General features: G+C 45.5%; 5 protein-coding genes and 2 long non-coding RNA genes across 10 annotated transcripts in view; 5 read left to right on the top strand and 2 right to left on the bottom strand.

Moving 5' to 3' along the window:
• POLR2G (RNA polymerase II subunit G) overlaps positions 1 to 3699 on the top strand; it is an 8055-nt gene extending 4356 nt beyond the window's left edge. The window contains exons 3-8 of the mRNA XM_083591607.1: positions 321 to 480; positions 1994 to 2044; positions 2215 to 2280; positions 2510 to 2581; positions 3033 to 3066; positions 3516 to 3699. Of these exons, the coding sequence (XP_083447733.1) occupies positions 321 to 480; positions 1994 to 2044; positions 2215 to 2280; positions 2510 to 2581; positions 3033 to 3066; positions 3516 to 3529 (397 nt within the window). The 3' untranslated portion in view covers positions 3530 to 3699. The remainder of the gene's footprint in view (positions 1 to 320; positions 481 to 1993; positions 2045 to 2214; positions 2281 to 2509; positions 2582 to 3032; positions 3067 to 3515) is intronic.
• Positions 3700 to 9105: 5406 nt separating this feature from the next.
• LOC310751990 lies at positions 9106 to 26599 on the top strand. Of its 4 annotated transcripts, none has more exons than XR_014542761.1 (4): positions 9106 to 10588; positions 15083 to 15744; positions 22069 to 25250; positions 26083 to 26599. It is a non-coding gene; the product is annotated as an uncharacterized lncRNA (long non-coding RNA). The 4 variants fall into 4 exon arrangements; XR_014542762.1 differs by lacking the exon at positions 26083 to 26599 and having other exon boundaries at positions 15083 to 15244; positions 15317 to 15744; positions 22069 to 25595; XR_014542763.1 differs by lacking the exon at positions 26083 to 26599 and having other exon boundaries at positions 22069 to 24633; positions 24694 to 25595.
• A 2623-nt stretch (positions 26600 to 29222) lies between these two features.
• On the bottom strand, positions 29223 to 30578 carry LOC310751999. Its single transcript, XR_014542774.1, has 2 exons — positions 30145 to 30578; positions 29223 to 29684 (listed from the first exon to the last, which is right to left on the bottom strand). It is a non-coding gene; the product is annotated as an uncharacterized lncRNA (long non-coding RNA).
• A 17167-nt stretch (positions 30579 to 47745) lies between these two features.
• CFAP126 (cilia and flagella associated protein 126) lies at positions 47746 to 54951 on the top strand. Its single transcript, XM_083591500.1, has 5 exons — positions 47746 to 47849; positions 48953 to 49015; positions 50089 to 50169; positions 51931 to 52107; positions 53821 to 54951. Exons 1-5 carry the CDS (start codon positions 47823 to 47825, stop codon positions 54460 to 54462), a joined length of 990 nt encoding a protein of 329 aa, XP_083447626.1. The 5' UTR covers positions 47746 to 47822; the 3' UTR covers positions 54463 to 54951.
• A 4430-nt stretch (positions 54952 to 59381) lies between these two features.
• SDHC (succinate dehydrogenase complex subunit C) lies at positions 59382 to 76358 on the bottom strand. The gene is made up of 6 exons (XM_083591608.1): positions 76282 to 76358; positions 70996 to 71052; positions 70160 to 70261; positions 67890 to 67951; positions 65601 to 65764; positions 59382 to 60944 (listed from the first exon to the last, which is right to left on the bottom strand). Exons 1-6 carry the CDS (start codon positions 76299 to 76301, stop codon positions 60840 to 60842), a joined length of 510 nt encoding a protein of 169 aa, XP_083447734.1. The 5' UTR covers positions 76302 to 76358; the 3' UTR covers positions 59382 to 60839.
• A 4484-nt stretch (positions 76359 to 80842) lies between these two features.
• Positions 80843 to 99227, top strand: MPZ (myelin protein zero). The gene is made up of 6 exons (XM_083591582.1): positions 80843 to 81176; positions 91637 to 91803; positions 93020 to 93233; positions 94171 to 94306; positions 95532 to 95589; positions 96620 to 99227. Exons 1-6 carry the CDS (start codon positions 81107 to 81109, stop codon positions 96692 to 96694), a joined length of 720 nt encoding a protein of 239 aa, XP_083447708.1. The 5' UTR covers positions 80843 to 81106; the 3' UTR covers positions 96695 to 99227.
• Positions 99228 to 105237: 6010 nt separating this feature from the next.
• LOC310751562 (mediator of RNA polymerase II transcription subunit 22-like) lies at positions 105238 to 105820 on the top strand. Its single transcript, XM_083590831.1, has one exon. The coding sequence runs from the start codon at positions 105257 to 105259 to the stop codon at positions 105803 to 105805; it is 549 nt and encodes a 182-aa protein (XP_083446957.1). The 5' UTR covers positions 105238 to 105256; the 3' UTR covers positions 105806 to 105820.
• Positions 105821 to 142236: the final 36416 nt, after the last annotated feature.

Raw genomic sequence — 142236 nt, 5'->3', positions numbered from 1 at the left:
TTAGTCACTGAGGTCCAGCTCTGAGGGCCTTCTGGCAGTTTCTTCACTGCGAGAAGCAGAAGTTACAGGGAACCAGGCAGAGGGCCTTCTCGGTAGTGGCACCTGCCCTGTGGAACGCCCTCCCACCAGATGTCAAAGAGAAAAATAACTATCTGACTTTTAGAGGACATCTGAAGGCAGCCCTGCATTGGGAAGTTTTTAATGTTTTATCATATTTTTAATATTCTGTTGGGAGCCGCCCAGAGTGGCTGGGGAAACCCAGTCAGGGGGGTGGCATATAAATAATAAAACGATTGTTAATTATTTCTCCTCCTTCCCAGATATGGTTTTGTAATCGCTGTTACTACCATTGACAACATTGGGGCGGGTGTGATCCAGCCTGGGCGCGGCTTTGTCCTTTACCCGGTCAAATACAAGGCCATCGTCTTCCGGCCTTTCAAGGGCGAAGTGGTGGATGCTGTTGTGACTCAGGTGAACAAGGTGAGGTGAAATGTCTTGGGCCACATCCGCACTATACATTTAAAGTGCTATAGCTCCGCTGTATACAGTCGTGGCTTTCCCCACAGATTCCTGGGAAATGGAATTTGTTAAAGATGCTGAGAGCTGAGAGTTTTTAGGAGGCCTTTATTATTCTTACAGAGTTCCCAGAGTACCGTATTTTTCGCCCTATAGGATGCACTTTTCCCCCTCCAAAAATGAAGGGGAAATGTGTGTGCGTCCTATGGGGCGAATGCAGGCTTCGTGGACCTCTCCGCAAGCAGCGGGAGCGCTCCCCCTGCTTGCGGAGAGTTGCCTGCATGCCGAAGCCTGCGCGCGCTGAGATCAGTGCGTCCAGGCTTCGCGGACCTCTCCGCAAGCAGCGGGAGCCAGTGCTGGGCTCCCACGGCTTTCTGAGAGCTGTCTGTTTGGGGGCTGGGGTCGGGGGCAGCTCGGGCCTCCCCCGCCCCAGCCCCGCGCCTGGGGGGAAAATAATTTCCCCCCCTTTATTTCCCCCCCAAAAAACTAGGTGCGCCTTATGGGACGGTGCATCCTATAGGGCGAAAAATACGGTAGTTTAACAATCATTAATAATAATAATAATAATAATAATAATAATTTGTGCTGGTCCCGAGGGTTAACCGTGAGGTCCGAGTCCAGTCTGAGGTCGAGTGTGCGGTATGGAGGCTGTCCGTCAAAGCTGAAGCTGGGTCCAAGACAGGGAGTCGGGTGAGGTCAGGAATTTTGGCAGAAGAACAATGTTGCTCCCGCAACCTGGAACTGGGCTGGCTGGCTTTTATCTGCTCCGAGGCATAGGGCGGCCCCGATCCACAGGTGACTCGCCTCTCCTGGCCTGGAGGCAAGCACTCTTCCTGCGGGAACTTAGTTCCCTCCGCCTCTCTGCCCTGAGCCTCTGCAGCTCAGGAGACGCTGAAGGGTACTGGACCCAGAGGCAACCTCACCTTCCCCTGACGGGGCTGAGAGTGGAGCACCTGCAGGCAATGGGTCCTCCATCACCTCAGGAGCCAGAGCAGACTCAGCTGGTACCTGCACCTGAGGATCCAGCACAGGTGAGGACCCTTCAGGCTCAATCCCCAGCCCCGGCTCAGCTGGTTCTGGAGGTGGGGACTCCTGTGCAGGCTGGGATTCCTCAGGTTCAGCCTCTGAGTCCGAATTCCAGGCCATCACATTATTATTATTATTATTATTATTATTATTATTATTATTATTATTATTTTATCAATCCTCATTCCCAAAGAATTCTGGGAACTGTATCTGTGAGGAGAAAATGGCTGCCTAACAACTCTCTGCACCCTTGACAAACCACAACTCCCAGGATTCTTTGGGGGGAAGCCATGCCAGTTAAGAGGAAGTCCTTTTGCACTGGAGGGTCCCTCTGACTCGCTTTGCCGACGTCTGCCCCCAAGTCCTGGCCTGCCGTTCCTTGTGCGAATGCCGACATACTTTCAAGATGGGGGTTGCTTGAGAGTGATGTTCTTTGTTGTTCTCTCACCAGGTCGGACTCTTCACTGAAATTGGGCCCATGTCTTGCTTCATCTCGCGACATGTAAGTGCCCTAGGCTTGGCGGGGGGATGAGGGGCAATGTCTCAGCGGCTTCCAGAAGGGCTGTGAGGGTGTCAGAGAAGGCTGTCCATCCTCTACCACAGAACCATCAGCCCATCTTCCCTTTCACCTCCCCTTCAGCTGCTCATATCCCCTCTTAATTCTCTTTGCAGTCCATTCCCTCTGAAATGGAGTTTGACCCCAACTCCAATCCTCCGTGCTACAAAACTGTAGATGAGGTAAGTCATCCTCTCCTTCGAACCAGTTCAGAGAGTGGCTTTGCCTACCATCTTCCTCCTCCACAGTCTCTCTGTTGAGGATGGGGACAAAACTCGCATTTGTTGGCTCTGTTGTTGGCTCTGGCGCCACCTACTGACTGGCTCCCTGCCCTCTGCCCTACCATTCCCCAGTGGGCACCAGCCAGCCACTGAGCACAGCCCTTTGCTGTCTCCTTTCCCCCCAACGCAGGATATTGTCATCCAGCAAGACGATGAGATCAGGCTGAAGATTGTGGGTACCCGTGTGGACAAAAATGATATCGTGAGTTGTAAGAGTATTTATTTGCAATCTGACTTTTTTGACCAAATGATTTTTGAAAGCAGCTTACAGGTAACAATACAAAACAATAATACAAAACAAAAACAGCAGTTCACACACAGACACCCACCACCCTCCTGGCTCAGAGGCAGTGTGGAGTAGCGGTTAGAGTGCTGGACTGAGACCTGGGGGACCGGGGTTCAAATCCTCACTGGGCCATGGAGCTCCCCTTGGGCCAGTCACTGCCTCTCAGCCTAGCTTCGCCTACCTCTCAGGGCTATTGTGAGGAGAACATGAAGAGGAGGGAAAGGGTGTATTCCATTTCAAATGATATTCTTAAGGGATGCTTTTTGTTGATTTTATTCTTAAATGTTCTATACCACCTCGGTATAGTTTTATGAAAGTGTGAGTTATAAGTAAATGAAGAATAATGTTTTAAAAAATTATTTCGCAGTTTGCTATTGGGTCCCTCATGGATGATTACCTTGGTAAGTTTCCGTCTTTTCCCAGCATGGTGGATTGCAAAAGCTGCTGTTTTAAAAATAATTGAATTATTCGGGGGGGGGGACTTTAAAAGGGGAAGGGGGAGCTTGAACGATCACTAAGGGTTAAAGTATAGCCAGGCCATGTGATGGGATTATCTTCCCACTACAGAAGTGGGGGGCCTATTTCAGCTTGGGGGGCCACATTCCCTCTTGGTAATTTTCTGGGGGCTATGTTGCCTGCGGCGGGTGGGGTGGGAGGCGAAAGTGGGTGGAGCAATGGGTGTGAATTTCACTTTATGGTAGGCTAGTTTCTGAGCGCATGCCCACCCGCACCCTCGGGTGACTTGTGCTTTTTTTGGACATTGTGCAAGTTCAAACCACAATGGGAGTTCAATGCAGTTGCACTTTGGGGTCGGTGGGCTCATGTCTCTCCCTTCTGCTTTTCCCCACAGGCCTTGTTAGCTGAAGTAACCCGTCCCTTGGCTCTGTGCGGAAGATCCTGACCTGTGGCTTCTAGGAGTTGTATTTATAACACACGAACGCCATTTATCCAGGACTGCCGGCAGCTGGGTGACGAAGGCTGGACAGATATGACCCCCTCCCTTCTCATTAAAGGGTTTCTTGTTCTGTGTTCAAGTCTGCCTCCTCCGTGTTTGTTCCTTCCTCTTCCCTGCCCACCCCCTCCAAACTCCTTTTGCTCCCATCTTTTCCACATGGGGTGGGGCAGGATAGGAACACAGGAAACTGCTTCACCCTGAGCCAGACCATTGAGGCCACCTAACTCCATACTGCCTACACTGACCGGCAGCCGGTCACTAGGGTTTCAAGCAGGGAGTCTTTCCCTTTTTATTTTTTAATTCATCTTTATTGATTTAAAATATCATCTTACATATACCTTACAAATAAGGACAGCAAAATTAAACGCAAAAATATAAAAGAAAGAAATACAGTAAATAAGGATAAAAAGCAGAGTTAACAGTAAGAGATGAGCATTGACTATAACATCCTGTCTTTTCTAATAAAGTCTTCTGAAAGAAACTTCCACTCATTCTCATTGCACTTTTCCTATTGTCTTAATTTTATCGCAGTTTGTTTTATAACTTTTCCTGTCTATTTTCCTAGTTTATTTACTCCATTTGTTTATTTTTGTTTACCATCATTACTACTCCAAAATTTCTTTTCCTAAGTTATTTCTACAATCTTTAAAATTACAAGAGTTCTTAAAATCCTGCCAATGTTTCAATCTGCTCACAATACTTTTGTAAATACATAATGAACATTTTCCATTCTCCTTTAAACGTCTTGTCATCTTGACTTCTGAGCTTCCCAGTTGATTATGCCATTTCAGGATAGTCCATTAACTTGGTCTGCCAGTCTTCTGTGGTTGGGACTGTTTCTTCTTTCCATCTTTGGGCTAACAATATCCGGGCGGCCGACGTAGCATACATAAACAAATTTCTCTGATCTTTGATATCTCTTTACCTACAATTCCTAGTAAAAAAGCTTCTGATTTTTAGAAAAAGTTGCTTTAAACATTTTTTTTCATTTCATTGTAAATCATTTCCCAAAAGGTTTTTTACCACCTTACATTTCCACCACATACGATAAAAAGTACCTTCTGTTTCTTTACATTTCCAACAATTTTTTGTTCTTGTTCTGTACATTTTTGCGAATTAAACCGGGGTTAAGTACCCCTGGTACATCATTTCCATGTAATTTTATTTCAATAAAGTACATGCTGTAAATTTCAGATCTGTCTTCCAAAACCTTTCCAATCTATCATTTGTAATGGGGCTTGCCATGTGGACGAAATCCTTCGGTTTTCACTGTAAACGCAGCTTTTCTATTGAGTATAGTCTCCGTTGAAAAAATCCTTCAGTTTCCACCTCATTGAAGAAATCCTTCAGTTTTCAATTTTTAAAGGCGGTTGTTGTAACGTGTCTGGTCGTGATTGACTCACTGGAAACCCAGCTTCCGTTTTGAGTTTTCCAGTTTTCCCATGACCCTGTTCTTGTAAAGGGTCCGCATGGCCACTGGGTGTCACTGTAGCGCTGCTTCAGAAAACCTTGTTCTGGTATTTACATGAAAACCAATAAAATTATTTGGACAAAAGAAATGCTATTTAGAAGAGGAGGTGCTGGTCCTAATTTCTGTGTCTTCGTGTGCCAATTCCTCTGCCTCCCTCAAAATAAACTAAAATGACCTGTTTCATAGAATAATGTATAACTTGTTATAGAAAATTGTAAGAGTGTGTTTTAAGGGTGAAACAAACCCTTTCAAAACAACAGCAGCTGTTTTTCATGTTTTCTTTAAGCCTTTAAGCTTTTAGCAGTAGATTAATCAACAAAAGCTTTATTCTATTCATTTTATTTTATTTATTTTATTATTTATTTTATTTCATTTTATTTTACTTAAGTAAGTACCACCGGCACATCATTTTCATGTAATTTTATTTCAATAAAGTACATGCTGTAAATTTCAGATCTGTCTTCCAAAGTCTTTCCAGTCCATCATTTGTAATGGGTTTTGCCAGGTGGTTGTGGGAGGGAGAGATTTTTTTGTGCCCCCACTTTCACCTGAGTTTCAGAGCAGATCCTGGCAGGCTGATATTGTGTCCCACATCTTTTGCCCATTTTATCATAACAGATTTGACCTGTTCCTCTTTGGTGTCCCATTCCAAGAGCTGATTATACATTTTTGACAATAATTTAGTATCATCTTCTCATATATCTCTTTGAAATCTTGATGCTTCATGACTAAAAATTTTCTTTTTGTCACTTTTTAAAGTTTCATTTAGCTGAAAATATTGTAACCAGTCTGTAACCTTTTCTCTAACTTCTTCAAACTCCTTTAATTATAATATTCTTCTGTTAGGCCACGGGGTCCTGGTGATTTGCCTACCTTTGCTTGTTTAATTGCGTCCAGAACCTACAGAGCTTATCTTCCTGGCTTCCTTGGGCTGTTTTTCCGTTCTCAAAGGGAATGCTGAAGTCTGCCATTAGGATTTCCTTGCCTTAGAATGCGTGTAAGTTTAGGGTTAGAGTTAGATTGAAGTTTAACTATAAAGTTAGGATTACACTTTGGGCTATGGCTAGGGCTAAATTTAGGGTTGGGGTGAGAGGGGTTGGGGTTGGGGTACTGGCATCTGGGAGGGAGACCTTGCCTCCTCTCCTTGTTCCTGGCAGCCAGGCACCCTCCGACTTCCCATTGCAAGGTTCCGCTGAACTCCCATTATGTTCTGTATCAGATATTATTATTATAATAAGAGAGAACATCAGAGCAACATAAAACAATAACATTGCGGGTCAAAGAGGATGGATCAGAGACAAGTACAAGAGCTGCTGACCAAAATGACGGAGGCACAATCTAGTGTTATTGTCTGCGTCTTGAATAAATCCTTCGGTTTTCACTGTAAACGCTGCTTTTCTATCGAGTACGGTCTCCGTTGAAGAAATCCTTCAGTTTCCACCCCTTTTGAAGAAATCCTTCAGTTTTCACTTTTTAAAGGCAGTTGTTCTAACGAGTCCGGTCGTGATTGACTCACCGGAAACCCAGCTTCCGTTTTGAGTTTTCAACTTTTCCCATGTCGCTGTTCTTGTAAATGGTCCGCGTGGAATAACCCCAAGTGGCCACCGGGGGTCACTCTAGCGCTGCTTCAGAAAACAATCCTTCCTGTTCTGGCATTTACATGAAAACCAATAGAATTATTTGGACAAAAGAAATGCTTTTTAGTAGAGGAGGGGCTGGTCCTAATTTCTGTGGCTTCCTGTGCCAATTCCTTTGCCTCCCTCAAAAAACCAAAACTTTAAATGATCTGTTCTGTAGAATGATGTATAACTTGTTTTAGAAGATTGTAAGTGTGTGTTTTATTGGTGAAATTAAAACAACAGCAGCTATTTTTCATGTTTTCTTTAAGCTTTTAGCAATAGATTAATCAACAAAAGTTTTATTATATTCATTTTATTTATTTTATTATTCATTTTATTTAACATTGCGGGTCAAAATGAGGGAGGCACAATCTAGGGTTACTGTCTGCGTCTTGAATAAATCCTTCGGTTTTCACTGTAAACGTGGCTTTTCTATCGAGTACGGTCTCTGCTGAAAAAATCCTTCAGTTTTCAAATTTTAAAGGCTGTTGTTGTAACGAGTACATCGTCGTTGTCTCACCGGAAACCCAGCTTCCGTTTTGAGTTTTCAACTTTTCTCATGTCGCTCTTCTTGTAAATGGTCCACGTGGAATAACCCCAAGTGGCCACTGGGTGTCACTGTAGCGCTGCTTCAGAAAACAATCCTTGTTCTGGCATTTACATGAAAACCAATAGCAATATTTGGACAAAAGAAATGCTGTTTCGAAGAGGAGGCGCTGGTCCTAATTTCTGTGGCTTCGTGTGCCAATTCCTCTGCCTCCCTGTTCTTGTAAATGGTCCGCGTGGAATAGCCCCAAGAGGCCACGGGGTGTCACTGTTATTTTTACTATAGGAAGAACATTCACCAGCACTTTCTTGCCAGCCGCTCCTAAGAAACCCCTTTATGTATGCAGTTCGGCCAGAATTTTATCCCAATACAAAGCACTTTTGTTTCTCATTTTCACCACTATGTTCATTTCCACGCACACTTTCCTCTCAAATGCACAAACACTGGCTGCTTGGAGAAACTGCATGGCGCATTTCGGACCAGTGAGAATTTTTTAGAGCGGCTGTGTTTTGAATTGTTTTGGAAGGGGCGCATTTGAGAAACACAATTGAAAGGGGACTGAACTGGATTCCTCCCGCCTCCTTGGGGGTGATTCCTTGGCTGTGCGAGGGCTCCTGCGAGACGAAGGGGAGCAGCGCCAGGTTCCTGCAGTGCTGAAAGGAGAGAGAAAACATCACATTTTAGTGAAGCGGGTCTGTGGCTGGGGAGGGACGTTTTCTGGTACTTCCCAACACCATGGCCTCTCAACCTCGCCTGGTGGCAGGTTTCAGGTGCTTCCATCTGTCTTTTGGTGCCAGCAATATTTTCCCCCAGAGGAAAAAGCAGCGCCATTCCTGGAGACCCTGCAACCCCAGGCCGATGTGGGGGGGTGGAAAGGTCATGAGTTGGGCAGACTATCTGCCTACACCACAAGCTCCCTAGTGGGGGAGGAGAGCTGGGCTGGGGGGGATGAACACCTGGCAATTCATGCACCTCTTTGGTTGCAGATAGTACACGGGTATATTTGTCTAAAAAGCCTGGATCACAATTTCCTCCACCCTGTAGCACCTATGGCAGCTCATTTTCCAGAAGTCATGTATTTAGCATTAACTCTGGCAGTGTCTGCTTGATTCTGACCCAACTCAGCCTGATGTACACATTTTGCTCTAGGGGGCTTAGTTTGGTCACAACTGAGTCTCCACTTCCAGAGTTCATGTGAAATACATTCTGTTAAGTTGTGGGTGAACATATCAGACGACCCAGCAATTCTTCAAACAGCTCTTGTTTATTCACAGGCCAGAACAGAGCTGAACTGAAGGGTTCAGCCAGCCTGCTTATATAGAGCTCCAGTACACATAATTGTAGCAACTTTCTAAAACTATCCAATCACCGAATGTCACTTTCGATCCCTTATTTGCATAACTATCTACAGTATCCCCCTGCTGGCCCAGGGTGAGAACTTCAGTACATAACACCCCTCCTCACCGAGATAAGGGGTTAGTTACAATCGTAATGGTTTCCTTATATATACAGCACTACACATAATGTTCCATTAGGCACAAAAGCATATTGGTTACATTTCACATGCTTCCATTAGACCAACAGTATTACATGTCAGTATTACATGAGAGCCAGTGTGGTGTAGTGGTTAAGAGCGGTAGTCTCGTAATCTGGGGAACCAGGTTCGCTTCCCCGCTCCTCCACATGCAGCTGCTGGGTGACCTTGGGCCAGTCACACTTCTCTGAAGTCTCTCAGCCCCACTCACCTCACAGAGTGTTTGTTGTGGAGGAGGAAGGGAAAGGAGATATCAAATCTTAAAGGGAGTGAAAGGCGGGATATCAAATCCAAAAAAAAAAAAAAGTCCAACAACATAGTCCTTTAAATAAGTTGGGCGCTTGGAAACTGCCAGACTGCCGGGGAGTGGTATCCAGGTCCGGTGGGCTGCCCGATTCTTGCTGAGGCTGTGGCGCGACCCTAGGTGGCGTTGAAACCAAGTCCCCTGGATCCGCTGCTGTGGGTGGAACATCCGCAAGCGGAATTGGCGGAATGTCAGGCACGGCAGTGGTCTGATTCTGTGGGAAGTCCGGCAGACCCTCTCAAGCGGCTTGGTTCAGCTCCACGCCTGCAGTTTGTGAGAGAGGTGTAGGTGGAGCCTCGCCATCTGTAAGTGTCTGTTCCGGAGCCATGAGCGCAGTTGGGGGCACTGCGGTAGTGTCCAAGTCCCCAACCCTGCTCCTAAGCTGGTCTATGTGCCGGCGCCACAAACATCCATCTTCGAGTGCCACCTGGTATGAGAGAGGTCCAGTGACTCCCACTACTGTGGCTGGCACCCAAGGAATGTCCCCTACAAAGTTCCGGGCAAAGACCTGGTTTCCTGGAACAAATGACCGTGGCGCGTTGGCACAGCCTGGGGGTTCGGCCACGGCAAAGTCCGGGTGCAGCTGGTCGAGCGGAGACCTGAGGCGGCGGCCCATAAGCAGTTCGGCAGGACTCTGCCCTGTGGCCGCATGAGGGGTGATGTGTTGCACGAACAAGTATTCAGCAACCCGCTCGTGCCAGTCTCCCCGGTCCAGGCGCGCCAGTGCCTCTTTTGCCGAGCGCACCATTCTCTCCGCTTGCCCATTGCTGGATGGATGAGATGGTGCCGTGAGGGCCTGGCGGATGCCCAGTCCCAAAAGGTATTGCTCAAAAGCGCCTGAGGTGAACTGCAGTCCGTTGTGGGAGACGAGAACATCAGGACACCCATGCGTTGCAAAGAGGCCTCGCAGCACCCGGATGACTGCCACATACGATAAAAGTACCTTCTGTTTCTTTACATTTCCAACAATTATTAGTTCTTGTTCTGTACATTTTTGCTAATTTAACCGGGGTTAAGTACCACGACACATCATTTCCATGAAATATTATTTCAATAAAGTACATGCTGTAAATTTCACATCTGTCTTCGAAAGCCTTTCCCAGTCTATCATTTGTAATGGGGTTTGCCAGGTGGTTGTGGGAGGGAGAGATTTTTTTGTGCCCCCACTTTCACCTGAGTTTCAGACCGGGCCCCGGCAGGCTGATATTGTGTCCCACATCTTTTGCCCATTTTATCATAACAGATTTGACCTGTTCCTCTTTGGTGTCCCATTCCAGGAGCAGATTATACATTTTTGACAATAATTTAGTATTATCTTCTAATATCTCTCTCTGAAATCTTGATGCTTCATGACTTGGTCTGTCTTTCTGTTCTCAAAGGGAATGCTGAAATCTGCCATTAGGATTTCCTTGTGTTAGAATGTGTGTAGGTTTAGGACTAGGTATGGGTTTAGGTATAGCATTAGATTAACTTTAATCTGAGGATTACAGTTTGTTCTCGGGCTAAGTCTAGAGTTATTGTGGGGTTTAGGGTGAGAGTGGGGGTTGGGGTAAGTGTTAAGGTTGGGATGAGGGTTAGTGTTGGTGTTAGTGTTAGTGTTGGGGATAGAGTTAGGGTTCGGGATAGAGTTAGGGTTCGGGATAGGGTTGGGGTTGGGGCTCTGGCTAAGGCTTGGGCTAAGGCTTGGGCTAGGTCTAGGGCTAGGTCTAAGCTTCGGGTTAGGATGGCGGTTAGTGTGAGGGTTGGGGTTGGCGTGCTGGCATCTGGAAGGGAGATGTTGCGTCCCCTTGTTCCTAGCAGCAAGGCATCCTCCGACTTCCCATTGCAAGGTTCTGCAGGCATCCCAATATGTGGTGTATCAGACAGTATAATAAGAGAGAACATCAGAGCAACATAAAACAATAACATTGCAGATCAAAGAGGATGTATCAGAGACAAGTACAGGAGCCGCTGACCAAAATGACGGAGGCACAATATGGTGTTGCTGTCTGCGTCTCGAATGAAATCCTTCAGTTTTCACTGTAAACGCGGCTTTTGTATCGAGTACGGTCTCCGTTGAAGAAATCCTTCAGTTTTCACTTTAAAAATGTGGTTATTTTAATATTTACGGTCTATGTTGAAGAAATCCTTTGGTTTTCACTTTAAAAATGTGGATATTTTAATATTTACTGTCTATGTTGAAGAAATCCTTCGGTTTTCACTTTAAAAATTTTGTTATTTTAATATTTACGGTCTATGTTGAAGAAATCCTTTGGTTTTCACTTTAAAAATTTGGTTTAAAAAAACTTTAAAAATGTGGTTTTTGTAATATTTACAACGTTCAAGAATTTTTTCAGTTTCCACCAACTAAGTTTGTTAATGGCATAAGCTTTCTTGTGCACGCACACTTCTTCAGATACACTGAAACAGAAGTCACCAGACCCTTCTATATATAGTGAGAGGATTACTCAGAAGGGATGTGGGAATGGATGATTGGCTGTTTAGAAGGGGAGCGTGAAGAAATCTTTCAGTTTTCAATTTTTAAAGGCTGTTGTTCTAAGGAGTACATCGAGTACTGTCGTCGTTGACTCACCGGAAACCCAGCTTCCGGTTTGAGTTTTCAACTTTTCTCATGTCGCCGTTCTTTTAAATGATCCTTGTTCTTGTAAATGGTCCGCGTGGAATAACCCCAAGTGGCCACTGGGTGTCACTGTAGCGCTGCTTCAGAAAACAATCCTTGTTCTGGCATTTACATGAAAACCAGTAAACTTAAGAAATGCTGTTTAGAAGAGGAGGCGCTGGTCCTAATTTCTGTGGCTTCGTGTGCCAATTCCTCTGCCTCCCTGTTCTTGTAAACGGTCCGCGTGGAATAGCCCCAAGAGGCCATTGGGTGTCACTGTTCTTTTTACTATAGGAAGAACATTCACCAGCACTTTCTTGCCAGCTGCTCCTAAGAAACCCCTTTATGTATGCAGTTCGGCCAGAATTTTATCCCAATACAAAGCACTTTTGTTTCTCATTTTCACCACTATGTTCATTTCCACGCACACTTTCCTCTCAAATGCACAAACACTGGCTGCTTGGAGAAACTGCATGGCGCATTTCGGACCAGTGAGAATTTTTTAGAGCGGCTGTGTTTTGAATTGTTTTGGAAGGGGCGCATTTGAGAAACACAATTGAAAGGGGACTGAACTGGATTCTTCCTGCCTCCTTGGCTGTGCAAGGGCTCCTGCGAGACGAAGGCGAGCAGCGCCAGGTTCCTGCAGTGCTGAAAGGAGAGAGAAAACATCACATTTTAGTGAAGCGGGTCTGTGGCTGGGGAGGGACGTTTTCTGGGACTTCCCAACACCATGGCCTCTCAACCTCGCCTGGTGTCAGGTTTCAGGTGCTTCCATCTGTCTTTTGGTGCCAGCAATATTTTCCCCCAGAGGAAAAAGCAGCGCCGTTCCTGGAGACCCTGCAACCCCAGGCCGATGTGTGGGGTGGAAAGGTCATGAGTTGGGCAGACTATCTGCTCACACCACAAGCTGCAGATAGTACACGGGTATATCTGCCTAAAAAGTCTGGGACACAATTTATTTCACCCTCTAGCAGCTATGGCAGCTCATTTACCAGAAGTCATGTATTTAGCCTGAAGCTGAGACTCCAATATTTTGGCGCCCTCATGAGAAGAGAAGACCCCCTGGAAAAGACCCTGATGGTGGGAAAGATGGAGGGCACAAGGAGAAGGGGACGACAGAGGACGAGATGGTTGGACAGTGTCTTCGAAGCTACAAACATGAGTCTGACCAAACTGCGGGAGGCAGTGGAAGACAGGAGGGCCTGGCGTGCTCTGGTCCAGGGGGTCCCGAAGAGGCGGACATGACTAAACGACTAAACAACAACAACAATGTATTTAGCATTAACTCTGGCAGTGTCTGCTTGATTCTGACCCAACTCAGCCTGATGTACACATTTTGCTCTAGGAGGCTTAGTTTGGTCACAACTGAGTCTCCACTTCCAGAGTTAATGTGAAATACATTCCTTCTGGTAAAAGAGCCACCGTAGCTGCTAGAGGGCTGTGAAAATGGGCAGCCCAGGCTTCTTAGACTCGCCTGCGCATGTAGTAACCAAAGGGGTGCATTGGTTGCCAGACGTGAAATCCCCTGGCATTATATTCAACACTCTTTGAGTTTTCAACTTTCCCCATGTCGCTGTTCTTGTAAATGGTCCACGTGGAATAACCCCAAGAGGCCACCGGGGTCACTGTAGCACTGCTTCAGAAAACACTCCTTGTTGTTCTGGCATTTACACGAAAACCAATAGAATTATTTGGACAAGAAATGCTGTTTCGAAGAGGAGGTGCTGGTCTTAATTTCTGTGGCTTCCTGTGCCAATTCCCCTGCCTCCCCCCCAAAAGATAAACTAAAATGACCTGTTTCATTGAATAATGTTGAACTTGTTTTTGAAAATTGTACGTGTGTGTTTTATTGGTGAAACAAACCCTTTAAAAACAGCAGCAGCTATTTTTCATGTTTTCTTTAAGCTTTTAGCAATAGATTAATCAACAAAAGTTTTATTATATTCATTTTATTTATTTTATTTTATTATTCGTTTTATTTAACATTGCGGGTCAAAATGACGGAGGCACAATCTAGGGTTACTGTCTGCGTCTTGAATAAATCCTTCGGTTTTCACTGTAAACGTGGCTTTTCTATCGAGTACGGTCTCTGTTGAAAAAATCCTTCAGTTTTCAATTTTTAAAGGCTGTTGTTGTAACGAGTACATCGTCGTTGACTCACCGGAAACCCAGCTTCCGTTTTGAGTTTTCAACTTTTCTCATGTCGCCGTTCTTTTAAATGATCCTTGTTCTTGTAAATGGTCCGCGTGGAATAACCCCAAGTGGCCACTGGGTGTCACTGTAGCGCTGCTTCAGAAAACAATCCTTGTTCTGGCATTTACATGAAAACCAGTAAACCTAAGAAATGCTGTTTAGAAGAGGAGGCACTGGTCTAAATTTCTGTGGCTTCGTGTGTCATGGCTAAAAGTTGGCCGCTCTTTCTTTAATGCTTAAAAAGCCGCCTGGACCAGGTAGTATATATAGAGTGAGAAATGTTAGTTTGGTGTTGGGTTGGTTGGTTGGTTGGTTGGTTAGTGAAAGCTGGTAGTGTGGATGTGTGTACAGTTGGTCAGTCGCTTTTGCAGAAAGGCTTTTAAGAAGAAAAGCAGAAAGGACTCTGCAAGGATACTTTTCTCGCGGACTCTTTTATGCCAACAAGGATCCGAGGATTGTTGTTCTTTTACAAACCCTGACATCGTGTGCCAATTCCTCTGCCTCCCTCCAGAAAATAAACTAAAATGACCTGTTTCATAGAATAATGTATAACTTGTTTTAGAAGATTGTAAGTGTGTGTTTTAAGGGTGAAACAAGCCCTTTAAAAACAACAGCTGCTGTTTTTCATGTTTTCCTTCAGCCTTTAAGCTTTTAGCAATAGATTCATCAACTAACGTTTTATTATATTCATATTATTTATTTTATTTTATTATTCATTTTATTTTATCTTATGTTATTTAAGTAAGTACCACCGGCACATCCTTTTCATGTAATTTTATTTCAATAAAGTACATGCTATAGACTTCAGATCTGTCTTCCAATTCCTTTCCCAGTCTATCATTTGTAATGGGGTTTGCCAGGTGGTTGTGGGAGGGAGAGATTTTTTTGTGCCCCCACTTTCACCTGAGTTTCAGAGCGGATCCTGGCAGGCTGATATTGTGTCCCACATCTTTTGCCCATTTTATCATAACAGATTTGACCTGTTCCTCTTTGGTGTCCCATTCCAAGAGCTGATTATACATTTTTGACAATAATTTAGTATTATCTTCTAATATCTCTCTCTGAAATCTTGATGCTTCATGACTTGGGCTGTCTTTCTGTTCTCAAAGGGAATGCTGAAATCTGCCATTAGGATTTCCTTGTGTTAGAATGTGTGTAGGTTTAGGGCTAGGTATGGGTTTAGGTATAGCATTAGATTAACTTTAATCTGAGGATTACAGTTTGTTCTCGGGCTAAGTCTAGAGTTATTGTAGGGTTTAGGGTGAGAGTGGGGGTTGGGGTAAGTGTTAAGGTTGGGATAAGGGTTAGTGTTGGTGTTAGGGTTAGTGTTGGGGATAGAGTTAGGGTTCGGGATAGAGTTAGGGTTCGGGATAGAGTTAGGGTTTGGGATAGGGTTGGGGTTGGGGCTCTGGCTAAGGCTCGGGCTAAGGTTTGGGCTAAGGTTTGGGCTTGGGCTAAGGCTTGGGCTAGGTCTAAGTTTAGGGTTAGGATGGTGGTTAGTGTGAGGGTTGGGGTTGGCGTGCTGGCATCTGGAAGGGAGACGTTGCCTCCTCTCCTTGTTCCTAGCAGCAAGGCATCCTCCGACTTCCCATTGCAAGGTTCTGCAGGCATCCCAATATGTGGTGTATCAGATAGTATAATAAGAGAGAACATCAGAGCAACATAAAACAATAACATTGCAGATCAAAGAGGATGTATCAGAGACAAGTACAGGAGCCGCTGACCAAAATGACGGAGGCACAATATGGTGTTGCTGTCTGCGTCTCGAATGAAATCCTTCAGTTTTCACTGTAAACGCGGCTTTTGTATCGAGTACGGTCTCCGTTGAAGAAATCCTTCGGTTTTCACTTTAAAAATGTGGTTATTTTAATATTTACGGTCTATGTTGAAGAAATCCTTCGGTTTTCACTTTAAAAATGTGGTTATTTTAATATTTACGGTCTATGTTGAAGAAATCCTTTGGTTTTCACTTTAAAAATGTGGATATTTTAATATTTACTGTCTATGTTGAAGAAATCCTTCGGTTTTCACTTTAAAAATTTTGTTATTTTAATATTTACGGTCTATGTTGAAGAAATCCTTTGGTTTTCACTTTAAAATTTTGGTTTAAAAAAACTTTAAAAATGTGGTTTTTGTAATATTTACAACGTTCAAGAATTTTTTCAGTTTCCATCAACTAAGTTTGTTAATGGCATAAGCTTTCTTGTGCACGCACACTTCTTCAGATACACTGAAACAGAAGTCACCAGACCCTTCTATATATAGTGAGAGGATTACTCAGAAGGGATGTGGGAATGGATGATTGGCTGTTTAGAAGGGGAGCGTGAAGAAATCTTTCAGTTTTCAATTTTTAAAGGCTGTTGTTCTAAGGAGTACATCGAGTACTGTCGTCGTTGACTCACCGGAAACCCAGCTTCCGGTTTGAGTTTTCAACTTTTCTCATGTCGCCGTTCTTTTAAATGATCCTTGTTCTTGTAAATGGTCCGCGTGGAATAACCCCAAGTGGCCACTGGGTGTCACTGTAGCGCTGCTTCAGAAAACAATCCTTGTTCTGGCATTTACATGAAAACCAGTAAACTTAAGAAATGCTGTTTCGAAGAGGAGGCGCTGGTCCTAATTTCTGTGGCTTCGTGTGCCAATTCCTCTGCCTCCCTGTTCTTGTAAACGGTCCGCGTGGAATAGCCCCAAGAGGCCATTGGGTGTCACTGTTCTTTTTACTATAGGAAGAACATTCACCAGCACTTTCTTGCCAGCTGCTCCTAAGAAACCCCTTTATGTATGCAGTTCGGCCAGAATTTTATCCCAATACAAAGCACTTTTGTTTCTCATTTTCACCACTATGTTCATTTCCACGCACACTTTCCTCTCAAATGCACAAACACTGGCTGCTTGGAGAAACTGCATGGCGCATTTCGGACCAGTGAGAATTTTTTAGAGCGGCTGTGTTTTGAATTGTTTTGGAAGGGGCGCATTTGAGAAACACAATTGAAAGGGGACTGAACTGGATTCTTCCTGCCTCCTTGGCTGTGCAAGGGCTCCTGCGAGACGAAGGCGAGCAGCGCCAGGTTCCTGCAGTGCTGAAAGGAGAGAGAAAACATCACATTTTAGTGAAGCGGGTCTGTGGCTGGGGAGGGACGTTTTCTGGGACTTCCCAACACCATGGCCTCTCAACCTCGCCTGGTGTCAGGTTTCAGGTGCTTCCATCTGTCTTTTGGTGCCAGCAATATTTTCCCCCCGAGGAAAAAGCAGCGCCGTTCCTGGAGACCCTGCAACCCCAGGCCGATGTGGGGGGGTGGAAAGGTCATGAGTTGGGCAGACTATCTGCCTACACCACAAGCTCCCTAGTGGGGGTGGGGAGAAAGCTGGGCTGGGGGGGATGAACACCTGGCAATTCATGCACCTCTTTGGTTGCAGATAGTACACGGGTTTATTTGTCCAAAAAGCCTGGGACACAATTTCCTCCACCCTGTAGCACCTATGGCAGCTCATTTTCCAGAAGTCATGTATTTAGCATTAACTCTGGCAGTGTAGGCATGATTCTGACCCAACTCAGCCTGATGTACACATTTTGCTCTAGGAGGCTTAGTTTGGTCACAATTGAGTCTCCACTTCCAGAGTTCATGTGAAATACATTCTGTTAAGTTGTGGGTGAACATATCAGACGACACAGCGATTCTTGAAACAGCTCTTGTTTATTCGCAGGCCAAACAGAACTGAACTGAAGGGTTCAGCCAGCCTGCTTATATAGAGCTCCAGTACACATAATTGTAGCAACTTTCTAAAACTATCCAATCACTGAATGTCACTTTCGATCCCTTATTTGCATAACTATCTACAGTATCCCCCTGCTGGCCCAGGGTGAGAACTTCAGTACATAACACCCCTCCTCACCGAGATAAGGGGTTAGTTACAATCGTAATGGTTTCCTTATATACAGCACTACACATAATGGTTCAATTAGGCACAAAAGCATATTGGTTACATTTCACATGCTTCCATTAGACCAACAGTATTACATGTCAGTATTACATGAGAGCCAGTGTGGTGTAGTGGTTAAGAGCGGTAGTCTCGTAATCTGGGGAACTGGGTTCGCGTCTCCGCTCCTCCACATGCAGCTGCTGGGTGACCTTGGGCCAGTCACACTTCTTTGAAGTCTCTCAGCCCCACTCACCTCACAGAGTGTTTGTTGTGGAGGAGGAAGGGAAAGGAGATTGTTAGCCGCTTTGAGACTCCTTAAAGGGAGTGAAAGGCGGGATATCAAATCCAAAAAAAAAAAGTCCAACAACATAGTCCTTTAAATAAGTTGGGCGCTTGGAAACTGCCAGACTGCCGGGGAGTGGTATCCAGGTCCGGTGGGCTGCCCGATTCTTGCTGAGGCTGTGGCGCGACCCTAGGTGGCGTTAAAACCAAGTCCCCTGGATCCGCTGCTGTGGGTGGAACATCTGCAAGTGGAATTGGAGGAATGTCAGGCACGGCAGTGGTCTGATTCTGTGGGAAGTCTGGCAGACCCTCTGAAGCGGCTTGGTTCAGCTCCACGCCTGCAGTTTGTGAGAGAGGTGTAGGTGGAGCCTCGCCATCTGTAAGCGTCTGTTCCGGAGCCATGAGCGCACTTGGGGGCACTGCGGTAGTGTCCAAGTCCCCAACCCTGCGCCTAAGCTGGTCTATGTGCTGGTGCCACAAACATCCATCTTCGAGTGCCACCTGGTATGAGAGAGGTCCAGTGACTCCCACTACTGTGGCTGGCACCCAAGGAATGTCCCCTACAAAGTTCTGGGCAAAGACCTGGTTTCCTGGAACAAATGACCGTGGCGCGTTGGCACAGCCTGGGGGTTCGGCCACGGCAAAGTCCGGGTGCAGCCGGTCAAGCAGAGACCTGAGGCGGTGGCCCATAAGCAGTTCGGCAGGACTCTGCCCTGTGGCCACATGAGGGGTGATGTGTTGCATCAACAAGTATTCACCAACCCGCTCGTGCCAGTCTCCCCGGTCCAGGCGCGCCAGTGCCTCTTTTGCCAAGCGCACCATTCTCTCCGCTTGCCCATTGCTGGATGGATGGAATGGTGCCGTGAGGGCATGGCGGATGCCCAGTCCCAAAAGGTATTGCTCAAAAGTGCCTGAGGTGAACTGCAGTCTGTTGTCGGAGACGAGGACATCAGGACACCCATGCGTTGCAAAGAGGCCTCGCAGCACCCGGATGACGGCCTCGGTAGTGGTGGAGGGCATCAGGGCCACCTCCAGCCATTTGGAATAGGCGTCCACCACTACCATTAAGCTCCGGCCGCGAAAGGGGCCGGCCAGATCGATGTGCACCCTCGACCAGGGTGTCTTGGGCGTCTCCCAGGTGTGTCCCTTAGCTGGCAGTGGTGCAGGCCTCGATTCTTGGCACGCTTGACAGGCGGAAACCCAGGCAGTGATGGCATCGTCCATGTTAGTCCACCAGACGTAACACCGAGCCAACGCCTTCATTTTGATGATTCCCGGGTGGCCAACGTGCAGAGCTTCAAGGATGTGTTGACGGAATCTTTGGGGAATCACGACGTGGTCTCCCCACAGCACACTGTCTGATGAAAGGAGAGCCTTGACCGCATTGAAGGCCGCTGTCTCCCGATGACCCCAGGACCAAGGCATCTTCGTGCTGAGGAGTCGGTGAAGAGGCTCAGCCACCGTGGCTTTGTGGGGCAGGAACATGTTATAAAAGTTCAGTCCCAGGAACGCCTGCAACTCCGTCTTGTTCTTTGGGATGGGGGCCTGCTGGATAGCGCAGATCTTGGATGTGGTCGGGTGAGGGCCGGAGGCGTCGATAAGATAGCACAGGAACTCTACCTGTGGAACGGCGATCTGGCACTTCTCCCTCTTTACCTTGAGCCTGGCCTCCTGGAACCTGGTCAGCACAGCAGGGAGGTGCTCGAACAGCTGCTGATGTGAGTCTGCGGATACCAAGACGTCGTCAAAATACGGTACCACGCCCAGAAGCCCTTGCAGGAGACGCTCCATAAGGCTTTGGAAGATGCCAGGAGCTACACTCACCCCGAACTGCAACCGGCGGCAACGGAATGCCCCTCGGTGGGTGACGATCGTCTGGGCTTCAGCGGTGGCATCATCGATGGCAGTTGTTGATAGGCTTGGGCAAGGTCCAACTTAGCAAAGACCTTACCCTCACCCAGGGAATGCAGCAGGTGTTGAACAACAGGAGCGTGCTGCTGAAGTTCCTTGTTGATCGTGCACTTGAAGTCCCGACCCCTCCGGCTTGACAGGCGTGACGATGGGGGTTTCCCGCTTGGTGTGGTCAACTGGTTCCAAAATTCCTTGGGCGATCAGCTTGTCCAGTTGTTCGTTCACCTTAGCCTTGAGAGCAAAGGGAATCCGGTGTTGTTTTAGCTTGATGGGGGCAACTTGTGGATCAAGGCTAAAGGAGATGGGCGTACCTGTATATTGCCCCAAAGTGCTGTCAAAAACCTCGGCAAAGTCTTTGACCAGACCCTCAGTCTCTGCGTTAGAGATGCAGTTGATGCCGGTGACTTCCAGGCTGAGGGCATCAAACCAGTCTAGCCCTAGGAGGCTTGGCCGCTGACCTTTGACCACCACCAGTCTGAGCAGGCCCGAAAAATCCTTGAAGGCGATCCGGAACTGGCCAACGCCTACCATGGGAATGTTGTTTCCCTGGTAGTGTCTCAGGTGTATGCGGTGAGAGTCAAGTTGCCTTTAAGACACTCTGGGTACCAGTCATTTGATGGTGCTCCAAGACACGATGGACAGGGCAGACACGGTGTCGATCTCCATGTCACATGGAGCTCCTTCAATGAGCACCATGACATTCAGCTTGCGTCGCGTAGGTGAGTCGGTTTGGCCAATTGTGGTTCCAGATGGGCAGCGGCAGTTGGTAAGAGCGAAACAGTTTTCCTTGGCGGACTGGAGTGAAGACTTGGACTTGCGAGTCGGTGAAGGAGGGGTGCCGGACGGAGCCGATTGGCAGACCTTAGCGATGTGGCCCCTTCTGGAACACTTCCTACAGATGGCGTCTCTGAATCGACACTTGGCACGGGAATGGTTGCCTCCGCAGCCGGCACATTCCGATTGGCCCTTGGACTTCTTTTGGAACTTCCTGCGCTCCCGCTTTGTCTGGTGCATGTCATCATCTTCACTGGAGGATGCCTCATCACTGCTGGCCTCTTCATGATGCACTGGAACTGGCTTCCTAGCAAGACGCGGACTGCTGGCCTTGCGGATCTCCTGGGCAGCTTCCGAGGCCACGGCCCCCTCAATGGCTTTCTGCAGCGTGAGGTCTGGCTTGGCGAGGAGACGCCATTGCAGATGGATGTCCCAGACCCCGCAGACGATTCAATCCATCAGGGCATCGTCTAAGTCTTGGAACTTGCAGTGCATTGCCGCCTGTCGGAGGGCAGCTGTGTAGTTGTTAATTGACTCCCCCTCTGCCTGGTTCCAGTGGTAGAACGCATGGCAGGCAGCAATCTTGGACGGCTTTGGCGTGTAGTGGTTGCAGAGCTTCTCTTGAATCGTGTCCCACGGTGCTGCCTGGACTGCTTCAGGTGCAAGCAATGCTCGGGCCGTCTCAAACACCTCAGGCCCACAGAGGCTGAGGAATAGGCTCCGCTTCCGCTCCTGTGGTACTGCTGTCAGCTCGTTGGCTTGGAGGTAGCAGTCGAACCAAGCGAGGTAGGAGTCCCATGATTCAGAGGCTGGCGCAAACAGCGGTAGAGGCACAAGTGAAGCCATGGTTCCGATGCTGGCGTGGAGGGCGATGGATGGAACACAGTGCTCTAGCGAGAACAGTCAGCTCTGAATTTGTTCTGTTCAGTGATTTTGCTCATTGATTCAGCTTAGTTCAGAGGGTGGCCGCATCTGGCTGTTGTTCTAACTAGTCTGGTCGTGGTTGACTCCAGAAACCCGGTCTCCGTTGAAAAAATCCTTCCGTTTTCACCAACTAAGTTTGTTAGTGGTATGAGCTTTCTTGTGCATGCACACTTCTTCAGATACACTGAAACAGAAGTCACCAGACCCTTCTATATATAGTGAGAGGATGGAGCCGGGTATTACTCAGAACGTGGCTTTTCTATCGAGTACGGTCGCTGTTGAATAAATTCTTCAGTTTTGACTTTAACTATTTGGTTTTTGTAATATTTACGGTCTCCGTTGAAGAAATCCTTCAGTTTCCAATTTTTAAAGGCAGTTGTTCTAACAAGTCTGGTCGTGGTTGACTCACCAGACACCCGGTCTCCGTTGAAGAAATCCTTCAGTTTTCACCAACTAAGTTTGTTAGTGGTATGAGCTTTCTTGTGCATGCAGACTTCTTCAGATACACTGAAACAGAAGTCTCCGGACCCTTCTATATATTGTGAGAGGATGGGGCGGGGTATTCCTCAGAAGAGATGTGGGAATGGATGATTGGCTGTTTAGAAGGGGAGGTGCTGGTCCTATTTTCTGTGGCTTCCTGTGCCAATTCCTCTGCCTCCCTCAAAAAAATAAACTAAAATGACCTGTTCCATAGAATAATGTATCTATTCTACCAAGCGAGGTAGGAGTCCCATGATTCAGAGGCTGGCGCAAACGGCAGTAGAGGCACAAGTGAAGCCATGTTTCTGATGCTGGCATGGAGGGCGATGGATGGAACACAGTGCTCTAGCGAGAACAGTCAGCTCTGAATTTGTTCTGTTCAGTGATTTCGCTCAGTGATTCAGCTCAGTGATTCAGCTCAGTTCAGAGGGTGGCCGCATCTGGCTGTGCTCTGTTGTCCATTGATCCCATCCTTGTCGCCAGTGTTAAGTTGTGGATGAACATATCAGACAACACAGTGATTCTTCAACAGCTCTTGTTTATTCACAGGCCAGGACAGAACTGAACTGAAGGGTTCAGTCAGCCTGCTTGTATAGAGCTCTAGTACACATAATTGTAAAAACTTTCTAAAACTATCCAATCACTGAACGTCACTTTTGATCCCTTATTTGCATAACTATCTACAGTATCCCCCTGCTGCCCAGGGTGAGAACTTCAGTACATAACACATTCCTTCTGGTAAAAGAGCCACTGTAGCTGCTAGAGGGCTGTGAAAATGGGCGTCCCGGGCTTGTTAGACTCGCCTGCGCATGTACTATCTGAAACCAAAGGGGTGCATTGGTTGCCAGATGTGAAATCCCCTGGTATTATATTCAGCACTCTTTCTTAGGGTGTGGTTATTTCAGAGAAGAAGCCAGGCCAAAAAGGGATGCTTAACAGATAAGTATCTTTATTGCCAAAGAAGAATCGAGAACAGGAGCATGAGTCACTTCCTCAGTTGGGCACAGGGCCATCTCTAGTGGAAACGGCAGCATATCGGCAATGTGGACATCGCAGTCAGAACTCAGCCTCTTTCCCTGAGTGCATCTGCCGGCAAAGGACTTTTGCAGAGCTGGTCGTCTTTTTTATAATATATATTTTATTTGGTTTTCAACAAACATAAGATAAATGATAAAATAAAAGTAAAAAAAGAAAAAATATTTACACAAAAACAATATCAAATCCGTAAAATGGGGTTATCTGAATGCCTGGACTTCCCTCCACAGCCTCCCTGGGTCCAAACAATTTTCTTTTCAGCTGCATATCATTACTACTCCAAAATTTCTTTTCCTAAGTTATTTCTACAATCTTTAAAATTACAAGAGTTCTTAAAATCCTGCCAGTGTTTCAATCTGCTTACAATACTTTTGTAAATACATAATGAACATTTTCCATTCTCCTTTAAACGTCTTGTCATCTTGACTTCTGAGCTTCCCAGTTGATAATGCCATTTCAGGATAGTCCATTAACTTGGTCTGCCAGTCTTCTGTGGTTGGGACTGTTTCTTCTTTCCATCTTTGGGCTAACAATATCTGGGCTGCCATCGTACATAAACAAACTTCTCTGATCTTTGATATCTCTTTACCTACAATTCCTAGTAAAAAAGCTTCTGATTTTTTGTAAAAGTTGCTTTAAACATTTTTTTCATTTCATTGTAAATCATTTCCCAGAATTTATTTACCACCTTACATTTCCACCACATATGATAAAAAGTACCTTCTGTTTCTGTACATTTCCAACAATTATTTGTTCTTGTTCTGTACATTTTTGCTAATTTAACCGGGGTTAAGTACCACCGGCACATCATTTTCATGTACTATTATTTCAATAAAGTACATGCTGTAAATTTCACATCTGTCTTTCAAAGCCTTTCCAGTCTATCATTTGTAATGGGGTTTGCCAGGTGGTTGTGGGAGGGAGAGATTTTTTTGTGCCCCCACTTTCACCTGACTTTTAGACTGGGCCCCGGCAGGCTGATATTGTGTCCCACATCTTTTGCCCATTTTATCATAACAGATTTGACCTGTTCTTCTTTGGTGTCCCATTCCAGGAGCAGATTATACATTTTTGACAATAATTTAGTATTATCTTCTAATATCTCTCTCTGAAATCTTGATGCTTCATGACTTGGGCTGTCTTTCTGTTCTCAAAGGGAATGCTGAAATCTGCCATTAGGATTTCCTTGTGTTAGAATGTGTGTAGGTTTAGGGCTAGGTATGGGTTTAGGTATAGCATTAGATTAACTTTAATCTGAGGATTACAGTTTGTTCTCGGGCTAAGTCTAGAGTTATTGTGGGGTTTAGGGTGAGAGTGGGGGTTGGGGTAAGTGTTAAGGTTGGGATAAGGGTTAGTGTTGGTGTTAGTGTTAGTGTTGGGGATAGAGTTAGGGTTCGGGATAGAGTTAGGGTTCGGGATAGAGTTAGGGTTTGGGATAGGGTTGGGGTTTGGGATAGGGTTGGGGTTGGGGCTCTGGCTAAGGCTCTGGCTAAGGCTCTGGCTAAGGCTCGGGCTAAGGCTCGGGCTAAGGCTAAGGCTCGGGCTAAGGCTCGGGCTAGGTCTAGGGCTAGGTTTAAGTTTAGGGTTAGGATGGTGGTTAGTGTGAGGGTTGGGGTTGGCGTGCTGGCATCTGGAAGGGAGACGTTGCCTCCCCTTGTTCCTAGCAGCAAGGCATCCTCCGACTTCCCATTGCAAGGTTCTGCAGGCATCCCAATATGTGGTGTATCAGATAGTATAATAAGAGAGAACATCAGAGCAACATAAAACAATAACATTGCGGGTCAAAGAGGATGTATCAGAGACAAGTACAAGAGCCGCTGACCAAAATGACGGACGCACAATATGGTGTTGCTGTCTGCGTCTCGAATGAAATCCTTCAGTTTTCACTGTAAATGCGGCTCTTGTATCGAGTTCGGTTTCCGTTGAATAAATCCTTCAGTTTCCAATTTTTAAAGGCGGTTCTAACTAGTCTGGTCGTGGTTGACTCTCCAGAAACCCGGTCTCCGTTGAAGAAATCCTTCAGTTCTCACTTTAAATATGTGGTTGTTGTAATATTTACGGTCTCCATTGAGGAAATCCTTTGGTTTTCACTGTAAACACAGCTTTTGTATCGAGTTCGGGTTCTGTTGAATAAACGCTTCCGTTTTCACCCCGTTGAAGAAATCCTTCAGTTTCCAGTTTTTAAAGGCAGTTTTTCTAACTAGTCTGGTCGTGGTTGAATCTCCAGAAACCCGGTCTCTGTTGAAAAAATCCTTCCGTTTTCACCCCGTTGAAGAAATCCTTCAGTTTCCAGTTTTTAAAGGCAGTTTTTCTAACTAGTCTGGTTGTGGTTGAATCTCCAGAAACCCGGTCTCTGTTGAAAAAATCCTTCCGTTTTCACCCCGTTGAAGAAATCGTTCAGTTTCGTTTTTAAAGGCAGTTTTTCTAACTAGTGTGGTTGTGGTTGAATCTCCAGAAACCCGGTCTCCGTTGAAAAAATCCTTCCGTTTTCACCCCGTTGAAGAAATCGTTCAGTTTCGTTTTTAAAGGCAGTTTTTCTAACTAGTCTGGTTGTGGTTGAATCTCCAGAAACCCGGTCTCCGTTGAAAAAATCCTTCCGTTTTCACCCCGTTGAAGAAATCGTTCAGTTTCGTTTTTAAAGGCAGTTTTTCTAACTAGTCTGGTTGTGGTTGAATCTCCAGAAACCCGGTCTCCGTTGAAAAAATCCTTCCGTTTTCACCCCGTTGAAGAAATCGTTCAGTTTCCAGTTTTTAAAGGCAGTTTTTCTAACTAGTGTGGTTGTGGTTGAATCTCCAGAAACCCGGTCTCCGTTGAAAAAATCCTTCCGTTTTCACCCCGTTGAAGAAATCGTTCAGTTTCCAGTTTTTAAAGGCAGTTTTTCTAACTAGTCTGGTCGTGGTTGAATCTCCAGAAACCCGGTCTCCGTTGAAAAAATCCTTCCGTTTTCACCAACTAAGTTTGTTAGTGGTATGAGCTTTCTTGTGCACGCACACTTCTTCAGATACACTGAAACAGGAGTCACCAGACCCTTCTATATATAGGGAGAGGATGGGGCGGGGTATTCCTCAGAAAAGATGTGGGAATGGATGATTGGCTGTTTAGAAGGGGAGGTGCTGGTCCTATTTTCTGTGGCTTCCTGTGCCAATTCCTCTGCCCCCCTCAAAAAAATAAACTAAAATGACCTGTTCCATAGAATAATGTATCCATTCTATTCTATTCCATTCTATTCTATTCTATTCCTATTTAATTTTAATCTATTCTCTTCTCTTCTATTTTGTTCTATTTTATTATGTTTTTTTCTCTTTTATTCTATTCTATTCTAATCTATTCTATTATATTTTGTTCTCTTTTATTCTATTCTATTCAATTCAAGTTTAATTTATTCTATTCTATTTGGTAGTTTATTTTTTTGAGGGGGGCAGAGGAATTTTATTCTATTTTATTCTCTTCTCTTCTATTTTGTTCTATATTATTTTATTCTATTTAATTTTAATCTATTCTATTTTGTTCTGTTTTATTCTATTTTGTTATCTTTTGTTCTCTTCTTTTCTATTTAATTTTAATTTATTCTATTCTATTTTGTTCTCTTTTATTCTACTCTATTTAATTTTAATCTTTTCTATTTGGTCTATTTTATTCTCTTCTCTTCTATTTTGTTCTATCCTATAATTTAATTTAATTTAATTCAATTCTATTCCATTCTATGTTATGTTATGTTATGTTATGTTATGTTATGTTATGTTATGTTATGTTATGTTATGTTATGTTATGTTATGTTGTTATGTTATGTTATTCTCTTCTCTTCTATCCTATTCCTATTTTATTTGATTTTAATCAATTTTATTCTATTACTTTCTATTATATAATTCTATTCTATTCTATTCTATTCCATTCCATTTTATGTTATTTTAATTTATTTTATTCTATTCTATTATATCCTATCCTATTCTGTTCCTATTCTATTTAATTTTAATCTGCTCTATTCTATTCTATTCTATTCTTTTATTTTATTTTATTTAGATCTATTCTATTCTATTCCATTCTATTTTATGTTATTCTCTTCTCTTCTCTTCCATTTTGTTCTGTTTTATTTAATTCTCTTTAATTCTACTCAGTTCTGTTTTGTTATCGTTATTCTATTTTGTTATCGTTTGTTCTATTCAATTCAATTTAATTTTAATCTATTCTATTCTATTTTGTTCTCTTCTATTCGGTTCTATTTTACCTATTGTGTTCACGTTTATTCTATTTTAGTCTAGTCTATTCTATTTTGTTCTCTTTTATTCTATTCTATTTTAATCTATTCTACTGTATTTTATTCTAGTCTATTTGGTTCTATTTTATTCTCTTTTATTCCCTTCTCTTTTATTTTGTTCTATTTTGTTCTATTTTATTCTATTTTGTTATCTTTTGTTCTATTCTATTCTCTTTAATTTTAATCTGTTCTATTCTATTTTATCCTATTCTATTCCTATTCTATTTTATTCTTCTCTCCTATTTTGTTCTCTTTTATTCTATTCTATTTAATTTTTATCTATTCTATTGTATTCTGTTCTAGTCTATTGTATTCTGTTCTAGTCTATTTTATTCTCTTCTATTTTGTTCTATTTTATTCTATTTTCTTCTCTTTATTCTATTCTATTCTCTTTAATTTTAAACTATTCTATTCTACTCTACTCTACTCCACTCTACTCTATTCTATTCTGTTCTTTAATTATATTTACTTCTATTCAATTCTATTTTATCCTATCCTACCCTATCCTATCCTATAATTTAATTCAATTTAATTTAATTCTATCCAATTTTATCCTATCCTATCCTATCCTATCCTATTCTATAATTTAATTTAATTCTATTCTATTTCATGTTATTCTGTTCTCTTATATTCTATTTAATTTTAATCTATTCTATTCTATCCTATCTTATTCTCTTTTATTTTATTCTAATTTTAATCTGTTTCATTTTACTTGATTCTATTATTTAATTTAATTTAATTTAATTTAATTATTTAATTTAATTTAATTTAATTTAATTTAATTTAATTTAATTTAATTTAATTTAATTTAATTTAATTTAATTTCTATTCTATTCTATTCTATTCTATTCTATAATTTACCGGTAATTTAATTTAATTCTATTCCATTCCATTCTATTTTATGTTATTCTCTTTTCTTCTCTTCTATTCAGTTCTATTTTATTCTATTTTGTTCACTTTTATTGTATTCTATTCTATTTTAATCTAGTCTATTCTATTTTGTTATCTTTTGTTCTATTCTATTCTATTTAATTTTAATCTGTTCCATTCTATTTTGTTCTCTTTTATTCTGTTCTATTTAATTTTTATCTGTTCTGTTCTGTTCTATTCTGTTTTATTCTGTTCTGTTTTGTTCTCTTCCATTCTATTTTGTTCTCTTTTATTCTATTCTATATAATTTTAATCTATTCTATTCTACTCTATTCTGTTATTTAATTTAATTTAATTTAATTTAATTTATATTCTATTCTATTCTATTCTATTCTATTCTATTCTATTCTATTCTATAATTTACCGGTAATTTAATTTAATTCTATTCTATTCCATTCTATTTTATGTTATTCTCTTTTCTTCTCTTCTATTCGGTTCTATTTTATTCTATTTTGTTCACTTTTATTGTATTCTATTCTATTTTAATCTAGTCTATTCTATTTTGTTATCTTTTGTTCTATTCTATTCAATTTAATTTTAATCTATTCTATTCTATTTTGTTCTCTTCTATTCTCTTCTATTCAGTTCTATTTTATTCTATTTTGTTCACTTTTATTCTATTCTACTCTATTTTGTTCTCTTTTATTCTATTCTATTTAATTTTAATCTATTCTATTCTACTCTATTCTGTTCTTTAATTTAATTTAATACTATTCCATTCTATTTCATCCTATCCTATCCTATTCTATTATTTTATTGGATTTAATTTAATTTAATTCTATTCTATTCTATCCCATTCTATTCTATTTTATGTTATTCTATTCTCTTTTATTCTATTCTATTCTATTTAATTTTAATCTATTCTATTCTATTCTATCCTATCCTATTCTCTTTTATTTTATACTAATTTTAATCTGTTTTATTTTACTTTATTCTATTAGTCAATTTAATTTAATTTAATTTAATTTAATTTAAATTCTATTCTATTTAATTTTAATCTATTCTATTCTATTTTAACCTATCCTATCCTATTTTGTAATATTTTATACTATTTCATTCTCTTTTATTCTGTTATAATTTTAATCTATTCTATTCTATAATTTACCGGTAAATTAATTTAATTCTATTCTATTCTATTCCATTCCATTCCATTCTATTTTATGTTATTCTCTTCTCTTCTATTTAATTTTAATCTGTTCTATTCCATTTTATTCTATTTTATTTGGTTCTATTTCATTCTCTTCTCTTCTATTATGTTCTCTTTTATTCTATTTAATTCTATTCTATTCTATTCTTTAATTTAATTCAATTTAATTCTATTCCATTCTATTTTATGTTATTTTCTTCTCTTCTCTTCTCTTCTCTTCTCTTCTCTCCTATCTATTCTATTCTATTCGGTTCTATTTTAATCTATTCTATTTTGTTCTATCCTATCCTATCCTATCCTATTCTATAATTTAATTTAATTTAATTTAATTCTATTCTATTCTATTCTATTCTATTCTATTTCATGTTATTCATTTTATTCTATTCTATTTAATTTAATTTTAATCTATTCTATCCTAACTTATTCTCTTTTATTTTATTCTAATTTTAATCTGTTTAATTTTACTTTATTCTATTATTCTATTTAATTTAAATTCTATTCTATTCTATTCTGTCCATTTTTTCCTATCCTATCCTATAATTTAATTTAATTTAATTTTATCCTATCCTATCCTATCCTATTCTATTCTATGCAATTTAACCTATCCTATCCTATTATTTAATTTAATTTAATTTAATTCTATTCTATTCTATTCTATTTATTCCATTCTATTTCATGTTATTCTATTCTGTTTTATTCTATTCTTTTTAATTTTGATCTATTCTATTCTATTCTATAATTTACCGGTAATTTAATTTAATTCTATTCTATTCCATTCCATTCTATTTTATGTTATTTTATTCTCTTCTCTTCTATTCCTATTCTATTTAATTTTAATCTGTTTTATTCTATTTTATTCTATTCTATTTGGTTCTATTTCATTCTCCTCTTCTATTTTGTTCTCTTTTATCCTATTCTATTTAATTTTTTTCTATTTTATTCTATTCTGTTCTGTTTTATTCTATTTTGTTCTCTTTTATTCTATTCTATTCTATTTAATTTTAATCTGTTCTATTCTATTCTATTCTATTCTATTATTTAATTTAATTTAATTTAATTTAATTCTATAATATTCCATTCCATTATATTCCATTCCATCTCTTTTATTCTCTTATCTTCTCTTTCATTCTATTCTATTTAGCGTATTTTTCACTCCATAAGGCGCACCGGACCATAAGGCGCACCTAGTTTTTAGAGGGGGAAATCAAGAAAAAAAAATCTATTTAGTTCTATTTTATTCTATTTTGTTCTCTTTTATTGTATTCTAATTAATTTTAATATATCCTATCCTATCCTATCCTATCCTATTCTATTCTATTCTATTCTATTATTTAATTTAATTTAATTTAATTTAATTTAATTCTCTTCTCTTCTTTTCTATCCTATTCTATTCTCTTTTGTTCCATTTTATTCTCTTTTATTCTAGTCTAATTTTAATCTATTTTATTTTACTTTATTCTATTATTCTATTTAATTTAATTTAATTTAATTTAATTCTATTCTATTCTATTTAATTTTAATCTATTCTATTCTATGTTATTCTATTCTATTCCTAATCTATTTTGTTATGTTATATTTTATTGTCTTCTCTTCTGTTGTATTGTATTTAATTTTGATCTATTCTATTTTATCCTATTTTAGTCTATCCTATTCTATTCTTTTATTCTCTTTTATTCTAGTATAATTTTAAGCTATTCTATTCTATTATTTAATCTAATCTAATTTAATTCTATTCTAATTGGTACTATTCTCTTTTATTCTATTCTATTTAATTTTAAGCTATTCTATTCTATTCTATCCTATTATTTGATTTGATTTGATTTAATATAATTCTGTTCTATTCTATCCTACTCTATTATAGTTTATTCAGTTATTCTATTCTATTCTGTCCTGTTCTTTTCTATTTTGTTCTATTCTGCTTGATTTTAATCTATTCTATTCTATTTAATTTTAATCTATTCTATTTTATATTCTATTCTATTCTGTTTTGTTCTATTTTATTCTATTATAATTTTAATCTATTCTATTACTTAATTTAAATCTATTCTATTCTGTTCTGTTCTATTTTGTTCTATTTTATTCGATTCTACTTAATTTTAATCTATTCTATTCTATTCTATTTAATTTTAATCTACTCTATTCTATATTTTATTTTAATTCTATTCTATTTTATGTTATTCTATTCAATTTAATTTTATCCTACCAACATATCCTATCATGTTCCTATTTTGTTCTCTTTTATTCTATTATAATTTTAATCTATTCTATTCTATTCCTATTCTATTCTATTCTGTTTTGTTCTGTTCTCTTTTATTATATTCTATTTAATTTTAATCTATTATTCTATTCTATTCCATTCCATTCCATTCCATTCTATGTTATTCTCTTCTATTTTGTTCTATTCTATTCTATTCTATTTTAATCTATTCTATTCTGTTCTGTTCTATTTTTTTATTCTCTTTTATTCTATTCTATTTAATTTTAATCTATTTTATTTTATTCTATTATTCTATTTAATGTAATGTAATGTAATTCAATTTAAATTCTGTTCTATTCTATTCTCTTTTAGTTTATTGACTTATTCTATTCTATTCTATTCTATATTGTTGTATTTTGTTCTCTTGTATTCTATTCTATTTAATAGCCTGGGACTATTGGGAAAGAAGGAATTGGCAACAGCAATCAGAACAGAATCTTACTTTTGATTGATATGTGCAGCGCACAACCTTGTTATTACCAACACACTCTTTTGACAGAAAAATAAATTTAAAACTTCATGGAGGCACCTTTGATCAAACCACTGGCACCTCTTGGACTATGTTAATGTCCGTGCTAAAGATGGCCGTGATGTGCTTCTTACCAGAGCTATGACGACTGCTGGACAGATCACAGACTAACACGCTCCATGGTGGCTATCAAGATTATACCTCAACGCAGGCTTCAAGGAAGGAAACCAAGGTGCAAAATGAACACACAAGCCCTTCAAGATCCCATTAAGCGGGATTGCTTCCAAACGACTCTAAAGAAGCATCTGCCTTCAGAATTCCCTGATAAAGGAACACTGGACCAAGCTAAAAACATCCATTATTGCAGCCTGTGAACAAACTATTGGATACCAAACCAAGAAACACCAGGACTGGTTTGGTGAGAAAGACAGTGGGATTGAACGCATGATTGACAAGAAAAGGAAGGCCTTTAAGATCTGGCAAAGAGACAGAAACTGTGCCACTAAGAAAAAAACCCTATGCCAACACTAAGGCTGAGGTTCAAAGAAGAACCAGAGAACTAAAAAACACCTGGTGCATAAAAAAAAAGCTTAAGAGATCCAGCATTTAGCCGACACTCATGATAGACCGAGTTTCTTTAAAGCCACAAAGACCATCTATGGGCCAATAAATTATGACACATGCCCCTAGGCTCAGCAGATGGTACCACACTTCTAAAAGATAATACAGTGGTACCTCGGGTTACAGACGCTTCAGGTTACAGACTCCGCTAACCCAGAAATAGTACCTTGGGTTAAGAACTTTGCTACGGAGGCAGCGGGAGGTTCATTAGCTAAAGTGGTACTTCACGTTGAGAACAGTTTCAGGTTAAGAACGGACCTCTGGAATGAATTAAGTTCTGAACCCAAGGTACCACTGTGATAATATAATAATAATAATAATAATAATAATAATAATAATAATAATAATAATTCATTTATACCCTGCCCATCTAGCTGGGTTTCCCCAGCCACTCGGAGTGGCTTCTAACAAAATATTAAAATACAGCAGTCCATCAAGCATTAAAAGCTTCCCTAAGCAGGGCTGCCTTCAGATGCCTTCTAAAAGTCTGATAATTGTTCTCTTCGACGTCTGGTGGGAGGGCATTCCACAGGGCGATGCTACTACCGAGAAGGCCCTCTGCCTGGTTCCCTGTAACTTGGCTTCTCGCAGTGAGGGAACCGCCAGAAGGCCCTTGGCGCTGGACCTCAGTGTCTGGGCAGAACAATGGGGGTAGAGATGCTCCTTCAGGTATACTGGACCGATGTCGTTTAGGGCTTTAAAGGTCAGTACCAACACTTTGAATTGTGCTCGGAAACATACTGGGAGCCAATGTAGGTCTTTCAAGACCAGTGTTATGTGGTCTCGGTGGCCACTCCCAGTCACCAGTCTAGCTGCCGCATTCTGGATTAGTTGTAGTTTCCGGGTCACCTTCAAAGGTAGCCCCACGTAGAGCGCATTGCAGTAGTCCAAGTGGGAGATAACCAGAGCATGCACCACTCTGGCAAGACAGTCCGCGGGCAGGTAGGGTCTCAGCCTGTGTACCAGGTGGAGCTGGTAAACAGCTGCCCTGGACACAGAATTGACCTGTGCCTCCATGGACAGCTGTGAGTCCAAAATGACTCCCAGGCTGTGCACCTGGTCCTTCAGGCGCACAGTTACCCCATTCAGGACCAGGGAGTCCTCCACAACTGCCCACCTCCTGTCCCCCCAAAACAGTACTTCTGTCTTGTCAGGATTCAACCTCAATTGATAAAGAAGCTATTGCACTGAGATGGAAAGAACATTACCAACATCTCCTTAACCGCAACTCCCCCATAGCTGCTGAGGTGCTCTCATAAATTCCACAAAAACAAGTTAGAGATGAGCTTGCAGTATCTCCAAATCTGGGAGAGTTGTGTACAGCTATTAACCACATGAAAAACAACAAAGCCAGCAGACCTGACGGGATACCTGCCAAAGTCTTCAAAGTGGGTGGAATTGAACTTACACAACAACTTCACAAGCTCATCAAAACAAATCTGGGAGATAGAAGAGATCCTAGCAAACTTTAGGGATGCCAAAATTATCAATCTCTTTAAAAAAGGTGACAGAACTGATTGTGGAAACTATCGAGGCATCTCTCTATTAACTGCGGCCGGCAAAATTCTTTCAAGGATCTTAGCAAACCGTCTCTTAACAATATCTGAGGTGTCCCTTCCTGAATCCCAAAATGGTTTTCGACCTTCTCGGGGGACAGGGGACATGATTTTCACCGCTCAACAGCGGTGCAGAGAGCAAAACCAAGCCCTGTATATAGCATTTATTGACCTAAGGCTTTCGACACTGTAAATCATAATGCCCTGTGGACTGTCCTTCTGAAAATTGGCTGCCCAGGTAAATTTCTGAACATCATTCGGCTCCTCCATGATCAGATGACAGCAACAATCGCAGATAACAATGGCTCTCAAAGTGCACCATTCCCAGTGGGACCAGGTGTTAAACAGGGTTGTGTTATTGCCCCAACTCTATTCATTATTTTCATTGCCATGATTCTACACTTTGTCGAAGGGAAACTCCCCACAAGCACTACGAGTGATAACCAAAGAAGAAGAAGAAGAAGAGGAGGAGGAGGAGGAGGAGGAGGAGGAGGAGGAAGAAGAATGCTTAGAGTTAGATTAAGGTTTATGTCTAAAGTTAGGGCTGGGGCTAGGGCTAAGTTTAGGGTAAGGCTTAGGTTTAGAGCTCTGGCGGAGCATATGTCCGTGCTGCCCAAGGCGGGCGCGTTCCCGAGGGGCTGGGAGGGTGCCCTCCCGGGCGCGGGATAGCCCCGCGCGCACCCGCGACCCCTCTTCCTTGCTCTCCCCTGCCTGGCTGCCTGCCTCCTCCAGCCCGGAGCGCGGGGCAACGCTGCTCTGGACTCGCGCGCCTCCTGCCGGCCGCCCGGGGAAGCGGGAAGCGGCTGCGCTGCGCTCCGGCTGGAGGAGGCAGGCAGGCAGGCGGGGGAGAGGACGGGAAGGAGGCAGGCGAGCGGGAAGGGGAGAGGAAGGAACCGGCAAAGCAGCGCAGCAGCTCCACCCCCCCTTCCCCCGACGGGTCGCGGGAAGCGAGGGAGTCCGAGTCGCGGACTGGCACCGCCGCTCAGGGATGGCACCCGGAGAGGTGTGGGTGGGCCCCCAGCACCCCCTTCCTACGCCAGTGGGTTAGAGACTCTTGAGAGTCCCATGGACTGCAAGAAGATCCAACCTCTCCATTCTGAAGGAAATCAGCCCTGAGTGCTCACTGGAAGGACAGATCCTGAAGCTGAGACTCCAATACTTTGGCCACCTCATGAGAAGAGAAGACTCCCTGGAAAAGACCCTGATGTTGGGAAAGATGGAGGGCACAAGGAGAAGGGGACGACAGAGGACGAGATGGTTGGATAGTGTTCTTGAAGCTACCAGCATGAGTTTGACCAAACTGCGGGAGGCAGTGGAAGACAGGAGGGCCTGGCGTGCTCTGGTCCAGGGGGTCACGAAGAGGCGGACACGACTACACGACTAAACAAGGTTTATGTTTAAAGTTAGGGCTAGGACTAGGGCTAAGTTTAGGGCTAGGGTGAGGGTTAGGGTGCTGGCATCTGGGGGGGAGACCTTGCCTCCCCTTGTTCCTTGCATCCAGGCACCCTCCGACTTCCCCTTGCAAGATTCTGCTGGCCTCCTATTATGTGCTGTATCAGATATTATTAGAATAAGAGAGAACATCAGAGCAACATAAAACAAGAACATTGCGAGTAAAAGAGGATATATCAGAGACAAGTAGAACAGCTGCTTACCAAAACGACGGAGGCACAAAACAGTGGTACCTCAGGTTACAGGCGCTTCAGGTTACAGACTCCGCTAACCCAGAAATAGTACCTCGGGTTAAGAACTTTGCTTCAGGATGAGAACAGACATCGTGCTCTGGCGGCGCAGCAACAGTGGGAGACCCCATTAGCTAAAGTGGTGTCTCAGGTTAAGAACAGTTTCAGGTTAAGAATGGACCCCCAGAACGAATTAAGTTCTTAACCCGAGGTACCACTGTACTGTCTGTGTCTCCGTTGAGGAAATCCTTCGGTTTTCACAGTAAAAGGGGCTCTTCTATTGAGCACCGCCTGCGCTGACTCACCGGAAACACAGCTTCCGTTTTGAGTTTTCAGTTTTCCAACGTCACTGTTCTTGTAAATGGTCCGCGTGGAATAACCCCAAGTGTCAACCGAGGGTCACTGTTGCGCTGCTTCAGAAAAAAAAATATAATTCTTTGCACATCTGCTTCTCCCGGCACAGAATTTGGATGCATTTTGAGGTGTTGGAGAGCACATGGATGCTGCAAAATGTTCAGGGCCCCTTTGGAATGAGCACCTTTTATAATTCCTCAAAATGTGCTCTGGCAACGTTTCTGCTTCTGTTGTCCAGCTAAGCAGCCTCTTGATGCACAGTTTATTCTCCAGAATTGTGGATTCTGCCCACCTTCCCAATTTCTCAGCCATCTACCTGGTCGCTTGACGACCTTTGGTGCGCAATCTACATAAAGCTGCCCATTTACCCACTGCGCAACTGTGGGCCTGGAAAGTCCCCAAAAGTTCTCCTGTCACAGCTTCCTGTTCTTTCAACGTCAGTCTATGAAAACACAGCTGTGCAAGGCAAACATTCGTGTTGACATCGACGTTTGAGCATGTGAGCCAAGGCCTGTTTGCAGGAGAAATGTTTCCCATAAAACACTGGAATGCCGCAAAAAGGGATTTATGGTATGTAATGCCTGTAGGAAATCTATCTGGTTTTGCCAGATGGATTTGAAACTTGGTTGGGGGCTGATCTATAATTTGGGCAAATGAATCAGGGGTCCACTAACCTCAGCCAGTCTCTGCCTGCTGTCTTTCTAACAATCAACTAGTGTAGGATACAGCACCTGCCTATATCAGCTTCGTTCTCCTGTCACAGAAGGGAGAAGGAGGATGGGGGCAATACTAGAATTGTTTGGCTCTGCCTGTCACTGGCTCTGGCACCACCAAAATAAAATAATAATAATAATAATAATAATAATAATAATAATAATAATAATAATAATTACAATTACAATTATTTATTATTTATACGCCGCCCATCTGGCTGGGTTTCCCCAGCTACTCTGGGTGGCTTCCAACAAAATATTAAAATACAGTAGTTCATTAAACATTAAAAGCTTCCCTAAACAGGTCTGCCTTCAGATGTCTTCTAAAAGTCTGGTAATTGTTGTTCTCTTTGACATCTGGTGGGAGGGTGTTCCACAGGGCAGGTGCCACCACCGAGAAGGCCCTCTGCCTGGTTCCCTGTAACCTGGCTTCTCGCAATGAGGGAACTGCCAGAAGGCCCTCGGAGCTGGACCTCAGTGTCCGGGCAGAATGATGGGGGTAGAGACGCTCGTTCAGGTATACTGGACCGAGGCTGTTTAGGGCTTTCAAGGTCAGCACCAACACTTTGAATTGTGCTCGGAAATGTACTGGGAGCCAGTGTAGGTCTTTCAAGACCAGTGATATGTGGTCTTGGCGGCCACTCCCAGTCACCAGTCTAGCTGCCGCATTCTGGATTAGTTGTAGTTTCTGGGTCACCTTCAAAGGCAGCCCCACGTAGAGCGCATTGCAGTAGTCCAAGCGGGAGATAACTAGAGCATGCACCACTCTGGTGAGACAGTCCGTGGGCAGATAGGGTCTTTGCCTGCGTACCAGATGGAGCTGATAAACAGCTGCCCTGGACACAGAATTAACCTGTGCCTCCATGGACAGCTGTGAGTCCAGAATGACTCCCAGGCTGTGCTCCTGGTCCTTCAGAGGCACAGTTACCCCATTCAGGACCAGGGAGTCCTCCACACCTGCCCGCCTCCTGTCCCCCCAAAACAGTACTTTTGTCTTGTCAGGATTCAACCTCAATCCATTAGCCGCCATCCATCCTCCAACCGCCTCCACTCACACAGGACCTTCACCGCCTTCACTGGTTCTGATTTGAAGGAGAGGTAGAGCTGGGTATCAACCTACTGTTGAACTCCCTGCCCTCCACCCTACCAGACCCCGACAAGCACCAACTAACCACTGAGCGCAATCTTGCGTTGTCTGCTTCCTCCAGCAAGTCGATGAGATCAGGCTGAAAATTGTGAAGACTTCTGGGGACAAGAACGATATTGAGAGTTGACTTGTGAAGTGCTGGAATGGCAGGGTGGGGCTGTCACCAGAACATGTCTCAAAGGCTGGGGGAGAGACCCAGAGATGCCTGGGCTGGGCTGCTGTGAAGGATGGGCTTCTCCTGAAGTATGAAGGCTGTGAACTGTATCCAAAGTAGACCCAGATGTAAATATATGTACAATCATCTATATTTTTCCAAATTAATTTTTATTAAATGATTTCTTGTGCTACAAAGTAAACAAATAATAAAAAAGGAAAAGTACATATAGCGCCTCCACATTCAATTCATAGAGTCTTTTTCACAGTTCCTTTTCATTCGGTATAGGGCACTATTGTAATGGACATTGTGCAACTGGGGAAAAAGAGAGGGGAGAGAGGGAGGAAGGGAGAGAGATGGGGATAATGGTATTTTCTTCTCTTGCATTGCGTTTGCGAGAGATTGGAGGCCCCAGAGCTTGCTTCGTAGCAGTGTGGTTTGTCTGTATAGGTGATCTGGGGGTGGGGAGGACCCGAGTGTCTCCTGTGCCTTAATTTCCCAAAGGAAGCACGACCCGGGGGGTGTGTGTGCTTGGAGTCTGCTGGAATTTTGCTACCAGCCGGCAGAGATTGAGGGAGACGCACAACCTTTGTAACAATATTGCAGAGAGATTACAATCACGTTTATGTGCTTTTCGAAGCAACAATATTCTCCCGCAGAGGTACTCCAATCCCAGGTTGATGCAGGATATTTTGTACGCAGTCTTTGAGTATCGTGCACATTTTTGCAAGCAAATTCTCCCAAGAGATTGCACTTTCGTCTCTTCCACAGATCTCTGACGACAAAAAATAAGAAATTTTTTTCATTCTGTTTTTTGCACCATCAATATTCCCCCCAGAGGGAGGTGCACCGTTCCTGGAGGTACTGCAATACCAGGTCGATGCATGGAGTGGATGGAGCAAGCCCCTATTCCATCTCCCAATTCCAAAAATCCATTTAATATATAGTCCTCAAATAGAGGACATATCAGATATTAAACTGATAAGAACAGATACTACACTTGATCTTAGCCAAAAGGCCGAGAAGCGATACCGATCACAGCAAAAATCAAGCGGGTCTCCTTTCCCGATGCCTTTTCAGCTGTCGGTGGGAATCTGGGTGCTGCAAACCTCTCACCGCCCCCTCGGAATTAGCCCCGTTTCCAATTCCACAAATACACTGTGACAGCATTTCTACTTCTGTTGTCCAACTCAGCACCCTCTAGATCGACAATTTAACCTCAAAAATAGTGGATTTTGTCGATCTTGTCCATTTCTCAGCCGTCTGCTGGTTGCTCTGATGGCCATTGGTGTTATATCTGCATAAACCCGCCCATTTCCTTATCAGGGCTTCCGCTGCTGTTAAGTCGCTGAGTGGCAGCAGAGGTCGCAAATGTTTCCCTTTCCTGTTCACTCGAGAGCATCCTGCAAACGCACGTGTGCAAGGCGACCATTCGTCCTGACATTAACATTAGTGCTCCTTAGCAAAGGGGTGTTTGCAAGAAAAATATTTCCTGTAAAACCCTTAAAGGCTGCAAAAGGAATTGCCAGCATATAATGACTGCAGACGGTCCATCTTCGTCTGGTTTTTCATAGACCCTTTGAAACTATTTACCTATAAATAAACCCAGATCCTTTTAAGATCACCTTGCTTCTGCCCTTTCAGCTTTGATCTGAGCACGAAATGTACAGCCATGCCCTGAATTATTATGAACACAGTTTCATTTTTATTGGTTTCCTTGAAATAAATTTGAGGCAAAAAATAATTCATTTTTAGTGTGTGAGACCCCAGAAGCAGAGACTGGTCTTTTAGCTCTTCATACTTGGGATTCTTAAAAAGCAGAGACATCACCTTGCCAATAAAGGTCTGTATAGTTAAAGCTATGGTTTTCCCAGTAGTGATGTATGGAAGTGAGAGCTGGACCATAAAGAAGGCTGATCGCCAAAGAATTGATGCTTTTGAATTCTGGTGCTGGAGGAGACTCTTGAGAGTCCCATGGACTGCAAGAAGATCAAACCTATCCATTCTGAAGGAAATCAGCCCTGAGTGCTCACTGGAAGGACAGATCCTGAAGCTGAGGCTCCAATACTTTGGCCACCTCATGAGAAGAGAAGACTCCCTGGAAAAGACCCTGATGTTGGGAAAGATGGAGGGCACAAGGAGAAGGGGACAACAGAGGACGAGATGGTTGGATAGTGTTCTCGAAGCTACCAGCATGAGTTTGACCAAACTGCGGGAGGCAGTGGAAGACAGGAGTGCCTGGCGTGCTCTGGTCCATGGGGTCACGAAGAGTCGGACACGACTAAACAACTAAACAACAACAACACCTGAGCAATCGGAAGAGCATTTCCTTCCCGGGACAAGTTTTCCATGTGATCTATATTGTAGCCTTATGAGGCTTTGCCCTCGGGTGGGAAAAATATTGCGCCTGGGAAAGGGAAGTGGGAGTCAACAGACACTCAAGGAATAGTTTCGGAGAAAAGGCTTTTATTTCTACCATCCATGAACTGGTAGAAGGAGCAAGTGTGATAAGTCACAAAAAGCATGCATGAAGTTCACAGTCATGCGCACAAGCATATATACCCCTTTCCAGTTCCCTCCTCCTTTCTCCTCCTTCCAGAGTCCTGCCACATGAGTTCCTCTGAGCATGAACAGAAAGCTGTCTTGGGACTATTGGACTCTTGGCGCCCTTCACAGGAAAGGGGTTTCAGAGTGTTCAGATATGTTTCAATCTCTTGTTCTGGCATGGTTCCCGGACAGAAAGCAAGTTGCAATGTGGTTCTTTAGCAAGGCCAGAAGGCATGAGAAAGGCCTGAGAAACAATGGACTGTTCTCTACCTTTGTTACAGCAGAGCGGAATGTTTCTGATGCTTAGCTGCTGAGAAAACGATTTTGAAAAGCTTTGAGAAGCTTTGAGCCTGCTTTGGTGGGGGGTGACTTCGGGCCTAGGTGAGGTCACCTGTCCTCACCTTCCTTCAATATAGCAATGCTTGTTCATAAGGATTTCCCTTGCTTGGTAGCTTTCTGTCTCTGGAAGCATAATATCTGTGCAGATATTCCCCCCTGGAAATAAGGGTTACCCATGTTAATGGTGTTTTTATAGACTTGCTGTAATTTCTATCGCACCAAAAGTCTGGCATTTATTACTGCCCCTGCTCTCCTTTCCTCTCTGCTTCAAGATTTCGCACCTGTTTTCTGTGATGACTTTGTTGCATGCTTGATTTTGCATCTTAATGATTAAAAATAATAACGGGCTATGGTTTATTCAGGATCATCCGGCGGGATCCTAAATCGCATCCGTTCTTGTAAATGTTACGCTTGGAATAACCCCAAGTGGCCACCGGGGGGCACTGTTGCGCTGCTTCAGAAAACAACCCTTGCAGATCTATTTCCTCCTTTCTCTCTGCAGGAACTCAGCGTCCTTCCCTTTGGGCTTGCTGGTGTCCAGGAAAGCTGGAAACTCGCCAGATGATTTGATTGCAACCTCTGTAGCTCCCCGTCACCCTTCTTCTTCTCTGCTGGGCATCACTGGCTGGTGGCTATACCAGCTGCAGTTGATAGGAAACACTGCTGTCAAAAAAATGCTGTATTAGTACTGTAGTTCTTGTATTTACATGAAAACCAGTAAAATTATTGGGGGGGGATGCTGTTTAGAAGAGGAGGTGCTGGTCCTAATTTCTGTGGCTTCATGTGCCAATTTCTCTGCCTCCCTCAAAAAAACAAAACTTAAAATGATCTGTTCTGTAGAATGATTTATAACTTGTTTTAGAAAATTGTGTCTGTGTGTTTTAATGGTGAAACAAACTCTTAAAAAACATCAACAGCTGTTTTTCATGTTTTCATTCAGCCTTTATGTTTTCAGCAGTAGATTAATCAACTAAAGTTTCAAGTTGATTAATCTAAGGCAGGCATTTCCCCTCCCCACCCATAAGTGGGGTTGAGGCTTAATTTATTTATGACATTTTAAAATTCTCACTCTTCTTGCAAGGAACTCATGGCAGTGTTAACGATCCTCCCCTTGATTTTAACCTCCTGCCAACCTTGTGAGGTAGGCTGTGTAACCTTCCAACTATTAAATAATATAATTTTTAAGATTTCAGTTATAACAATTATTTATAATTAAATAACTCTTTATAAAACCAGGCATTGAGCAGGTGGGTAGGGAAACACATTTCTCCTTCTTTCATAACACCAGAACACGGGGATATCCAGCGCAGCTGAGCCACAAAAAGAAGTCCTAATTCATGCAGCACAGAGCGGAGCTATGGAACTCACTGCCTCAGGACGCAGGGAAGGTCATCAACTCGGATGGCTTTAAAAGAGCATTAGACAAGTTCATGGAGGAGAGGGCTATTGATGGCTACTGTCCCCGAGGACGATGCTCTGCCATCCAAGGTCTGAGGCAGCAATACGTCTGACCCCCCCTTTCTGAAAAACACAGGAGGGAAGAGTTCCTCTTGCACTCAGGTCTTGCTTGTCATGTACGATTGCCATATGTCTGGCTTGGGCGGCTTAAGGTGGTTCTGGGGATTGTGCAAAAAATACCTAAGATTTCACCAGTTTCCTTAAAAAAAAATAGCTCAGCAATTTGGGGGTCTTCCTGGTTTTTACTTTTTTGGAATATGGCAACTGAAATATACTCAGAGTCACAAAGTGATTTCATGCTCTTTATTCAGCTCATAGTGGTGAGGAGGAATGAATGAAAGTCCCCTCAAGGTATCTGCTTTATATACATTATTTACACAATGGGCTGCACATGATTGGCTAATTCCGGAATTCTACTGTAAGCCAATCAGGTTGTGGATTCACTTCTATCTGGAGCATGATTGGGTGGTTCCTGCCAACCAATCATACTGCTACATTGTTCTAGGACCAATCAGACTGCTGCATTCTGAATCCTATTGTTCTAGGACCAATCAGACTGCTGCCTTTTGGATCCTATTGTTCTAGGACCAATCAGACTGCTGCAGTTTGGATCCTATTCAACTCAGTACATAACAGCAACCGTGTCAGGAGTTCGGCCTACACTTGAGTAGGACCCTGGCAGAGACACATGCTCGACTGGCATGTTCTCTCCCTCTTGGTCAATCGTTCGGGAGCTTCATAAGCTTTCTTCAGCCCGAACATCACAGCGACCGATGCCAACCGACACCGGCACACTTAGGGATCCGCAGTCTGCGCTGTTCTCGTGACAGACCTCAGCATTTTAGCTAATGTACTTTATTTACATATAAACACACATGGTGAAATATACTCTGAGTCGAGAGTGGATTTCATGCTCTTTATTCAGCTCATAGTGGGAGGAGGAATGGAAGTCCCCCCAGAATGTCTGCTTCATATACATTATTTACACAATGGGCTGCACGTGATTGGCTAATTCTGGAATTCTCCTGTAGGCCAACCAGGTTGTGGATTCTCTTCCATCTGGAGCTGGATTGGGTGGCTCCTGCAGACCAATCATACTGCTGCATTGTTCTAGGACCAATCAGACTGCTGCATTCTGAATCCTCTTGTTCTAGGACCAATCAGACTGCTGCATTTTGGATCCTATTCAACTCAGTACATTAACACACGGAGCACTGCAACATGGCTTCCTCTCTCTCTAGCATCAGACAGCAAAGAGAAAAGGAACAAAGGACAATAGTCCCACTTTACGGAACACAGTAACACAAACATCTTGTCTCCGTCAAACATCTTTGACTCTGTGGAGTCAAAACATACACCGTCATGTGAAAGACAACAATCCCATGACTGCAATCACAGAGCAGGAATTCTAACAAACCCTGCTTGTGGGTTTTGGCTGCAGGATGAACAGGATGCTGGAATAGATGGGCCATGGGCCTGATCCTGCAGGGCTCTCCTAACGGATGGGTTGCGTCTAGCAAGCAGGATGTTGCAGGCGCCTCTCCTGGCTTCCCAGCTCAGGAGATGCAAGGCTGGCAGCTTCACCGTCCAAGTCATTAGCAAGCGAAGCCTGTTTGCTTGACGTGTCTTCCCATAAAATGCAGGCAGCCAGTGCTGGAGGGGGGAGAGGGACCCACACACACAAAAAAAACACAGACCGCGTCTGGCCCGGTTTAATTATCCTTGTAAATTAATCCGTCGCTCTCGTTCAGTGCATGCAAATGCAATTTAATTATTGGCAGCAGATCCTCATTGGGGCGGAGGGAATGTACACAGCTCCCGGCTCACCCTCGCTCCCTGCAAAAGAGAGGCCACGGGTTGCTGGCTCATCTCCCCAGAGAGCAAGGCTTCTAAGAAATATGGCGCAAACTGATTAGGGAAATCGGCAACAGGCGTCCCTGGGGAACGTGGGGAAGGAAAAGGAGAAGCTGATTTACACCGCACAGATCCGACTCTCAGTGCCGCTGCAGGCAGTGATTAATTAAATGCAATAATGAAATTAAGAGGCGATGTAGTGGCCGCAGGCTTTCGGAGCGTCGGCTGGGCTAGGTGACCTCCAGGAAAGCCTGGTTAGGCACAAAGGAAGCTGCCTTATAGCGCGTCAGAAGCCATTGCTCCATCTAAGCTAGTACTGTCTGCACGGATTGGCAGCAGCTCATCAGGCCTGGCCCAGCCCTACCTGGCGGTGACGCTGGAGATTTGAACCCGAGGCCCCCCGCATGAGGTGCAGCTGCTGTATCACTGAGTTATGGCCCTTCTTCTAACATTAAAGTGAGTTTCCAGTTCTGATTTTGAGTAGTGATCGGATTTAAACAGGAACAAAAGATGCTGCTTTATAGTGAATCGGAGACTATTGGCCCACCTAGTATTGGCTACACTGACTGGCAGTAGCACTCCAGGGCTTCAGGTATTAGTATTTCCCTGTCCTGCCTGGATGTGGTTATTCAGTAGCAAGAAGTGACTACTCTGCCCATGCTCAGGAGACGCATTTCTTTGTCGTTTCTGCGTATCCCCTGTGATAGGAATTTTGAGGTCTTAGATATATGGTAATGTTCATAACCGCACGTACATGGATCAGCACAGGAAGACCGACCTGAAGCCATTTTGATTCCTAAACTAAGCAAATGTTTTCTCTGCAAGGTCAAAATTGGTCCCATTGTCTCTTTCCTCACAAATCCTGTCTTAAGGGTATGTCTGTTTGAATAGGGTGTGAGCCTGTGACCTGGCCCAGGAACTAAGTATTTATCATTACAAAAGACTGGCCAGGCTACCCAGGAAATCCAATCAAGTAACCTGCCAGACAGGAGAAAAACAACTATAGGAGAAAAACAACATTCAAATGTTCTGTTTTAGACCGCCTTTTCTGTGATGTAGGTATGATGTAACTGAGGGGTGGTCTTAGGTTACACCCCTTCTGTGATGTATGTATGATGTTTCTGGGGGAAAGATGGAGGGCACAAGGAGAAGGGAACGACAGAGGACAAGATGGTTAGACAGCGTTCTCGAAGCTACAAACACGAGTCTGACCAAACTGCGGGAGGCAGTGGAAGACAGGAGTGCCTGGCGTGCTCTGGTCCATGGGGTCACGAAGAGTCAGACACGACTAAACGACTAAACGACAACAACACGGCCTTGCGTGCCATTTTTCTGGGTTCCTCCTCTCTCCTGCGGGTGAGGGGAGCACCCTGTTGCAACAGATGAATAAAGATCAAGCTTACTAGCTTCTTTGTTTCTCAATATTCTCTGGTTGGCTTCTGTTATTTTCTCCTACCAATAGGGAACCTATGTAAGGACTCTATATGGGCTCTTGGATACCCCATAAGGGAAAAGGGCAATTTTTGTTTACAACACCTGTTGTGTATTGAGTCAAAGGATTTTATATCTGTATTATTATTGTCTGTATTTGCATTAGGGTAAAGTAACTGCCTTTTGGTTCCAGAGGGTACAGCTACTATTGGTTCATTTAAGCTGCTGTATTTGGATCCTCTGTCTTATTGGTTTCCTCCAAAAGGCAGGACTGTGATTGCCTGATATTGTTCCCTCCAAAATTTATCCTTTCTAGCTAGTTCCCTGTCCCTATAAATGCAGCTCTCCCCTCCTCAGTTCTCAGTCTTGTTTGCTGTAATAAAGAAGCGTTACTACAGAACTGTCTCCAGCATATTATGTCAAGAGAGCTGAAATCACAAACCCCACATCACAACAACACCCCCATGACAAACACACCTCACCTGGTGCTGTGGCAAGCCCTGGCTGGTAGAGAAGCTGCTTGTGACTGTTTAGAAATTGTGACTGCTTAGAAATCATGATAAGAATCTGACCCGTTGCTTCTTTCAGAGACTTGCATAGTCTACAAAGACTTTCAGAGACTCATAAGACTTTCATTTGGCTCTATGTTTTCAAGAGAATCCATCAAGAGTGTATACTTTGTGACTTTCAGAGATTTATAAGATTTCTGTTTATTTGGTTTTGCAGAGAGTGCATTTCGTATATTTCATACTGTTCAATGTCCTGTATAGATTATATAAAGAGTTTATATTGACATTGTATTGTTGTACTTGGTCACCGTGTTGCTTTGGATATTACTGATAGAAATAATGACTGGCAGCGTTTGCAGGATTCAGTCAGGACCGGAGTTACAAATGCACTGAAATTCTACACACATGCAGGAAAATAAATACAGAATGTGGCATTCTTCTTCTTATTATTATTATTACTACCAACCCATCTTTCTTCTAACGAGAGCTCCAGGGGGATTTTAACCCCGCAACAACCCTGTAGGGAAGGTCAGCCTGAGCAGGGATTTGAAGCTTAGTCTCCTTGCAGTCCTTCTCCAATACACATTATGCCGCCAGGTGCGATATCCAGTCTCCTGAAAATATCCATCTTTTTCCTTAAAAAAAAAAATAATGAAGAAAACAAGTTTCTGGTCCTTAACACATATGGGTAGCCAAACTAAGGCCCGGGGGCTGGATCCGGCCCAATCACCTTCTCAATCTGGCCCGCGGATGGTCCGGGAATCAGCGTGTTTTTACATGAGTAGAATGTGTCCTTTTATTTAAAATGCATCTCTAGGTTATTTGTGGGGCATAGGAATTCGTTCATATTTTTCCCCAAAATATAGTCCGGCCCCCCACAAAGTCTGAGGGACAATGGACCGGCCCCCTGCTGAAAAAGTTTGCTTAACACAAGTTTCTAGTTCCTAATGTGGATCCCAGCAGCGTAGGAAAGGCGGGGGGAGGGGAGAGGGGAAAGTTGCCTAGGGAGGCGTGGCTTAGAACTCTGGTTTGAATGACAAAAACGGAGGAAAGGTAGGAGGGGGGAGATTGGGCGTGGCTTATGAGCCTGGTTTCCCATTGGCTGGCACGCTTTCTTTCTCCTTCCAGCCACGCCCACATCCCCCGTTGCTATGATACTTCCCAAACAAAAGACGCAGAGCAGCCAGCATGGCAACGCACTACAGTTCTGGCCAGGTGAGGGCGGGGGGGGGGGGAGAGAAGAGAGGCTGCCCCCCCATCGAAACCACCCCTTATATTTCCAAAATAAGACGCTTGAATTAAAGGGGGAGGGGAGGATGGGATTGCTCAGGGCAAGGAGAAATTGTTTAGGGAAGCTTTTAATATTTAATATATTAATATTTAATATTTAATATTATTGTATTTTAATATATTTTTTATTTTTAATATTGTATTTAATATTTTAATAAAGCCGCCCAGAGTGGCTGGGGAAACCCAGTCAGATAGGCGGGGTATAAATATAAATAAATAAATAAATAATAAATAAATAAATAATAATCCCCTTTCCTCCCTACTGTGAGGAGTTCCATTCCCCCTCCTTAGGTCAGAGGCAGCCCTTCTTTGCTATTTGCGCCAAAACTCCTACGAAGAGGCAAACTTCTCCCCGCTTTCAACGTATCCCCCAAACAACCATCTTCAATAATGCCCTCATGGAGGAGTTATTTGCCCCTTCCCTTGGAGTGAGACCCCCCCTCCTCATTTTGGAGAGGACTCTGCAGCTCGCCCGCCCCTTGCCCTGTTTAAACTCTCCTCCAGGGTCTGTTAGTCACAAGCTTTCCACTTCCTCACATCTGGGAACCTACCTACCTACTACCTACCCTCCCTCCCTCCCTCCCCCAGGAAGAAAAATCCTCTCACCCTCTTCTCACAGTGGCCAACTAAATGCCCCATGGAAAGCCTGCAAGCAAGACCTGGTTGCAATGAGCCAACCCCTCCCCTTGTTTTCCAACTGCTCCTTCCCTTCTCTCCCCCCCCCCCCCCGCTGCTTCTGGCATAATATATTCTGCTTCCTGGGGAGGGGTAATGAGCTCTACAGCAGCCCCCCCTTTCCCCCAATGACATTTCTGCCCCATTTTGCTCATATATTTCATTTCATGACCATGAGGACTAGGAACTTACTGGATCTCTTTAAAAGTGAAAGACAAGGTTCCCGTCCACATACGCACGCTTCTTTTTTACTGCTCGGTATTCTCGGACCAGCACTAAACCTGCTGCATCTCAGCTCTGCTGCCTTAAGGTTTCATTGCCCCATCTCAAATACCCCCCATCTTGTTTTGCAGTATGAAGATGCGTACAATCCTAAGAATTTGCAGAACTGGAACCTTCCCAGAGTTGCTAAGGAGGTGAGTTTCCTCTGGAAGCAAGTGTGAAATGAGCGGACTTTGGAGATAGGTTGAGGTCTGGTGCTCTCCTAACAACAGAATAAGCCTCACCCTTTTCCCAGCGTTGGGGAAACTCTTATGTTTGCTTTGATAGGTTTATTGCATATTTTGATTATGGAGGTTGACCTTTTAATGTTTTCAGGGGATTACTTTATTGTATCTTTGTTATGGACACATATATTTTACGGCTTGTGTTGTGGTTTTTATAACATGTTAACTTCTAAGAAGCCGATTTTGGCATTAAGTGCGATAAAAATTAATAAATGATTATAGTAAAATCCAATCAAGGGCACATTTCTTGTCACCATCATCTTCTGCTGCGTATTTATATAAATCGTGGGTTGTAGCCAACATTGGTGATACTAATTGGTGTGGTGCAGTGGTTAGAGCGTTGGGCTAGGGCCTGGAAGAGACCAGGGTTCAAATCCTCTCTCAGGCATGAAACTCACTGGGTGACCTTAGGCCAATCCCTGCCCCTCAGCCTAACCTACCTCACAAGGTTGTTGTGGGGATTAGGGGAGGAGGAGGAGAGCCTTGTATGCCACCTTGAGTTCACTGAAGGAAAAAAGGGGTATATATAAATGCAATCCATGCTCAGAATAAAATTAATGTACATGAATAACATGGGACCATTACGTTCAGTTAAATTCTCTGAGTAGAACTTTTTTTTTTTAATGCTGCTAAATCATACAGAAAATATCAAAGCGGTTCCACAACAACTGTACATTAAACCATACAATAAAAGCCATATAAAAAATTAAAATTAGTTTACTATTGTGGAAAGTGGTATTCTTAATTGCCTGCATAAGCCTGACAGAATGGAAACATTTTCAGCAGGTGCCTCCTGAGTTTCTAGTGGCGGAGAGTTCCACAAGACAGGCTGATGACATTAAAAGCTCGGTTCCTTGTTGTTGTCAAAGGAGCCTTGCCAACTCAGGGAAACTTGGTTGGATACAACCCTTAGTAAATAGAGTGCTGCTTCTTATCTATTTGGCTTTCCTCCTGCCTTCATTCTCCTCCCATCTTCTCTACAGCACCCCTCTGCCCGGGAAGGTTACACACAGTTTATAGCCAATGACCGAGGACACCTGCTTCCGACAGTCCCACGCTCCAAGGTGAGGCTCCGCTCCAGGGACGGGGAAATATCAGGCCTGGGGGCTGAATGTGGCCCTTCAGGACTTTTGTGTGGCCCTCAGGACTCTCCCTAGGCCACGCCCCTTACGGACTGCCTGCCACACTCCTTAAACCCTGATAATTCCTCTGATTTGCCTGGATGGATGCCCTCCTAGCCAACCCCAGTTGGCGGGCCAATGGACAGAGATGGTGGGCGCTGGAGCTCTGCCACATAGGTAAAGGTAAAGGGACCCCTGACCATTAGGTCCAGTCGTGGCCGACTCTGAGGTTGCGGCGCTCATCTCGCTTTATTGGCTGAGGGAGCCGGCGTACAGCTTCTGGGTCATGTGGCCAGCAGGACTAAGCCGCTTCTGGCGAACCAGAGCAGCGCACAGAAACGCCGTTTTCCTTCCCGCCAGAGTGGTACCTATTTATCTACTTGCACTTTGACGTGCTTTCGAACTGCTAGGTTGGCAGGAGCTCGGACCGAGCAACGGGAGCTCACTCCGTTGTGGGGATTCGAACCGCCGACCTTCTCATCGGCAAGTCCTAGGCTCTGTGGTTTAACCCACAGCGCCACCCGCATCCCACCCTGACACATAGCGCATGGTTAAACAGTGGGATTTGTTCCCACAAGAGGTAGTGATAGCCACCCACTTAGATGGATTTAAAAAGGGGATTGGGTGAATTCCTGGAGGATAAGACTATCAACAGCTACAAGTTGTGATGGTGATGTTCACTCGCCAGTGTTCACCCTCTGAATGCCAGTTTCTGGGTCTCACAAGTGGGCAGAGTTGCTGTGGCTCTCAGGTCCCGCTTGCTGGCTGCGCTTTGGAGCAGCTGGCTGTCTGCTGAGAGAAAAGGATGCTCAACTCCATCAATAGCTAGCAGCTACAATGGCTTTGTTCTCCCTCTACTGTGGGAGGCAGCAATGAGCCACTGAGTTTCTGGGAATCACAAACGCCGGAGATTTGCTGTTGCGCTTTTTTATTTTTAAAATACAATTTTATTAGTTTTTTACACAAAATTTGACGTTACAGTGGTACCTCAGGTTACATACGCTTCAGGTTACAGACTCTGCTAACCCAGAAATAGTGCTTCAGGTTAAGAACTTTGCTTCAGAAATCGTGCTCCGGCAGCACGGAGGCAGCGGGAGGCCCCATTAGCTAAAGTGGTGCTTCAGGTTAAGAACAGTTTCAGGTTAAGAACGGCCCTCCGGAACGAATTAAGTACTTAACCTGGGGTACCACTGTATTCCTTTGGACATAATACATAATTACATTTTGCCTTCCCATCCGTACGTCCGCAATGCTCCTGTTGTTATTCCTTTATCTGCTGCCATAGCTGCTATTTATTTTCTACTTACTTTACCATTGTTCATTTATTCTCCTTCCCTCGCCTGTTATTTGAATCCCGCTTGCGATTTAATTTGGCTGTAGTGTTTTTGATCAAATAGTCCGACTAGAACCTCCAACTCTTGGACCAACTTCTCATCTTTTTGACCTCTTATTTCTGCTGTCAACTTTGCCATCTCTGCCTGGTCCATTAACTTCAAAATCCATTCTTCTTCCACTGGGGAAGAGGGTCCTTTTGTGCTCAGGCCCTGCTTGGCGGCTTCCCCCATAGTCACCTGGCTGGCCACAGCAAGAACAGGATGCTGGACCCGATGGGCCTCTTGGCCTGAGCCAGCCACTGGGCTCTTGGCTTGCGTCCTTGTGTCCCACATGTGTGCTTGAACCCTCTCCTTCCTCACCCCCCTATAGGCCTCCCCTTGGGGAACATACATGGGCACATGGGATATGCCCCTGAAGATCCCCCCGGCCAAAGTCAACCTCACGTCCCGCTCAGTGAACGCAGCTGCCCATCTCACCGAGTGGATCAGCAAGTCCACGGCCTTGAACAATGCCTGTAACGGGTTCTGCCCAGAAATCACCGGCAAGGTAAAATGGGCTGGGCTGGGGGGTTGGGGTTGGTGTTTGGAGTCCCCCTCTTGGACACACCTGTAGGTCAAGCCAGTGTGTTGTAGTGGTTAAGAGCAATAGACTCGCAATCTGGTGAACCGGGTTCGTGTCTCTGCTCCTCCACATGCAGCTGCTGGGTGACCTTGGGCCAGTCACACTTCTCTGAAGTCGCTCAGCCTCACTCACTTCACAGAGTGTTTGTTGTGGGGGAGGAAGGGAAAGGAGAATGTTAGCCACTTTGAGACTCCTTCGGGTAGTGATAAAGCGGGATATCAAATCCAAACTCTTCTTCTTCTTCTTCTTCAAGCGGGACGGCCAGGGAGCCTTTGCAGAATCCAAGGCCACCTCTGCTGCACCATTCATTTGAAGCACACTTAACGCACATGTAAATCACAGGCTGCACGCTGCAAAGAACTGCCGTTCCTGGCATGGGGGCAACCTTAACAAACAGCAGACCAAGTGTCCCCATTTTCCAGGGACAGTCCTGGATTTACAGAAGCCTTCCCTATTTCTATTTCGACCCTGGAATGTCCCGCTTTTCCTTAGGACGTCCCTCTTTTCATTTGAGGAATCTTGGAGGGTATGAAACAGCAGTTGAATTCCTGGAGAGCAGCTGCCAGGCAGTTTAGATAATTCTGAGCTGTGGTTTCCTGTATTTGTATCTTTGCTGAAGGGCTGTTGCTCCCAGGTTAAATCCCCAGGATCTCCAGGTAGTGAGCTGCTGCCAGTCAGTGTTGGCAATGCCGTGATAGATGGAGCAATAGTTGAGTCATTGTGGAAATCCCCTTCCTGTGCTCCTATCAGCTGCAGGCAGCATAATCAATGGTCAGGCATGATGGGAGTTGTAGTCCCAACAAACAAACTGGAGGACGTGGGGTTAGGGAAGCTGGCCATAGACAAGCTGGTCATGGCAAGGCATGACTCCTCCCAAAGAATCCTGGGAACTGTAGTTCACTGCACAGAGTGCTACCATTCCCAGCACCCTTCACACACGAGAGTTGCCAGGATTCTCTGGGGGGAGAGCCATGTGCTTTAAATGTTTGCCAAGTGTGCTTTAAAGGTATACGGTGTGGATGCGACCCAAATCTCATGCTTGCCATACTGAAAGCTGTGAGATCACAGAAAGGTTAACTGCAAAATGTTCCTTAAAACTGTTGAAATGCTAGAGTGATGCAGTTTTATCCTGACAGACTTATGCAGTTGTTTTGACATTTTGTTGAGTTGCCAGTCATTTTAATGATTGAGCTGTACTGCTTTTAATGGGTTTTTTTTCTGTTTGTATATCGCTGTACTCTGCCCGGATACATGTATAAGGAAACTTTTTTAGATAGCTAAAGAGGATGGAGGGCACAAGAAATGTTTAGGAAACCAGGCAGCCTTTGGAGAATTAGGGAAGGGCTGTAGAGCATCTTCTTTCTACGCAGAAGGCTTGGGAAAGACTCCTGTTTCTGAAAGAGCAGCTGCCACACAGTGCAGACAATATTGAGATAGATGGACCAAGAGTGATCTTCCACTGAATCCGATTGGCAGGAGATACAGTACAGACAGGGGGACTGCTTCACTCCCAGTGTATTTAAACGATGGAACTCACTGTTGCAGGACGATGTGTTTAATTATTTTATTAGATTTCTTTATTAGTGATTTATGCAGTGATGGGCCACCCCCTATTCTCTCCCTCCCATATCCCCACAGCCAAGCGACCCTCCACCACGTGTTTGCAAACCCGTCAAAGGCGGCCCATCGTCAAGAAAAGCCTCGGAGCGTCCCGGCTCGGTGGGCAAGATGCCTGCTCAGGAAGACGCCGCATCCAGAGGGTCCGCCACCCCCAAGGGCCCCCTCTCCCGCCAGCCCGGTTGCATTGACGTCCGCATGAAAGACGACTTGCCGGATGCCCAGCAGATGGAGCCCAAGGAACCCAGACCTCCAGCCACCAGCGAAATCCCGGTCTCACGCCAGCCCGGTTCCATGGATGTCCGCATGAAAGAAAACGGGAGCCCCAAAATCCCATCCCCCAGCCGCCCCAGCTCCAGGGAGCCTGCTGCCAGGAGGGCGGCCTCGGCAGAGGCCCCTGCTTCAGGGTGGCCCCGGTCGCTGGAAGGGAAACCCAAAGGAGTCAGCACCCCTGAGCTCTTGGCTTCGTGTCGCCCGGGCTCCATGGAAGCCAATCCACGGAGCCCGCTTTTGGCCGAAGCCCTGGCGTCCAGCCGGCCCACCACAAAGGGCAGCCTTGCAGCACCAGATGTCCGGAAGACCCCGCTAGACATGGGCGCGGATTGGCAGGAGAAGGGAGCCTCTCCTCGACCCCTCCATGGCCTGGAGGAGCCATCCAGTTAGAACCAGTCTGCCTGGAAATGGAAAAATTCTATTACCAATGAGTTGAAAGTTGAAAACAAGCCATTCTGCTCAGTCTGGTCGAGACGTCCTGGGGGGCCTGCATGTGTTTCTTTCCCCTCTCCTACCCTCTCACCTCGCCCCACCTTGGGGCTTCTTTCCACCCCCCTTCCCTCTCCCCACTCCACCCCAGTTCCCTTTCTCTGTTCCACCTACCAAGAAACACCTTCCATCTGGTCTGGCCAGACAAGTGAGACCCATGCATTTCTCCACTCGCCTGAACCTCAGGAAAAATGAACAAAGGAAGGGGGTTAAAGCCCTGCCTGAGAGACACTGCCCAGGAGATGACCTGCCCGAACAAGCGGGCAGCAAGACAACCAACCCGAGCTTTGCCAATCAGAAAATTAAATAATTACAACCACAGGGGCCGCTGATGATGGAATGGGTGTTTTCATGGTAATAGACACTAAATAAAGCTAACCCCAAAAACCACCGTTTCCCAATAGGTCTTGATTGCCTGTTTGTGTGGTGTAGTGGTTAAGAGCGGTAGTCTCGTAATCTGGTGAACCGGGTTTGATTCCCCGCTCCTCTACATGCAGCTGCGGGGTGACCTTGGGCTAGTCACACTTCTCTCAGCCCCACTCACCTCACAGAGTGTTTGTTGTGGGGGAGGAAGGGAAAGGAGAATGTTAGCCGCTTTGAGACTCCCTAGGGTAGTGATAAAGTGGGATATCAAATCCAAACTCTTCTTCTTCTTCTTGATTTTTATTTTTATTTAAAGGAAAACACGAGGGCTGCCGGCAGCTTGAAGGAATGTCAAATCAATTTGTCGTGTGCACTTTGATTTCATTAAGGCCGTCTTCCTCTGTACAGATTTATCCGGGCAGAAGCTCCATTGGGCTTTCTTCGGAGTCGGCAAAGATAGGATAAGCTGCCCATTTGTGGACAAGTAAAGAAGTTATTGGTCTGAAGAGAAAAATATCTGTCTGTTTCCAGAGAGAGCCGGCAGTGTCTTGGATAAGAGGCATTGCCTCCTGGGTGCGAGAGGAGATGAGGCCTCCTCCAGGATGGTATTTTAGCATTATCTCCTGCGAGAGAAGGAGTGTCTTTTCCAAGATGGAATGAAAAGAGGTCACATTTCCTTCTGGGGGTGCCACATGCAGGTGAGGGCGGGGCCAGAGGCAAAAGTGGGTGGAGCAAGGGATGCAAAGTTTACCTTTCTACCTAGGCTAGATGATTCCCCACCCCCCCCACCCCTATCTTTGATCCAGGCAAGCGAGAGGCATCAGAGTTCAAGGATATAATTCCAGGCAGGCAAGGAGGTGCAAAGCAGGGCTAGAAAGGGGTGTTGCCTGGGGAGAGTCTTGAGGGCCAAACAGAGGCACCTGGGGGACCACATTCAGCTCCCAGAAATGTACCCTCACTTAAGATAAGCCCATGAAATCTTGCCCTGCCTTGTGAGAGCAAAGCCCTGATGCAGACTAAGAGCACCCCCTTGGAAGGTGTGAAAGGAGCCCCCTAAGCTACGCTCTGCCACAGACAGCGTTGCCAACTCAGGAACAGCATCCCAGACCCTGAGATTTCAGGACTCAAACCTGAGACTTAGTGGAGGGATGCAGTGATGCCATGGGGGGGGGAGGTTTGACCTCCCCTAGGGACGTGGGTGGCGCTGTGGGTTAAACCACAGAGCCTAGGACTTGCCGATCAGAAGGTTGGCGGTTCGAATCCCCGTGACGGGGTGAGCTCCCGTTGCTCGGTCCCTGCTCCTGCCAACCTAGCAGTTCGAAATCACGTCAAAGTGCAAGTAGATAAATAGGTACCACTCCGGCGGGAAGGTAAACGGTGTTTCCGTGCACTGCTCTGGTTTGCCAGAAGTGGCTTAGTCCTGCTGGCCACATGACTCAGAAGCTGTACGCCGGCTCCCTCGGCCAATAAAGCGAGATGAGGGCCGCAACCCCAGAGTCGGCCACGACTGGACCTAATGGTCAGGGGTCCCTTTACCTATGACATCTTTAAGTCTATACAGTAATTTCAGATATGAAGATTAAATGGGAGAGGGGAGGAGGGAGGGGAGAAGCACAGCTCCCCTTTCCCGAGTGTCCTGTCTATGTGTCCTATCTATACAGTCAACTTCTGTTGGGCTGAAGCTTGCTATACAGTTGTACCTCTGGTTACATACTTAATTCATTCTGGAGGTCTGTTCTTAACCTGAAACTGTTCTTAACCTGAGGCACCACTTTAGCTAATGGGGCCTCCCGCTGCTGCCAGCACGCGATTTCTGTTCTCATCCTGAGGTAAAGTTCTTAACCCATGGTACTACTTCCGGGTTAGAGGAGTCTGTAACCCGAAGTGTTTGTAACCCGAGGTGTTTGTAACCTGAGGTACCACTGTATATGGTGCTCTTGCTCACCTGGAGATTCAAGGCCCACCCTTGCCACCTGAGGGTGGTCAGACAAACCTGGAGACTTCAAGTCACAGTCTGGCAACCACAGTCACAGAAGATTGCTGTCCCTTGAGGAATTGCCTGCCATCATTAAACTTTCCCCATTGCGCCACTCCCCAATGAGCTTTTGAGGGATTTCTTTGGGAAATGCCAATTGGAGAAGGGGATGGGTAAGACCCACACCCAACACACAGCATCCTGAAAGCAACGGCATTGTTGTGGCACCCCCTGCAGCACGGTCACGCCGGTCGTGTCACCCTGAAACCACCTCTGCAGAAAGCAACAGATAAACCCCACGACCTCATCTGTTAATGCCAAGCCCATTTTAAAAAGGGATGTGTGTGTGTGGGAGAAACCAAGCTAATTGATTGACTTGAAAGCTGCTGGTTCTGGGACTCGAAAGGCTTCCATCCTCATTAACGCCCTGCGCGTACAGAAGATTATTTCTTTCTTTTAAAAAAAGTATTTTTTGTGTGGGGGGCAAATTTAGACAGTAAAACTCTTCCCAGTAATAGATACGCACAGTTGATTTAACAGAAGCAAAGCCGTCACAGCTCCTGTTCCTTAGGAAAGTCTTAGATCATCTTTTTTTGATCATCAAAGCAGCCAGGCTTTTAAGAGAAGGCTTTCAGAAAACACACGGGAGATCTGGGACTCGTCTCCCCTTTTTAATAGACTGTGAAGTGTGGAGAGAGAGAGAGAGAGACAGACAGGTTAGATCTTCTTTCCAACCACCCACCACCAACCCGTTTTTTTAGAATCAGAAATTCAGGCACTGCCAAGCAGGTGGGGGTTTTTTCATCTATGCTCAGCATTAATACTTTACTGCAGATTTAGTTTTGAAGCGTACCAGGATACAAGGCTGCAGGGAACGCTCGGGAATATATTGTGTGTATCTGAGGAAGATGGACATAAACCGCATTGATGTGGTCCCCAGCAAGGGGGAGATAACAGCAGGCTTGAGGGGGCAGGAATCCCAAGGTTTGCAGAAGTGCAAAGCCATCTTGGGAAAGAACTTCTAAGGCTTGCGGGAAGGAACACCCCCCAAAATGATCAGTGTGGGCTCATTTTGTTCAATCATGAAATGCAGAAAAAGGAAGGGAGACCCTGCTGAAATAGGAGTGTGTGTGTCTTTGTGTGAGAGAAGCATGTGGAACTGGGTGGAGGTAAAATGGAATACAGTACTGTATCCTGGAAGAAGGCACAGCCAGCTGGAACACTTTCTCAACATTTTTTTTTTTTTTGCAGGTCCTCATTGTCACCAGCCCTTTTTTGGAGCTGGGTCATAGTTGAAAGCCATTTATGGGACCCACTCGTTCTGTTTTAATTTAACCAGGTACATGTCCAGATGTGCTTTGGAGCAGGCTGCCAGCTGGTTTTGCACCCTGATCAACCAACCTCACCTGACACGGGCAAAAATCCCTATCATTGTGGGAGATCAGGACTGGGGAATCTTTGGCCAAGTCTTATTGAAGTGCAACTCTCATCAGCCCCAGCAAGCAGAGCTAGCAGCAAGGGATGATGGGAATTGTAGTTCAGCCACATCCAGAGGGCCAAAAATTCCACACACCTATGATAGATGGTAAGGGACACAGGTGGCACTGTGGGTTAAACCACAGAGCCTAGGACTTGCTGATCAGAAGGTTGACGGTTCGAATCCCCACGACGCGGTGAGCTCCCGTTGCTCGGTCCCTGCTCCTGCCCACCTAGCAGTTCGAAAGCATGTCAAAGTGCAAGTAGATAAATAGGTACCACTCCGGCGGGAAGGTAAGCGGCGTTTCCGTGCGCTGCTCTGGTTCTCCAGAAGTGGCTTAGTCATGCTGGCCACACGACCCGGAAGCTGTACGCCGGCTCCCTCAGCCAATAAAGCGAGATGAGCGCCGCAACCCCAGAGTCGGCCACGAGTGGACCTAATGGTCAGGGGTCCCCTTTACCTTTATGTTAGATGGTCAGGGAGGGGTTGAATTCAAAGAACCCAGGACAGGTGGGCTGTACACCCTTACAATTTATTAGTATTACCTTTGAAACCGCAACTTTCCTTTCAGGAGCTCAAGGTGATGTACATGGTTCTCTGCTCCATTTTGTCCTCACAACAAGCCTGTGAGGTAGGTTAGGCTGAGAGACAGTGACTAGCCCAAGGTTACGCAGTGAGCTTCATGGCAAAGTGAGGATTTGAACTCTGGTCTCCCAGGTCCTAGTGCAACAGCCGAACCACACCACCACACCAGTTCTGCTCAGCAACAGAGAACATTTTTTGCATACAGAAGATCTGGGTTTGCAGATTCCACCTGAGGAGGAAGGGCTGAAAGCTACCAATCTCTTCCTGAAAACTTGGGCAGTAGGGGACCTTGGAACTGCCCATGTATTTTTAAACCAGGCCAGTTTCTGCACCCAAGACATACAACAGCTGAGTGAGACGAGACCCACTGTGATCTACCCTGATTATTCAGAAACATGTCGAATAAATAGCACCAGTAACTTCACGTGCCCCACGAAAGGCTGAGGACAATTTATTAGTAGTAGAAACAGGTGGAAACTTTACAAAACCCAAACAATGGTTCTGATCGCAGAGAAGTAAGTTGCTTCATTTGTGGAGAACAGAGGGTGGAGAGAGGCAACCCAGTTTCATTCATGGGGAGGGAAAGCTGTCTGGCTTTAACATTTCAGGAGGTGGTAGTACAGTATGGGCTTGTATTTACGGAGTCCGAGAGGATAGTTCGTCTGCGACAGGGTTGGAGAAACATGTGGCCTTTGCAGATGTGAGGCCTACAATGCCCATCATTCCCAGTGAGCATGGCAAACGGTGATGGGAGTTGTAGTCCCACACCATCTGGAGCTTCCCCATTATCAGGACGGATCCATCTGCAAAGACGGCGAGCAGGATAAAGTGGTCTGAAATTACACCACCCGAGTTCTTCCACCCAAGTAGAGCCAGTGTGGGGAAGCTTTTTCGCTCCAGGCGTTGCCAAACTACGACTCCCATCATCCTTGGCCACCAGCCATGCTTGTTGGGGCTGATGGGAGCTGTAGTTTGGCAGAGTCTGGCTGGAGGGCCAAAGGCTCCCCTCACACCTGCAGCAATGAGACCAGGCCTTGCCCAAGATGACATTGTTTTCTTTTCCCCTGGCCCATGTTGGCGGCCCACACCTACAAAGAGAGCAATGCAGCATTTCAGCACGTTGCCATAGCAACCTTAGCAGAGGCAGCCACAGGCCCGAAGCCTCACGGCCGCTGCCATCACTCTGGGGATAAAGGGGTGAGGCACAGGACAGCCGCTGGAGGTGGCTTTGGCTGAATGTGCTGCTCTTGCCTGCGAGCCTCGCTTATCAATGGCCACCCTTGTCCTCGTGAAAAATATACCCACACGCTCGCTCACACAGTTTGCTAATGGAGCTCCCTCAGCCCCTAGGCGGGGGACAAAGGCTGGTATTGTCTCAAGCCTTTTTGGGGGGAAGACTGGGGGTGGGGAAGAGAGAAACGAAAAGAAGCATGCGGCTGAGGAAAGCAATGGCTCAAGCAGTGCATTGTGGGTATGCTAGCTTCTTAGCCAATCAGGACTCGGCTGCTGTTGGCCATCTTTGGAATCTTGCGCATCCAGCCCTAGGCTTTACCTCAGGGACAAGGGGACAGGGGATTTCTTGAACTCCGGCTGGTGATAATGTGGGACATTAAAATAAAAACAGAAAAAGAGTGGTTCTACAATAATCTGGGAGGATCTGAGAAGGGAGGAGAGAATCGTCTCATTACCATTTACTATTAAACTATGTGATGATTTGTGAACCATTTGCCCCCACCCCAGACTGTTTCCCTAGCCAAAAAGCTGCCTCTCAACTTCTACTGCTCCGGAGATTTTGACGAACTAAACCGTTCAAGAGATGGAAGAGAACAGGATTTCAGGAGTGGTAAGAGGACGAGAGAAGGACTGCTCCGCCCAGCTTCACATTGCTGCAATCCCAATGGAGGACAATACTGTCAAGATAAGGACGAGGACTCCGGATTGGTAGACCTGGGGTATTTTGAATCCTTTGCCCAGGTCCCATGCCTACAAGACAGAGAGAGAGGGAAGCAAAAGTGTTGTTTTAAATAGCTGTTTTTAACTGATTATTTCACTTTAGCAAACCATTATATACATTTTATGAAATAAATAATTAACTCCCATCTGTCCCAGCCAACATGGCCAATGGTCAGGGATGATGGGAATTGTAGTTCCAACAGTATCTGGAGAGCCCAAGACTAGCCACCCTTGTGTTATGAGTGTTGGGTTAGTACCAGGGAGACCCAGTTTCAAATCCCCACCCAGCCATGAAGCTCACAGGGTGACCTCGGCCTGGTCACTGCATCTCAAACTAGCCTAGCTCACAAGGTTGTTTGGAGGATAATGTGGGGTGGGTGGGTAAGAAACCATGTATGCTAGCTTTCCTCAACCTGGACCCCTCTGGACACTGCTGCACTCCCACTTCCACCACCATGATGACAGCTGATGGAGTCGGAGGTTCCCTTGTAATAATAATAATAATAATAATAATAATAATAATAATAATAATAATAATAATTTATTATTTATACCCCGCCCATCTGGCTGGGTTTCCCCAGCCACTCTGGGCGGCTTCCAATAAAACACTAAAATACAATAACCTATTAAACATTAAAAGCTTTCCTAAACAGGGCTGCCTTCTGATGTCTTCTAAAAGTTTGGTAGTTATTTTTCTCTTTGACATCTGGTGGGAGGGCATTCCTCAGGGTGGGTGCCACTACCGAGAAGGCCCTCTGCCTGGTTCCCTGTAACTTGGCTTCTCGCAGCGAGGGAACTGCAAGGATTGCCTCTCAAGAATGCATCTGAAGCTCTGTGAGCACTTGAAAGAGCTATGCGCAAGTCGTTATGCAAAGTAGGTGATGTAATTTGCATAATTTACACCAGACATACAATCAGCATACATCTATACATAAATGAATATGCACACCCATGTCTGCAGCCATCCCTAGCCTGTCTTGTCCAGTAATTTTCAAAGAGAAATAAAAGTAATGTTTGTAGACCTTTCTTGCCTAGTCCCCTGGAAAGGGTTCCTACTCCCCAGAGGTGTTCAGGGAAGTGCTGTTACCTACATCTCGCCTTTCAATACCACAAGGCATTTCCCGGCTCACAGATTAGTTCCTGTGCATGCAGGCAGGTCCAAACTGCTGCGCTAGAATTGACAGGTGTATGGTATTGGGGTGCAGTGCTGCAAGTTTGTGGGGTTTTCTCCCAGATCACTCTTGCTTTCTGCAACTGTATGCTGGTGTGTGTGCGCGTGTGTGTAGAGAGAGAGGGAGAGAGAGAGGGAGAGAGAAAGAGGGAGGGAGGGAGAGAGAGAGAGAGAAGTGCACACATCACTCTTTTCTTTCTCCTGGCAATATTCTTCTCTCTAGCTGTGGCAGCTTCTGATGACAGCCGTTTGTATCGAGTGACAGCAGCTTCTATGCCTCCCTAATAATGTACAAGGGCACACTTGATGCGCAGGGAGCAAAATCCATTTGTCAAGCCCAGCGCCCACCAATCGGCATCCCCTGCCCCAAGGGGCAGCCACTGATTGTGACTCTCAGTAAACCAGAATGCCCTCCAGATCTTATTTTTCAAAAGCAAAGGGAGGCGTGGGCAGGCAGAAGAATCCATGCATACTATCTGGAGTCAAGGGGAAGAGAAGATGCTCATTCAGAGAGGCATAAGATGCCCAGGAGCTGGGCAAGGGAGTCAGTGGGTTGGCCTTTAGAAGTTTTTTTTCCTCTAAAGAGAAAAACAGACACACACACACACACACAGCTCACACTTCTCCCAGAGAGAACCGTCTGTCCCAAATCTCAGCCCCGGGTAAGTACTGAAGAGTCAGTTGCTTTCAAGGGAATGTTGCAGAGTCCCAGAAGTGAGCAATCAGAGCAGTTGTTCTCTCCCCCCGCCCCTCCCAGCGAGAAAACACGCTGACAGATCTAATTGCTTTGAAAAGAAGTGCCACTTCGCAGCACTGCAAATGGCAGAGAAGGATGCAAACATGCAATATGATTGCTCCTTTCTCCGGGGGTGCAGGATGTGTAGTGTAGTGGTTAGAGTGCTGGACCAAGACCTGGGAGGCCACAGTTCAAATGCCCACTCAGCTTTCAGCTCACTGGGTGACCCTGGGTGACTCCCTGCCCCCCCAGCCTGACCTACCTCACAAGGTTGTTGTGCGGATAAAATGAGGAGGGAGAACCTTGTGTGTCACCTTGAACTCTTCAAAGGATAGGTGGGTCATAAATATAGGAAGTAAATACCGTATTTTTCGCTCTATAGGATGCACTCGACCATAGGACGCACCTTGTTTTAGAGGGGGAGAACAAGAAAAAAAAAATCTCCCCCTCTCTGCTCAGCGCCCCTTCAGCGAAGCGGCAGGAGAAACGGAGCCCCTTCCATTTCTCCTCCCGCTTCGCTGAAGGGGCGCAGTGCAGCTCTCCCTCTCTGCTGAAGGGAGTCTTGCTCTCCCGGCTTCGGCAAAAGGAACCCGAAGCCTTTGGAGCACAGCGCGAGGTCCCGCTGCGCTCCAAAGGCTTTAGGCAGCGCACCAACCCCTCTCGCTCTCCAGGCTTCAGCGAAAGCAACACGTAGCCTCCAGAGCGCGGAGGGAGCGCTCCCTCTGCGCTTCGGAGGCTTCGCGTTGCTATCGCTGAAGCCAAGGAGCCTGCATTTGCTCCATAGGACGCACACACATTTCCCCTTAATTTTTGGAGGGGAAAAAGTGAGTCCTATAGAGCAAAAAATACGGTAAGTAAGGAAGTCAACTCTTTCCACCCCTTTGCTTTTAGGCACTTGGCTGTTGTTGTTTTAAGCTGTTGGTCAGAGTTGCATGAGTTAATCCTGGCTCAGGCTGCTACCCACACAGAGACATCCTGCCACTAGCCCAAACCTCCCCCTTTCGTCTGCTGAATGTGTGGGCAAGCAATGTTCGTCTGGCAGAATCCCCAATGCAAAGCTTCCATGTACAGAGACGGTATACCATTGAATACCAGGACAGGCACCTTCTTACTTATTACTATTACATTTCTATCCTGCTTTTCCTCCAAGGAGCTCCAGGTGGCATCTAAGGGTCTCCCCAATTTATCTTCACACTTTATGTCTTCAGCCTGGCAGCCCCCAGTGCTTTTCCAGCTGCACTGGCTCCCGATGGAGTACAGGGTCAGATTTAAGGTGCTGGTTTTGACCTTTAAAGCCCTTCACGGCCTAGGACCCTCGTACTATGGGACCGCCTCTCCCGGTATCCCCCACGGAGGACCTTAAGGTCCATAAATAGCAACACCCTAGAGGTCCCGGGCCCTAAGGAAGTTAGATTAGCCTCAACCAGAGCCAGGGCCTTTTCAGCACTGGATCCGGCCTGGTGGAACGCTCTGCCTCATGAGACCAGGGCCCTGCGGGATCTGATTTCTTTCCGCAGGGCCTGTAAGACAGAGTTGTTCTGCCTGGCCTTTGGCTTGGAGCCAATTTGATTCCCTCCCCTCCCCCTCCTTCTTTTTCCTTTTCCTTTCTCCTCCTGTGATGAGGCTGCATTTTAATATTTTAATGTTGTATTTTAATCTTGTTTTTAAGTTGTATTCATTCAACTTGTTTTTATTATTGCTTGTTAGCCGCCCTGAGCCTGGCCTTGGCTGGGGAGGGCAGGGTATAAATAAATAATTATTATTATTATTATTATTTGGAACTCCCTCCCACAGCTCTTTCAGACAGGTGCTTTCTCTCCTGCCTTTCTGATACGCGCTTAAAAAGTTCTTCTTTCAACAAGCCTTCTAAAATCTCTATCCCGGTCGGCACCTGCTTTCAGTTTGAATTGATTTTGCACATGTGCTGTTGCTTTAATCTGTTTTTAAAAAATATTTATTACTATTTTTAATTTTTTTATATTGTCTTATTGTTATAATTATTTTCATATGTTTACTTCAGCAGCTCGTATGCCATTTAAATCACAGTCGCCTCTAAGCGGTGTACTGCAGACTCAGTAGAGTGAAAATAAAACTGAGCTGAAACTATAAAATCAGAATTTAGTTAAAATGCCTGCTAGCAAAAGAACAAGCCTTTGGTAAGAGCTAGAATTTCAACTGGGGGGGGCGGGGGGGCCTGTCTGACCTCAACTGGGAGGGAGCTCCATAAAATGGGCCTGCAATCCTGAACACATAAACAGCGACTCCTCCCAATAACTCAGTGATTACTTATGTCATTATATTGCAAATGGCTCTAGGATGCATCATGGCAAGAATTCATATATATATTTAGGCATCAGGCAAAAACATTTAGTCAGGCCTTTGGCTTATAATTCTCTGTGGGCTTCATGACTTGTTGGGATGTTTTATTCCTGCCTTTTTAAAAATAGGATTGCCCTTTAGAATTTTTTTTTTTTTGCTTTATTTTATGCTGGCTTCAATCTGTTTGTTTGCTTCCATATTGTAATCGTGGTAAAAAAAAAAAAGCAACAAATACATTAAATAAATAAAATAATGAATGAAATCAATGACTAATATTAACAGCAGCAGCAACGGTGCAAGGAAGATTAGGATAAGGTCAACCGGTGACTTCCATGGCTGAGTTGGGATCTGAACCCTGGTCTGTAGATCCCAGTCTAGTATTTTAACCGCCACACCACCACTGCCTCTTTTATGCCGAGAGGCTCCCCAGCTGCACCCATATTCCAAAGGGGCTACTCACTAGATGCCTGATTCCGTTCCAGGTGTGGAAGGTCAAGGGGAAAGCCAGGGCAAACTTTGCAGAGTAGATGAGGGCAGGCCCCAGGCTAAGGGACCTGATCAGATCCAAGTAGTCAGCAAAGTGTCCTGGGAGGATCAGAGCGCTTAAGCCGAAGAGCGACACCCCTGAGGAGAAAAACACAAGAGAAATGGGCTCCTTTGGACAATCTGTTTCTCGAGCAATCTTCTGTGCAAAGCTGATGCGGAGGCTGGACTATGCCTGATTTTTGTCTGAGCATTCATTGCGATTTGTTCATAGGCAGTGCTTTTTTCTGGGGGTACTCAAAGATATGCAGTACTGGCACCTTAAACCCCCCCCCCATGTGAAAAGTGTGGCACTTACTGTAACAACTTTATGGTGAGTAGCACCGTTCGTAGGGCAGTTATACAGCAATGCGCATTCGCCCTACAGCCACCATGAACTTTTTGCAGGGTGTTTAGCTGTTTTCCCATTAAATCATTCATTTCTCCCACTTTTCAACGTGTTGCCCACCTTTCCGCTTTGCAAACTGCAAACCTACTCTCACGGGAGGCAGTAACGGCAACCCCCGAAGAGGATTAGACTGATTCATGTAGGAAAAGGCCATTGATAGGCTATGCTCTGCCTCCACAGCTGGAGACAGAAATGCTTCTGAATATCAATTTCTGGAAGCCACAGGAGGGGAGAGTCCTCTTGTGAAGGGATCCAGCTCAAGGCCTGGCCACTGAGGCATCTGTTTAGCCCCTGGGAGAACAGGATGCTGGACTAGATGTGACAAGGGCGTGAACCAACATGTTCTTTTTATGTTCATATGTAAAAAGACTTTATCTTAGGGGTGGAAAGTGGATTTATTGTGCAATGGTGTGCCATGGCAACAGAGCATTTTAATCTGCTTTATTTGCAAAAACCTCCGATTTCAGTTTGAGCTTGAGCGCCTCCTGTGAAATTCTGGCTGTCTGGGGGCACCCAGGGATGCTAAGGATATGGGAGGCAGACATACCACTCTCAAGCTCCTGAAAAACCTCTCACATTTGCTACCTGTGCTATGCAAGTTTCATGCTGCAGGAGAACCTACACCCAGCACACACCTCCATGACAAGCCATACAGTATATGACATCTAGTGTGCGGCAGGTAAAGAGGCAGCTGAGCAAAAGGGGCGTTTTGCAGGCACCGATCAGCCCTGGACAGAGCGCTCTGCCAATGCCAGCCATCAGACACCACAATACAGTAAAATGGCGAATTCAATTCAAGTGGCTTAATACCACGGCTCTGCTCAGCTTATAAGGCCACCAACTAGACTAAGGAGCATCCATCAGGGCGAGACACAGAACAGCCACAAGCAAGGCCGGATTAGCAGTGGCTCGAGCTCTGACAAAGCCCCTTAAAGCTTCTGGAGGAAAGTTTCCTTTCCAGGCAAATTACAGATCAGCTACCAATGCACAGGCAACCTCAGCTAGCTGAGCAAAGAGAGGCAAGAATGGCAAACCCCACGGGCGAGAGCTGGGACGCAGAGCCGGATTGACATGCGCCAGGGACAGCTGATACGCAATAAGGACAGCTTGATGAGAGCGCCTGGGTTGGCTGGAAGAGTGGCGGCGGCGGCTCCTTCCTTTTAAGCCTCAAGGCTTCTCCTTGCTGTTTCCAGATGGCACTGCCAGAATGGATGGCAGGGGCAGTGGGGAAGGGCAGGCGGAGCTAGCAAGAGCGAAGACCGCCAAGCTGCTCTTAGATCTGCTCCCTTCCTGCCCACCTGCCAGTCACTGGTCAGCAAAACCCTCCCAGGACACTTCACCCGCCACCCCGGCCAAAGGAGCATCCTTGCAAAGCGCAGGACCAACGTGGCCCAAGCTGTCCTGCTGTTTCCCAGTGGTCATGCTTCTCATTTTGCTGACTGCCCTGACTTGTCCAGGGCATTAAAAAAATAAAATCTTCTTCTGCTCCCCAATCTCCCCTGGCTGCTTGAGATGAATCTGGCGAAGTGCCTCTTGGCTGACAGGCATGAGAGGGGCTGTACCACTTGAGACTGCAAAGGGCAGGGGGTAGCACTTTTTAAATGCATGACACATACGCATGCCCCATGTTAAGGCAAAAAACACATTTCCTGAAATTCAGCAGCATTCTCCCATTGCTCCAGGCGCCTCTGGGAAGCCCAAGCACAGCAGAAAGGCTACAGGCCGTTCTGCAGTGAGGGAGCCGCAGCTGTAAGGAGGGTGCTGAAAAACAGGAGTGGGGTCCAGAGGAAGGTGACAAAGGACAGACCCCCAAAGTACCTAGGCTCATCGCAGCTCCTGTGCCACGGTGAGAAATGGACATCATCATGGGCAGGGACCAGCTGAAAGAAGAAGAAACAGAGGCCAGTGAGACGGGGCACAAAGCAAGGCACCAGAGTCTAGCCAGACTGCCACCAACATTCAGTTCACAACAGCTCTTTCTTCCCCCACCCCATCCCACCAAACTCTCTTAAAAAAGGAGTGGGGAACCTGCAGCCAATGGGCCCATTCTCGCCTGCCAGCGGGTTCTTACTTGGCCCACCAGTCCCTTTCCTCCAAACCACGCCCACGTGGCTAATCAAGTGGTGCCTCTGGCTGATGTAAACTGATCGGTGGGTTAAGTCCTGCTGGCTGCAGATTCACCAGCATATTCCCCATGAGGAACACACTGGCGAAGCAGACCCCGGCAGAGAGCAGGATTGAGCCCTCCGCTCATCAGCTGATGAACGGAGAGTTAAATTCTACTGGGTGCTGCTTCGCTAGCATGTTCCCTCGCAGGGAACCCCTCTCTCTGCCCTAGAACTTTGGCAGATGGAAGCGGGAGAAGCCACCCTTTGGTCACCTGACATCATCATAGCATCAGGTGATTGACCGGTGGGTGACCCCACCCACCTGTCAAAGTTGGTCCACAGGGTGGAAGGAGATAACCGGGGCCAAAATGGCTCCCCACTCTGGTCTTAAAGCCTTTGTTCAATTGATTATTCAGCTACTTCATTTCTAGATTGCCTATCAACCGAAGTCCCTGGGCTGTTTTCAGAATCCAGTAAGACACACCAAAAATAAATAAATCCCTATGTAAACGACATAAAACCTTCACAACCCAGCATTCAGACAGCACCAAAAACACAGATCAGCATAAAGTAAAACCCCAAAAAACAACATTTTGCACAGATCTAACTGCACTAGAAGAAAAAAATAAAAGAGGCTGAGAGAGGGAAGAGGTCTCTGGTTGACCCAGTGCAAAAAGCAATGCAGTTTGTTCCCATAAGAAGCAGCGATGGCCACCAACTAGGGTGGCTTTAAAAGAGGGCTAGACAAATCCATGGACAAGGAGGCTACTAACGGCCACAACAGCTGGTAGCAGGTCCTAAAGCATATATGTACATCTCTCAGGTGTCAAAGACCAGGCTAAAGAGATAAGTCTTCAGCATATGACAGAAACTGCAGAATGAAGTTGTGCCAAATGCACCTCTGTGGTGGGGACAGAATTCCTCTGTTTAGGGGCCACCACAGAGAAGGCCCTCTCCTCAGCTGCAATGCACAGTTGCCGTCGGTGGAATTACTTGTACTTTTTATTTTATTTCCCCCTCACTATATGGAGTCAAATATTGAGTTTTGGATCTTGTTTGTGTATGTGGGCTATTAATAAACTCAAAACAGAACTGATTTGGGGAAGGAGGGGGAGAATCGGTGACTCTCCAAGTGTAAATCACCCAGGATGGAGAAACTGTTCCAGCTCATTCTGTGCCTGTACCCAGAATTATGCCAGGAATCCAGCCAGATGAGGCGAAGGGATGGAGGAATCTACGGAGGTGGCTGAGGAATGACTTTGCCACAATGGCAGGAATCCTGGAGGGGCGATGGAAGAAAGAGAGACCGGCTTAAAGGGAAAGCAGCGGACCTTCTGAGCGCCACTGTGAAGAAAGAAGGAACAGGATGCTGCAAGGGGAACAGGGTGCGAATTCCGCATCCAGGGAGCCAATAGAATATAGGAAGCTGCTTTATAGTGAGCCAAGGTTTCAGGCAGGGAATCTCAGCCCTACCTGGAGAAGCCAGGGATTGAACTTGCAGGCAAAACTGATGTTCTACCCACCAAGGGGCAGCCCTTCCCCTGTGGTGTGCAGCAGCATCAAATCCAAATGTCCACCCCTTTCCCTTTAAGTAAGCCGCTCTTTCGTCGACTGCCCTTTCAGGATTCCTGCCAACGTGGCAAAGGGTTCCTCTGGGTGATCTCAGTGATCCAGCTGGGATACGAAGGCTCAGGTGGTCCTTAAGGTATCCTGAGCCAAAGCTGCTTGGGGCTTTGTATATATAACACAGGAACTCTGAACCTGTAGCAGAAGATGGCAATAATGCGGTAAGCCTTGGGGAAGCCTTGCAGAACATCTAATAAAGTGAAATGATGTGTCTGGTCAGCTCAGTATAAATTGTGTTGAGAACGTGCTGCAAAAAAACACCCACCAACCCCGTCCCGGTGCCTAAATCTTGCTCTTTATCTCAATTAATTGGAAATGTGAACGCCTCCCTTCTTAAACAAAGCCAGCTCTTACTGGTAGATGGTGACATGAGGGGACAGAGGACGGTTGGACCGGGTGTTCTTCTCCCAAAACTGGGCCATCTCCTCCTTTGCCGTCGTTGCCATGGGGACCACGCTGGAAAAGAAAACACAGGAGAGGAAAATGGCGCTGGGGCCTGTGCTGTGCTTAGGAACATGGGAAGATACTGCATTGCAATCAAGAGAACAGGGCGGGTCCTAAAATGGGAGGGAAAGCCATGGTTCGACCATCTCATGGGTGCCTCATGGTTTGTTAAACGAACAATGCCTCAAACCAGAGGTGCATAACTTTTGCTGTTGTTGTCCTTCGTCCTTCCTCCCCACCCCTTTTCCTTTTTTTGTCATCTAAAATAGAACACTGCAAGTCTGAGGATGGGATCGACCTCATTTGTTTTCTGCAAGGAGTTTTGTGGAGGTGAAGAGCAGGGTTATTTTTTTAAAAGAGGGAAATTATTTAAATAATAAAATAAAATTGTTGCACCAACTTCCTCTCCTGTAGGGCTCTGATCGGAAGCTTGTTTAGGGACAACTTTTGTTTGCAATAAATAAGGGTGTGGTGGAGGGGCACAGAGACAGAGGGTGAATGGAAAGGACCATCTGAAGCCAAGTCGTTGGCAAGTAAACCAGCGAACGCCCTTTGATTTATATTTCCTGTGAGCAGCACCTGCAGATTCTATAAAGTGCCAATCACAGCATTAACAGCTAGCCAGCCATTTTAATGGCCCATGAATTATGGGAGAACAAACTGGCAGAGGAGTGAATCTTGCAAGGATCCAAACAGCAGGAGGAGAATTAACAAAAGCTCATTTTTTTTTAGTGTCATAAACTCACTGCCGCGTGGAGAGTCCCGGTCCGAGACGAACACAGAGGCATCGCCGGCTGGCTAATCTGAAAGACAAAAGTGCTCTTTGAATTTACAACTGAAGCCTTATTCTTCCCACCAAGACACAGTGCAAGGCAGGAAACATGAAAACACAACACGTTTTGCTCGATAATCACACAGAAACCATTATTGTTATTATACTGGGGTGTGTATGTGTCTAAAACCTTCCGACACAATAACGAAATAAAATGTTGGCACTGCAGCTAAGGCTGTGTACACAGCATACATTTAAAGCACAGGCCCGCCTGCCCCCCGAGTTCTGTGAACTGTAGTTTGCCAAGGGTGCTGGGGACTATAGTTCTTTAAGGGGTAAAGACAAATTGGGAGGGGGAGAATGTACTTTAAATATATGGTGTGTACTACACAGCCAGAGAAATATATCGCCAGCTTCCCATTGGTTTAAGTAAATCACAATCCAATATTGCCAAAAGCATTTTGACCAGGCAGTCTTCTTCAGTGGCAAACAATAACAGCTATTAGATGGATGAGTGTGAAATGGATTACCGTATTTTTTGCTCTATAAGACTCACTTTTTCCCTCCTAAAAAGTAAGGGGAAATGTGTGTGCGTCTTATGGAGCGAATGCAGGCTGTGCAGCTATCCCAGAAGCCAGAACAGCAAGAGGGATCACTGCTTTCGCTGCGCAGCAATCCCTCTTGCTGTTCTGGCTTCTGGGATTCAGAATATTTTTTTTCTTGTTTTGCTCCTCCAAAAACTAGGTGCGTGTTATGGTCTGGTGCATCTTATAGAGCAAAAAATACGGTATATTTCAGGTCTGCTTACATCTAGGTTCAGGCTGCCCAGGCTTTTAAATAAAATGTGAAACCACCCATTCAAACCATTAATGGACAGAAATGGAGTTGGTTGCAATTCCCCAGCTTCCGCTGCAAAACTCTCACAGATCCATCCAAAGAGATGCTATACAGTATATGGATTTCATAAAAGGTTTTAAATATTTATTGATCTAACAGTGACATATTACAGATTTAATATAAATCTATGTATATCGAGCTGAAGGAATGTGTGTACATAATTTTGAAAGATGAATGCTTGCTATGTATTTGTCTATCAGTACGTTAAATCTTTTTTTAAAAATTAATGAAAGGGGGAATATATTCGTGTGCATCTGTGCACCACACACACAAAATCAAACATACAGTCCTTCACATCTCCATCCTTGAAATGCAGCTCGTTTTAATTTGCTCACTAAATATAAAATATCCAAGATGGGCGAGAAAAACCAGCCCTGCCAATAACAAAAAGCAGTTATTTCATGCCTGGACTCCTAAAGGGGAAAGGTTTGCAGGCTTCTGGTGGGGCAAAAGCGAGAAAGAAAACAAACTTTCATTTCATTCTGCAGATGCCATTTGTCACACCTGAAGCGCTAGCAAAATAGCAGGTCGTTGTTTCAGTGCAGTGAGCATCACATTTCAGTCGCAAACTGACACCATGAGCAAGAGGTAAATTAAGGGTTTCAATTTCTTTTTTTATTATTACAGGCACACACACACACCCCTGCAAGCTACAGGAGCTATTCTAGACAGATCCCGTCAAGATGTTGTCAAGCTGACATTCAAAGGTGACACACCAGCAAAAAACTAGTGATTCACAAGGCAGCCGGTCATAGCTCAAGGAGTTTAGAGATGGGGACTGGAGTGGACTTTGTCTAAGGACACACTAGTGTTGGAGATAATTGACACATAAAAAAGGAAACTTGCTTATAAGCAGAGGACTGCTGGATCAGGCCAAAGGCCCACCTAGCCCAGAATCCTGTTCTTACAGTGGTATTCCAGATTATTGTGAGAAGCCTACAAGCAGGACCTGGGTGCAATATGTACCTTCTTCTCTTGAGATTCCTTGCAACTGCCTCTGTGGCTGCCTCTGTCAGTGGAGAAAGAATATAGCCACTGCAGCTGGTAGCCTTCTCTCCTCCATGAATTTGTCTATTCCTCTTCTAAAGCCATCCAAGTTGGTGGCCATTCTGACCTCCCGTGGGAGCACACTCTATAATTTAACAATGCACTGTGTGAAGGACTTTCTCTCCGGTTTCGAGTTACCCCACTTTGCCGGATCAGGTTCCTTCCAAGAATTCTGGGAGGTTTGGGTAAAATTAGGGTTGCCATACGTCCGGAATTTCCCAGACATATCCAGAATCCTGCATGTGTCAGCAGCGTCTGGGCGGAAATCCGGACATATGGCAGCCTGTGTCGACAGTGCCAATTTTGCCGATTTCCCCTAGAAATGAGATACAGGCAGGTCAAAATGAGGCAGGAAAGAGGGGCAAAGAAATAAGAATTGAGACCAGCTGAAAGCCTGTTGATGAACATGTTTTGTAGGAAGCGAGTGGCAAAGTGTGATGGTTATTTTTCTGTAACTAGGATGCTTCCCATTATTATTTTCTGCAGGGCGGTTGAGAATGTGAAGTGGTTCCATGGAAAAGCATTGCTTCTGAACTGGCACTGGGTGAAAAGAAAACTCTTGAGCATGGTGGCAGAACCGTGACAGCTCATTCACACATAAGTTGCCACTTGATAAGTGATGCACATACATGTGGGAACCAACTCACACATACAGGCACATGTGTTCAATGTTGCACATGTATGCACACCTTTCATACTGTATGCACATATGCACACAGACAGGTGCTCTTACAGATATTTGCAATTTCACAAACCTACAAATGTTAAATTTAGATGTGCGCGTCTAAACCCACATCAATAAAGCATGGGCATATATGACTACAATACCATAAACCTGCACATGCATTTAAGCTCAGGTGTTCAGAGATGCATATACACAGCCTGTGCATAGTTCCACAAAATGGTTACATATGCTTTACGGCTACTGCACACTTCCATACAATAAAGCATGCATACTCTAAGACATATTCACAATGCCACAAGCCAGCATATGTATTTAAACTTATGGACACACAGAGATGTACAACTGCACGCATGCTCACAAGTGCCACAAATATATTATTCGTGCATTTCAGCTTATGCACATCTGACTGCAATGAAGCACACACGTAAGTGTACGCATGCAAGGCAAACACTCTCACAAACTCATGCATGCATTTCAGCTTATGCACAAACAGAGACCCATGTTTGCAGTGCAACAAGCACATGTACACAAAAGAATAGATGAACACACACCAGGCTTCAGAAAGGGCAACATTTAGAAACTAGTTGGAGAATATTTCAGCCTCACTGGACACTTGCCTACTGAACTTACAAGTAGCCATTCTGAAACAAAGAGCTTTCAGGGAAAACTCCAGTGTGAAATTGAATCACAACTGATGAAGAAATTCAGTCAAACGAAAACTTGTGACTGAATCAAGATAATGGGTTTTTAATTGCACTACATGGTATTAATTAGGTTACCAGTGCCAGGATATTTGCGTTTGCACCAACATTGCCTTGGTGACAGTAATACTAACTATTCTGCTTTTATCGGCGTCTGTTTTTCACGGATTTCCTTTACATTTGGCCTCACTCCTCTTCATCCCTGCCCATCAAAGCACATATACGCAGCTGCCATAATTTAAGATTATGCTTCATGCATTGGAGGAAACAGACAACCAAAGTGTGCTCCCTAATAGTTTGCTGGTTGTCTTTAAGGTTTCACATGTACTTTACATGTAGAAGCTTTGTCCACTTGGAGAAGAGGCTGGTGGGACTGCATTGCTGACATCATGCACGGCACCAGCCCTATGCCTTGAACACTGGCACACTGACATTGGTATCTATACTGGGAAAATCAACAGGCAAATGACAGGTCATGCATAGGCTTGCATGTGATCTGGACCCATGCATGATCAGGGGTTCTGATCATGGGAACAACAACGTGTGGAAAGTTGTTCACACATAGGCTTTCCTGGTGCAGGTACCTATAACAGCACACAAATGTCCATGGGGCAGGGCTGACATAGAATAGGACATTAGAGGCAGTGTCAGGGGTGCAGTTTCATTGCCTCCTTCTGTGTGTGGAGAAGGCCCACCAGCATGTCTGCTTGTATGCAAACACATCTGTCTAGTTTGTGGAAATGCCTGTGGACGTGTAATGAATGCATAAGCGTTAACACAGCTGTGGGGGTTTATGGGTGGATGTGTCACAAATAAATGCATATGCAGAAACGTGCATAGGCACATAACACTGACATGCAATCATAGAATTGTGGAGCTGGAAGGGTCATCTAGTCCAATACCCTGCAATGCAGGAATCTCAATTAAAATATACATGGCATGCATGTGTAATGCATCTGTGGGGCTTGTGTACATGTGTGCACACACCTGCTTGCAAATGGATGAACGCTCATACATTTTTATGTATGACAATATACATAAACCAGAAATGCATTCATTATACATCTCCGAATGCACATTTGCATATGTCTAGATGAGCACCTGTTTCTACACAGAATCACAGATTTGTAGAGTTTGAAGGCACCACGAGGATCATCTAGTCCAACCCCCTGCAATGCAGGAATCTTTCACCTCATGTGGGGCTCAAACCCAAGACCCTGAGATTAAGAGCCTCATGCTACACCAAATAAACTTTGTCGTTAACTATGTTTGAAACTACGTAAGTACAGTAGTATCAGACTGTTTTAATGTAGTGTTGCAATTTTGTGTTCTAATGCTGTAATGCACCCTGGGACCTTAATGTGAAGGGTGGGCAATAAATTAAATAATAATATGAACAACAGCATATACTTATATACTTATATGTATATACTTCTATACTTAGCTATGCGCCTAATGCTTAAATGTGTGCATCTTACATCTGCGGGGCTTGCGAGTGAGTGCATACAGACACAGATTACATCTCTCTGCACACACAAGTTTAAATGCGCACAGGGATATGTGACACCGCAAAAACATTATGTACCCATGTGCTGACAGGTGTGGGGCGTGTGCATGCAAGCAGAAAGGCAGGCACAGCCTGCTAGTGTACGTGAAAACGCACTTTGTACATGCAGCAGGATAACAAAACTCTTTAGGTTTGCATTTCAGTTTCTGCAAGAGGATAACGGAACGGCGCTAAAAAAAACACACCTTCAGGGTAAAAACCAATGTCACCCAGTCGCACCCAAGGGCACAGCCCCCCCCCGACAAACGGCCCCTCACAGAACACACCCCATTTCCCAGACAACCAGGAATGACCCCCACCCCACCTCCCACTCCTTCTCTTCCCTCCCAGCGCTTCGCCCCGTCTTCTCTGCCCCGCAGTCACCTTAATAGAGACACCGCCATCTTGCCGCGGCGCCACTCGCTCCAATGTCCCCCCGCCCAACCCCAAGCAGGAAGAGGGCGCAGGGTGACGTCACTGCCCTACTTCCGTCGTCAAAGGCAAGCAAGGGCGGAAGGGCAGGCGGTGGAGGAGGGGGGCAACGCGCGTCTGCTTAAGACCTTACGGGTTTCCCGTCCCCTCCCGGTTTCCGCAGGCTGAGATCCTGTGCTCTTTTTGTTTATTTATTCGGGAGTAAGGATTATTGATTTGCATGGGGCTCCTTACTTCAAATGAGGACTGGGAATTTTATATATTTATAATATGTGCACATTTATATTACACCCCGCCTTTTTTCTCAAGGCGGCTTACAGATAAAAATAAGAACAGCTAGAAAAAGACAATCGTTAAAAAAAAATATTAAACGTTGATAGAATTAAAACTATGTACATATATACAATTTATCAGATCCACACCAGTAAATTAGAGTTGTTCAGGGTAGACTCATTGAAATGAATGGGCACGGCTTAACTCAGGTTCATTCATTTCAACGGGTCTCTGGATATTTATTTATTAGATTTCTGTCCTATATTTCCTCCAAGGAGCTCAAAAGTGCTGTTCATGGTTACCCTAACCCTAATGAGCTTCCTTCATGGCCAGTGAGGATTCGAGCCCTGGCCCATCCGCCCCCCCACCAAATCCTAGTCCAACACACTAACCACTACAACAGACTGGTTCTCATTTCAAGTAGAATTTAGTTAGGTACAGCTGATCTCCCACTGTAGTAGCCCAGAGAGAAAAATCACATCCTAAGCAGCCGTCTGTGAGTGAGCAGGCCGACAACACTTGAATTTTAAGACAAATGTTCAAGGGTTGGCAGCTACAAATTTAGAGATTGCACACTTTGCTTTTCTGAGCATTTGTTAAACTCTTTCAAATTCAGGCACCTCATACTGCCACCCTGCTGGCATTCAACGTCGGCTGGGTTATTTCCATTTATTTTACAGTCTTTTATTTATTATTTCAAACATTTATTGTGCTGTTTTTCCGCATCCATGAGGGAGTTTCTCAAAGCAACTTCCAAAATACAAGGGCAACAGGGATCCAAATGCTGAAAAGCAGATTGTCGAAGTAAAATGATGAAACGATATATCCTTGCTTCTTTCTCGGGGGGCCTGAGGCAGAGTAAATCATTCGCTGCCACTAGATCTTCACAACAACCCTGTGAGGTAAGTTAGACTGAGAATGAGAGAAGTGAGTGATCAAGTCAAGGTCAGTAAGCGAGCTTTGTGCTTGAGTAGAATTATGCTAACTACACTACTCTGAGTACCTCTGAGAAAGTGCAGGGTGTGTTCTGTTCTGGCATCTCTTACTGTGTGCCTCAGATTATGACGTGAGAAGCTTCAGTTCACGTATTATGTATTACATTTATATCCCACCTTTCTTCCAAGGAGCCCAGGGCGGAGTACATGGTCCTCCAGTTTTATCTATTCACACAACAACCCTGTGAGGTAGGTTGGGTTGAAAGATAAGGACTGGCCCAAAGTCACCCAGTGAGCTTCATGGCCGAGTGGGATTTGAACCCTGGTCTCCCAGATCCCAATCCAACACTTTCACCACTACAGTGGTACCTCTGGTTAAGAACTTAATTCGTTCTGGAGGTCCGTTCTTAACCTGAAACTATTCTTAACCTGAAGCACCACTTTAGCTAATGGGGCCTCCTGCTGCTCTGCCACCGGAGCACGATTTCTGTTCTCATCCTGAAGCAAAGTTCTTAACCTGAGGTACTATTTCTGGGTTAGCGGAGTCTGTAACCTGAAGCATCTGTAACCCGAGGTACCACTGTATTGCTATGCTGACACCCCAGGTTGAATAATTCCACTGTTTCACCAAATAGTGCTGCATCTTTAGTCAATTTTTACAACTTTCATCCCAGTTTTCTCCATCAAGGGGGAGAAGGGAGAGGTGACAAGCCCCCACCTGCCCTCCAAGATCATGGACATTCTGAGGCTAAACGCTCTAAGCAAGAATCCAGGGAACTGTGGTTTGCCGTAAACACCCCCTGCAGGCTGGGATACCATTGTTCTTGTAGCCAGGGCTCAGGGGAGCATGCAAAAGGTTCAATCCCCAGCATCTCTAGGTAGGGTTAGGAGAGATCTCTAATGGAAATCCTGGAAAACCACGGCATATCAGTGTATAGAAAATACTGAGCTAAATGGAGCAATGGTTTGACTCTGTATAAAGGCAGCTTCCAACGTTCCTAGCCTGTCTCGTTCCCTTGCCTTTCTGGTGTCCTGCCTTGGACCCAGCAGTCCTCATTGCAGCACCGAGCCTCCGACCTCCGAACCGCCCACTTTGGACTGCTTAGCCCAGCTGGATAAAAAAATCAAAGTTTCCTTTGTCAGCCCAAACTCAGTCGCCCCAGCTTTGTGGAATGTTGTGCCTACAAGCACAGGCAAGGGATCCAGATCACACGGAAAGCACGGCTCAGGATCCAGGCTTTGAGGGATCTGGAAGGAGGGAGTGATCATGTGCTTCAGGGTTGAGCCTGTCCTGGTGAGCCCCCACCCATTTATCTTCCCCACAATAAAAGTCTAAAAGCTTCCAGGACCGCTGTAAACACCATATATTTAAAGCATATTCCACCTCTCCAAAGAATCCTGGGAACTGTAGTTTGTTATGGGTTCTGGGAATTGTATCTCTCTTTGGGGATATACTCCAGCTCTCAGGATTTTTGTGGGGTGTATTTTAAACGTGTCTTAAAAGGGCCCTGGGAAAGCAGGTGGGTGGGTGAGCATGTGCCAAAACTAGCCGAATTTTGTGGGATTAATTTTGAAGTAACTGCTGAACAAATGTCAAACAGATCAATGTCAAGCAGATATCAATCAGATGGACAACTGCACAACTTTCTGAAGATGTCCGAAGGCAGCCCTGTATCATGAAGTTATTAGTGTTTGACTTTTTGCTGCGGTATTATTATGTTAGAAGCTAGACTGCATAAATACTAAATTATTGTTATTACAGTATATTTAATGTAAATTTTGCATTTGCTGCTCCACCCAGTTCTGCCTCTGGCTCCACCCACCAGTGGACATGTGGCCCCGCACAAGGGAATGTGGCCCTCAGGGTGAATAATCCAAGCCCTCACTGCTGCTCTCCTCAGCAAACTGTGTTGTAGAATCAACACCATTCATGGCTAGACTGCACTGGCTGCCAGTTTCCAGGCCCAGTTCAAAGGGCTGGTTTTGACCTATGTGGCTCAGGTCTCCCAAAACCTCAGAGACCGCCCCATCCCATATGAACTGACCCAGACCTCATCATCTGAGGCCCTTCTTTGTGTGCCTCCTCCGTGAGAGGTTTGGAGGGTGACAACATGAGAACGGGCCTTTTCTGTGGTGGCTCCCTGCCTATGCAATGGCCTCTCCAGGGAGGTTTGCCTGGTGCCGTCATTAGACGCCTTTAGGTGCGCAGAAAAACCTTTAATTCAGACCCTCCAAGTGTCCCTATTTTCCCAGGACTGTCCCGTATTTACAGAAGCCATCCCAGTTTCTGATTTGATCGCAGAATGTCCTGCTTTCCCTTAGGATGTCGCTATTTTAATCAGAGAAATGCTGGAGGGGATGTTGTTTTGTGCCAGGCCTTCGGTTTGTAATCGTCTGTGGCGTCTTTGAGTGGGTGGGCATGTTTTAAACTTGCCGTTTAAAAATAGGGTTGTCTTTGTCTTTTTCGTTTGTCTTGTTCATTTGTTTTACACATTGTACAGTGCTACCTTGGGTTACAGATGCTTCAGGTTACAGACGCTTCAGGTTACAAACTCCGCTAACCCAGAAATAGTACCTTGGGTTAAGAACTTTGCTTCAGGATGAGAACAGAAATTGCTCAGCAGCGGCGCGGTAACAGCAGGAGGCCCCATTAGCTAAAGTGGTACCTCAGGTTAAGAACAGTTTCAGGTTAAGAACGGACCTTCAGGACGAATTACAGTGGTACCTCGGGTTAAGAACTTAATTCGTTCTGGAGGTCTGTTCTTAACCTGAAACTGTTCTTAACCTGAGGTACCACTTTAGCTAATGGGGCCTCCTGCTGCCGCCGCACCGCCGGAGCACGATTTCTGTTCTCATCCTGAAGCAAAGTTCTTAACCTGAGGTGATATTTCTGGGTTGGCCGAGTCTGTAACCTGAAGCGTCTGTAACCTGAAGCGTATGTAATCTGAAGTGTATGTAACCCGAGGTACCACTGTACAGTAAGTTCTTAACCCGAGGTACCACTGTAAACCGCTTCAGTTAAAAAGATGACCAATAAATTTAATCCATATTAAGGAGAATAATAACGACGACCCATTGGGAGGCTGAAGAGAGGGATGCAGGCCTTGGACCAGGCTGTTCCACCGCTCTTGCCCTGAGGCTTCATCTCCTCTGGCATTCCTTCTGGAGGCCGTGACATCGCCTACACCTCAGCCGAGAATGCGGCTTGACAATGGCCGCTCTTTTGCCCAGCTATGTCGCCGGAGCGTGTAGAGCAACATTTAACGAGCCAGCGGGCATAAATGCCCCCTTTTCACTTTTGTTCCGCTCTGGCTTGTTCTTCCCCCTTCTTGGCTCCAAAGCACCCCACCCCACCCCACGAAACCGAATGCCAGGCTCCCATTGGCTCGGCGTTTCTGCCGAGACGGCATCCTTCCCGGGCCGGCCAGGTTCTTAAACCAAGGGTGCCACCCTCCGAGGCACCCATCGCCAAGGAACCGCCGTCTCCGCCATCGCCAACTCTTCCCCTCCATGTGGCTGTAGGGATTGTACAGTAACCAAAAAAAAAGAAAGAAGAGGGGGGGAAAGCCATGGGGACCCCAGGCAGCTCAGGGAGGGAGAGAGCCCTTCTTCTGCTCACGGTGCTGGTTTCGACAATGGGTAAGTCGGTGTTTCGATGGGAAGGGGTCCTGGGGGTCATCTAGTCTGACCCCAGCAGATCGATGCAGGGGTGAAGTGTCTCTGGCAGGTGGCCGCTGGACCACTGCTTCTGTACCTCCAGCAAAGGAGCGTTTGCCGCTTGTTAGGAAACATAGGAAGGCGGTTGCCTTATAGCGAGCCAAAACACTGTTCCATCTAGCTCAGTGCGGTCTGCACTGGCTGGCAGAGTCTCTCCAGGGCAGCAGGCATCGGGACACTCCCAGGGACTGAGCAACGGACAACAAGTCTTTTACATATTCAGAGATATTGGGCAGTCCCCTTCGCGACTCCTCTTAATACCCATGGGAAAAGGAGGGAGAAGTTGGAGAACTCAAATGACGAGGCGTTCAGAGGTAGACTGCTCGTGAGTGAGGAGGCTCCATTTTGCTATCGCAAGGGGCCTGCCCCCCATGATTGTGATTTAATTTAGTGTGGACCGCTGGACTTGAGTTCAAATTCCACTGTGGCTATTGTGCAGATTAGTCGCTCCTTACGTACATAGGGGCTGCCTTGTCGGTTCACGCAGCTCAGAAATGGGGAGCCTGGGGTTCTGCAGATGATGTTGGAGTACAACACTCATCATTCCTGACCATCAGCCATGCTTGCTGGGGCTGATGAGAGCTGCTGATAACAACATCTGGATGAAGGGTTCATCACCCTCCTCCCAGGAGCAGCCAGCCAGATGTGACCATGGAAGGGCATTCAGGCAATGGCTTTCCCTTCTTCCCCCCTCACACATGCTATTCAGAGGTAGACTGTCCCTGAACCTGGAGGTTTCACCATTAGCTGTAATTGTTCCTGCTAATTCTGATTCTGTACCTATTTAGCTATCATGCTAAGCAGATCTGTGTATTCTCTGTGATTTTCTCTAATCCTTTTCATTTATTTTTTTTTCTGTTGTTGAAAATGTTTGCGGCACTTGGGGGAAAAATATTTAAGTGATTTTCAGCATATATTTTTATCTTGATGTAATCTGTAACTAAAACAGTAATGTGTGTAACAGCAAAAGTAATAGGTTTCATCCAATACTAGTCCTCAAAGTAGACTCATTGAAGTGAACTGACTGACTAACTAACTAAAACTCATTCATTTCAGTGGGGTTGCTCTGAGCAGGACTTAGATACAGCCCAATGATAATAACTTAACCCAACTTAAAGTAGACCCATTGAAATCAATGACCATGACTAACGTAATTGGTTTTACTAGGTCTAATCTGAGTAGGAACTTAGCTGGATACCAACCAATAAACATAATCATGTTGCAAAGAGTTCCACAAGCGAATTATGTATTATATCTATCCTGAATCTACTGTCCATCTTTTCTTTTTTGGGGGGGGGGGGTAAGGGAGTGGAATCCTGGTCTGGGTGCCCTATAATTATTGTTACTTGTGCCTCATAGTGGTAGTCTATAATGTGGTTTGATCTGGGCAGCAATGGTGGGGTGCTGGAGTGATCCAGAGATGATTTTGTTATCTAGGAAAGGAGTTGACAATAGTGGCTTTCTGGATCCTACCCAGCCCTGTGATTTTGGATGCTGCAACTTTGGCATCCCTGGAAGTCCAGGATGGTGACTCAGTATTAGCATGAGATATAATAATAATAATAATAATAATAATAATAATAATAATAATGATGATGATGATGATGATGATATATTTTATTTCTATCCTGCCCTTCCTGGCCAAAGTCGGGCTCAGGGCAGCTAACATCAGATATATAACATTAGTATAAAATCAAACAATAATTAAAATACCTCCTAAAAACAGGTCAAAATCAAATTGAAGTCTAATTAGATGGTATTCCTCAGAGTTAGGGTTATATGTTTTGTAGCTATTTATACTTAGAAGCCTAAAATCCCAAGGTGCTTTCAAATTACCTGTTCATTGAACAAACACCCTGATTTGTTTTCAGGGTGGATAGACGAGGTGGGATATTCCTGTGTTGCAGAAGGTTGGCCTGGATGACCCTCGTGGTCCCTTCCAACTTTACAATTCTACAATTCTGTGATTTGGCACAGGGACAAAAATTGCCCAAATACCAATCGTTTTCCTTCTTTTTTTAAAACAGCCACAAAGACCTATTGCAGTCGTAACTTAAATTGCTTCCATCTCAGCTGAGAGGTGTGTTAGAAGAACAAAGCGATGCATTTTATATTGCTCTGGGACCTCTTTCCATTCTCTTTTGGAAAATCGATAGTGTGAGCATGAGGGAGGGAATGCAATCAAAGCAAGCCATTAGGAAATACATGTCCTTTAACTGTCCCCGACCTCCTGACAAGGAGGATGGCCAGACTTCCATGTCTGACCTGAAGTCTCCAGGGTTGCCTGGCCTCCTCCATGTGGCAGGTGCAGAGACTGAATCTCCAGGTGTGTGAGAGTGGCGTGCCTTTAATAATAAAACATGTTTGCACTGTGCATGCAGCTTGCAAGCTTCAGCCCAGAAGGTTGCAAATAATAGCAGAGACTCTGCTGTGGGGGGGGGGTCTATCCTCCTTTGCTCCCCTTTCCCAATTAACCTCCGTCTCCAGGGCCTGCCCCTGTGACATCACCAGAAGCCATCCCTAGGTCTCAGGGCTGAACCCTGAAACCACCAGGTGCTCCTAACCTGGAAACCTTACTGACAAGTTCAATTTATATGTGATCGTGGCCTCCCATGCTTTCTCGTTTTTTCCCAATCTCCAGTTGGATGGATCTCTAAGAATGCCCCTCTTTTTTTTGCTGCCTGAGCAAGTCTTTGCAGGGTGACGAGGGTGTGCAGAAGGCCCCTAGGACTTTTTATTTCATAAAATGCAATATCATGCCCTTTGGTTCATTGGGAATGTGCCTCTCCTGCCACCCCAACCCCCCAATGTGGTTTACAGTTATGAAAATTTAAAAATAAGGAAATTAGAAAAACATACAACACAATGCAGTCAAAACACAGCAGTGGAATCAAGAAACAGAAAATGTGAGAGAGGAATCCTAATCCTGGGAATTGTAGTTTACCGCTCACAGAGTTTAAATTCCCAGCACCCGTAACAAACTAGTTTCCAGAATTCTTGCATATTTGTGTATGTGTGTGCTTTAAATGTATGGGGTACGCAGACATTAACAGAAATACAGTGGTACCTCAGGTTAAGTACTTAATTCGTTCCAGAGGTCCGTACTTAACCTGAAACTGTTCTTAACCTGAAGCACCACTTTAGCTAATGGGGCCTCCTGCTGCTGCCGCGGCGCCGGAACCCGATTTCTGTTCTCATCCTGAAGCAAAGTTCTTAACCTGAAGCACTATTTCTGGGTTAGCGGAGTCTGTAACCTGAAGCGTATGTAACCTGAGGTACCACTGTATAGGAAGCTGGCTTGTCCTGGTCCATTTTGCTCATTACTGTCTGCACTGACTGGCAACAGCTTTCGTGCAGGGAGTCTTTCCCGGTCCAATGTGGAGATGCTGAGGACTGGGACCTCCTGCATGCCAAGCGGTAGCCTTGCCACCTTCAGAATGGGGATGTGAGAGATCAAGGGGACATAAGAAGCTTGCCTTTTCCCGAGTTGGATTCTTTCTCCATCTAGCCCAATATTGTCTACACTGACTGGCAGCTGCACTGCAAGGACTCGGGCAGCTGCTTGGCCGGGAAAAGGGTTTGAGAGGGGAAATGCATCAAGCGACAGTACTTCCCGGGAAACAACAGGCTCGATATGGATTTGTGGCAAACGTCACATGTCAGCAGCTTTGGAAGGCTAGGAGTGTGAGTGCGCTGGAAATAGAGTTAAGTGGCAATGTGTAGACTGCCTAGAATTAGCAATCTCTGCCTGCCATTGGCTCTGGCGCCACCTACTGTTGGGCTCCCTGCTTTCTGCCCTGAAAGTCCCAAAGGTTCAGTAGCTACCATTGAGGGCATCCAATCTACAATAGCTATTGGTTACAATAGAACACTTTTTTCCAGTCTAATTTCGAGGTGGGAAGAGGCAGGGAAGGACTCTGGAGGGACCATCTTGGAGGCTGCAGCTATAAGCAGTCCCTGCATTGAGCCAGACAGGAAGGTGTCAGGCTGGTCTCCAAAATTCCATGTCCTGACTTCTGATTGTGTTGTTGGATGTAAAGATCAGGTTGCATAATGGCAGACTTTCCCTTGACTCCCAGCTTGGAAGAAAGGTGGGATATAAAGACTAACAACAACAACAACTGGGAAATAATAAGTCTATCTGCTTACATATATACTGCATAGTTCTGCAAACTTAATTACATTTTATTGTTATTTCATTATTGTTGTTTTCCTCAGCTTTCTTTTGTTTTTATGTATTTTCCCCCCTTTTCATTTTTTTCCTCTTTTGTTTTTCTTTTCCTTATTCATTTTCACTCACTGTAAAAATTTCAATAAAAATTTCAGGTAGGTAGACATATACAGTGGTACCTTGGGTTAAGAACTTAATTCGTTCTGGAGGTCCGTTCTTAACCTGAAACTGTTCTTAACCTGAAGCACCACTTTAGCTAATGGGGCCTCCCGCTGCTGCCGTGCCACCGGAGCATGATTTCTGTTCTCATCTTGAAGCAAAGTTCTTAACCCGAGGTACTATTTCTGGGTTAGCGGAATCTGTAACTTGAAGCGTCTGTAACCTGAGGTACCACTGTATAGGATGGTGCTGTTACCCATTCTACAGAGAGACATAAAATGCCTCCTTTTTCAGATTGCATATGGCTATATACACCCTGCCCATATAAAGCACGTGACTTCCCCCAAAGAATCCTAGGAACTGAAATTTAGCTTTTACAGAGCTACAGTTCCCAGCAGCCTTAGCAAACCACAGTTTCCAGGACTCTTTGTCAGAAAGACATGTGCTTCAAATTGACATACCACCCCCAGTAAGAAAGTATGTCTTGGGCCACAGGTACACTAGTTTCCATCTAGTATATGCAATATAACAGTTTTGGACTACTGTACACTCCATATCCCCTGTACAGGGTGAGAAATCTGCAAATATCTCTACTAGCAACTTTAAAAATACCGTATTTTTTGCTCTAGAAGACGCACCAGACCATAAGACGCACCTAGTTTTTGGAAGAGGAAAACAAGAAAAAAAATATTCTGAATCTCAGAAGCGAGAACAGCAAGAGGGATTGCAGCGCAGCGAAAGCAGCGATCCCTCTTCCTGTTCTGGCTTCTGGGATAGCTGCGCAGCCTGCATTCGCTCCATAAGACGCACACACATTTCCCCTTACTTTTTAGGAGGGGAAAAGAGCAAAAAATAAGGTATAGTAGTTAAGGCGCACTAGACAATTTTGTAAAGTTCATCTTTCCTTACCAAGGAGAAATACTGGTAAGAATGTTAATATCTGAGGGAGGGAGTGTATTTATTTAATATATTTCTGTTCTGCACCTTCTGCATAAGTTTTCCAAGGCAATAAGAACATGAGAATGTGTGTCATTGTACGAACTGTGCAGTTAAAGGACATTTACAGCACATTTCTCCCAACAAAGAATCCTGGGAACCACAGTTTGTTAAGGAAGCTGGGAACTGTAGTTCTGTGAGGGGCAAACTACAGTACCCAAGATGCTTTGAGTGGGGGCGCTTTTATTCATAGCAGTATCAGAAAAGTTAAAGTACTGTCTAAAGACAGAGAGAAATGAGGCTGACCCATAAGACTTTGTGGCTCTCTGCTGGTCATTCTAACCCATTTGATGAATGAATCTTACAAATCAAATATCCCAAAACGTTATGAAGATAAGCAGAGCCTGGTGGATCAGGCCAATGGCCCAACTAGTCCAGCATCCTGTTTTCACAGTGGCCAACCAGATGCCTGTGGAAAACCCGCAAGCAGGACCCGAGCACAAGGGCAACTCTCCCCTCCTGTAGTTTCCGGAGCAATTCAGAAGCATTGCTGCCTCCAACTGTGGAAGCGGCAACTGTGCAAGAATGTAAAAGGTAAAGGTAAAGGTGAAGGACCCCTGTACGTTAAAGTCCCGTCAAAGGCGACTATGGGGTTGTGGTGCTCATCTCGCTTTCAGGCCAAGGGAGCCGGCGTTTGTCGACAGACAGCTTTTCGGGTCATGTGGCCAGCATGACTAAACCGCTTCTGGTGCAACGGGACACTGTGACGGAAGCCAGAGCGCACGGAAACGCCGTTTACCTTCCCGCCACAGCGGTACCTATTTATCTACTTGCACTGGCGTGCTTTCGAACTGCTAGGTTGGCAGGAGCTGGGACAGAGCAACAAGAAATGCATAATGCAACTGTGGAACTGTGCATTATGCATTTCTGTGGAAATACTGGGAACTTGGTCCTCAATTTACCTACTAATACCATGCAAGTTTCAATTTCTAATCTAGCCCTTTTGTATTTTTTGCTTCTTTCTTCTTTAGTGGATATGCCGCGTACAACTTCTGTATTTACTTACTTACTTACTTACTTACTTACTTACTTACTATATGGAAACACTAGATATGGCTAGCTTCTGCTTTTGCAATCCCATTCTGTTAAAAAGCCATAAAAAATAAATTGGGAAATAAAGCTTATTTGGGAGTGAGGTGGGTATGCTTTCAATGTATGGTGTGTATGCACCCCAGGACTATTTTGTAGAAATACCCTTATCTTTCTAGATTCAGTATTCTAAGCATAGCAATTACGGGCTTCTTAATTATACCATCTGGGATGTGCCAATCGAGACATGTTGTGCAAATAATTTCAAAATGTAGAATTAGGGGCTTTATTTCACTTTACTTCTTGTTGCTTTTTTACAAAATTTATTGTGCATTTTAAAGCAAGGCCATTTGGAAAGGTACCACAACAATCCAAACAAGTTCCCACCAAAATTATAGTTGCTGAGTCATTAAGCTTTGCCAAATTTATGGGTTCCCCAACCCATGCCAGTTTAATGCAGTATTTGTAAAGAGACAGAGTTTTATGGACCGTACCCAATGAAATTTTGGAGTCAGCCGTTTCCAGCTTGGTTTTAGGAAATAAGCAACTACGTTTTCCTTGCATACAAGTTGCAGGAAAGTTTTGCTTTCAGTAAAATCCTGAGCAGCAGTAAGTTCAATACAAAGGAAAGTACAGTCATACCTTGGTTCTCGAATTTAATCCATTCCGGAAGTCCATTTGACTCCTGAAACGGTTCGAAAATCAAGGCCTGGCTTCTGGAAGCTGCGTTGGACATTTGGCTTCCAAAAAATTTTGCAAACCAGAACACTCACTTCCGGGTTTACAACATTCGGGAGCCGATTTGTTCGACAACTAAGGTGTTCAACCACCAAGGTACCACTGTATTTCTCTACACAGTGTAAAGGGACCCCTGACCCTTAGTCGTGGCCGACTCTGGGGTTGCGGCACTCATCTTCCTCTATAGGCTGAGGGAGCCGGCGTACAGCTTCCGGGTCATGTGGCCAGCATGACTAAACTGCTTCTGGTGAACCAGAGCAGCGGACGGAAACGCTGTTTCCCTTCCCGCCGGAGTGGTACCTATTTATCTACTTGCACTTTGACGTGCTTTCAAACTGCTAGGTTGGCAGGAGCAGGGACTGAGCAACGGGAGCTCACCCCGTCGCGGGGATTCAAACCGCCGACCTTCTGATCAGCAAGTCCTAGGCTCTGTGGTTTAACCCACAGCGCCACCTGCATCCCTTACACAGTGTAAAGTTAACTCCAAATTACAGGCCTCCAAGGAAAATGCAACAAACACACAAGCTGTGTACAGTGGTCTGCTAGGCTCTCTTGATAATTATTTCTATCCTGCCTGCCTGGGACTGCAAAAACAAAACAGAACACAAAACCCACCAGGAAGCCTGTCAGGCCGTAATACTCAAGGCTGACGGCCTGTGTTTGGTTTGGTGTGTTGCAGGGATGGCTCCACGACCAGGTGGAGTCAGATGGCCATTTCAGGAAGTAAGTAAGAATTTCCTGAATTTCCCCAACTGCCCTGAGGGGGTGGCAGATTTGGTGGAAAACATTGTACCTCCACCTCTGTCAAAACATAGGCTCTTTTGAACGACCTGTCCATCGAGCATCTGTCCTGAGTTGTTTGTGAAGGGCGTTGTGCCAAAAGCAAGTGTTGTCCCGCCTTTTCCTGCTCACTTTCCTTATGGTAGAATGTCCAATTTTTGAGGGAAGCAGGTCAATGGCGCAAGGTCTGCCAGTCAACGATAACTGTGTGACATGAACTCGCTGGTCTGTGATTGAAATCCCACTCCTAAAATAGCGACAGTCAGAAAGTGCCCTAAGATTGAACTCCCCTTCCAGCCAGGATCAGTACATGGAAAGAGAGAGAGAGGAGCCATCTCGCCCCTTTGCCTCAGGCAGCAAAATGCCTTGGCTCGGATCGGATGCGTCCGCACAATATGCAGGCCTGTTTTATTGGCCATGCCAGAGAGAAGAAAAAGAACGGGGACAAAATCTCCTGGCTCAGGGAAATTGCCCGACATGTTGGAATTTGTTCCCGGGGGTGGAACGACAAAAAGACGGGATTGTGTGGCGTACAATGCCCTCTTTGATTCCAAATGTCGCCCTGGAGGCTTCTGGGTAGATCAGCAATGTTCCACAGCCCCTTTCGGTGGCGATGGTGGACCACAGCAAGGTTCTGCAGAAGGAACCTCCTACACTACAGATGGATGGGTGAGGGGGTGTGGAGACAGGAACAAAGTCTTACAGAGAGCGGTCACACTGGGCCAGTCTCATGAGTCAGAGCCTTGCATATTCTTCCTTCCAAACAAGGGAGCTGTGTACACCTCCACTACCCCACGTAGGTCTGCCTCTCACACTCCAGGCCAGAGGAAGCATATGACATCCCTGGGCATCTCTCCAGGTCACCTTGTTTCTGCAGTGATTTAAGAGGGCCGGTCCTACCATTAGGGACAGTGAACTCACTGGTGACGGCTGATTTCAAATGTCATGAAAAGATGGCAAAATATTAGTGGGTATTGTATTCATTATTATTGGTGTGTGGTTGTTGTTTTTTACTGCTAGGGTGGGGGACAAGTCCCTTACTGGCTCTGATACAAAAATAATTTGACTGGTCTTGGGTAGAAAATGACTTTCCTTACAAGAAGGGAAAATATCAGTTGCTAGGAAAAGTTTTGATGAAACCAGGCTCTCTCTGTGCTCTCATCTGCACCACACATTTAAACCACATGACTGCAGTTTGTCAAGGAATCACTCACTCTGAAATATAGCTATAATGGAGAAAATTATGCATAACTTGAGATTTCAACCAGGACTAGAACCTCCAGACACTTATTATATGCTTTGGCATTCTTTTATGGCATAATATATAGCAAAACCATTGTTTTAAAGACAACCTATGTCACAAGCCTGGCAAATCTGGAATGACACTTGATAATCATAGAGCTGCCATATTTCAAAAAGTAAAAAGTAAGATTCAGGACAAGCTGCTGCCTTCCGGAAATTCCCCCCAGACATCATCATCATCATCATCATCATCATCATCAATTATTATTTGTACCCCGCCCATCTGGCTGGGTTTCCCCAGCCACTCTGGGCGGCTTCCACAGAAACCAAAAATACACTAAAATACACATCACTTCCAACTTTGAAATCCCAGTAATGTCCAGGAAAATCCGGTTGTATGGCAGCTCTAATAATCTGACACACTGATAGTTTTTACTTGGACTTTAACCCATATGCAACTACACTCAGTCTATGTGCGTATTTTATAGTTTTGTTTTTTTAATTTTACTTTTCATCTGTTCTTATAATTGTTCTCTCTGCTTTATATGGTTGTACAAGTACAACAGAGTTTTGTTTTGTTTTTGCTCAATGAATGAGTAGAGGACCACAGTCAAAGATATTCAAGAATGTTTTTGGAAATATATATTACCTTACTCTTTAATTTGTTATTTAGCTGGCAGTGAAGTTCCCTGGTTGTTTAATTTAAGTTATATTTATTTAAAGCATTTTTATATTGCTCTTAAGGCCAAAACAAAGGATCTCAGTGTGTCTTAAACAGCTATGTCTCCTGCCCTTTCCACCTAAAAATCTATGACACGAAAGGAAGATAATAGTCTATACTCTCAGCTACCATCATCCCTGGCCATTGGCCATGCTTGCTAGGACTGTAAGGAGTTGTACTTCAGCAACACCTGGATGGCCAAATGTTCCCCATACCTAGTGTGTATGTAGCCATTAATATTATTATTATTATTAATAATAATAATAATAATAATAATAATAATAATTACCTGCCCTTCACCTTAAGGTCCCAGGGTGGGTTACAAAATGAAAACACAATTAAAAATAATTTAAAACAACTAAAACACTTAGCTGAAATGAAGAGGAGAGGCTCCCAAAGCAGCTTACAAATGTCAGTGGTAAAGCAGTCCCTGCCATTGTGTTTACAATCTAAAAGACATGGCACAAAAGGAAAAAGGGGTGGGAAGGGAGGACGAATGACAGGGAAAGAGCACGATACATGTCTCTTATTTTCTCTCCTTTGCAGTGCTAACTCCAACTTTGGCCATCCACGTTTACACAGACCGAGAAGTCCATGGCACAGTGGGCTCCAAAGTTACGCTTTCCTGCTCCTTTTGGTCTAGGGAATGGATCTCCGATGACATCTCCATCACTTGGCATTTTCAGCCAGAAAATGGCAGAGACTCTGTTTCGGTAAGCATTTGAAGCATTTATCTGAAGCATTTTTAGCTCATTCATTTTGCTCTTCAGTTTAAGAGGGAGAAGCCCCCTGGAACTTGCAAATATCAGTGATAGCTTAAAAATGGAAACGGACTAATCCAGTAAGGATGCAAGAAGGAATACAACACAACAATCAATTGGAGAGAGAGAGAGAGAGAGAGAGAGAGAGAGAGAGAGAGAGAGAGAAAGTGCCTTTTTAGTAATTATTTTTGCAACAAAGTTCAAGATAATGTTGTCCTGTACATTTTGTTAGGGACTGTAAGAGATAAGCTCTTTCCCCTTATGCCTTTTGATTATATACACCATATACTCAACAAATTAGATTATCACGGCATTATATACATGCATATATTCCCATGTTGTGTATTGCTGAACATTTCCAATAAAAATAAAAGGTGGTGAAGGGAGAACCAAAATATTGGTGTAAGACTGTCACTGCCCATAGATCTACGATCTACGAAGAAAAAGGGAATGAGAAGGAGGAGGGAAAAAGAGCAAACCCAGGCACTAAATCCTAAATACAGAATTATTGTAATGGCCAGACGGAATAGGAAGATGAAAGGAGAGGAGCTAAACATTTGTGGTCTGACAGGGGCCCTGAAATCCCATCTTCCTCTCCCTCCTGTGTCATCATGTTTAGAGATGAGCAAAGCTCTCTTTTTCAGTTTTTCTGTTTCTTATTTTCCCACTCTTAACATACATGCTTGTCCACAATTTCCCCGGCACATTTTTGCACTGCAATTTTCATTAATATATTGCATTTTTGTATGTTAGGTTTACCAGTACTGCATCTTATGCACAATTTACTGTTGTTCTTATTAGTGTTATGAATTGCTTCCAATGAAGCACCCTGATGCAATTTATGACATGTAGTTTGCCATGGGTGCTGAGAGTTGTCAGGAGACACCCCCCCTCACAGAGCTACAGTTCCCAGCACCCTTAAAAAAATGACAGTTCCCAGGATTCTTTTGGAAGGGGGGAGCCATATCTGTTAAATCAGCATCAGAGTGTTTTAAATATATGCTATAGCTATGATCTAACTGGCAGGGCTTCAGGCTTCAGGAGTCCTTCCCAGCCTTACCTGGAGAGCTGGGACCTTCTGAATGCAAAGCAGCCATTCTATCACTGAGCTGCATCCGTTCCTCAAGGGCACATCCACACCTCCTGACCGTATCTCATCCCACCTTAGATATTCCACTATGCCAAAGGCCAACCTTACATAGATGACATTGGACGCTTCAAGGAGCGCATTGAGTGGATTGGCAACCCTCGCTGGAAAGATGGTTCCATCGTCATCCATAACCTGGATTACATAGACAACGGCACCTACACATGTGATGTCAAGAACCCCCCTGACATCGTGGGGAAGTCGTCTCAGGTCTTGCTCTACGTCTTTGAAAATGGTAAGGTTTCCCTTCCAGGTGAAAGGTCTGCTCATATTGGTATGCAGAGCACAGCTTGTGAATCTGGTTAAGAGAGCAGACTTTACCTGCTGCGCTCACATACACAGAGATCCTTGTAGGGTAAGAAAATAACACAGCTGCTTATGATAGGAAGTACAAAGCTTGGGTAGAAAAGTTTCTAGTTCCAGAATGACTAATCTAGAGAATGCAAGGGCAACCATGCTTGCCTTTTCTCTCTCAGATGGTAGATCCAAGATGACCCCGTCATCTTTAAGTCTGAGAGAAGTGTGAGGAGGAAGATGTTGTAGGCAGGATGCAACCTAAGAGGCACCAAATGTAGCTGGACTACAACTCCCATAATTCCTTGGTGGCTGGGGCTGATGGAGTACTGCAACATAAGTTCCCCACTTTTAAGTTAGGAGTTGGCCCAGGGTTGGGATAGAGTTAGGGGGCATCCAGGAGAGATATGAATGCGTATAAAAGAGTCTGAATACTTGCTAAGGAATTAAAACACAATATATGAAGTCAGAAAACTAGAGTTATAAGAACACCGCATGGATGCTAGGAATTGAACCTGGCAACTGCTGCCTGCAAAGCAGATGCAAAAGCCCTTCTCCTCAGCAGCTTAGGCAGCAGCAGAAACTTAAGCAAAGACCTTATGCTAAAGACATATTGCTCTGTCTGAAAACCCTGTGGCCAGGGCTTTATAGGACCTGGAGGACAGTGATTGGCTCTTGTGAGGTCAGCTGACTGATGACTCAGGTGACCCCCAAGAGAACCAAAGAACTCAGACCAAGAGAGGCCAGGAGGACCAGGTTTGGCCCCGGTGTTTGGAGGCTCCCCATCCCAGGTGCAGGTAGTGCTTGTGGGCTGGAAGCTCCAGTTCAAGGTCTTTTTAATCTTTAACAGCAAAGTTCTCCCTTCTTCTGCTTCGTAGTACCTACCAGGTATGGTGTTGTGTTGGGAGCTGTCATTGGAGGTGTTCTGCTCGTGGTCTTTGTTGTGTTGGTGATCGCCTATCTCATCCGGTATTGCTGGCTGAGGAGACAAGCCACTCTGCAGCGGAGACTCAGGTAAAGCATCCAGGAAGATGGACATGTCATAGAAGGGCAGAAACCATGAGTGTCGCCCTGGCTGCTGTATACACTCCTTACTTGTTAGATTTTTAAGGGCATGGAGAATGCTTCATTCCCTACACTACAGTGTCAGGAGCTGTAGTCACAGGGATCTATGACATTTGCTACGCCCATTTATTTAAATACTTATAGAGCGCATTATAAAATATTGTGAGGCAGTAGGCAACCTAGAAGCACATAATGCTACAGTAAAAACAATTTTAAAAGTGAAACATCACAGGGAAATCTGGTTGGCAGAGAATCTCAGGTTCAAAAGTCCTGTCCAAATAGTACAGTTTCCAGAAGATATCTGAGAGAGAGGAGGGATGACTCCTGAACAAATTTCTATTGGCAAGGAGTTCCACAGGGCAAGGCCTGCCACACTAAAGTCTTGGGATGGGTGGGGTATAAATAATAAATTATTATTATTAGCCCTTGGTAAAGGCCAGCCAGACCTCAGGGGCATGGGGGACAGCCAAAATTGCCCTGAGAGCAAGACCTCAGCAGTTGAGATTGAGGGCAGCTGTGTGCCCTCATTCATAGAAGAAGTCTGACACTGTCCAGTCTAAACATGAAGTCTGATGCTGCCCATCAACCCTTGAGCAGCAGCCTGAGCAAGCAGGCAAGCACACAAGTCACCTGAGCCACATTTGCACCATACATTTAAATCACTATAATACCACTTCCCTCATGGCTTCCCTCCCAAAATCCTGAGAGCTTTTAGGAGACCCCTTGGGCCCCTGCAGAGATACAGTTCCCAGAATGGTTTAACAATCATTCCCTCGTACCATGGGAATTCTATATCTGCAGGGGGAATAAGGGGTCTTCTAACAACTCCCTTAATGAACTACAGCTCCCAGAATTCTTTGGGGGAAGCTATGAATGTTAGAAGTGGTATCAAAGCGCTTTATATGTTTGGTGTGAATGTGGCCCTGGTCACACAGGCTTGCACCTCTCCGGGGAGATGCATTTCTAATTAGATAACATTAATTATTTCTAAAGCTGCATCTATGCATATAAATAAGCATGTGAAAAATTTAGGAAAACCCGAATTCTCCTTTTTTCCCTTTGGCAATGTGTAGCCCTTTCCTCGCTTGCACAGAAACATCCAATGTGAGGGACCATTCATGCATTCCAGTAAGCACAGAGGGCATGACTTGTTTCTGTTTCCATTTCATTTCAGTGCTATGGAGAAAGGGAAGTTGAGGCTGGGCAAGGATTCTTCAAAAAGAGGCCGTCAGGTGAGTGGAGGGGGGGGAGGAAATGTGTCTAGGGGGGAAATGAGTGGGAGGGATAATATATTATGCTGGTTTAAGAAACCTGTGCCATGACCACACCAAACATTTAAAGGGCATGGCTTCCTCAAAACAATCCTGGGAACCTTAGTTTGTTAAGGGTGCTGGGAATTGTAGTTCCAAGAGGGGTAAGCTACAGTCCCCGTGTTTTTTTTTGTGGGAAACCATGTGCTTTAAATATATGTTTCAATGTAACACCAATGATAAGAGCGTAAGAACCTCATGGATCAGGCCAGTGGCCCATCAAGTTCAGCATCCTGTTCTCACAGCGGCCAACCAGATGCCTGAGGGAAACTCAAAAACAGGACTCAAAAACAAGAACTACCGTATTTTTCGCTCTATAAGACACACTTTTCCCCTCCTAAAAAGTAAGGGGAAATGTGTGTGCGTCTTATGGAGCGAATGCAGGCTGCGCAGCTATCACAGAAGCCAGAACAGCAAGAGGGATCATTGCTTTCGCTGTGCAGTGATCCCTCATGCTATTCTGGCTTCTGGGATAGCCGTGCGAAGCCTCTTCAGGGCAGCGTTCCCCCTGCCCTGAAGAGGCTTTGCGTTGCTTTCGCAGAAGCCAGAACAGCAAGAGGGATCGCTGCGCAGCGAAAGCAGCGATCCCTCTTGCTGTTCTGGCTTCTGGGATTCAGAATATTTTTTTTCTTGTTTTCCTCCTCCAAAAAATAGGTGTGTCTTATGGTCTGGTGCGTCTAATAGAGCGAAAAATAAGTTATCTCCTTCCCTGTGGCTTCCACATGCAGAAGTATTACTGCCTCTGACAGTGGATGCAGAGCATAGCGCTCTTGGCTAGTAGCCACTGATATCCTCCAGCTTGTTGGCTTCTCAAAGGCACCTGGCCTCTGAGGAAAAGGATGCAGGCCTAGGCAAGCAGGCCCACATTTTTTGGCTTCCTGCGTGGTGACAAGACTCTCTTTTCCCTCCCTGTTTCCCCTCTCCTGCTGAATTCTTCCCTCTGCTCCCGTAGCAACCCGTCCTGTACGCCATGCTGGACCACAGCCGCCTCACCAAGTCGGCAAGCGATAAGAGGTCCAAGAAATAGCGGTTAGCCGGCAGGGAAGGTACCCAGAAGAAGGTGGGCGAGAAGAAGGTCGTCATGACCATCGAGATGGAACTGAAGAGGGACCAACTCGAGGCCGGAGGCCTCAAGCCCGCCGTCAAGTCCCCAAGCAAGAACAGCCTCAAAAACGCCCTCATGAACATCATCAAAAGCGATTCGGAAAAGTGATTGGATACTGAAAAGGGGGCGATGATCCCAGCCCTCCGTCCTGAGGAGAGAGGCCTGGGATAGTCTCCCCTGCATCCAACCCTCTTGGTTTTGTATCCTGCCATGTTCTTACACACTTCATTATAGCCCATCTAGTCCGGGGCTGATGGGATTTGGGCATATTCCTGCCCAGTCTCTGCCCTATTAAGATATTGATGGAGAGCCTTTCGCATCATATATGTATATCCAAAGCATAGGGAATTTGCACCCACCTAAGTGACTTAACATTATTAATAACTCCTAGGACGTTGTGTGCAGATTAAAACCATGAGGCAAACTGAGGCAGGGTAATCCTAGGGAACAAACTATGCCCCCTCCCCATTATGAGGTGCCTCTTCTTCTCTTTTAAGTCTAGAAACGGGCTGGTTCAGCATCTTGGAACACCATCACACCCATGCTTTGCTACTCAGAGTAGACCCACTGAAATTAATGACCCTGGATAAGTTAGGTTCATTCATTTCGACAGATTTACTCTGAGTTGAATACCATGCAGATACTTTTTTTCTGAGGCACAGGCGACTCTGCTGAGTGACCCAGTCTCGCCACTGTCAACTTCAAGACCTCCATGCGAAGGCTGTAGATAGACAACAGACCGGGCTTATTTTCTGGTTTTCTAATGGGAACCTGGCCTTCTGTTTAGGGTGAACCTTCACCCTGAACTACAGAGCTCCAACTCCCATCAGTCACTAGGCCCGATACGATGCCTTGAGGCCTGGATAGACAGGTGTCCTCCTATTTCTAGTTTTCCTCAAAATCCCCCAAAACATTGGCAAGAAAGACATGCAACCTCCCCAGACAGGGGTACCTTCTACTGCCCAAAAGGCTGTGACAACCCTCTTCCGCTCGGTGTTTTTCGAGCACAGGTGTATTTTTTTCCTATTTCCCCCCCTTTTAATCCAAGGATCAAATATATATATATACACGTGTCTCTGAGATTCAGAAGGATGGTTTAGCTCCCTTCCCCAATTGCAGGTCACCCCACCCCACCATTGTCTGTTTACTTCAGCCCGTTTGGCTGCATATAGGTGAAAATGCTAATTTTCTGGAAGGCAAGATAGTATTTTGCTGGTGCTCCATCTCTGCCTAACCTTCGGGTGCAAGCTCTCTTTTGCCTCAATCCTTGCAAAAGCACACCACAGGGGGTTATCAACGGAATAAGGCACAATGCATTTGCCACAGAATTTCGCTTTAGACACAGTCATGGGCTCCTGCTTTGAGCGAAGCATCTGAGGAATTTCTGGAGAAGTGAGAAAAACTAAGCACCCCCGAATTTCCTCAGGGAGGGGGTTTCGCCCATTTCCAGGTTGTCACCAGATTTTGCCCAAAGCTGAATTCTAGGCAAAGGGTGAAGGTTTGAGGGAGGGGGGAAAAAACGATGAGGGGTTTTGATAAGAAAAATGCCTCAGGCAGATTCCCATGCATCCTTATGCCAATCCCCTTCTCCTTCCCTGCCTTTATCATTTATATTCTGGTTCATTCTGCATCTTCACTAATCCCCTTGAGGGGAATTAAGCCATCCTGGAAACAAGCCTTCTCAACAGTGGTTAAACCTTACAGTGTGATCCCCAACCCACAGGAAGGTTGTTATAAGTTATTATTAACCACTGATATATTTCTGTTAGTCTCTCTTTCCTCTTCTCTTTCCCCGGTGACCGAACGCCACATGACGTCACACGGTTAATACCTCTTCATATTGAGGCCTCAGTCTTTCACCTTCTATGTCCTCATTTCTTTTTTATGATGTGTCCTCCTCTGTTTTCAGATTAACTCTCGTTACCCAGGACAACATGCTCCGTAACTTAGTAGGCCCAATGGCCACCAAGTGAACAAAACAAAAAAAAGATCTGGAGGCCAGTCGTTCTGCTAGGCCAGGAAAACGCCATACTGTTGAGGAAGGGCCCCTACCCAAACTCGTACTTGCATTTGGACATATTATTGCATCCTCTGCTATATCATATATGCACACTTTCCCCCCACAATGCTTCAGAATCTTCCTTTTCAGTTGTGAGCAAGGAATCTAACAACACTGGCGTGTGGTAGGGCCTAGCAAATAGATTCGTCTCCATAGATATGTATATAGCCAACCACAAACACATACTTTCTGCGTAGCAGTCAACTGCCTTGGTGTTTTGGTTTTCTTGTTCTTAAATGTTATGTAAGATGGTGTATTTCATTTCCTTTTTTGGGGGGGTAGTGGGGCTTTCTCAACTTTGTGTACATTCTCTCAAAATCAGCAGCAACAACCAAAAACGATACATGACACAATTAAAAAAAAAAGAAGGGAAGTTAATAAAAAGACTGACATTTCTATACAGAGATGGTCTCCTTTCTGTTCTAGGATCCATATCAGCAGCTGAAATGTGTTTAAAGTGGGACCTGACCACAATAACAACTCTCCCTGCCATAGCTGTCAAGTGTCCCTTATTTGGCGGGACAGTCCCTTATCCCAGTGCCATGTCCCGCTGCTGTCCCTTATTGATGAGGCTTCATTTGGCTGCTGGCTGGGCTTTCTGCCTTTGGCTCAGAGGGGCTCAGAAGTTGAACATACCTGTGCCCGGAAAATCCCTTATTTTGGCTGCTGATCCCTTATTTCCGAGGCTGCTGGTCCCTTATTTTCAAATCTGTAAGTTGACAGCTATGCTCCCTGCTTGCATTTCAGGGATATTCAAAGACACATTGCTACCTCTGACAGTGGAGGGAGGATATAGCTATTGTGGCTAGTATTATGCTCCATGAATTTGTTTATTTCCCCTGTTTTAAAGCCCTCTAAACTGACGGTCCCTGCTCCTGCCAACCTAGCAGTTCAAAAGCATGTCAAAGGGCAAGTAGATAAATAGGTACCGCTATGGTGGGAAGGTGAACGGCATTTCCGTGCGCTGCTCTGGTTCGCCAGAAGCGGCTTAGTCCTGCTGGCCACATGACCCGGAAGCTGTACGCCAGCTCCCTTGGCCAGTAAAGCGAAATGAGCGCCGCAACCCCAGAGTCGGCCACGACTGGACCTAATGGTCAGGGGTCCCTTTACCTTTAATCTGACGGCCACCACTATATTTTCTGGGAGCCAATTTCGTAGTTCAACTATGCACAATGTAAAAAAGTTGTTCCTTTTGTCTCTCCTGAATCTTTCAACATTCAGCTCCATTGGTTCTGGCCCAGAGTTCTGGTTTTATGAGAGATGAGTCCCAGTATTAAAGGCAGCAGCTAGCAAGCAGGCTTGAGCCTTGCTCCTCGCCACCCTTAAGTGCTCATCCAATTAGCTCAAACTAGTTAGTTAACACAATTATGGGCACTGACTTGATTACATTGAAACCCCCAGGAGTGTCCGATTAGCACATCTAAATGCATTTGCTAGGTAGCTTCAATTAGGAGGCAATTAGCAGAAAACAATCTCCAAGAGAATCAGTTCCAACTAAGGTTGCCAACTGCCTGGGGTGACCGCCTCACTTTGCCTAATGGTAGGGCTGGACCTGTGACTGGCAGTAGCTCTCTAGTGCCCCAGGCAAAGAAAGATCTATCCCATGCAATTGGGGGTAGATGGGTTAGGGTCGGGAACTATTTTCAGACTAAGGGCCACATTCCCTTCCAGGGGTTGCATGCCTGCAGGGGCAGATCCAAAGGCAAAAGTGCTGGCTTTCATGTCTTGGAAGACAATGGAGTGTGCCTTTAGGTTGCAAAAGTCAAGATGTTATAGAAAAAATGGGGTTTGCTTTTACAGCCCAGCTCTCCATCAAGGGACTCAGTGTCCCCTAAGTCCATTATCAGTCAGACAAGAATGGATAGAGACAGGATTTCGTGAAAGCAAGGCAGATCTTTATTTTTCTGTTGCAAAAGAGTTCCCCACCCCTTGCAAGGAGGTGAGGACCCAGAACAAAGGTGTGCATAACTTTTAAAACTTCAGAAATTGCCCAACCCCTTAGCCAAAGACCACCCTAAAGCATCATGCATATATCACAGAAAGAGACATTTAAGAGAGTGGCTTATCTCCTGTCTGTCAAGATACTTGATAATGGTCACAGATTGCATTACTGGGCAGTCTGGGCCATTCTTTTGAAATGCTAATACCTTAGTTCTTGAATCCAGGTCATAGGACTACCCTATTCACACACAAAATATACCCTTAAAACAGGATTTGCAAGTGAAAACCATTTGGAGAGATTTTTCCAAGATACCTGCTTCTGCAGAAGAAATATTTGGGTTCATTAAGAGTCAAGATGGCTTCACGATTGCTCTCCTGTACTACTTCAGGCATGTGGTTTTTGTGTGCACTTTTGAACATTCATTTTATTTATGGCCCCTTGGAATTATAACATATTCCAGTCATGCTAAATCATTCAAGGTGTGGTGGAGAGCTGGTGAGGGGTGCAATTTAGCAAGAGGGGGTGTGGTCTGGGGAGAGCTGAAAAGGGTTAAGGCTTTAGTCTTCCAATAAAGCAATTTTTATCTCTCCACTTTAAAAGTCAGAGTGGTAAAGGGCTATATCAGATGTTGGCTGAAGCCCATCATTGGGACAGCTGTCTCTCCATCTCCCAGCAAATACTGCATTCAGTGTTGCCTGGTAAGCATAATCTGGACACAAGGGCTAGAAAATAGCAGTTAAGCTTGTGTGATTGACCCGCAGCAGATTGTCAAACGTTGTATAGGGAAGGGGCAACAGGCTGAAACAAGACCCAGGAAGAACTGACAGGTGAAAGAAGAGGACTTAAGGGAGGGCTGTCAGAACATTTTGATCATTGACACAAAAACGTAAAGATTTTCTACAGGGGACTGGAAACAGTCTGTGCTGTTCTACACTCTCCTAGCTGCAATGCAAGCTCTCCGCTTAAGAAATGGAAACCCGGGTTGAGTCACTCCTACATCATCACCAACTAGGGGCTTGTCCAATTAGCTCAGGCTAGTTAATGCAATTACGGACACCAACTTGATTACATTGCAACCCCCAAGAGCGTCCTATTAGCACATCTAAATGCGTTTGCTAGCTGGCTTCAGTCGGAAGGCAGTCACCGGAAAACAAGCTCAGCAAGACGGGGAGATCCTCTCGCTCCTGGGAGCTGGAACGTTTCCAACCAGAGACACCAACTTTTCTTTTAACAAGCCATGGAGCTATGCATGGAAAGCTGCCTTATAGCAAGCCAGAGGACTGGTCCTCTCAGCTCGGTATTAGACTTGAATGGCAGCAGTTCTCCAGCATTGCAGACTGAAATCTTTTCCCAGGCCTACATGGAGATGCCGGAGATTGAGCCTGGAACTTTCTGCATCCAGGGCAGATGCTCTTCTGCTGAGTTAGGGTCCTTCTAAAATAAAGTAAGATTCCAGTTGTTGTAAATAAAAAATATGCCCTTTTCCCTTATGGGGTATCCAAGAGCCCATATAGAGTCCTTACATAGGTTCCCTATTGGTAGGAGAAAATAACAGAGGCCAACCAGAGAATATTGAGAAGCAAAGCAGCTAGTAAGCCTGATCTTTATTGATCTGTTGCAACAGGGTGCTCCCCTCACATGCAGGAAAGGAGGAGGAACCCAGAACAATAGCGTGCAAGGCCTTATATAGACAATTTAAATTCCCTGCCCTGGAGCTCAAGACCACCCCCCAGATACATCATACCTACATCACAGAAAAGGTGGTCTAAAACAGAAATGTGAGTGACTTGTTTATCTCGTCTGACAGGTTACCTGTTTAATGGTCACTTGATTGGATACCCTGGGGAGCTTGGCCAGTCTTTTGTAATGATAAATACTTAGAAATGATAAATACTTAGTTCCTGGGCCATGTCACAGGCTCACCCTATTCAAACACAGACATACCCTTAAGACAGGATTTGTGAAGGAAAAGACAATGGGGAGGCTTTTTAATTTTCCTTTGACCTTGCAGAGAAAACATTTGCTCAGTTTGGGAGTCAAAATAGTTTCATTGGGAATCAAAAACGGTTTCAGGTCGGTCTTCCTGTGCTGATCTATGTACGTGCTTGGTTGGTACACTTATGAACATTTAACATATATCTAATACGTCAAAATTCCTATCACAGCTCTCACATGGAAGTTGGAGCAAACTTGTTTTCTCCTGCTCTGGAGGGTAGACACTCAAGCCAATGGCTTCAAGTTACAAGAGAGGAGACTTTGACTAAACATCAGGAAGAACTTTCAGACAGCAAGAGCTGTTCAGCAATGGAACAGACTTCCTTGGAAGGTGGTGGACTCTCCTTCCTTGGAGGTTTCCAAGGAGAGGTTGGGTGGTTGGGTGGCCATCTGTCATGGATGCTTTAGCTGAGATTCCTGCATTGAAGTGGGTTGGACTAGATGACCCTTGGGGTCCCTTCCAACTCTACGATTCTATTATTCCAGCTCAGTGCTGTCTACACTTGACTGGCAGTGGCTTCTCCACGGCTTCAGGCAGGCGACATTCCCAGATCTACCTGGAGATAGTGGGGATTGAAACTGGGACATCCTGCATGCAAAAAAAGGGGGGGGGGACTGGAAGGTTGTTTGTTGCACACCAGCGAAAAATCCGCTTTAATTAACTAACTGGTCTGTATGTGATTGATCTGCAGAATAGCAACAATCTGAAACATCCTTCATTCAGTGTATCTGAAGAAGTGTACATGCACATGAAAGCTTATACCCAGAACAAACCAACTAAGTCTCTAAGGTGCTACTGGACAATTTTCTTATTTTATTTATCCTTCATTTTGACTCACTTAAGATCAGGGCATAATATCTACAAAGGCTGATAGGTTGTTTTTTTTTGCTCTCTCCTAGCTGGAAATGTAAAGTGGTCAAAAGAGCCTGTCTGGCACTCTCCATTTGTTTTTGTTTTTTTACTTTTCATTTCAAAGGAACCAGGAGATAAGAGGCACTGCACTCTTACTATCTCAGCAGCCTGTCAGGAGAAAGCAGGGAGATAAAAGGTATTCAATCATGTTCTCCTGACCTTAGTCTGCTACTAATTGTGATGCTTTAGGCAACACCTGGTCTTAGCGGAACCCCAAAATTTAGATTATAATGTCTATAACTTTACTTGTGGTACCTCAGCCCTGCGATGTCTGGGGCCCACTCCTTTAGACTTCTGCCCTAAAGTCCGCTCCTGATGATGTCATTACTTCTTATGTGCCAGAATCCAACTTGACTGGAAAGAAGTACAGATTATCAAAATTCCAACACACCCCACCAGGCATGTAAACCAGTAAACCCTATCCCAAAACCCAGACAGCATTTCCTTGGGGTTCTGGCAGTACCAACACCCAAGGGGAAAACCAATCCCTTAAAGTAGTAAACCGCTCCCACTCTGTCCACCCAGCCTGAGCCAGGAGATCTCAGTCTGCACTCTGGATGTGCCCAGAATCCCAAGTATGAAGAGCTAAAGGACCAGTCTCTGCTTCTGGGGTCTCACACACTAAAAATGAATTATTATTTTTTGAGCAGCATAAGACTGGATAGCTTAGCTGGCTAGAGTATGGCGCTGATAAATGCCAAGGTTGCAGGTTCAATCCTTGTATGGGACAGCTGCATATTCCTGCATTGCAGGGCTTGGGCTAGATGATCCTCAGGGTCCCTTTCGATTCTACAATTCTAACACCTGCATGCTGTTCCCAATCCTTTTCACTCCTGTTTACTGGACAGCTTTCTTTTTCCCTTTTTCCTTTCCCCCGCCCCATGGTTTGGACGTAGCCAATGAAGGAGGACTTATTCACAAGAGTAAAAGGAAAAATGGCCGCCTGTCTTCAAGAGGATTACATGTATTGAGTAAGCGAAAGTTATAAGAATTCTAAGGTCCCAAATATAAAATAAACATTCATAAATGTACAAGGCAAACACATAAGTATATAAACCATGTGTCTGTAATAGTACAGGAGAGCAATCCTGAAGTCATTTTGATTCTGCCAGTGACCTTAAATGTTCCTCTGCAGTGAGGAAGGAAATGGGAAAGTCTCCTTATTGTCTCTTTACTCAAATCCTGTCTTGAGGGTGTATTTGTGTATGAATAGGGTGAGCCTGTGACCTGGATTCAGGAACTAAGCATTTAGCATCTCAAAAGGCATGGCCGGCATGCCCAGGTGGAGCAATCAGTGACGACTGTCAGCTATCTTGATAAACAGGATTTCTGTTGTAGACTGCTTCCTTGTGATGTATTTCTGTTGGGGACCGCCTCCTCCTGTGATGTATGTATGATGTTTGGGGAGTGGTGGTCTTGAGCTACAGGACGGGCAATTTCAAAAGTATATATAAGGGCTTGCACACCATTGTTCAGGGAACCTACTCAAGGACTCTATATGGGCTCTTGGATACCCCATAAGTGAAAAGGAGCATTTTTTTCTATAACACTTAAGATTGTCTCCTTGCTACCACAATGTCGCAGCAGCGTGTGCTCCCCCAGAGCAAGGAAACCTTCCTTCAGTCTTACAACAAGAGGCTGAAAGATGACATCAAGTCGGTCATGGATAACTTCAGAGAGATAATCAAAACTGCAAAGATTGAGGAAGAAACACAAGTTTCTCGGGCAACCCAAGGCGAGCAGGACAACTATGAGATGCATGTCAGAGCTGCAAATATTGTTCGGGCTGGTGAGTCTCTTATGAAGCTTGTCTCTGACCTAAAACAGTTCCTGATCCTCAATGACTTCCCTTCCATCAATGAAGCCATCAACAATGGGAACCAGCAGTTGCGCAGCCTTCAGGAGGAATGTGACAAGAAACTTATTGCCCTGCGTGATCAGATCTCCATTGACCTCTATGTGCTGGAAGAAGAATATTACTCTTCCGGCTACAGTCTGTGTGACAGCAACAACCTCCTGCTGTGTGAGGCATATAGGAGACAGGAGCCAACCATGTCCTCTCCAGGCCTAGCCATGCCTCTGGAGGCTGCCATGTATGGAGCAGACCTGATGGAGCATGCCTGAAAAGGGAGCCCCTGCAATTCTCCAGAGTTTTGTGGCATTTTGACAGTTGAACGGTCTGGTGGTGCCAGTTTGCCTGAATACTCGATTGCAACATGCTTGTGGCGATGTTAAAAGTAGGATTTTGTGGGGGAGTGTTAATTGTAAAAATGTATATTCCTCTAACTGTTAACAAATTATTTGAATAAAGTCAATTTTTATACATACAAAAAAACCCCAAACAATTTCCAACACAGCTGCAAACTGAGGAAGACCCCAGCTTTAAAAGGCAGGATCACGTTTAGCGTTTGGGGCTTCCTTCGCTCGATGATCACCTTGCCAACTCGGATCCTACCCTGCTCCGCCTTGCTAAGCTGCCCAGGCGTGGCCCGCTTCACCTCCACCCTCCCGGCCCACATCCGGCCTTCGCCCTTATTTCTTGTTCCGGAGAGTCCTTGCTACCGATCGTTGGGTTTTTTTAATGCAGGGGGATTTTGGAGAGGTCGCTTGCGCCGACTCTGCGCTCTCAGCTTGGCTAGAAGAGCCATGCAAGGTAAGCTGGTTTTCCCCACCCCCTGCTGACACCCCAATGCAATACAGTGGTACCTCGGGTTAAGTACTTAATTCTTTCCGGAGGTCCGTTCTTAACCTGTAACTGTTCTTAACCTGAAGCACCACTTTAGCTAATGGGGCCTGCCGCTGCCGCCGCGCGATTTCTGTTCTCATCCTGAAGCAAAGTTCTTAACCTGAAGCACTATTTCTGGGTTAGCGGAGTCTGTAAACTGAAGCGTATGTAACCCGAGGTACCATTGTATCTTTGAGCTTTTTTTGGGGGGGGTGTCTTTCTTCCCCGAATTGTGCGCCACGGGACGCAGCAGTGCACATCGTGCGCCTTATGGATTAGGAAGGTGGATTTGTCAGACTGTTGCTCCATCTGGTCCAGTATTGTCCACACTGACTGGCAGCAGCAGCGCTCCCCGGGGTTCCAGGCGGGGGTCTTCTCCCTGCCCTACCCGGAGATGCCGGCGATTTCTGCATGCCAGGCAGGCGGCCTAGCGCTCTGGGTGCTCGGTTTGGAGACGGGTAGTTTGAAAAAGCGCGCCAGGCTTGTACAGTAGAGGGCGGAGGCAGGCAAGGACATCGGATGAAGAGGATCTTGGATTTGCCGAGCCTGCAAGTCGCGGTTTTGCGGCTGGATCCAGGCCCTGTTTACTCCCGCCTATCGATCCCGGCGGGATTTATCACTCCTCCGGAATAGGGCGCCATCGATCGGGTTGGGATATTTGTAAGACGCGTCAGAGCTCGTGATCGATTTCGCTCCTGGAGAAATTGCTGTCTAGAGTTGCACTGCAGCCTCCTGGAGATTTGGGGCTGTCTAGGGTGGTGGCAGCTGCCTTTGGAAGATCTGTACAGAGTGGCGATATTTATTATGTTTTTTTTAGGGAGGCCTGTATGCCGTTTAATAAAAACAAACTTTGTAAGCGGGTTAACATAGATGAAATAAAATAGCCATTAAAAAGCATTAAAAAGAGACCTTTGAGAACAGTGTATCATAATTATCGAATTACAGATCAAATAAACAGATTTGAGAAACAAATATGCACAATGCAAGCACTGTAAGCTATAAAGGCATTGGGGTTATTATGATTCGCACCAGATCGAGGGCTACTTTCCTTTAAGCTTGTCTGGAAGTTACCGTGCAGTAACTGCCTATTTCCACTGAAGGATAAACACTGTATTTGCTCAGATACACTCATTTCCTATGCTGCAGGGCTGACGATTGCTGGTACCCAAAATAGTTCCCAGGATTTAGCCTCCGTTAGTTCAGATGAAACCCCCTGGCTGACCTGCACAGGGCCATTTTCCCCAGTACAGTAGCTGGGAAGCTAATTTATTCACCGCCACCCAGGACGGAAATTCCATAAGGACTAGAAACCTCAGTCGTTGTTTTTAAAGTCACATAGTTTAATCAGAGTATTTTTAATCAACCAACAATTGTTTACAAGCCAGCACATTGACGCTACAAGACAAGACCTGTGGGGGTGCCCCTGCAGAGGCAGAGATTATTTGGTTTGCTTGAGAGAATGCAGGGAGGAGGGAGGGGCTGGTTGTCTTCGAAGTTGTGGTAATATTATTAGTAATATTAGCCAAGGTGATTGCAAATGATTAGTGGCCAGTTACTGGGACGCGGGTGGCGCTGTGGGTTAAACCACAGAGCCTAGGACTTGCCGATCAGAAGGTCGGCGGTTCAAATCCCCACAACGGGGTGAGCTCCCGTTGCTCAGTCCCTGCTCCTGCCAACCTAGCAGTTCGAAAGCACATCAAAGTTCAAGTAGATAAATAGGTACCACTCCAGCGGGAAGGTAAACGGCGTTTCCGTGCACTGCTCTGGTTCGCCAGAAGTGGCTTAATCATGCTGGCCACATAACCCGGAAGCTGTACGCCGGCTCCCTCGGCCAGTAAAGCGAGATGAGCGCCGCAACCCCAGAGTCGGCCACGACTGGACCTAATGGTCAGGGGTCCCTTTACCTTTTTACTGGTTAGTCAATGGCTACTTTGAGTAGAACCAACACTGAACACCCCTTATAGTTTTTGTTAGCCCACACTAACTGTTTTTGTGAGGTGGGGGCACCCATATGCTTCTGTATTATTCCTTGGCTCTGGGCCTCCGGTGGGAGATTCTCCTCGCTTTGCAGTATCAAGATGGCTGGCATCCTGCGGAATGCGCCAGGCGGACCTTGACAATATTTTGATGTTTTCTCCTTCCCGAGTAAAAATACCCATCTGCGTGAGCAGATTGGCAAAGGGGGTTTGGGGTTTCGCAGAGCATGTGTTCTGGAGCAGGGCTGTGTCCCAGAGGGGGCTGCAGAAGAGATGGCTTGCCTTAATTTTCTCTGTCACATGAAGTGCTTTTTCAGAAGAGCTGCGGATCTGCACGCAATGAACCAGCCGGCTACTTGTGTCGTTCCTGAACTGTGGAGGGTATTGTTGCGACAACCAAAGTTCAGTCTTTCCTTTGGAATAACATCACAGCCAAAGTTGTTCATATCAGTTGCTCTGATGCTGCATATTTAAATTAGCACACTTGTGGAGAGGGGGGCTGTATTTTGGCCAAAGAAAGAGAAGAAAAGACAGTGAAAAAATGCATTTTCATTGGAGCGAGCCTGGTCCAAATCTGTGTGCATTGCTGTTTCAGTAGCATTTCTGCCAATGATAATTTTAATGTCTCTCACTTGCTTTATGAGCTCTCTGTATTGAGCACTGCAGTCTCACATGATTAGGAAGCTGCCTTGTATGGAGTCGGGACTGTTGGCCCATCGTGCTCAGATTGTCGACTCTGACTGGCAGCAGCTTCCCAAGGTTGCAGGCAAGCATAATTCCTGGTCCTAGCAATTATTGCATGCAGAAGGTCCCAGGTTCAAAGCAGATCCTTTGCCACTGAGTTAGCAGCCCTTGAAACAGGAAGCTTTTTTATACTGAATCAGACTATTGGTCCACCTGGCACAGTGTTACTACACTGGCTGGCAGCAGCTGCCACAGGTTTCACATCGGATATTCTCAGCCCTACCTGGAGGGAGATGCTGGGGATTGAATCTGAGACCTTCTGCCTGCCTGTTCTCTGCCACTGAGTTACACCTAGTTCCCGATTATAGCACAGCGCACCATGTATCTTTATACATCAGCAGTGTAGAATTTTTTTGGCTCCATGTGTCAGGACTTCAAAGCTCACAGCAGGCAGCAAGATGCTGATAATGGGAAGAGATTTTTTTTTTTGCTTCCTTTCAAAGGAAAGAGCCTCTTCATTTTCAGCTTTTTGCTGTCTGCCCTGTGTGGTTGAACTGAGCAGTTTCAGATGCGCAGGAGAGCGCTCTTGCACACCCAGAACCAGCAGGATCATCGTCCTGTCACATCAGCCAGTGGGGGTGGGAGACAATGCGCTGGATCCTTAGTGCGGGGTTTCAGCCTCAAACAAGAGCACAGGGGTTGCTTTAAAGTCCTTTGCCCAAAGCATGCTGCAAATCAGGTTGTGCTAATCCTTTCAGCGACTGACTAGGGGTCAGCAGGTAGGGGAGCAGAGGTTGTGAATGGGCGCAGCTCATGAAATAGTCAGGTCCTGTTTTTCAATTATATTTGCATTGCTTCTTTCAATTTCTCATATTGTGTTTGATCATTAGTTTATTGTGTCTCAGATTGTTTTCTATGGGATTTGAATGTTTATGCCACAAAATGCAGTGTAGGAAAGGAAGCGGTACAAATGCAATTAAAAACTATGTGGCGTCTAGCGCAGTAAATCAGAGGCTACAACAGGGAGAGGAAAACCATTAAGTGATTTGCCGAGGCCCTCAGCAATTTTAAAGTGGCGGGGAAGATTGGGAACCACTGATGGAGGCCTTTAAGTTCTGGGCCTCTACAGTCAAACCTCGGTTCCCGAACGCCGAAAGTAGCTGCTCCGGTTTTTTAACAATTTTTGGAAGCCGAATGTGCTGTGCGCCTTCCGTTTTGAGTTTCCCTATTGTATCAAGGCTTCCGCTTTTGGTTGTCGGAATGTTTCGGAAGTCGAACGGTCTTCCGGAATGGATTACGTTTGACAACCGAGTTTTGACTGTACTACTGTACTACCCAGTATAGGGTAGAGGTGGGGAACCTGGGGGTGGGGGTAGGGGTCAAATATTTTCGGAGTCTGACCAACACCAGGCCAGAGCAGGTCATGTGATAACCACCTGGCTTCTGCAAAAGCTTCTTGAGATCATCTGTTCTTGTGGGCCTGAGCAGGTTTTGGGGTGCTCCACATAGCAGCCCATCTTTGGACTCAAATGGACTCCACAAATGAGAGAGAGAGAGAGAGAGAGAGAGACAATGTGTGTGTGTGTGTGTGTGTGTGTGTAGATAGATAGATATAGATATAGATATAGATATAGATGATAGGATAAAAACCAGGCACAACCATTTTCCCCCTGATTATTTTATTAACATGCTAAAAGTCAGTCCACAAAGCAGCTTCTGTCAGTGCCCCGTGGTGACGCTGATTGCCATTTGCAGAGGGGCCCCTTAGAGGTTTTCCGCAACCAGAGTAGGGGTGGTGGAGCGGCTTGCCAGTGCTCGAGAGTTATGTGGCAGCCATCTTTGTAGCGGGTTCTGGCCCAACAGCAGGCTGGCCCTGAAGCAGAGGGCGTGTGGATCTCGCCAAGGACAGTCCTTTCCCGTTGGTGGGATTGCGGGCCCTTGTCATTGGGCTGTAGGTTTAGCTCAGGGCTTGGTAATAGGGAAATGAGACCCGCTGGAATTTAAAATTGGTGATGGTTTAAGGATTTGCCCCTTCCCTCTCCCCGTCTTGTGGGAGCAGATCTGTTTCAGTTTTCTGTAGCCCAGGCTGCGTTATGCACCATAGATTTAAAGCACATTGCTTTCCTCAAATAATCATGGGAATTGTAGTTAGCTGTCCCCCCCAAGCTACAATTCCCAGCACCCTTAAACTACAGTTCCCAGGATACTTGGGGGGCGTAGTGTGTGCGTTTAAATGTATGGTGAATATGCAGCAACAGTTTTAATTCAGCTATCTGGACCAGTAAATTTCCATTCTTAGTTCAGATCTTTTACTCCCTTCTCACTACTTCTGAGTCTTAGCAAATGGCTCTGAATTAGTAGCTGTTGTGGTAATGGTTTAAGGAATCCATGAAGGGTGTTTTTGTTTTTTGTTTTGTCACGTCTGCAGGAATTGAGTATATTCTGGGGGGAACAGATATAGTATGCAAGAGATCAGATGCCTATTAAGTCTATTAGAATTTTGGAGAACACTCAGGTAGCACAAAGCTCGATGGAATTTGCTCTCTTGGCAGATTCTTTCACCGGCTTGCAGCTGACCTCTGGCAGATCATATCTTAATTGCGTATGTTAAAATTCTCTAGGTTTTTGTGAGGATAATATGGAGAAGGGGAGAGCCGTGTTAAGCCACCTTGAGCTCTCTGGAGGAACAGGTGGGATAAATATGCAATAATATTTTAAAAATGAGAGATTTAAAACCTGACAAGTTTGGCTATCTCAGTATTGATGATTTTGAAATCTGAACATTTGCTCTTAAGGATTTCACATGAGGTTGTGTTTTGCACACTGGGGTGGGGGTGGGGAGAGACTTGTGGATTGTGTCTCAGTGGTGGCGTTCATGCCATTAATGTTTGGATCTAATACTATGGTGTTCAGTTTCGGAGCACAAAACCTATAAATAACCTATCTTTTCCCCCTATGAATGTTCTCAGAATGGCTTTTTAATTTGCCATTTCTAATAGGAATTGCTTTCCTGATCCCAAATATATGTGGAACGCCCTCTCATCAGATGCCAAACATACATGACTTTTAGAAGACATCCGAAGGCAGCCCTGTACATGGAAGTTTTAAATGTTTTATGGTGTTTTTATATTTTGCTGGAAGCCACCCAGAGTCAGATGGGTAGCATATAAATAAAAAACTATTATTATAATTATATATCTATATATCTCTATATATTGGAGGGGGTGGGGGAAGAGCAGCTATAAGGCTTTTCATTTTATTTACTAGCAAACAAACCCTGAATTGGGCAGTGGGCAAGTCTGACCTGACCCGCCAAACCACAGTGGGGGGTAGCAGCAGGCTAATTTTTCAAAGTGCAGACATTTTTTAAAAACGCATTAAAATATTACAAGTCTAGCAATGGCTATCTTCTCTACCTCTGTTCCAAGGCTGGCCTGCCCCCTTCTCTTCCTTGCCTCTCCCCACCCCGCCCACTGCAATCTAGCGCTTTCTCAATGGCTTTCAGTGAAGGGACGTTGGCTACGCGGCTATCATCATGGCTATTGGAAAGTGGGAGCGCCCTCCCGTGGGTGAGTGGCACGTGAGCTTGAGGGTAGCCCCCTGTTTTGTTTGTTACCCCCCCCTCCCCAAACTCCGGAGAGGGTCCAAGCCCCACCCTTGCTTTGAATATATTACAGTACGTGCAAAAAAATAAATATCACTAGCCCCACCTAATATGGGTAGGATAAGGGGACGTTAGGGTAAGGCAGGCTGTGTGTCGTGGCGAAGGGGTGGGGGGTGACATGGGAGACGGGAGAGGTGGGTTTGGTGCCGCTGCAGCTGCTGCCGTTCAGGGACTGGGGTCCTTTTTCCGTTTCTGGAAGCGCCGGAACTTCCCCTGGATGGCGAGGGCGGCCTTCTCCGTCTCGGGCGCATTCAGGTCAATGTCTACTTCCTCTTCTTCTGCTTCTACCACCTTCTTGGCACTCCCCGCTTTGTCTGTGTGGAGAATCAAGAGGTGCACGCATTGAACACAGAGTAGGGAATGGCACCGTAGCGGACATTTGCACAAAAGTGATCGAGAGGGTGGAGCGACTCTGCTGCAAGGGAAGGTTGCAGCGTTTCGGACTTCTTAGCTCAGAGAAAAGGCAAATAAGCAGCAACATGATAGAAGTTTATAAAGTTATTCCAGGCAAGGAGAAAGTGGATATAGGGTTTTTCTTCCTCCCTTATTGTTGTTGGCCACTCTGGGCCTGGCTTCGGCTGGGGAGGGCAGGATATTCTCCTGGTATGCCCCACGGAGGACCTTAAGGTCCATAAATAGCAACACCCTAGAGGTCCCGGGCCCTAAGGAAGTTAGATTAGCCTCAACCAGAGCCAGGGCCTTTTCAACACTGGCTCCGGCTTGGGCCCTGCAGGATCTGATTCTTTCCGCAGGGCCTGTAAGACAGAGTTGTTCCACCTGGCCTTTGGCTTAGAATCAATTTGATTCCCCCCCCTTTCCCCCCTTCTCCTGTGATGAGACTGCATTTTAATGTTTTAATTGTTTTAATGCTGTATTTTAATCTTGTTTTTTAAGTTGTATTTCAATCAACTTGTTTTTATTATTGGTCGTGAGCCGCCCTGAGCCCGGTCTTGGCTGGGGAGGGCAGGGTATAAATAAATTTACTATTATTATTATTATTATTGTTATTATTATTGAATTTATGGACATCCAAGAAAACGGATGGTTCAGGCAGATAAAAGAATAAACCAGGTGAGGGGAGCCGATGGGTCTCAAACCCTCAATGAGTTAGGGGCTTCCCCTGCACGCGAAGACAGGTTCTGGAGAGTTGAGTGGACAAGACCAATAGTGGGTCCAGAAGGCAGTTTCTGAACATGCTGTAGAGGGAAGTGAGGGCAGGTGGGACTCGTCACCTGGGAAAGTAGCTCATCTAGGGGGAGGAAAACTTTCATCCTAAACCTTCACTGCCTTGCGGCTGTACTAATCCGTGAGGAAGGCTTTGGGAGTAAACACTGAGCAGGACATCTTTGGGAAAAGAGAAGGAGTAAACCCTAGACAAAAACAGAGTGGAGTCCCTAAGATGGTTGGCTGGCGCCTTGTACAGTGGTACCTCTGGTTACATACGCTTCAGGTTACAGACTGCTAACCCAGAAATAGTACCTCGGGTTAAGAACTTTGCTTCAGGATGAGAACAGAAATCGTGCTCCGGCGGCGCAGTGGCAGTGGGAGGCCCCATTAGCTAAAGTGGTGCTTCAGGTTAAGAACAGTTTCAGGTTAAGAACGGACCTCTGGAACAAATTAAGTACTTAACCCGAGGTACCACTGTATACCTCCTTCCGGCAACTCCTGCAGCCAAGCTAGTGCCAAATATCTTGCTCTTCTTTCCTTTGGACCATATCAGCGATGCTAAGAAGGGGGTCTTGTCTTCTGGGCAGCCCAGGACCTCCACACACACTGCCCAGACATGCGCCCCAGAGAGGTCATTTTGGTGCATCTAATGCAGCAAAAACCATGTAGAAGGCAGCAGTTATGAGTTACGGTCACAGCTGGCACTGTGGTTATCAAGCGGTTTTGTTGTAAGCCAGAAATCTCAGGAGATAAGCTATTTTTGGCTTACAACAGTTTGACTTGGCCCCCAGAGGTGTGCTCCATGGTCTTTCAAGACAAATGGATGCTAACAACCTTCTCGCTGGACTACAACTCCCATCAACGCTGAACATTGGTCATGCTGGCTGAGGCTGATGGGGATCGGAGTTCAACAACAGCTGGAGGTCACCACATTGGCGACCCCTGACATGACTGAAATGACCCTGTTCAGCACGGTATAACTCAGCAACTGTTGTTTGAAGGAGACAGAGGACCACGGCTTCTGTGTCCCCCGGCAGCAGACACCACTACAAAGAGGACTACAGATCCCTCAGCCAATCAGCCATTGGTTAGGTCAGCGTGTCAGACTGCAGCTCCCATTAACCCAACAAGTATGGCCCATTGGCTAGGGATGGAGGGAGCTACAGTCCTACAGAATATGAAGGACCACAGGTTATCCTGCCCCTGTTTCACAGGCCCAAACAATATAACAGTCATTTGCTAGCTACTAGGTAGTTTTGGTTCTTAAGAGCCAATAAACTCAGGATGCTGCCAGCCTTCACCCACATAAGCTGTCATGTTCAGTCTTCGCTCTGCCCCCATTTTTGATTATCCATCCCAACCACCCAAATTCTGCCCTGGATCTGCTCCTCCTCCCACTCCACAGGGTCAGTATATTTAAATCAAATCGACAGAGAGTGCCGAATTACCCAATAAACAGGCTTGGCACGTGCTTAGGGTGTCAGCTAAGAGCAGCAGTGAAAGAAAAAATTATTGAAGACTTTGACATTTGATATTTAAAAAAGCATCAAAGTCGTCATCTAGAAGTAGCTGCTTTAATTTCAGCATGCATCTCAGTTTTGTGAGATTTTGAAAAACAATTTTTTATTGTATGGTTCAGCATTGCTTTCATTTTGAATTACCTATGGAGGGAACCATATCTTTTCAGAGCTTAGGGCCTTAATCCACCCTGAATAGGCAGCTGCTGCTAGGCAAGAACCTTGGATGAGGGTATTGAATGTGATGCCCTCAGATATTGGTGGACTACAAATATTAATGAATGTTGAATGATGCAGGATTGAAATTAATTGGTTTCTAGCTGTAATGGTAATAAGATTATGAAAAAATGGTCCCTTTTTTCTTGGTAAACAATCAAGAGCATAAGATATAAAAATATAAGAGGATGGTTAGAAAATAAGGGGTTTAATTGTAATGCTGGGAGATAAGGATTTGCTGGATAAACAATTCGAACTGGAATACAATAAGGGGAGGTATGAGGAGGTCAGTGAAAGATGTTATTGAAAAATAAGTTTTGAATGTTATGTGTTTTTTTAATTATCTTTTCTTTTTAATTTTTTCTTTTTATTGTTTGTAAAAAATGGAAAATGCTAATAAAATATCTTATAAAAAAAAAGATATTGGTGGACTACAATTCCCATCATCCCTGACCACTGGCCATGCTGGCTGGGGTAATGGGAGTTAGCGTCCAGGAGGGCACCACATTGGTGTCCCCTGATTTAGGAGAACATGTACATGTGCCAATTGTCAGTTGTAAAAAATAAAATAACAATGTTATTATTTATATCCCGCCTATCTGGGTTTCCTCAGCCATTCTGGGTGGCTTCCAGCACATAAAAAATAAAATAAAAAAGCACTTTTTTAAAAAAGCATCCAAATGGGAAGCCAAAAAAGAATCAAGACACTTCAGGACATTTGAAGTAGCCATTTATGCCTGCCCTCCACCAGGGGTGCGGCCTGCCTGCGTTTTGAACTCGGGACATTGGTGCCAGAGCACAGTCTACTCTTTGAGTAGGCCCTGTGAGGGCGCTGACCTTCACGGCCTAGCCCTGCCCTAGAGGTGGGCAGGGCAGCATGGATATTGGGTTGCCTAGCAACCACAGGCAGAGAGCTGCAAGGGCAGAAAGCATCGCAGCCTCCAGGTTGCCTAGCAACCGTTAGCTGACGGGGCCTAAGTACCACTGCCTCTATTCCTCCCACCCTTTCTTCCTTTGGCGTTCTGTGAATGACAGCCCGCCTTACTCAGGCCACAATCACTGTCTAGAACGGGGACAAAGTGTGTGGAGGGTGGGTGTGGAAGTTGGAAGGGAGGTGTGTGCTCACACATTAACTTCCCCACGTTTGTATCTATCCCATTAGCTCCAAATGGCATGGCCAGTTGTTCGGGAGGATAGGAGTCTTAAGTCCAGCAACATCTAGAGGGTCACAGGTTCTTCTCCCTTCTAGTTGAACATAATTCCACCCCCCGCTATCAGTTGATAGAACCTTTTTTTTAAAAAAAATATCTTATATTCACAAATATAACTAAGTGGGGGGAGGGTAAGGACAATATATATAACATTTTTTTAAAAAAAGGAATGAAAGGGAGCTAATATATGAATAACAAAAAACCCACCATCATTTCATATTAAGGATTTTAGTATTATTATTAATTATAATAATAATAGATATTCACACTTCGGGCTGCTGTCAACTCTCAAGTAGAAAAAGGTCCCTGGTTCAATCCTCAGAATCTGCAGGTAGGACTGAGAGAACCATCTCTGAAACCCAGTCAGTTGCTGCCAGTCAGTGTGGACAATACAAAGCCAGGTGGGCTGATGTTTTCACTTCGTATAAAGCGTCTCCCTATGTTCCTGAGGTAATCCATGTTTGATTAAAAAGAGTGTGTGTGCATGTAGGAAAAACATTGTTTTGATTATGTTACCTGACCCAAAGCAAAGGCATGCGGTCAAGTTTAATAATGAAAAAATCAGTTGCAAGTTCTTAAGTTCTTATGGGCTGCTTAGTCATTAACTCTCTTGCCCTTAATTAAGTCTGAGAACATATTACAGGCTTAGCATGCATCTGGGTTGTTCTTTTTCTCAATTTGGATCAAAGCCAGTCTGGGTGGAAACACACCAGTATGCAATATTTCATTTTTTAAAAATGACAGGATCGATATGGATTTTGGCTCATGTTTTCTGTGCACTACTTCCAAACCAGCGATGGGAGAGCACTGAATTCAGAGTAAATGGAAGTGTGATGGAAAGGAAGACAACCCACTCCACCTGGAAAAGGTGAGGTCACTGAACACACTCTTGAGCTGGGGCATTGTTTATGTGGTTTTGTGTTACTAATTTTAATTTTTTGCATCTTTATTTTTAGATCTTACTACGCCATACATATGATTTCTGTTGAAATTATTCAGTTTGGTTGTGTGCTGCCTGATGTGCTTTATTTATTGTTCATGACTACTTTTGTTATGTCTGTTAATATGTAAACTTTTTTTACATGTTGTAAGCCGCCTAGATTTCCCAGTAGTGATGTATGGAAGTGAGAGCTGGACCATAAAGAAGGCTGATTGCTGAAGAATTGATGCTTTTGAATTATGGTGCTGGAGGAGACTCTTGAGAGTCCCATGGACTGCAAGAAGATCAAACCTCTCCATTTTTAAGGAAATGAGCCCTGAGTGCTCACTGGAAGGACAGATCCTGAAGCTGAGGCTCCAAGACTTTGGCCACCTCATGAGAAGAGAAGACTCCCTGGCAAAGACCCTGATGTTGGGAAAGATGGAGGGCACAAGACGAAGGGGACGACAGAGGGTGAGATGGTTGGACAGTGTTCTTGAAGCTACCAGCATGAGTTTGACCAAACTGTGGGAGGCAGTGGAAGACAGGAGTGCCTGGCGTGCTCTGGTCCATGGGGTCACGAAGAGTCGGACACGACTAAACGACTAAACAACAACAAAGCCACCTAGATCATGGTTTTAGCTATGGAAAGGTGGAAACAAATAAGATGATGATGATGATATACACAGGCCTCTAATGGAAATGAATTTCAAAAGGAAGCTGGATCTCTGTGGAAAGTTGGAGGGGAGATTTTTTGGGGGTGCAGATTTTGCCATCATTCCTTACTGCTATTCTTGCTGCCAAGTCGTAATTCCCCATCATGCAGGGAAGAAGAGCAGCGACGAGTTTCACACATACTCCTCCGACTCCTGCTCCCCACTCGAAATAAGATACAAAAGAGGGGTGCTTTCTCCCCCTCCTTGTTCTGATGTAACCCCCACCTCTCAAATTTTTGCAGAACATTCAGAATTTCAAATGTTGGAGCAACAATGTCCCAAACTTCCCGCTTCTCAGTACTGAGCTGCCTCTTCCTGCATCTGGCCCTTAAAGGAAATCTCCATGCTCCTGATGACACTTGCTCTACATTTTGCCAGACCTGACTGCCGGCCTGGAGCGAGAGATGGAGACCAGGGTTCAAATGCCGCACTCAGCCATGAAGCACCTTGCAGGATTGTTGTGCGGATGACATGGGAAGAGGGAGAACCACATGCAGCACCTTGAGTGCCCTGGAGAAAAGGTAGGAGCTGACAGAACCAACTCTCAAGCAACAAGCCAGTAGAGAAGGGGAAGGAGAGTTAATGGCAGCTGCTTCTTGGTCCTTATACCAAGACAGACGATTGGTCCATCTAGCTCAGCACTGACTGGCAGCAGCTCTCCAAAGTTTCAGAAAGGAGCCTTCTCCTGGGTCTACCTGATAATACGGGTGGTGTTTTGGGTTAAACCACAGAGCCTAGGACTTGCTGATCAGAAGGTCGGCGGTTCGAATCCCCGCAACGGAGTGATCTCCCGTTGCTCTGTCCCTGCTCCTGCCAACCTAGCAGTTCAAAAGCACATCAATGTGCAAGTAGAGAAATAGGTACCACTCTGGCGGGAAGGTAAACGGCGTTTCCGTGCGCTGCTCTGGTTCACCAGAAGCGGCTTAGTCATGGTGGCCACATGACCCGGAAGCTGTACGCCGGCTCCCTCGGCCAATAAAGCGAGATGAGGGCCACAACCCCAGAGTCGGCCACGACTGGACCTAATGGTCAGGGGTCCCTATACTTTACTAAAGCAGATGATCAGTTGCGGAACTGTGACCCTTCCCCAACAGGAGAAGCTGCCTTATACCGAGTCTATGTAGCTCAGTATTGTCTACTCTGACTGGCAACAGCTCTCTAGGGTTGCAAACGGGGCAATGATAAACTCTACACAGTGATGCCTGGGATTGATCCTGCGACCTTCTGCAAAGCAGATGTTCCGCCCCCAAGCGATCAAGGCCCTTCTCCTTTGCAGCCGAGTGTCTGGCAAGAGCATCCTAGAGGAATAAGCTGTCATGCTCAGCAAAGGGGATCTGTTAGCAGCTGCAGAGTGTCATTCTCCTCTGAGCCTTCCCTTCCTCTCCAGCACTCCGGGATGCCATTGCCTGCCCTTTTTTGTCCGCTCTCTCGTTACAGCAATTTGCCCAAGTGGCATTGAGTGCCCTCGGTCAGACCTTGTCGAGTCGCATTTCCATGGTTAGAGCAGCAGCAGCAGCTCCCTTTAATGAAGGCTTAATGGAGACTCATCAGAACAGAGGAAGCTGCCTTCTACAGAGTCTGTCTTATGGGTTGTCTCCTGTTATACACAGAGTAGGCCCATTCAGAATAATGAGGCTAAGGCCACATTCGCACCATACATTTAAAGCATTATCGTACCACTTCAAGCAGCCATGGCTTCTCCCCAAAATGCTGGGAGCTGTAGTTTGTTAGGGATGCAGAGGGGTGTTAGGAAACCCCAACTCTACTCACAGAACTACAATTCCCAAAATTATCTGGGAGTGGATGTTAAACCAGTCTGGGAATTGTAGCCCCGTGAGCAGAATGGGGGGTGTCTCCTAACAACTCTCAGCATCGTTAACTAATTATTCTACAGCTGTTTACATGTGTGGGGAGGGTTTTTTTTTAACTATTTACTTGTGTTTTCATCTTGTATTTTTATCCTGTGAACAGCCTTGAGATCTTGTGATGAAGGGCACTATATAAATCTAAACAACAACAACATTATTTGTGGGAAGCCATGACTGCTTTAAATGTATAAACAAACCAACCAACAAACCCCTGTTGCAAAATATGACTCAGCAAAATCGAAAGCAACACGATGGCCAGAAACAATTACAGTACAGAAAACTTTATGGAATAATGCAAAACATCAAAACTATCAGACTGAAGTCACGGTGCCAGACTTTACACGGCGGAACTACATAATCGCATGAGCACTGTTCTAGAGTACTTTTCATTTTCATGTACCGGTATATTATATCAATTCGAAAAAAGATTGGTTAATGAAGAAATTACACATCTTTCTACTTACGAGTGTTTGTTGAACTAAGTTGCTGATGAAGAACTGAATGAAATAGTAGTTGCTATCCGGAAACACTGTTTAGCCGAGTTCAGAGCTGGCCATCAGAATTGGACATTTGCCAATTATACAAACCTTTACAAGCTTGATCTCCGCAGGTCTGGCACTATGATTTATTCAAGGACTTTCAGAGACTTCAGTTTGATAGTTTTGATGTTTTGCACCATTCCATAAAGTTTTCTATACCGTAATTGTTTCTGGCCATCGTGTGGCTTTCGATTTTGCTGCTTTAAATGCATGGCATGAATATGGTCTAAGTGAGTCATGTCCATTATTTTCAGTGGCTCTGCTCAAAATTGGACTAATGTTTGATACCCAATGGGCTGCAGGACAACGTCGCCTTCGAGACCCAAATATCTCAGAGGCCCACCCTATACTAAACTACAATGGGACTCCCTCCCCCTGTACCGTAGAACACCATTCCTGTCCAGATACCATAAGTGCCCCACTATCTGTGCTCTCCGGAAACAACAGAAGACATTTTTTGTTCCTATAAACTTTCCCAGCTGGAGGTCTAGGTCTCTTCCATGGGTTTCTACTTGCTATTGTTTTCAGATTTATCTGCTGTTATTTTCCGCATTATTTAAAAAAACCAAAACTATTTTCCAGCTGTTTTTAATTGCATGTTTTGCATTGCCTTGAAACGTGTGTCTAAGGCGACATAAATAAATAGCCTTGGTTTTTCCCAGGATGGGGCTGCGTGGGGATGATGCCCCTGAGACTGGCAGAGAAGTTGGCAGCCTGGAACAAAGAGGAGGAGACGATGAAGAGTGTGTGTGTGTGTGTGTGTGTGTGTGTGTGCGCGCGCGCGCGCGCCAGCTGCTTTCACTCACCTTTTTCTTCCTGGCCTGGAATCTCACTGGGGGACGGTGACTCATTGGAGCTGAGCTGCAGAGAGACAGACAGAGAGAGAGAGAGAAAAGGGCATTAGAACGTACTGTATTTTCGGGCACATGGCCTCATTTGCCTCCAAGCTCCCTTGTCATTCAGACATCCCTGTGTGCGTGTTTGCCTGTCAACGTCACGCAAGGAGAAGCTTCCGGAATAGCTACCAGGGAAAGAGAGGAACTTTATATAGGGTGGGTGTCTCACAGGCACCGCTAGGGATGTGCTGACCTCTCTCTGTACATCTTTTGTTCCTCTTTGAAATGATTTAACCCTGAAACACTTTTCTGTTGTGCGCCAAGTTCGTCCCGATGAAAAATCCCAAACCTTTCTTCCTTGTATGGGATTTGCTTCAGCCCCTTGATCGTTTTGCCTCAGCCTGTTCTGCAAATGCGTGTAATATAAAAGTCCAGCAGGTGATCTACACCAGGCAAAGTCTCTTTGGGTGGTTTCGAAAGATGAGAATGTGAGAAGAGCTTGCTGGATCCGGCCCATGGCCCCCCGGGGTCCAGCATCCTGTACTCACAGTGGCCAACCAGAAGCCTGTGGGAAATTTGCAAGCAGGACCTGAGAACAAGAGCACTTTCTCATCCTGTGATTCCAGCAACTGGTATGCAGAAGCATTATTGCATCCAAGGCATAGCCAGCATGAATCTACCCAATCCTCTTCTAAAGCAAGCCATGTTGGCGGCCCTCATTGCCTCCTGCGGGAGCGAGTTCCATCGTTTAACTATTCACTTTGTGAAGAAGGACCTTCTCTTATTGGTCCCGAATTTTCCAATGTTCAGCTTCATTAGATGAAGCTGGAACAAGGAAGGTGCCCTCCGTGCTTTCGCTTCCTGCCATTTCCCCATTCCAAATCCTCTCCACACTCCACAGATAGTTGGATAAAAGTTATTTTAAGTGAAATTAAATTAAATGCTCGAAATAGTTTTCAGTTAAATCAGTTTTTAAAAAAAAAACAGTTATATTAAATGCCACTTTTAAAAATGTGATGTAGCTTAAATACAGGCAGCCCCGTATCTGGAAGTTTTTAATGTTTTATTATGTTTTGATATAATAACAACAACAGCAACAAATTTATTATTTACACCCCACCCATCTGACTGGGTTTCCCTAGCCACTCTGGGCGGCTCCCAACAGAATTATAAAATAAATAAAGTGATAAAACATCAAACGCTAAAAACTTCCCTAAACAGGGCTGCCTTCAGATGATTTCTAAAAGTCAGATAGTTGTTTATTTCCTTGACATCTGATGTGTGGGAGCCACTACTGAGAAGGCCCTCTGCCTGGTTCCCTGTAACTTGGCTTCTCTCAGTGAGGGAACCACCAGAAGGCCCTCCGAGCTGGACCTCAGTGTCTGGGCTGAACGAAGGAGGTGGAGATGCTCCTTCAGGTATACTGGGCCGAGGCTGTAAGCCGCCTAGAATGGCTGGGGAAACACAGCCAGATGGGCTGGGTATAATAATAATAATAATAATAATAATAATAATAATAAATTAAGTCTGAATTTGAATACTGATAAGCAAGTTAAATTATAAACCAAGGATCCAACTAAGTCCTCCTCAGAGCTGACTCGTTGAAATTTATGCGTCTAGGTTAGGCTCTGTAATCACACCTGTTTACTCTGCATCCATTGTGTTCACTACTGCTTTGGGTAGCGCCATTCACACAGCATTAGCCAAAATCCACATCTATCCTGTGTTTTTTCTTAAGAAATTGAATATTTTGATGCATTATCCCCAAGCCAGCTTCAATCTGAATGGATAAAAATAACGACTTAGCTGCATTTTAAGCAGATGTGTTCACAGCCTTAGTCATGTTCCCTAATTCCAATGGGTCTCAGTATGTCTAACATTGGAAACAGCCCCACGTGTTGAGAGCTGTAGCAAAGAATGAATACCCGTGGCTCCGTAAACCACGTGGTTATTTTCATTTCATCTCCTGGAGAAAAGTTGTTTTTCTCCACCAATTACCAGCTTTGCCTCTGAGAAAATCGGTCGGTACAGTACAGTCTGTTACTGATTATGGCCCTTGTCTTTAGGAAAATATATTTGTTAGTCTTTAAGACAGGGGTGGAGAACCTCCATAAATTGTTGGACCTCAACTCCCTTCATTCCTGATCATTGCTGGCTGGGGCCGATGGGAACTGGAGTCCCACAATGTCTGGAGGCCCACAGGTCCCCCACTGCTGCTTTGAGGTGATGTAATACTTTGCTGTTTTTTGTCTTCACAAAATAAAAAAATTCCAGTAGCACCTTTAGAGACCAACTAAGTTTGTTATTGGTATGAGCTTTCGTGTGCATGCACACTTCTTCAGGTTCTTTTGTCTTCACGTAAGTGATCTTGCTCACCGTCCTTGCATTTGTTTAGTGAAATGGCACAAATCTGTTAATCTCACAATTGCCTCGGGTGTCTCAAAACAGACAAAATTGGGTTGCTCAACAGACTTGTGAGCTGCATTCATTGGAGTGGTTTTGCATTTGGCTCCAGAGAAGTCCAGCTACTTAATCTGGTTGCAAACCATTATCTCTTGAATTTGTCATCGCAGCCGACGGGTATGCAGTCTTTATTTCAGAAAACGCATGGTTTACAAAATACACAACCTGATTTAATCATTGGTTTCCCTCCCCTCTGGTGTTCTAAATTATTAGTTCAATTGCCTCAGCTTAAATTAATCCTCCCTGACGGGGATGCTTTCAAATCTCCACAGTGGGAGGACAAGAGAAAGTCACTTGGGGGGTGTGTGATTTTGAGCTGGAAAATAGCAGAAAGGGCAAGGTTTAAGTGCCTCCTCCTGCTGCATCTTCTCCACATCTGACTGCCCCAAACAAAAGCAGATCTGAATGGGCTGTTGGGCAACTCTTGCACACATTGGCATGTAATGTGTCCAGTGGTGCCTCGCGAGACGAAAAGAATCCGTTCCGCGAGTCTCTTCGTCTTGCGGTTTTTTCGTCTTGCGAAGCAAGCCCATTAGCGGCTTAGCGCTATTAGCGGCTTAGCGGGCTTAGTGGATCAGCTGATAAGTGGCTTAGCGGCTTGGGAAAAAGGGGGGGGGGAGGAAAAAAACCCCGCAGGAACTCGCAAGACATTTTCGTCTTGCGAAGCAAGCCCATAGGAAATTCGTTTTGCGAAGCACCTCCAAAACAGAAAACCCTTTTGTCTAGCGGGTTTTCCGTCTTGCGAGGCATTCGTCTTGCGGGGCACCACTGTAGTTCGGGCCTTGAAATACCAAGACTTGCCCAAGCCAAAGGTTGGGAAATTGAGCTGGCATGGGCGAAAAGCCAGTGGTTCTTCATTCCATGTGTCACTTAGCCTGTGGAGCTCACTGCCACAAGATGTGGCCACAAGTGACACCTGCACATTTAACACACTTTTAAAGCACATAGCTTTCCCCACCAAGAATGCTGGGAGCGCTAGTTCAGTAAGCGAGGCTGAGAATTGTAGCTTTGTGAGGGGTAGACCGCAGCTTCAAAGGATGCTTTGGAGAAAATTCATGTCATTTGAACGTACAGCATGGCTGTGAGCCTGTAACCCTAGTTTAGGTAAAGGTAAAGGGACCCCTGACCATTAGGTCCAGTCGTGGCCGACTCTGGGGTTGCGGCGCTCATCTCGCTTTACTGGCCGAGGGAGCCGGCGTACAGCTTCCGGCCAGCATGACTAAGCCACTTCTAGCAAACCAGAGCAGCGCACGGAAACGCCGTTTACCTTCCCGCCGGAGCGGTACCTATTGATCTACTTGCACTTTGACGTGTTTTCGAACTGCTAGGTTGGCAGGAGCAGGGACCGAGCAACGGGAGCTCACCCCGTTGTGGGGATTCAAACCACCGACCTTCTGATCGGCAAGTGCTAGGCTCTGTGGTTTAACCCACAGCGCCACCCGTGTCCCTTACCCTAGTTTAGGCAGCTTTTATTATTATTATTATTATTAATAATAATAAAGCACATTCATAGAACATGGGAAAATAGTGGGACTTGCAATGATGTGTTGATGTGTGGAGCATTCCCCTTCAGCCACGTCCCATTCATCTCTCTGCTTCCCCTCCTCCAAAATACCCCCAGTAAATCTGCATTCTGTGGGTGACTGTTCATGCTCAGTCCTCACTGGGCTGTTTTGGGGTTTCCCCCTCGCTTCCCCCTTGGGGATTTTATTTGTGCTTTTGGAAACCCAGGGATCCCACCTCTGAGTCTGATGATAATGTCCCTCCTGAGCGCAGATGGTGCGGTTTGGGCTATGTAAAACACCGGGGCTCCCCAACCGAACATCAGCGATAGACGGAATTGTAACTAACAAAGGAGATGAATGAGAAGACGAGGCGTTAGAGCCCGAGGGTGCAGTTGTGTCAGCTTTGAGGAGGGGGAAGAGGAACAGTCCGTATCCCAGGCTGGGCAGCTCTTTGGCTGGGGCTGAGCATCACAATGCAAGCTGGCAACTCTTTTTCACCCCCCCTTTTTTTTGCATGGCTTGTGGAGGGATTGCGGTTGTGCGTGCGGGGAGGTTGCAGCATTGCAGCATCTGCTTCTTTATTACACCCTAGTGGGTGATTAAACTCTCAAGCAGCAATTAAGCCCCTGCTATGCAAACCTCAGCAGTCCTGGGGAGAAGCGCAGCAGGGAGAAGAACTGGGGGGTGGAGGGGTGGAGAAGCTAGAAGGCTGTAGGGCAAGGGACAACTAGTAAGGGGGGCCAAGGGAGGGGGAAATGGTTCACGGAAGGGCAGCTGTAGGGTTTCCAAGACCCTGCAAGTCTTCTGCTCTTCAGGGACATCCCCACAAAGCAAGCTTTGCCAACCTGGGGCCCTCCAGAGGTTTCTAGTCCATCTCAGCATCCTGCTTTCAAAGGCAAGGCCAGGAAACCAACAGCTCTCCCCTGTGGCTGCCTCCCCATTGATTGGTATAGACCGGGGTCAGCAAACGTTTTAAGCAGGGGGCCGGTCCAGTGTCCCTCAGACCTTGTGGGGGGCCAGACTATATTTTGAAAAAAATATATGAATGAATTCCTATGCCCCATAAATAACCCAGAGATGCTTTTTAAATAAAGCACACATTCTGCTCATGTAAAAACACCAGGCAGCCCCCACAAATAACCCAGAGACCAATTTTAAACAAAAGCACACATTCTACTCATGTAAAAACACGTTGATTCCCGGACCATCCGCGGGCCGGATTTAGAAGGCGATTGGGCCGGATCCGGCCCCCGGGCCTTAGTTTGCCTACCCATGGTATACTATAGACTGCCCCTGACCATGCAGGATCCATTTCACAACCTTGGCTGCTAACTCTCGATTTATCTCCCTCCTCCACAAACATATCCAGTCCCATTTTGAGAGCCGTCTAATAAAGCCTGTGACAGTCACAGTTGCGCGGCATCAAATCCTGCACATTATTATGTCGGTGTGAAAAAGTCCGATTTGTTGCACGTTCCTGAATCTGCTGCCGACCAGTTACTTATAATTGGCAGGCCCACACTGTAGTGTAACGTGAGAGGGAATTGATCTCTATCTGCTCTCTATCCATCATCCATAATTTTACAAACCTCCCTCTTCCCAAAACCCACTCTAGACAAATAGCTACAAGAAAAAAACATTATCCTTTCCGTGCAAGGAAGAGACTTTCCTCCACCCCTTGATGGTTCTGGATGTCCTCGCCTGCCCCTTTCTGAGCTCTGCTGTGTCCCCTTTTAAAGATGGGGTCAAAACCGGTCTCCGCATGCTGTAATCTAGGTTTTAGCTGCAACTTGTTGGATTTATATAATGGCATTATTGTTCCAGCTGCTCTGTCTTAAGCCTCTGCTCTGTGGCTGATATAATGAGGCCTCCCCAAATGAGACAAGCCATTGGTGGCTATTCCAGGGGTGGGGCCAGATCCTTATATCCACGCACCCAGTGGGGAAACTGTGACAGGTGGAAGGACCCGGGGAGGGGGGTCAGCTTTCACAGGTGGGTGTAGGGAGATGGTCACCAAGCCAGGCTGAGCTCCCCCACACATCAACTGGTGTGTGGTGTGTGGCCTGTTCAGTGGGTCCTGCAAGGCAGTGGCATTGCGTAGGTTGCCAGAGCCCAAGGCACGGAGGGAGGGAAATGGCCGGAGTATGCATGTGCATTCAGCTGCCTAACCCAGGAGATTGCAGCCTCAGAAATAAGAAAATAAGAATTGTTCCATTGTCTGGAGAGGTCACTTCCTGTTTCACAAGTTTTCAACAGTGCCCAGCGACGGAAGCATGCGGCTGTTTTGAGATAGCACCGGGTGCAGAAATTCTGCGCCCCTAACAATTTTGTGTCCGGGGCAACCACCCCTGTGCACCCCGCCCCCATGCTATGCCACTGCTGCAGGGTTTGGGAATATGAACTGAGCTCTCCCCGCAGAACTGAATCCTCAGCTTATCAGCTGAGGCACAGAGAGATCAGCCCTGCTTTCTGTGGAGAAAGTGGCTACATGTCTCCTCCTGCCCCAGATCTGATGTCACGTACGATGGCTGGCGGGCCAAATGCAGAGGTCTGGTAGACCAAATAAAGCCCCATGGGTAGGAAGTCCCCCACGCCTGGGATATACCATTGGTCTGTTGAGCACGGTGCTCTAACTATGCATCCCTCTTTGGAGTGTTATCCAACTCTTAACCGGAAATGCAAGAGATTGAAAGCTGGACCACGTGCATTTGCAACCTGTGTCGTGCCTCTGAGCAACGTTCCTTCCTAAACAAATCCTTTGTGATGTGTGTATGCAAACATGCTGGGAACGTGGCCTGTGTTGGAAACTCTGTCCTGCCATGTGACCCCCAAAACCTTCCTGACGCAGTGTATGCGGCGTTGCTCCTGATGGTTGTCAGTTGCCCATGACTCGCTTCCATAACGCAGCGTGCTCAACACAGAAGCATGGCAGCCCTTCATCTTGGGATCGGACGTTAGCATTGCATTTTCCCACAGCCTTTCGGAGAGGTGAGCCATTACCCCAGTGGCCTTGCCAATAAGCTTGTCAATGGAGAGGCTGCTGGTCATGGTGGAACCCAGGAAGACAAACTTTTCTACCACCTCAAGCGTGTGGTCATCAAAGCTGATCAGATGCTGCAACCTTCCAGCAGTTTGACTTCACCCTCAAAGGTCCACTCCTCCATTGTCTCCTGAGACAGACGGATGCCAACAATGATACAAACACACAATGGACAGCTTATTTTTTTTAGTGGCTCTTTTGTTAATAGTGTTTTAGAATCCTAGAATCATAGTGTTGGAAGGGACCCCAAGGGTCATCTACTCCAACCCACTTCAATACAGGAATCTCAGCTAAAGCATCCATGACAGATGGCCACCCAACCTTGCTGCCTAAAAGTTCTTCCAGATGTTTAGTCGGAATCTCCTTTCTTGCAACTTGAAGCCGTTGGTTCGAGTCCTACCCTCCAGTGCAGGAGAAAACAAGCTGGCTACATCATCCATGTGGCAGCCCTTCAAATATTTGAAGATGTCTATCATATCTCCTCTCAGTCTCTTCTTTTCCTGGACTACATAACCAGCTCCTTCAGCCGTTCCTCATAAGGCTTGGTTTCCAGACCTCTTGATCATCTTGGTTGCCCTCCTCTGCACAGCTTCCAGCTTGGCAACATCCTTCTTTAATTGTGGTGCCCAGAACTGGACACAATATTCCAGGTGTTTTTTCTGACCAAGGCAGAATAGAGTGGTACCATGAATTCCCTTGACCTGGACACTAGACTTCTGTTTGTGTCACGTCTTCCGGCTCATAAGCTTGCTGGCAGAGACTGTCATACAGTGGTACCTCGGGTTAAGTACTTAATTCGTTTGGGAGGTCCGTTCTTAACCTGAAACTGTTCTTAACCTGAAGCACCACTTCAGCTAATGGGGCCTCCTGCTGCTGCTGCACCGCCAGAGCAAGATTTCTGTTCTTATCCTGAAGCAAAATTCTTAACCTGAAGCACTATTTCTGGGTTAGCGGAGTCTGTAACCTGAAGCATATGTAACCCGAGGTGCCACTGTATTTTGCAAGAAGCTCTGGAATCCTTTTTGGCTCCAGAGCAGGGCAAAAAAAAAAAAAAGTGCTTTAATAAGTAAAGGCATATATGCACATGTAATTCAAAGCTGCATATTTATAGCTGCAGGGCTGACTCCCTACAGCTAAGCAGCCACCCGCACTGACCCCAGGGAGCTCAGTCAAAGAGGCTTCCAAAGGGCTGGGCCCGTCTGCTGACCACAGCTCTGGACCACAGCTCTCTGCAAAAAAGCATTCCCGTACCTGGGGCTGTTATGGAGTCCACAACCACAGGTTCCTCCATCGCATACCACTCCGAGAACTACTTTCCGAGGTCGCGTGGACATGCAGAAACTCTCCATTATTCCAAGGCAGATCAGCAATCTCTTAATCTGCTTAACTTTGCCTTGCTATTGCTCAGCCGAGCCTCCCAAATCTCGTTATCTGCCCAGGATCCCGTCTTCTCGTTCCAGCTGGCACCCAAAGGCTATGCCTGGCCAAGCCTCCTCACAGCACCCTTAGGAGTCAGGCCAGTGCTCCATCGAGCTCCGTATCAGCTGGGCCAGAACCTCAGGAACAGGAGCTGAGTGGACTAGATGACCCTCAAGGTCCCTTCCAACTCTACAATTCGCTAAATTCTAACTGGAGAGGAGGGGGAACGGAACGGTGTAAGTGAGGAGGTGGCGTGGCCAAATCCAGAAGAGGAGCACTTTGCGCTGCAACATTTTGTTGCAGGCCCAGCTTGTTTTGAAAATAAGCACAAAGCCCAACAAACTGCCTACCCAAGGCTCTGTGGTGGCAGTTTCCAAACTTCCACCCTTCAGAGGCCATGCTCCCTGTCAAGCTATATGCTGATAAGCCTCCCAAATTCTGCTACAGAGCCCCTGAGCCTTGCAGGGGATTAGCATGTGGGCCCCAAGAACACGCCTGCTGCTTCATCTGTGGCTCTGTGTGGCGAGGGAGACGACTGGGAGTGGGAAGAAAGCACACAGAGCGAGAAAGGAAGAAGAAATGTAGATGGAAGGAGCTGTCCATTTCATTTTCTCCTTTCCCCAGTCTTAAATTCAGTTTTCCACATTGGGGCACCAATTTGCAATTTTGCGTCTTTAAATCTTCACGAAAACGCACCAGCATTTTAGTGCAAATTTCACATTTTTCAATGTGAGTTTGCTTTATGGGCACTTCTTCCTTTTGCAAATAGAAGGCATTTCTGAACATTGTTTTCATTATATCCCTTTTCCTGCATAGTTGACTGTATTTTGTGTGCACTTGAGTACGCATGACATGGCTGGACAACTGCGATGCCAAATCCGGAGAACGGGGAATTCCAAAGGACAAGTTTCGGTCTGTGTATTGTATTGGAAAGTGAGAAATAGGCTGGTTGGTCTTTAAATGTGAATGAAATCAAATTCTCCACACACCCATCCTTCTCTGAGTATAACTTCTCTGGGAGGAAACCCTCCATATCACCTCAGGTAATTTATAAAACAAAAATCTTGCATTCTAGCCACATAGCAGGAGAGGTGGGCTGATTTGTCATCAACCGCCCCTTAAAGGAAGGGTGAGGACTAGGGCTGGGCAATACAGTGGTACCTTGGTTCTCAAATGCCTTGGTACTCAAACAACTTTGAACCCAAACGCTGCGAATCTGGAAGTAAGTATTCCGGTTTGCAAACTTTTTTTGGAAGCCGAACGTGCTCCGTTTTGTGTGTTACACTTCCGTTTTGAGTGCTACCCTTGTGATATGAGTGTTATGCTTTGAGGGTTACACTGAGGTCTGTCTGTTTTTGCTATTTATTTTGCGTTTTTGTTTTTACGGCTCTTTTCGTTTTGTTTTGGGTACTGTGTGGAACCCAGTTCAGTTACTGACTGAGTGATTGATTGTGTGACTGCAGTACATTGTTTATTGCTTTCATTTTATGGATCAATGGTCTAGTTAGATAATAAAATTCATATTAAATTGCTGTTTTAGGGGTTTTTAGAAGTCTGGAAAGGACTAATCCATTTTGAATTACTTTCTATGGGAAAGCGTGCCTTGGTTTTGGAACGCTTTGGTTTTGGAACAGACTTCTGGAACAGACTAAGTTTGAAAACCAAGGTACCACTGTATCAGGTTTTCAACATTGTGGTATATCACCAGCTAAACATTGTGATATACCAATACATCACAATGTCTGAATTAAGGAAGGAGCCATGTAGAGGGCCATTGGCTTGCATCATGATTTTTCCCACGTTGTCATTTTGTATAGCGCGCGCGCACACACACACACACACACACACCATGATTAACAATATGTTGCCAGGTCAAAAATTATGAAACCAAGATCACGATATGGATTTCAAACTGGTTTTAGACGATGTATCACTCAGTCCTAGTGAGGGCCTGATTTGTATTCCTCCATGTCAGGCATGTTCCTGGACACTTAAGAAAGTCAGAAGAGTTTGTTGGGCTAGCTCAGCAGCGTGGCAGAAGGACTGCATTGCCAAAGTTTGGAGAAGTTCATATTTAGAAGGATGGCTGAGGGGAAATGAAACAGAGCAGCTGGGATCCTTAGCAGCAGTCCTCCATGCTGCGTCCTTTCTGTTGCATTCCCACTTTTTAATTTTTTTATTTCATTTGTTACACTCATCATTCACACTGCACTTTGTGTCTGCTTATGTCAGTAACCATTCTGTAGGGGAAATGACAAAAAAAATAAAAAATTAACACAACAAAGAATGCAAAGTTTCAGTGCTAAGATGCCAAAGGACATCTTACCCGTTCAGCATTCAGGCCCAGACTGTCTTTCCAGTCTTAACGGAAAGGAATTTCAGGCTATCTGTCACTCCAGCAGAAGCGTGTGGTCCTCTGGACAACTCCACCTTCCAGTATCCCCAGCCAGTCTGGTGAAGGGGCAAGGATGATGGGAGTTGTAGTCCAATTAGAATGGTACCTCGGGTTACGAACTTAATTTGTTCTGGAGGTCCGTTCTTAACCTGAAACCGTTCTTAACCTGAGGTACCACTTTAACTAATGGGGCCTCCTGCTGCTGCAAACGCGCGATTTCTGTTCTCATCCTGAGGTAAAGTTCTTAACCCGAGGTACTACTTCCGGGTTAGCGGAGTCTGTAACCCGAGGTGTTTGTAACCCGAGGTACTACTGTACTTCCACAGGGCCACAGGCTCTGCTGCCAACTGCTTGTGTAGGAATCCCTGGCAGCGCTACTAATTGTGGAACCCCTGGACATGCTAGCAAGGAACCCCAATAATTCCTCAGCGCACAACTGGGGAAACCACAGCCCCACAGGGAAGAGTTCTTCCTGCTTTTCTCTGTTGAGTAAAGGGTCTCCCTTTTGTTTTCCAAACACGTCTTGTTTTCCATGCCTGCTCCTTTCCAGAAATAGCTCGTATTATCATCTTAGTTTTCATTCTGCCACAATGTGTTTTCTCCCCACTGGGTCACCCATGGGCTGTACGCAGCACCGAGAACCAGCTGTTTTCTCTTCACTTTTTTTGTGTGTCTGTTTGACTGTTGCAGAGGCTGGACCCCTGCTGCGATAACATCACCCATCATCCTGTAGCCGTCAGTCAAGGACAGGCGAGCCGTGGGCTGAGGGGAAGGAGAGGGCTTAGCTATGGAGAGGGAGGGGGAAACATGGGCCATTGCCTCCATCTCCACACCCCGCAGATAGTAGCTGGAACTTCTCTTAATTTCTGCCTGACTTGCTGCAGCCATAGGCAGCCAACATTGCTGCCTATATTATTATTATTATTATTATTATTATTATTATTATTATTATTATTTGCTTCTAGGCTGCCTTGAGAAGGTGAAGACCTCCCAGGGTAGCCTATAAATTAAATAGAATAGAATACAGCAGAGATGGGGCCTTCCAGATGTTTTGAATTTCCAACTCGCATCAGTGTCAGCTTGGACAGCCTACTGCTAGGGGTTGATGGGAACTGTAGTCCAACAATGCATGGAGGGCCACAGATTCCTCCAACCCTGTAATGCAACTACAGCCATGAAATCACAACTGGCCAGAACCAAACAGTGCTAAATATTTCATTATATAACTATGACTGTCCATCGGCAGAAAAATAAAACAGGACATGAGCATAGCTTTGTAAAGTTGGAAGGGACCCCTAGGGTTCCGAGGGTCATCTAGTCCAACCCCCTGCAATGCAGGAATCTTGTCAACATCCTTCTTAAATTGTGGCCCCCAGAACTGGACACAGTATTCCATGTGTGGTCTGACCAAGGCAGAATAGAGTGGTACTATTACTTCCCTTGATCTGGACACTGTACTTCTGTTGATGCAGCCTAGAATAGCCTTAGCCTTTTTCTTGTTGTTGCTGCATCATACTATTGACTTATGTTAAGCTTGTGGTCCATTAAGACCCCTAGACCCTTTTCACATGTGCTATTGGCAAGCCAGGTGTCCCCCGTCTTATATTTGTGCGGCTGGTTCTTCCTGCCTAAGTGCAGAACCTTACACCTGTCACTTCTGAAATTCATTTTGTTGGTTTTGGCACCTTTCTCCAATCTGATTCTGTCTCCTGCTGCATTACAGTGGTACCTCGGGTTACAAACACCTCGGGTTACAAACACTTCAGGTTACAGACTCCGCTAACCCGGAAGTAGTACCTCAGGTGAAGAACTTTACCTCAGGATGAGAACAGAAAACGTGTGGTGGCAGCGGAAGGCCCCATTAGCTAAAGTGATACCTCAGGTTAAGAATGGTTTCAGGTTAAGAACGGACCTCCGGAATGAATTAAGTTCGTAACCAGAGGTACCGCTGTACCTACCCCTCCCAGTTTGGTGTAATCTGCAAATATGATGAGCATCACCTCAATTCCTTCATCCAAGTTGTTTATAAAGACGTTGAACAACAATGGGCCCTGTGGCACTCCATTTGTCATTTTTCTTCAAGATGGCGAGGTACTAGGAGGGAGCACTCTTTGGGTTCGTGAGAAAATCCCATTTCCACAGAAGAGTGATGCTAGCAGAGAAGCATTTTTAAGAACATTCCCCCCCTGACTTGTGTGTGTTTGTTTAACAGGTGTATCCTGTCATTGATGCAATAGTATCATTGATGCAATAATAGTGCATAAGTAGTGCATTTAAAATAGACGGTTTACTTTATTCATTGCTCTGCGATGTGTCCGCAAGATTTACTGCAACTGGAGGAGGCACTTGCCGCAAAGACAGGACAACACCCACCCATCCTACCAGAACATGTGTGGTAGAATAAGTTACAGGACTGCAAAACGAAGTTACAGGACACACATCGATTGGAAACAAACCCTAACCCTGATCTCAAACAGTTACACCAATACCACCATGATTGCAAATTCAGATTATAGGTACGTTTGTGCTGATTGAATCAATTGGGCAACTAAAACTCATGCAATTAGCTGTTCCCACTTTTGCCTCTGGCTCTGCCCCCCAATGACCTGTGGCCCCCGGGAGGGAATGTGGCCCTCGGGCTGAAACAGCTGTATGATGGAGCAAATTGCACCAGTGTGCAATGGCTGTGGTCTTCCGGCTGAGACCCCCTGTATTCAATGGGATTTCCTTTCACCAGGGAAGTGTGTCAGGTTGCAGCCTTCGGAGGAGCAAAGGGGGAGAAATATGATTCAGTTTGTACTTTTCGGAACAATGTGCGAATTGAAAACCAGGCATATGCTTCGGAATTTGCACTACTCCGAATTTTGCCACGCAAGATCTGCAAGTCAAGTATTGTGGACAAAAATGCATCTACTAGAGTTAAAGAACGAATTAAAAAAAACCCATGCATTTGTGAAAAATAGCATAACAAGAATGCATGATTTCGGGGGAAACTGCATTGCAAAAATGGATATATCTGGCAACACAGCACACGAAGATTTGAATACTAAGTAAAATTTGCACTAAAATTCTAGTCAATACTTCCAAGGACTTAAAAAAAACAAATCACAAACTGATGCAATAATGTGGAAGAATAGTCTTAAGACTCGGGAAAATTTAGAAACTGGTGAAAACTGAAATTGAGAGATTAGCACATCCCTACTTAGGAGATAAGCAGCAAAGGGGAAAAGGATACAGGTGTAGACAAGGCTTGGGTGTGGGGGGTTGACCTCTCCATCTTGATACTGTCCTTCCACTATGCTCAGGAGAACGAAGATGAACTCAAAGTGGGAAATGCCAGAAAGGAAAGGGGGTTGAGAGCCTGCTATGGTGTGCTTCTGTGTGTGTGGCTTTTGTGTGTGTGTGTGTGTGTGTGTGTGTGAGAGAGAGAGAGAGAGAGAGAGAGCAGTGTACAACTGGAGCACTCCATCTTGCGGAAAAATAAATTATCTTCCGCTTGACAGGCAGCGGTGCCTGGGGGCCCCTGCACAGACAAAGAGTGCTGGAGCCTGTGCAGAGAAACGGAAAGCAGAGAGGGAAGCGGTTTTGCTAAAACTCCCTCGCTCCGCTTTTCTGCACCAGGCATGAGGGAGACGCACTCAAGGAATAAAGAGTTTGGGTCATGCGCTTGCTTCGGCACTACATACACTAAGAGTTGGAGCTCCAAAGATGCGATGTGACATCAGATGTGTGACATCACACATGCAATGTGACATCAGACGTGCAATGTGGCATCACTCATGCCATGTGACATCACATGTGTAATGTGATGTCATGTGTATTCGACAAGGCCCCCCCATGCCACACAGACTGATCCAGGCCCCTAAATTGTCCCAGGCACAAGGGAGGATACTAGTAGTATGCGGGTATTTCTCTCTGCAACCCCACTGCAGTAATACAGTAAAGTGACCGCTTTGCGCAGGGCCCCCACACTCGTTGGCGGAGTGCGCATAAGCCCGCCATGCCCCACTACTCCCCTGTTTTGCCCTCTTCCAGGTCCAAAAGGACCAGGACATCAGCGGCCATGCATCAGTTGAACGCACACAAAATGGCCGCCACCTGAACTAAAAACTCCCAGAGGGGTCAGCCAATGAAATCTGGAAGATCCGGGACAGACTGGAGGGAAGACTCCTTCACACTGCGCACACAGGGCTTTCTTCCCAGGCAGAATTTGCCAGAACTCAGTTCCACACCTCTCAGGTGGGCGCCATTGCCATTCTAAGAGAATGAGGGAGGTGTTCGTGGTGAGTTCAGGCCCCTCTATTTCTAGAAAAATAGCACTGGGGAGAAGTTTGTACGCCATATTGAGCTCTTTGGAGAAAAGGTGGAATATAAATGTAATAATAAACTTTTTTTAAAAAAAGAACCCAAGTCCATGAACTCCTACAAGTGACACTTTAACAAGGTCTCCCCAAACTATGTTTTCGCCAGGAACTGAGAGCAGAGGTGGGGAACCTGCGACCTTCCAGATGTTGGGATTCCCAGTAGGGATGGGGGAGAAAATCAATTTAAGTTTGCATTTAAAGGCAAACATGACAAATTCTCATTCTCTGAATCAATATGAGAACTGAAATGCAGTTTCAACCTTCGCAATCTGCACATCTCCGGATTCTGCAATGCAGTTTTCCAGTCAAGTAACATGGACAAAAATATATGTACTAGAATAAACTGTGCATAGAAGCATAGGATGGTGAAAATAACAGGCAAAAAAAATCATGTGAGGGAAAGTAGCTTTGCAGAAAATGCAAAGAAAATCTAACGGGCAAAACAAAATGTGCGTAAAAACACATCTATTAGTGAAAACGACACTCAAAAATGCATTATATTAGGGGAAATATAAGAATCAGGGAAAACATGCTTTGCAAAAATGTCTATATTAGGCAAAACTGCATCCCCAAAATGTGTATTTTAGAAGTTTATACTTAAATGCTGATGAATTTCTATGAGGATTAGCTCTCACGAAGTGTGGAAACATGGATAACAGACCTTAAGACTGGAAGAATGAGAAAAGGAACGGAAACACAATGGACCTGTTCGCTCATCCCTACCTGGAAACGATCACAGACAAAACTCCTCCTTTGCCCCCCTCCTGCTTGCTCTCTGTAGCGCCCCCAGGTGGTGAGACTGCAGTTGTGCCACGCTCCCTCTCTCCTCCCCACCCGCACCAATTGTCTTGGAAGCTGTGCTGTTTTGAATATTTCTGCTTGGGGCTGTGGGTCCTCTGCATTTGCCGTTGCCGAGGCAACTGCAGCCCATCCCATAATGATCTCAATTGCATGCAGACACACACGAAGACGAAGAAGAAAAGAAGAGGCATATGCTCTGGGTAATCTCCCAAGGAAGAAACAGCAGGCAGCGGGGGGAGATAATATAATAGAAAGCTATTAGGGGGCTGAGAAGCTTTTTCCCGTTTTTGTTCACAAGGATTGGATCAGCACAGCAATATATATATATATAACTCAGAGAATTCAATAAGAATCAGAGCTCTTGGAACCAAAAAAATAAAAAGGGGGGGCAGACAAAAAGGGGGGCAGGAAAAAGGAGAGTATATAAACGTCCTATACAATTTAGGAGTCGTTGGCCAACTTGACTTTTCCCCACCCAGAGTATGGATCTTGTGCTCTGAGCTGCTGCATAACAGAAATTCAACAGGTGCCGGCACATTTCTTCCCCTCTAGCATGGAGAAGCGGTGATAAGGGAACTGCACCTGGTGGATTTCTACCTGTTAAAAGCAAAGGAGTCTGCCAGGTGACTGCATTTGCCATTCAAACTGACAAGACACCCTGTTTCTACCCAAATGGTTTAGGAGATAAAGTTAATTCAGGGCCGGCACCAAGCCGTGGCACTCTTGGGCAACGGACAGGGCCTTGGCAGTGCCTACCACTAATCCAGGCCCTCTGAGCAGCTGGTTCCAGGTTCCCGTGGCGCTGTGGGTTAAATCACAGAGCCTAGGACTTGCCGATCAGAAGGTCGGTGGTTTGAATCCCCGTGACAGGGTGAGCTCCCGTTGCTTGGTTCCTGCTCCTATCAACCTAGCAGTTCGAAAGCACGTCAAAGTGCAAGTAGATAAATAGGTACCACTCCGGCAGGAAGGTAAACGGTGTTTCCATGTGCTGCTCTGGTTCTCTAGAAGCGGCTTAGTCAAGCTGTACGCCAGCTCCCTCGGCCAATAATGCGAATTGAGCACCGCAACCCCAGAGTTGGCCACAACTGAACTTAATGGTCAGGGGTCCTTTTTTTACCTTTACCTTTACCACTAATCCAGGCCCTCTGAGCAGCTGGTTCCAGGTTCCCTTTTGCTTTCCCAGAATGCCCCCAAGCAACAGCACCACCAGGGGCATTCTGGGAATTTGCTATGTTTGCACACACAGGGGTGAAGACCAAAAGGCGTATTAACAAGGTGGGAACTGACAGTGGCTCAGAAGCTCAGTAACTCCTGAATTACGGCTACTTCTCAGCCAGCCCCCCAGCAGAGGGCACTTTGCCTAAGCCCCCCACCCCCAGCCTGGAGCTGTCCCAGGTCCCATTGACTTCCATGGGGCTTAGACTCCCAGATAAATATGCATGATCTTGCAGTCTCGGAGGGCTGGCAGCCAAAAATGCGGCTGGTTATTCCTGATCGATATATGGAACTTAAGTCGTCTGCAGCTGTCGACTCTGTGCGCTTCCATTCATTCATCCAGCCTGCGTACATACTGTACTTTTACAGCACATTTAAAGCATATGCCGTTCAAAACAATCCCGGGAACAGTAATTCAATTCTCACAGAGCTACAGTTCTCAGCACCCTTAAAAAAACACACACAACAAACTACAGTTCTCAATATTATTGGGGTGGGAGGTGGTGGACTTTAAATGCATAGTGTGTACGCAACCTCACTCATTTTCTCTCTTGTCCTTGGAGGTTTCTCCTCTGCTTCTATCTTACAACTAATACAGAGAGCCAGTGCAGTGAGGTCCCTGGCCTTGAATTAAGAACTGGGGAGACCCAGACTGACATTTGGCCATCAATGTTTACTGGGCAGCCTGGGCCAGTCCCTCTCCCTCCTTTAACCCACCTTGCAGGTTTGTTGAGAAGATTCAGCATTGCGTGGGGGCTACAGCTCTGAGCTTCTTGGAGGAAAGTCAAAAGATAACCTTCATAAATAACATCCTTCTTCCCAGATTCCGCTGCCTGGCTTTGCGACCCTCACCAGCTCTGACCACCTCCTCCTCAAGTGATTTTGCTTGACTGCAAAGTGTCCTTGAACTATGACAATGCCTCATGCTCATCTGGAAGGAGGATGGAGAGGGTCAGGAGTGGATGTCAGGAATAAACCACTTCTTTGTTAGAAGAAACAAGGCCTGCTCAGGGAAGCCAGGCCTAATGAGCACAGCAACTCTTCTCGGTAGGTCTTGCCCCTATGTTATGTACTGAGTTGAATAGGATCCAAAAGGCAGCAGTCTGATTGGTCCTAGAACAATAGGATCCAGAATGCAGCAGTTGATTGGTCCACAGGAGCCACCCAATCCAGCTCCAGGTGGAAGGGAATCAGTAACCTGATTGGCCTACAGGAGAATCCCAGAATTAGCCAATCACGTGGGGCCCATTGTGTAAATAATGTATATAAGGCAGACATTCTGGGGGAAATTCCATTCCTCCTCACCACTATGAGCTGAATAAAGAGCATGAAATCCACTCTCGACTCCAAGTATATTTCACCCTATGAGGCAGTTGCAGAGGCTGAAGCTCGCCTTCCCACAGCTGCCTAAATCTCCCCTGCAATCTGACACTCGGCCTACTTGCCTGTCTCTGCTCCTTTCTCTTCATACCTCTTCTGGTCCCGCGAGCTTGTTGCGGCAGGAGAGGGAGAGACCTGGCTTCTTCATCAGCCTGACTTATCTCTGCCTCCTGGCCTCCCTCCTCTCTTGCTTCAGCTTCAGCTTCTGGACTTTGCCACAGCCTCTTCCTGCTCACTAAACCCTGTTGCCTCTTCCTCTCCTGACACCTTCTCCCAATCTTCTCCCTCTGCCCACTCATTGTTGTCCTGGGCTCCCTGGGCTCTGAGCCTTCTTCCCTTTGGGATTCCCCAGCTGGTGCCTCACACCCTCTGCATCCAACACGTCCATGACAGAAGGGTGTGTGTGTGAGAGAGAGAGTGAGTGCTGGATTTACATATAAGCTAATCAACTTATAGTTTAGGGCCCCACTCTCTTGGAGGCCCCCAAAAATTTTAAAGGGGGGAAAAACTGGATGTCCATTTCCAAAATATAGCATTAAAAACAAATAAAATAAAACCTACATACAGCAACAGTGTTTTGTGTTGTATAGGCTCCTATGATGTAAGTAATGGGCCCCGCCTGCTGGCCTGCTCCCCAAAATATCACTGGTTTGCTCATTTCTATGTAGGGTGCCTACATTCTGCATGGAGTGGTTGCAGGACAACATGTGCAAATGGCTTTAGATACCTATTAGGTCCATAAATTACCATATAGCACATATTCAACACAAAATACAGTGACAATTTGTTGTTGACAAAGAACAGCTGGACATATAAAGGGCCCCATTACCTTCAGTAGCTTAGGGGCTCGTCAAACCTAAATCCAGCCCTGGTGTGTGTAGACACCTCTGACTTCTGTGTGGCTGGAATGTCCAAATGAGTATTACATTTGTTGCTCCACAACTTTAACTTCTGGCCCCAACCCCAGTTGACATGGGGCTCCTGGAAGGTCCCCATGAGAGAATATAGCCCTTGAGCTGAAAAAAGTTCTCATAGCCCTGCTCCTCCACATCTCCTTCCTCCCCTTCTTCTTCCCTTGTTTCCGCAGGCTGCTCCGCCGTGACCCTCTCTTGCATCACAGCAGCCCAGCCAATGGCAGCCAGAGGCTCACCTGCTCCTTTGCTCATGGCCCTCTGGCATAAACAAGACTCTTTGACCCCTTCACTTCGCAGGGTGCACGTCCACCGCAAGGAAAAAAACAACACCTCTCTCTTTCCTTTGTGTTCCGGAATCGCTGCCAATCTTTCTGCCTCACACAAAATGCGGTCGTTTCCCTCTCAAAACGTAAGAGAGCGATCCAGCACCAGAGCCTTCAAGCAAAGTGGTGCAGATTCCTCCCTCCCCGCTCCCTCCGGGCCGTGGGAAATTCCAGCCCAGCCGTTTACAGTGTCGTCTTCGTTTTGGATGACGGAGCACTGCAGAGTGTTGATTTTGGGGAAGGCTAGGGTTTTGGTTTTTAAAAAAATCTATTTATTTACAGCTGCACAATTTAGCTGATTTTACAAGGGGGATAGTGCACAGCAACAAGTAAACAGTAGAAATGATTGTTAACCAGGTCAACACCCAAACAGCTTCTGCTAGGCAGTTCCAAAAAAGATAGATGATTAGATAGATAGAGAGACAGACAGACAGACAGAGAGATGATAGATAGATAGATAGATAGATAGATAGATAGATAGATAGATAATAGGAAAATTAAGCTTTCAATACCTTGAACAGACATGACACCAGGGCAATAGAAATAAGGATATATACTTTGCCACAAGACCTCCTAATTTCCAACTAAGAAAACAGACTCTTTTTTTTTTTTAACCTTTCCTTCCCTCAGCTGTGCAATTTTAGAGCAGTGCAGGAACAGGCACACAGGAGGTCAGGTCGGATTTATAGTGCTATCAG

The sequence above is a fragment of the Podarcis filfolensis genome, assembly GCF_964270895.1.
Source record: "Podarcis filfolensis genome assembly, chromosome: 16".
In the NCBI taxonomy this organism is placed as follows: Eukaryota; Metazoa; Chordata; class Lepidosauria; order Squamata; family Lacertidae; genus Podarcis; species Podarcis filfolensis.
The sequence above is the reverse complement of the archived record's forward strand: the minus strand, read 5'-3'. Positions and strand labels throughout refer to the sequence as shown.

Excerpts from the sequence above, each read along its gene's own strand:
- MPZ (XM_083591582.1), top strand. The coding sequence starts at position 81,107 with ATGGGGACCCCAGGCAGCTCAGGGAGGGAGAGAGCCCTTCTTCTGCTC. Across the intron at positions 91,804-93,019 it reads ATGGCAGAGACTCTGTTTCG|ATATTCCACTATGCCAAAGG; the intron begins GTAAGCATTTGA and ends ATCCCACCTTAG. Across the intron at positions 93,234-94,170 it reads GCTCTACGTCTTTGAAAATG|TACCTACCAGGTATGGTGTT; the intron begins GTAAGGTTTCCC and ends TCTGCTTCGTAG.
- SDHC (XM_083591608.1), bottom strand. The coding sequence starts at position 76,301 with ATGGCGGTGTCTCTATTAAG. Across the intron at positions 71,053-76,281 it reads ATGGCGGTGTCTCTATTAAG|ATTAGCCAGCCGGCGATGCC; the intron begins GTGACTGCGGGG and ends TTTGTCTTTCAG. Across the intron at positions 67,952-70,159 it reads CCTCATGTCACCATCTACCA|CTGGTCCCTGCCCATGATGA; the intron begins GTAAGAGCTGGC and ends TTCTTCTTTCAG.
- CFAP126 (XM_083591500.1), top strand. The coding sequence starts at position 47,823 with ATGGCAACGCACTACAGTTCTGGCCAG. Across the intron at positions 47,850-48,952 it reads CGCACTACAGTTCTGGCCAG|TATGAAGATGCGTACAATCC; the intron begins GTGAGGGCGGGG and ends CTTGTTTTGCAG. Across the intron at positions 52,108-53,820 it reads GCCCAGAAATCACCGGCAAG|CCAAGCGACCCTCCACCACG; the intron begins GTAAAATGGGCT and ends ATATCCCCACAG.
- LOC310751562 (XM_083590831.1), top strand. The coding sequence starts at position 105,257 with ATGTCGCAGCAGCGTGTGCTCCCCCAGAGCAAGGAAACCTTCCTTCAG.